We start from the raw sequence: 129576 nt of genomic DNA on the forward strand, positions 1-129576 counted from the left end.
GTCTTGACTAGTCTTCCCACATTGTTTTTCCTTCTCACAAATGCTAATTCATCGATTTCCACTATTATTCCAGGGCCGCCAAGCTGCAAATGGTTGTCTAGGGAATAATTAGAATAAAAGCTCTGGAAATAACTCCTCTAGTTGCAAGATGCCTGAGAAGCCATCCCGCAGTCTCGCCAGAGGTTCTTATATGTGGCCATTTCGTATGAATACAGGTCAAACAGTTCCACGACCGTTTACAGTTGCAAGTTGGCACCGGAAAAAAGCTGCCGTGCCGAATTGACAATTGTTCCAGGTAGGAATTCTTCCAGGTAGATTTACCTCTATGTACGACAGCTCTCCTTTTCCCCAAAACACACAGAGCGCCTAGGTGGGTATAATTTTGTGTGTATTCCCAATTATACTGTCTATAGGCTGTTATTCAGCATAATATTGGCAACATCAATCCGCAGACGCAACCTTTGTGGGTGATGCTGGTACGACAGTCTACGAGAAATTGCTTCACGGATTTCAAGTGCAATCGCGAGCGGTGTGGTAGTGATCAATATAGCTGCTTTAGCCAACCCAGAAATTGACAGCAAACTACAGCTGGCTATGACAATTAAGGCCAAATATGCGATAGTTTATATAACGGGTATGAGGATCACGCGTATCCATGAAATGATGCCACAGCGGACGCTGTTATCGCGCCGCCCACCACACAGCTTTCAAACATCCTATGTCTCGCTATTTTCAGATATGAAGATATTTGTGGATTCTTATGCCCCGAAACGAATGTAACGAAATATACAGTACGTCATTTGCGAGTGATCTAAGACTCGCGCGACGCCGAGACAGTGTAGCCTACCTTAGGGTGTTGATTATCCGACGTCGACGTATTCGATGCTATTCATACCAATTTGGCCTCAAAGAATCTGCGCGAACGTTACAGTGTCAAATCCACTTTCAGGTGATTTTATAATTGGAAACTCCAAGCATTCTACCAGGTGCCTAGGGGATAAGGATACCTAATCATTCATTATCTGGCATTTCTAAACATTCCGTGAGGAGACAGGTTTTCCGTCGTGTGAAATGTTCGACTCGAAAATCTCCTCCCAATTTGGGCCCAAGGAATTAATTTTAAGAAACCAAAATTTACTTAGAATATGGAGCATGGTATATTGGACTTACCAAAAAGCATGGTATATTGGACTCACACACCAAATTTTTGGAACGCTAGACCATACATATATTGTACAATATAGCAATTTGTAATTTTACGTAACGTAGGTGTACTTTCTCCCCTTAAGCTCATCAGTTTTCGAAATTCACGATAATCAGAGCAGTTAGGAAGAGGGAGGCAAAACTAGCACCTATGATGTTCATTTGCGTCGAGTATGTGGCCTGGTGGTATGGTGGGCTATTTACTCCTTCGATTTTTTTCAATGGGATCCTAGGGGATATCCTCATCTGCTTCCGGTAAGTCCAGTACTTTAAGACGACGAAGATGCATGAATGTCCCATTTTCAGCTTCTTTATGAAATTGTTACCTAGCGACAGTTCTTGTAAACACCGGTGCTTCGATAAATTGCTGCTGAGGTACAGGGTCTCCAGCTCTTGCAAATCTGCGATATGTTTGTTTTCTTAACGCATGTAATTATCGCTTTCAACATCGTGGTTATTTGTGCCCGCACAGTAAATTTCATATTGGCATTAGGTCTTCCTAGTCTAGTCTTTTTTCGGCTCATTTGCTACCTCTCGGCTCTCTCTTCGTCTGAGCTTTTCAATGCGCGCTGTGTTACAGCGGGATCGGTGATGAGGAGCCCAGATAAACCTCCGACACATAAAAACATGGCAGAACCGAGACTCGAACCATCAACCATCGATGTCGTGCGCCACTCGCTTCCCCTCTGCCATATGTAATTTCGCCTCAAGTCTACCTTTTTGAACTTGATATTATTACGGAAAACACCTCCACGGAGCACCTCGATTCTGTTCCAACCAAAGTGCTGTTCTTCTATACTGTCATATTTCTCTCATTGATCTTGGGTGAGTGGGTGACGATTAGTTGCAATGAATTCCGACATGATCTTGCTTGATAAATATGATCAGGATTGGGAATTTCAGTATATAGCTCGAGTGATCACACCATAGTATTAAATTGCTCCCTTGCATACACTCCGGATAGATGTAGTCCCGTCTGTCGTGCGACGTGCACTTCGTTTGCTCTATTAAGTTATGATCGATGGCAAAACAGATGCCGGTCCACAAGATTAGGAATTCTAACCTACCCATCTATTTCGTGAGTTATTGTTATTCCGAGCTTAAAACAACAATATTGCCGCATGAACGTGTTATCCCTTACAAGTTCTTAGTTCAGTCACAACACATCAGTTCAGTCACAGCATGAAATAAAACGGTATTGACAACATTGACGTGAATGTTATTGGTTATTATAATGGACCCATGATTTTCTGTCCTCCCATAGTTCGTTTGACAAGGGTCCGTTACCAAATGATTTCAATATACCCTCTGGTCAGCCATAGCTTGATTTCACGGGACGCAATACAAACTTATTACACCTTTCCCCTCAGGTATACCCCGGGTATGACAACAAGAAGGTCTCATTACCAATTGGTGGCGTAAGCAACTGATTCAGAGTTCACCTTCAAACTTAAAGTTCGTCAGGTGACAGAATTATGACTTCCCTTTCGCCAGATACTTCTTCACTCTCATATTCAGATCTGTCGTGTGAACCAGCCGTATCTACTCAAGATTCATCACTTCCGTCCCAATCGGTCGTATCACCTTCACTCCAACGACTCATGTCTGAGTCGCCCACGTTAATGACGTTGCCTCCGCTGTCGTAAGAGGCGTCTGAACTAACCGAGCCCTCTTGAGATTCATCACTTCCTTCCCAATAGGTCGTATCATCTTCACTCCAACGAATCATGCCTGAGTCGCCCACGTCGCTTCCGCTGTCGTAAGAGGCGCCTGTACCGGCCATGTTAGCGCCGTAACTTGTATCTGGTTCGGTCATGTCGTTTTATTCGTTCCCTCTACTATCTGCTCCTAGGGAGTCAAGGTACCTTGCGTATGCCATATCGATATCTTCAATATCCAAGATAATCTGAGACGCATTCATTCATGTTTCTACGTCGGTTATTTTTTTTAGTGAGGATATGACCATAATAATTGTTGTTTTCTAGTCCTAAAGCGAAATTCCTTCAACAGACACACTGGCTTGTGAACCGCTCAGTACTAATCATGATGGAGATTAATGCCTGAGTCTATAATAAATCGAGCAAACACTTTTTGGTTAAGCTCATGACGTATAAATTTGACCGTTCACAAACTGTGATCCGCTCAACTTCAATAATAGGTTAAAATGAACGCCGCAGATCCACATCCATGTCAGGACAAATTTCAAGCAATATTTTAAATCTGACCTACCCCGATTTTTTATTCCATGATTTTATAAGAAAATGCATGTTTCTGAACATCTAACTTCCAAATAGTTTAATGTAGCAACCACATTTATCTCTCGATTGGTTCAGCTTAATCTTTCCTACGAACGGGAGCAAGCACATTGTTCTTATCACGCAGTGCTAATGACCTGCTATTTTTTAGTGTCTTGTCTTTCCATAACTAAGTTTTTGTGCAAAAGCAAAATCCCAAAGGAGGCTAATATGCCATATACTATTCGCAACCAATAAAGTGTCGAAATGACGCATTCAACTCGAATTTAAACCAGTTGATGCCTAACACTTCTGCATTAAAATTCACTAGTCGTCATATTGTTTGCGCATATTGTCTCGAGTGATTTGTGAAAGCTTTGTAACGAGATGATTAGAGTTGCTATAGTCTTGCCTTGCATACTGCTGCCCTCGACTGACCATCGTGGAAATTTACAGAGACTTCGGGATAAAACCGTACTTGTTACATCTGGCATACATAAATTTATACCGTTCATGATAGGTGCAATTTACTTTCCAACAAAAGATACGCACAGAAATTGACAAACTTCAATTTTCACCCTTAATTGATTCAATGTAAAAAATCACACAATATACATAAAATTCGCAGCTTGTCCCCAAAATCAATATTACAACGTTACGTCAAGCGCGGGGCATGATGTTTTACTAACCGGGCGTTCTGCATTCAATCTCTCACGATTGTCACTCATTCCGCGGCAAAATGTTCTTTATAGTTCGTGTTTTTCGGGGCCCGAATTTTAGTAAGATTCAGGACTGAATTCCAAGTCTTGATCCGGAATATCCGTCGATTCCGGAGGATTCATGGTCTGGGAGCGATAGGATTCATGGTCTGGGAGCGATCTTTCTCCTCCATTCCAACGAAAGGGAGTGCAGACCTTTGGTCTGGATTCGTCGAAGTTGTAGCCCTTTCGCTGAGTTCGGGAATCAGGTCCGTGACCAACTTCTCCAGTTGAGGCGGGAAAAGCTTTTTGTAGAGTTTCTGAGAAGTACAAGGTACATCTGAATTATCAGAGAAGTACAAGGTACACCTGAATTATCATGATTCTGAGTTTTTTCGTACCGCCCGTGTTACGTATCGGTATTCTGGGTATATTCTCTTTTTAGGGCTAGTAGGGTCTAGGTTTGGCGAAGAATTTTCGGTTGCAATTCTTTTAGGTGGCCGTTCGTCATTATGTTCAGTAGAAGATGTCGCTGTTTCTGAAATGACAGTAGGTTTGGTTGGGCATGTGTTCGTGGATCCGACAACTTGGGGCTCGATCTCAGTGAGCAACTCATACCATTGCGGACATAAGTTTCTCAGGACACTACTTAATCCCAGGGCTTTGGAGCCGGAGCCCCGGAGCCGTGCATTTTCACCGGAGCTGGAGCTCTACATAAAATTCTGCCGGAGCTGGAGCCCGTTATTTGAGGAGTAGCTCCGGCTCCGACCTTTTTCATAAGATGCTATTATATATGCAACAACCACATCTGCTGATTTATCATAATTGAACAGCAGGCCTGAATTTTAATGCTGTGCACAGCAATGGCATACACTGCAGGGGTTCTCAACCTGGGGGGCGTGAAACATCTTAAGGGGGGCACGAAGCAGTCACCTGAAAAAACGTTTCGCGCTCCGCGCGATTTACCTCCAATACATGCGTGTTTCTCTCTATATAGACCCAATTTCATATATTTTTATTCTCTAATCAACAATCTGTTGGGGTTGCTAGCATCCCAGTTGGATTTTGTGATATGAAGAGAAGGGGGGCGCGAAATTTTTCACTATTAAAAATGGGGGCGTGTCTGAAAAAAGGTCGAGAACCACTGGCATAGAGTAAAGTGCGTTCTAGTGCAACTATGATGTTGTCGACAATTGACAAGTATTCAGTATGACGTCACAAGCCGTCATGGCGGCACCTATATGTCTTCGTTGCTACATCGGATGTGACTGACGACTGTCAGACTCTAGATTACTATAGATAACTAACCTATGGGTGGATTAATAATCTATATAGACCAGGAATGGCCAACCTTTTCGGCTAAAGGGGCACATGCGATTGGCGAACGAGTGCGCGGTCCACTAGCCACGCCAAGCGGGTAAAATTTTCCAAGTTTATAAATAAACAAGGTCAATAATATTATTCAATAATATTATTACTTGAGTATTGCGGGTCTATTGTATACCGCCCGCTAGTCTCAGTCTGCAAGGACACGACTATTCGGCGTCTGGCCTGGCGAAGTTTCATTAAAGTCGCTAATAATTCGTTTTGTGGTCCAAGTCGAGATTTGAAATTGAGGAAATGACACGACGGCCCTAAAATATTAAATAATAGCATGAAATGATCATAATTATAAAACCCCGTGTAATATTTCATTAAATGGCCCTCTGCAAATATGCGGCCTATATCGGTAGCCCCATTTGAAATTTGGATCGGAATTTGAGCATTGGAAGAAATAGTCGGATGCGTTTCTGTCATCGAATCACTACGGTCATGAATCGTCATCGGACCGTCATCAAAATCTGCCGATTTTACTTCAACTGTAAATTGAGCCTACGGCACGGCATCATCCTTAACAAGAATTGACGTTGTAATCGGAGACGAATCGGACGCCCTGCATATTTCTCCACTGTTCCTGGTATGTCTACCATGTTGTTTGCTTCGGTAAGGGAAGACGGAAGGAACAGCGGTTTTTCGGAGACCTGTTTATAAAATAATCTTAGAAAACAGTAGGAACGGAGACCTGTTTATAAAATAATCTTAGAAAACAGTAGGATGTATGTCAACGGAACAGGCAATTTACAGTTTGGTACGTAATCTTCTGTTTTGAAATGACTTTCACAGACCCGTGAGTTTTCACTCGGGGTCCAGAGCTTCCTGAGTGACCCTTCACGTTTTATGGCGATTTACCACTTCTTGCGGAGTTCATGATCCTTCGGGAACTTACGGCCACCTTTTCGGTTTTTGCACATTCGCACACAGCAATAAAAAACCATATCTGCGAGATTTCAGCGACACTATAGCCAATTAAAGAGCGAAATAACCCGTACTAAATAGTGGTAAAGTGATTCGGCGTCCCGTTGCCAAGGCCTCATCAGCTCACTAGCGCCAAATGTGGGCAACCAGTCGACAGTCACTAAATGTCTTGATGAAAACCTAATGTACACTGTAAAAATTATTGTTGTAAAGTACCCTGTAATCAGCTTGTAATGGCGGACTGCACGCTTGTAGAGGTTGTAAACGCCAAATGCAGGCAAATAACAAGCTGTCGTGCTTGTAAATTAACATGCTTCAGAAATGATGTCCAATAATGTACAACGAAGTTTGAACGTATATACTCCAGACATACCTCATACATGATGTCAGACTGGCAACGCAGGTCGAACACCCCCGGATATGCCCAAGACATGCCCCAGACATGACGTTTGAGTTGAAACGAAGTCCAAACTCACCCGGCATGATGTTCGATCTGCAACCCTGTCCGAACATACTCCAAACATTTACTAAACATGATGTCATGTGTCAACACAGTCCGAACACACCCCAGATTTTTGCCATACATGATGTTCGTGTCTCAAACGAAGACCGCAGCACTCACGCCACACATATCCCAGACATGATTTTCGGGTGACAACGCAGTTCGAACACACATTCGATATGCCCAGACACGATGTCGGAGTTGAAATGCAGTCTGAACCTACTCCATACATGCCTCAGACATGATGTCCGAGTGCGTCAACGCAGTCCGAACACACCCCAGACATGTCCCATATGCATAGTATTCGTGCGGTAACACAGACTGAATTCACCCCACATATAACCCAGATATGATTTCCGAGTGACACGATAACATACCCAGGCATGCCAAGACATGATGTCCGACTGTCAACGCAGTCCGAACACCCCCCAACATGCCCCCGACATATCCCAGACATGATGTCCGATAGAATACGCAGTTCGAACTTACTCCAGATATGCCTCTGACATGATGTCCGAGTGTCAACGCAGTTCAAATTCACCCCAGACATTATGTCTGAGTGTCAAAAGCAGTCCTAAAACACCCCTGATATTATGTTCGATTGGCAACGAAGTCGGAACCTACTCCAGACATGCCTCAGACATGATGTCAGAGCGTCAACGCAGTCCGAACACACCCCGGACATGGCCCAGCCATGATCTCTGAGTGTCGACAGAGAATAACGAACACGTCCCAGACATGCCTCAGACATGATTTCCGAGTGACAACACAGTTATAGCACACCACAGACATGCCCCAGACACGATGTCTTAGTGTCAGCGCATTGCAAACTCACCCCAGACATGCCCCAGACACGATGTCTTAGTGTCAGCGCATTGCAAACTCACCCCAGACATGCCCCATACATGATGATGTCTGAGTGACGACGCAATCTGTAAACACCCCTGACATGATGTCTCAAAATAAGAATATTTTTCAGATTCTGTGAAAATGAATTGGATGGTCGGTATACCTGCAATGTTCAAAGAGTCATACGACAAATTGTTGGTTATAGATCAGGTTCGTGCCAAATACATACCTGCATTGCATTACTATGAAGATAAACTTGCTGCGATCATTATAAGCCAGGCGTTCGATATATTAGTTGGACAATAAGCTCTGCCCACTACCGCATTGTCAATGTAATTAACCATCGCTTTGAAGAGGCCAAATATGGAGGCTTATACATGGATGCCTAACGCATTTCCTCGCAGATCGTGTAATACGTGTGAGGATAGCAATACCTCAATATTGTAGTTCATTGTTTCTCAACCTTTATGACCTCGCGGCACCCTTTGAAAATTGAAAATAGTTTGCGGCACACTAGCACAGTGGTTCGCAACATTTTTTGACGCATCTGTAAACTGCCAGAATACTGCATTGTCACACAGTCTGCTGAATTCAGCCTTTCAAGCACGCGATGGCATGACAGCAATTTCGTTTTGTCATATGTACAAACTTCAAATCGAATCTGATGTAGTACTGATCATTTGCTATATCCTAGAATTATTTTGCACATAATTTCAATATTTAGAAGAAATCTCTCACGGCACACCGGTTGAGAACCACTGCAGTAGTTCTATTGGCAGCCACCTGCAGCTCAACTATAGTTCCAACAAACTGGGATAATAACCTCAGCGACGGGGAAATTTTTTAGCTGATATAATTTGATCAACTATACTTCTCAATTCTCATATTCGGCACCTGTAATATAACGTTACGTTGCACTTCGAGCCTACATTTTAACTGCAGTACTGATACGCTACCTAACAATCGCAATGTGGATGGCTATTTTCGTCAAAGTTTTGAACGGGACCGTCACTTCCAAGTGGGTTCATTTCTCGCTGGTGATTAGGAAGACGATGAGGATATGCCGAGTAAAGCGAATTCGAGCGGGGTATTGATTGTTGGCGGGACCAATGTTCCCTCTAATTTTTACGAGTCAGCGCGCACTCACTGCGCGGTTACTTGGACAACAGTACGTAACCACGAAAAAAAAAGGTTATTACTTCGAATTTTTTGTGCGCAGCTTAGAGGGAACATTGGGCATGGCAGCAATTTTGATTTGTCTATTAACGTCACATCGAATCCGATTTAGATTAATGATCATTTGCTGTATAAAGACTGGAAGTATTTCGTGCATAATTTCCGAATGTAGAAGAAATCTCTTGAAGCACCCTTGCGAGACATAAATGGCACACTAGTGTGACGCGGCATACCGGCTAAGAACCAGTGTGTTAGTAAGTGCTGTACTCGTCATTGTTGGACCAACTACACTTGTTTGCCAAAAAATTACTCTCGTAGTCGTACTACTCTCATTGCCTTTCAATATACAGATGTACCTTTCTTTTCAGGATGATTCGGAATCACCAAACCCAATCATACATTTGGACACTGGGAAAAAGACATGGACGGTACACTTTGATGGGCTTAAGATTAATGACATTGTAGATTTTGCATATGCTTTGGCTATCATTCTATCCCTGCATTGGGTATTTAATATCCAATTCGAGCGCAGTGTGAATAACACCTTGCATTTCTTAGCCATCTGCATTGGCAGAATCAAGGGACTGCGTGTACCATCTGCAGTCACTTCAATTTGTGATGAAATGTGATATAGAAAGTGATTCGACTGATTTTACCACTAATGGACATTGATGTAAAGAATGATCGGTTATCAAGAAAATTTAGCTTTTTTGGAGTGCTTAATCACATTTTGAACTGCTCTGAACTTAATTTTTACTCTGCTACTTCTGTAAAGTACAAATAGAAGTGGAATAAAATTTTTACTCTGCTACTTCTGTAAAGTACAAATAGAAGTGGAATAAGTTTCTATCTGGCCAACAGAGTACTTGAGTACCTTCCGTTCATTTACTATACTACGAGAAGTATCAGCACGTGGCAATTGCTGCCCCTGAGCAATAAATTATGACATTAGGTTTCACCCAAGTTCCAATGCTGAATAATGTGATCTTGCCTTTACTTTGACCTCTTCAATCTTATTAACATAGGTCTCTGATGGCCAAGTCGTGACACTTTTGTTATTGTTCCATACTGTGTTATTATGCTGTGCTGACTGCTGCATGTGTTGCTTCTGCTTCATATTCATGTGCTGTATAAAAAAAAGCCTGATCTTTCTATTGATTTGTGAACAATTATGACCACCGTGCATCATGTCAGTTGTACTGTCGAGTACTGCCAGTATCAGGTGCAAGATTATAGGTATGAGAAAGAGAGAGAGTTACAAGCTCATGGTTGTAGTGAGCATACAGGGTTATGGCTGTAGTGAGCTTACAGGGTTATGGCTGTAGTGAGCTTACAGGCTTATGGCTGTAGTGAGCTTACAGGCTTCTGGTTATTAGCTTGTAATGAGTTTGCAAGCTTATTGTTGTAAGCCTGTATTGGAAATCACCAGGCTTATTGTCGTAAATTTACAACAATAATTTTTGCAGTGTATATTATCAGAATCAGCGCGACTGTAGCTTTCTAATAAGATTATTTAATTTGAGCGTCAGGGTCGTCATCTATGGGATTAGCTATTGCGTTATCGCTTCATAGCAAATCTGTCGACTGTAGCATCACTCCACCGTGAATCACGTGTCGCGCATCTATCCGTGGGTTAGTTATCTATCAACTATAGATCAAAGAAAGGAATTTTCCATCACGCTTACTTCCATGTGCCACAAACTCAACCAACAGGCATCACATACACTAATTACTATGAGACATATTCTTCCAACACATCAAGCAATGCAACATGACTTCACAAACGATATTATTCGGTCGTCAACAACTACGGTTAACTTAACATTTACAAATTCAAAAGATCACTATAATTCTACTTGCCAGCAGCAGCAGCTTCGAGTTACAGCTACGCGCAACCATTAACACCATCCGAGCTATCGTATCAGCAAACCCTAACCAGTTCGTTATTTTTACCCATTATTCCAACATTTTATTTGCATAAATTTTTTTCAATCCTACCCTATATGCATGATGTAAAGATGCATTTTACCCCTATCTGTCTTGTCATTTCAACTCCCTTTCGTAATGCAGCACTATGGCTCCAAAATTATTTTAAAGAAAAGATGCAACATGCAACCTGAAATATATAATGTTGGGAAGGGACAAGATTCTTGCTATAGACGCCGAAAAGAAAACAGCATCCATTGTGGATCATGCTGTTGAAAACATTACACCAGAGACTCGAGTAATGACTATGTTGTTTAAGCATCTTCTTAATCTGCAATAACGGATGCTGGTTTTGAGTTCAAGTTCTGACTATGATGCTGGTCTTGGTACCTTGACAGTCGACAGCCATTAATTAAGCTGATGGCACCTAAAAAGTATTATGAAAAATACTCATGTGTCCCCCAAGCTTTAAGATCGATTGCAAGTAACAGACAACGAGGCAACGATGCTGATGGGATCATTTATCACGGCTTGTGGCGGGGATAAAGCAATGTTCACTCTGTCAAGATCGTCAACGAAGAGAGCCAGGGTAACAAATCGTCTTGAAATTTCCATGGATATTTCAGAAAAATTTCAAGAAAAGAAACTACAGCATGTTGCCATTCATTGGAATGGAAAGCTCAGAGGATAAATTGGGAAATCGATATTGTTCTATCTTGTAATCCTCAATACTCAGAAGGAAAGCTACTTGACATTCAAAACATACAAAATGCTGCAGGTCAGACACAAGCTGAAGCCACCTTCAACCTAATTGAAAGGTGGAACATACAAGATGCTGTAGCAGGTTTGGTTTTTGTCACTACAGCTGGAAGACGGGGGCAGCAAATAGCAAAGATGCTTGAAGGCCTTCTAGGAAGGGAGGTGTTCTACCATGCTTGTCGGCATCATGTGTATGAGCTAGTAGTGAAACACGTTTGGAAATGTTTATTTGGATAGGCCACAACTGGACCAGAGAATACATGGTTTTCCCCCCTTGAAAGGAACTGGAACAGTCTTGACAGCAATTCAAGACTCTGATTATTCCTCCCTGTTTGAGTAACGCGCAACAATGATAGTTGAAAAGTTCAGGGTGCTGCTGACCAAGAAAGATTTTTTCACACGCGACGACTACAGGCAATGTGTGAATAATGCCCTTGCTCTTCTCGGTGCAGGTGAAGATATACGCCATCACAAACCTGGTGCAGCACATCATGCGAGATGGATGGGTACAATTCTGTATGCTCAGAAAATGTTCATGTGGTGTGGGCCGACCAGTTGAATAACAAATTTGAAGTTGAACTATTGCGCCGCTTCAATTTATTTTCAGTTCTTTTTGATATCCTTGCCTGGGTTTATGCGAAGTTTATTACGAAGATAAAAACATAAATTGCCACAAGGGCACAACAGGAATACAACAACAAAAGTCGACCTCTCTCTCCGCTGTCGCATGTGATCTCCTCACCAATTGTACTCGTCTATCCGCCTAAACTCCAATCAACACGTAAGCAATCCATCAATCAATCTCACGCGAAATACTCAGCGGACGAGGCATCAGTAAACATGAGCTACACGAAGGCAAATTCCCCCATGATGAATGTCACTCTTCATCACCATTCATCATCGTCTCTAATCTCTTCTCTTCGTCTCTCATCTCTTCTCTCCATCTCTTCGCGTCTCTCATCTCTTCTCTCCATCTCTTCGCGTCTCTCATCTCTTCTCTCCATCTTTCTTCATCCCTTCAAAGTCACAGCTTCCCTTCCGCCGGTCAACACATTCTGGAAGTATCGAGTAATGCGTCTGCTCTCAGCACAACTGGAACATTCAAATGATTCACAGAACTTTCCAAAATGCGTTCCACTACACAGAAAACATCGCACTCTCCTGGGTTTATCATACGAAGTAGCAACGGGGCTTACAGCAGTCCAATCTAACCCATGATAGTTAACGATCAATTTCAACTTATTCCCCTTTAGTGTCGTCCTTGTCTGACCAGACACACGCTTCAGCAACCCCCAAACAACAGACAATTTCAATACCTGATCGGTGATCATTGTCACTATCATCGACGCGAGATTCACTCTTTTTAGCCCCAGGTAATTGTTCATAAACAGCAAATGCGTCGCCGGCAAGAAACATTGAAATTACGACAGTCAAATCCTTGATTTCTATTGAAACGTTATCCAAATTTGCTTGCTTGATGCAGGTTGTGATATCGTCCACTCCATCATACCCCGCATCCGTCATGGGCCGCGTTAGCTTATGCGAAGTTTATTACGAAGATAAAAACATAAATTGCCACAAGGGCACAACAGGAATACAACAACAAAAGTCGACCTCTTTCTCCGCTGTCGCATGTGATCTCCTCACCAATTGTACACGCTGCATTTTCTTTAGCTTCCCCCAAACTTGGCCAAGAAATAAATAGGTGCAACCGCTTTGTAATGGCTGTACAAAAACCAAACAGAAATTAAAGTTGTGATAATCCTATCATTCAATTGTGTATGCAGGCTTACCGTTTGACACAATTGCATACAGAAGATTTGCTGACGCCAAGGGTATGTGCAATGGTTCGGTATTCGGCTGACGACGCCAAGGCATAGATACCCATTGCAGTTCTCTCTGCGGGGATTGGCTCACGTACAGTCACATCATCTTACACAAATATAACGGGGAGACGATAATAGATTGCTTAGACAGCTTGAAACACCATACACATTGCATGTTTCTCTTCGTTATAGTCAGAGATAACAATAATTGTCTAATAGAATTGAACAGGACACATATTTTCTCACTTGGTCTTGGCAACGTTTATACTCAAATCTGTAACAAAAAATACCAGGACTGTAGCTACGAAAGAAGTGGCATGTTGAAGTGTGAATGTGCCGAAACAATACAACGTACCTGGCTTCGTATCATCATAAACAAGATGCTAGTGAAAGTTTCTTTTGTCATCCTGAAATTTTCAATCCACCGTGCATCAGCACCGTACGTCAGTTTCCCAATACTTCCCTGCCCTATAAAGTTGGAAATATCCAATGTCCCCGCTGTGGTCCTTGAGCAGTTCATTATTATGGGGACTATGTGCATGTGTTGACTGAACACTGTTCAGTTCAGACTGTAAATTCTTTGACCGGTGCACACCTTGGATGCATCAGAATCCTTCCAAAACGGTTTCCTTGTAATCCCAAATCTGATGAGATTATTGTCAGGTGATGATCAATATTTGGTGTTGATATGATTTGATGGATGGAATCTATCGTAAATTTGATCGCGAACAAAATTGCTAGCTTCTTATATTCAGGAAGCATGTATTTTTTTATTATAAACCTCAATTATCTGTAAGAATAATAAAATTCAGAACGGTAATATCCTGTTCAATAGCAACTTACTCCCTTACCACAAGCAACTGCATGACACAGCTAAAAATAGCGATGCGCCAGTGGTGGCCTTACGATTGGGGGGGCCCCAGGCGAAACTTCCGGGGGGGCCCTCCTTATCTATATTATCGCAACTTCTGGGGGGCTACGCCCCCCAGACCCCCCTCACTAGCGCTTAACGATACTTTTATTGTTCTACACCACATATACACTGTTCCGGTAGTGCTTTGTCTGTACATCATGTTGAAACTTTCAGCATATAAAATAATTATAATGTCATGCCACAGTACAATAAACGACTTGGCATATTCGAAAACAAGTCACTCAAGTGAACTACAGTGCGTGCCCAGACCCACCTATGTAGAAGAATTATGGGATGTAGCATGACATACTAGTAGAACAAGGCAACTGCACGCCAAATATACCACATAAATCCAGAAAGCTGTCGGCTGACATTAGTAATAAGCCAGCACACCACGTCAAGGTTTCAGCCAGGTGCTGGATTGGGCCTATCTTTTTGCTACAAAGAAGATTTTGTTGCATGATAAGGCATAAAAGCAAAATGTGCGGCAATGTGGTACAACACCAGTAATACCACAGGAACACATCAGTACTGGTATCACCTGTGAAGAGCTAGTTCCATGATCTGTAAGAATATAGCTTTCAATACAACATCCATTGTAATATAATATTTATTGAACTCGGATAATTTTTGGGTGCCTCTCTTCAAGAGTTAACTGCACACCTAAGGGATTTAAATAGATTTAAAAGCAAAATCAAAACGGCAAAGTATGACGCAACAATCAAAATCACAAACCATGATATTCGCATTGTAACAATGACAACAACAACAAACCTTGAAGTATACGGACATACGGTACTAGAGTAGCAGCGCAATTTGTAAATAAACAGTTACACACACGAAACAACACGCACTAATGAAAAAATTGTAAGTTATAGAAAAAAAATTTTTGTCTGTAAGAACTTGCCTGGTTGGATTAAACCTAAAACGCCACAACTAGCATAGACAAAAGACCACTACAACCAAATACAATATACGTATTTGAAAGCACTGTTACATCATTCAAGTCTACAAGGCAATATAGTTGGTGGAAAAACAGCATCATCCTCAATTTGTGCAGAACATTCCTGAGCTGAAATAGATGGTTAAATATTCATGTCGCAGTTCAAAATTTGCATTGTCACTTTCTTTCCAAATCTGAACCACTTCCTTTTCTGAGATCCTGACTTACATTTAGCATGTACTCGCGGCATTGTAACAGATACTTGACTGCAGCAATTAGGAGATACTGATGCTACCAATTACAACATAACATATAACTGAGTGATACCGAATTCATCGTAGCTAATGAAAGGTACGGTTGTCAACTGACGAGTGCGCCTTACTAAATATGCTGTTTACCGAGTCACATTTATATTGAACTGGTAGCCCATTTCCAGAGTGTAATGGTCAAAATTGTCTTATGCAACACCTGATCTTAGGGCAAATTTTGGTTGCAGTCAAATCCGCGGAAAGTTGCACATATTTTTCATAAAAGTTGAAGTAAAAAGTTGCATTTATTTTTCATTTATTTTTCACTAAAGTTACACTAAAAAAGTACATTTATGGATAAGTTTCTTGACATTATTAAGGTATGAGATACTCGAATCGATGCGTATCCAAGGCACTGTCGCAAAACTCAGTGTTGGCGCCTTCAACAAAATCAATAGCCTGAAAAAATTGACCCAGTAGTAGGCTAATATAATTTACGGCGGTCTAGCCTGAATGTATGTCAACTGAGAAATGACCTCAAATTTAAACGACAGTGATGATAATCAAGAGATCTATTTACATAAAGTACCAAATATTTCCAGTAAAAAGTGAGTTGCATGAAAAATCGAAAAGCTGCAAAAAGTTGCTTGAAAAAATGAAGAAAAGTCGCAATATAAGATTCCGCGAAACAGCTTAAAAGACCATACTACATAACTTCCGAGTATTTAGGAAGCTGCCAGAAGCTGTAAAAAAAGTTGCAAAAACTTGACTTGTGATCAAACTTGACTTGTGATCATTTAATTCTTTACTCTGCCCTGCTGAAATTGATTCCATTGCTAATTGTTTGGTCACATTTTGGTCTTTTTCTGTGACATCACATTAAATTATCAACCTCACAACAAATTGAATATATGTAGCCTTTCGTACACCTTTCTCAATGATAGCCATTCAAACCTTTCAAGTATCGACATAGATTTTTGAGGCATAAAATATCAGGCATCAGGCCGCTAGAAACTGTCCTGCATGCAAGATGTATTGCATATCTATCTATAGTACACCACCAATTAAAAGACATCCACCTGTGATAAAAAAACACTTTCTGACAACACCATAAACACTTTCTGACTGACTGTACCGGGTGCACATTGAGCGTGGTAAAGCTTTGAAAATACGCGGCTAATCCGCAGACAAGAAATGAACAAATTTACCATCATGACAACCCTGAGAATGGATTTCCATTCAGAAAAGGCCCAATTCACAACAAGAGAATGGCTCAGTAAACAACAATATATAGGCTATAATAGCCTATGCTTTCATTGGCTTTCAAATGACTATTTCCTTTGATATTTTGGATATAAAGGCTCAGTGTGGACACGGTTCATTATCAATTAGCATACGGTATCATATGAAAGCTGGCATCAAGAGCTAGCAAGTAGAATCTCACAAACTTTTACTGGAAAATTTTGATGCACTGAAATATACATTGCTGCCACTAGGAAATATATACTCAATAATAATTCATTCCATGTTACAATATGACCTCATTAACATAAAATCGAAGTAGGCTCTTTTAACAAGCACAGAAATTCAATTATCGAACACCGTTTACAAGACAATATTCTACATGGGTAGGCCTACATGTATTTTCACGGTTATTCGCAAAATGATAACTAAAATTCACATAAATTTAGGGGGGGGGCTCATAAAATCGAAGTAAGCTCTTTAAGCGGATGCAGAAATTCAATGATCGACTACTGTTTACGGTACCATATGCTACATGGGTACATGTATTTTTACGGTTATTCGTAAAATGATAACCAAAAATCGCGTAAATGAAGAAGGGGCCCCCCCTCATAAAATCAAAGTAAGCTTTTAGCAGGTGCAGTAATTTAATGATTGACTTCTGTGTGCGGTATTACATTCTACATGGTGCAGGATTTAGAGCTTATTGTCTCTGGTGATCTGTATTAGAAGCGTATAGCTAACCAAATATCTTGGGATTTCGGCTATACTTGAATACTCAACTCGAGAAGCTGTTCCTTTGGTGAAGTTCTTCGTAACAGATATATACTCAATACAATGGTTTATTCAGAACGTTGTACAGTAGTTTGCGTATAGAGTCTCATAATCATAGTAAAAGGTAATCCTCTAACACGTGTTACATACACTTATATAGAAGTCTCGAGTAATCACAATAAGAAGTAGTTTCTTATCCGAGACATAGTGAAATATCATGGGCGAGTGATCACAGCGGAATAGCTGCAATGGGTACTAGGGTACATGTATTTTCAGTTATTTGCAAAATGATAACATTTGCGTAAATGTAGGAGGGGGGGCCTTTAGCTAATGGCAAAATAGATAGAGATCATCAAATCAAAGTGAGCTCTTGCAACTAGCGCAGAAATTTAATGATCGACTACTGCTTACGGTACCATATTCTAAATTGGCGCATGGATTTTTGTGGTTATTCGTAAAATGATTACTAAAAAATGAGGTTTGATGATTGACCTGTCTTTACGGTACAATACCATATTCTTTATGGATACAAGGATTCCGCGGTTATTCAGAAAATGGTAATACTTGAAAAAAAGCGCGTAAACCGGAGAAATAGTTGGAAAAAGCGCGTAAACCGAGGAAGGGGGGGCCTCGAAAGCGCGTAAATCAACCAGGGGGGCCCTAGTCGACCGCCTACCTCGCCTACCCCAAAAGCCACCACTGCGTACCACCTACATAAGTTACGCGTGCTGAAGGCGGTCAAAAATGTTTCCGTCGTTTATGACGTCACAATCACGAATTTGACCTATGCGAGGCGTCTACTATTAAACTAGACATTATCGGCCAGGGTTAATGGGATTCATGGAATTGTTTTTTCACCACCAGTCACAAGAAGAACAATATAATGAAATAACAGCAAACAACAAACGTCAATTGTTTCAATGCGATGGCTTTACTTGCTTATTTTCCACTAGCTCAGCGGTTCTCAAACGTTTTTAGACACGCCCCCCGTTTATGATAGTGAAAAATGTCGCGCGCCCCTTATCGTCATATCACAAAACGCAACCAGAATGCTAGCAATCCCATTGAATAACTTGACGGCATGGAAGGTGATAACAGTTGATAAGAGAATTCTAAAATATGAAATTAGGACTATACACAGAGCAAAAACAAAGAATTTGAGGTAAATCGTGCAAAGCGCAAAAAAAAAATTAGGTTGGCCGTAGCTTCGCGCCCCCTTTCAGATGCTTTCACGCCCTTCAGTTTGAGAACCAGTGCACTAGCTGGTTGATGTGTGACATATGTTTGGTCACAGCGCATCGAAATTCATGCATGGGTGCAACAAGTCGGTTTCGTTTCTTCGACTTGATGGTCGTCAGAGATGAAAATCCTTGCTCGCACTCCCGTAGAAGGGAACATTAGCAGCTGGGGAAGAGCGTGAGAAGCTAGAATCGAGTACGAGGAGGCCATACTAAGCCTGAAGTTTATTGGAGAACAATCTTTGTGTTCAACCCCACCTTAACCAATAACTCCCTTCGGTCGAAAAAACACAGAACCTACTCGCGTACCACCTGGAAGACCTTCGCGTACCACAGGTTGGGAACCACTGGCGTAGACAATGCAGCAATTTCCATGACAGGACTACGTCAAAAGGCAGTAGAAATCGGAAGACATGCAAGGTATCCAGGCATTATTAGTTTCAAAAACAAAATTTACTTTGGCTTTAGCAGTTAATCAAAGGTATATCATCGGTACTATCGAAATCACAAGATGCATCTTTGCGAGGAACGCAAAATCACTATTGACACTACAAATGAATGCAATATACTACTTTATATTTCGTTACTGTAATATTGCGCATATTTCCACGCAAATTACACCTATTCAACTCATAAAAGTGATGCAGATTTACCGCAGAACTACTTTACACTTTTCAAAATACGAGGTGCGTAGCATCACCACTTGAGTCAGTAGTGCAAGTGAACATGAACAAAGCTTACTTGCGTATTCCGACAAAATATAAGCACTTCGCTACCGACCTGGTATGTCGATGCTATATAATATACATCGTTATACATAACATACACTCCCTTACTGATGTTGCTGTTATGAATATTCCGTCCATATATCTAACTTCAATTTTGAATATACATGAATTGTATAGTAACTTGTCCCGTAGCCTGCGCGTGAAAAGTGCTAATGTGATAGAAAACAAGGCGCCAACTGAAACACCTGCATTTTGGATTTCTATCATTGTAAATGTGACTCTTTAGGGGTGAGTGACTCAGCAACCATGGTCCTCGTCGCTCGTCGCTATTTGTTTCGATGTCGACTGATCTATATGATTGACTAATCTTGACTATATTTTCAGCAAAATTTTACGCCAGTGTATTAGTGCGGAGCATGATTGGATACCCGGCCGGATTTTTTTAAATTTCTGCCGGAGCCGGATCACTACTTTTTCTGTTACGGCAAGAATCTTCATGGATAAGCATGACTTTTATAACTAAATACCTACCAACCCACCACGCGCAAGTAACCGCCAAGCCAGTACGGAAATAAACGAGGATTATTTATAAATTCACGGAGTCCCAATACCGTGTGGGGCCGGATTTCTGGCCGGACATTTTTGGCCGGAGTCAGACCAGAGAATTTGTCCGCTCCGCACTACAGTTTATGTATCATGGCTGCGGTAATTTCCGTGTGTGACAGCCACGAGTCAATCTCTTCCTCTGGATTCACGACGTAAGTAGGCCTAGTACAAAGATTGGTGCGTGCCTGTCGCTATATGCTTGCATGTCACTAATAACGCAGATTGGATTACGTTTATACCCTGATTATGCTCAGTCCTGCTTATGTCTTTATTTATTCATGTTCAAGATTTGTGGGGACGATTTTGTTGTTTACGGATCAGGAAACACACTAATTTGACGATAGGGTGGATACATATTAGCCTACATGACAGAGTAATTAGGACGACAAGGCAAAAGGGCGATGGTTTTTCGACCTGAAAATCTCTAATCAAATCGGTATGATTTGAAAGCTACTTTCACTTCTTCCGGAAATGTCGAGGACGTTCTAGCTGGACAGTGTGTCAGTTAGACCATCACTCCCATATCACCTTGTAGTACGAAAATCATCATGTTTCCAATAATCGCAGAGCTGAGCAATGTACTGATCAGTGTGTCACCACAAAGGGTGTCGTGTTCGCATTTGGATGCCTCTTGAGTCAAGAGTCATGACTAATTCTATATCGCAGTCGCAGGTTAGACTAGGATTGCCCTATTTTCGTGACTCAAATTCTGAACAATCTTTAGCGCCCACTAGTGGGGTTTAAATTGACGTATAAACAAATTGTCGTTCTGTATCACGTCACACCAGCAATGACCTGCCTATCGATTGTATACAGGAGTGGATTTTTGGCATCTGGTTTCTAGTTGCACCAGGTGCGATAAATTGTTAAACATCATAAATGAACTCTGTCGATAATATTGGTTCATCTCTATATTACTATTAAAAGGTTTATCCCCTCCCCGCCCACGTGATTGGAGTTGACGCTAGAGTGGTGGTGGTGGCGGTGTAATGACTTCGAAAATGCAGGGCACGTATATGTACAGTACAACTGTTGAACTGCGTTGCCTATTTTTATATCAACTTTAAAGTCATGCGGCCCGCGGCCTCGACGAATTTTGAAAAGAAGCCCGCGACACGTTTTGAGTTTGCGACACCTGCATTCAAATATTATTCCACCACTTTTCTGTAGAATCCCAGTCACCAAAAATTGTTTGTAGCGGACCCAGAATGATTATATTATTCCCCAGAAGAGTGGAACTACAACCCTAATCACACAATGGATGCGGGATTAGATCATTGGGTTTCGCGACATGACTTGAACAGCGGGTGGCCATGATGTACACCAGAGTTATACGATCTACAAGGGTCTTAACTTCCGCACCCCAACCCCCCCCCCCCCCCCATTGGGGGAGCTCGTAGGGGCCCGAAACTATTTCGCTGCTCGTTGCTATGAGGAGATTTATTCCATTAAAAATTTTCATCGCGCTTGGAGCGATTTCATGTTCTCAGCTGTCTAGATTCATATATTATTAGGAGTTACACATAAAAATGCACATGTTTTTGAGAAATGTGCATATCGGCACCGGTGATTACCACGCATTTAACGGGACTATGACTTTAGCATAAGAGGTGGACCACAGAACATTTTCAAACCCCAAAATGGCCATGGCAAAATGAAGGTTGAGGATCCCTGGTTTACCTCTACACCAGAGGTCACCAACACGCGGCCCACGAGGTCATATTTTGCGGCCCGCGACTTGATTTGAGATTTCGGAAAAAAGCTTAGAAAACGGCTTACGGCAGTGGTTCTGAAACTCTGGGGCGCGTCCTCTTGTGGGGACGTGAAAGTATCTGAAGGGGGCGCGGAGCTGCAGTCAACTGAAAAATTTTTTGCGCTACGCGTGGTTTACCCCGAGTTCATACTCATAGTTATTGCTTGGTGTACAGTCCCGAATTCATATTAGAGAATTCTCTCATCAACATTTATAACCAGCCATGCCATTAAACTATCCGTTCGGATTGCTAGCTTTATGGGTGCATTTTTGATGTGACAATAAGGGGGGACGACAATTTTTAATACCATAAAGCGGGACATGTCTAAAAAGGTTTGAGAACCACTAGTTTAGGGCTTCTTCACAAGATCAAGCTTTACGTGGAGATGGTCTTTCATCTAGTAACGTATCTTGCTAGCCCCAAAAAGCGTTTCAAGGTATCGTGCACAGCTCAGAGTTCAAAATAAAATGAAATTGATGACGGTGAGATTCTGTTCTATTTTTATTCCTTTAATACAATGTTACTTCTTTTGTATGGCCCTTTCAACTATGATATATTACACTGATCTACAAATTTCATAAAGAAAAATTTGCGTCAAAATTTTTATGATTAATTTAGGCTAATTTAAGGTTGCTGCATCCAATTCTTTGCTCTGAATTTCAATATCACGTCAGATTTTTTCCGTATCAATTTTTCTCATTTTCAAGAATTATTCATGCCATCTATCAGAAGTATCCGGCAAGTGGCGCCATGACATCAGCTTGCGTGAAAAACGGGCTCAGGCCCTCATAACGTGAAAACTGTCAATCATGTATATTCTAATGGGAAATGTACATCTTGTAATGCTATTCCTGGCTTGAAGATATTTACTAAATCATTAATGCGAAGCCTACGGCACACAGAGAAAGTATGTGCTATCTCGACCCAGTGTTAATTCAATATGGTGTGCATCTTCGAAATGGGTTTTCATCGAGCTGATCTGCTGCTCAAGAACGATTGCAATCTCCACAAATTGAGACAAGCTCTACTACAGGTCAATTATTTATTTCATGTCGTTGGTTTGAAACAAAATAATTTGGTAAACGCTGCAACCCATAGTGTTTAATGATGTGATGAAGCTGGTTTACTGAGTGCCAAGGTTAATTTTATGTTAATAATTTAATACCTTGGTACGCAAGTATTTCCGACAAAATTCATCCAATACGTGGGTTAGACAAATCGTAGCTCTTCCCGTCGTTTCCTGCCAACTGTTTTATTTCCCGTGGCCGGCTTTTACACACTTTCAAATATAGCGTCTGTTCGTAAGATATGTGGATGTATTGCAACGCTGAGGCTATACGTTACTGACAAACTTGCTCCTCATCTATTTTGGTTTTCGGAATAGGACGAGAGTCGTCTTCTATTATTTGCGAGAATGAGAGTTTTCAGAAATTTATATACGATGCTTTCAGGACGTGATTTCTGTCGATACTTACATCTCATATTTTGCAAACGTGCAAACATATGTGTTACTATACGAATGATGGTAATCTCATTGATATTAATACAGAACAATCCATTTGTTTGTTTGTTTGATTACCTTGCAACTCAAACAATAACACCTACGCACAGTGCCACGCTACAGTTTATCGACAAACATCGGTCCCGCCACTGTGTAGCAAACGATTAGTTGCGTAATTATCTTCAGTTTGACGAGAGATGCAACTATAATCACGGGTTCATAAATTGTCGCTTTTTTCGAATGAGGTTTCTGGGAACACGTTTACGAGCTGACCGTCGCGTACTCAAGCAATAAGCAGTGGAATTCAGACCAGTGTTCGCCCTATCGACGTATAATGATGTATGCCATAGTTCAAGATAGAACAGATTAGTACAGGTTAACATCTCTAAATGCCCCGTCTTGCAGCTCTTTACTAAAGATAGATCGTCGCTGTATGCAGATCTCTGTATGGTATTACCACGTTCTCTACTAATATACATTACAATAATTACGCGATGTTGAAAAACGAAGTAAAATGACTCGTAAGACAATGGCTCGCCCATTCTTGACTCCACTGATGGCAAAGACTAAACATAAGCACTCGCATAGTTTTGGTAACTTTTGCAGTTGATAATGCCTACAACACATACAACTATACTCCGCGAGAAGCGTTTATGGTCAAGGTTCATGTCTTTGCAAGTATTATAGAGATGTCGATCAGCGAAGCGATATGTTCCACCGCCACAACACCAATAGCTCACAAGTCCAATCCGCCTCATGTTCCTTCCTCGGTATTTATTTTGGTTTTTTATCGCTACCCAACCCAATCCGCATTACTTGTGCATTACAAAAACCCTATGACGTAAGTGGGCCAGTCGTGTGATGAATAGTGTATGTCGAAGTCGAGTAGTTGAGTGATTCAATTTCATTTCGAATATTAGGCTTTAGGTCACAGGTATTTGAGTCACATTCTATAAGAGATTTATTACCGATTTAGCGAGTCAATCGCTATTTTACATAAATGTCGCTTCCGCTTACACACGCATTGAGCAGCTCACGAATATGAATATACTAATGTAGTAGACATTATACTACGGTTTCAATGGCTGAAGGAGGACAAGATTTACGTGGTCGGAACGAAAACCCATCACTCGAACCAATTATTGCTGGTGAGTCTTCATACCCACAAGTTGCATGGGATAACGGAAAATAATAGTGGTTTTAGACTTTGAGCCCAAGGTATAGTCTTGCGCAAATACTCGTCACCATCAACGAAAATTGCTGACAAGATTCCGCCGTGGGGGAAATAGTGTTTGCATCAGCTATATCGAGGCGAAACAGTTCCGCTCTCAAAGCCCTCCAGCCCAAAACTTCAGCTAAATGTTGACGCGTGTCGTGGTCTTGTGTTCCGATGCCGGAACCCGCGCGCCCGAGCAGTCACTCTCATTTATTGTAAATATTGTAGATTGGTGAGCATCTATAATTGAAACTGTTGCTGTTACTTTATGCTACTGTATACCGAAATGATGGCGTTCGTTATTGATTCGTCGACTCTTTTAAGTTTTAAATCTTATTCTTTCAAAAAATTCTCGTATCTTTGAAGTAATTTTTCCCGTTTTCAATGCACATTAGGGCTGTTCAAAAATAACTTTTTCTTCTGGATTCCAGCCATTCAGGCATTCATTAGGAATTGGAATCTTTTTAAAACTCTTCAATGCAATATTCAATCGGATGAAATCTGACCATATTAGGAGTTGGCAGCTAAAAGATCATAAATCATCATTCAGAATATCAATCAGATGTGAAATGATGAATGTGGCCATAACACTATTGATACGTAATAAGACCAACTCTTTACTTCATGGGATGAAAATTCAATTCCGATATTCAGTATAGTGTGCCGATTATTCAGAATGGCATCACAAATGATAAATTCACCATAAGCATTAGGTCCTTGTGAAGCATCTGATTGTTAACATGGCTTATTTACATTCAATAGTTTTGGATAAGTAAAATACTTACTGCGGAGCCGTGAAAACTTCCTGATGAAACTGCGTCGCGATCTGTATATTCGCAATAATCTCATGATCCTGGAAAATCGTCAATTTAGTCCATTTGAATTTTGACAGGAATCGCTACACTGGCGGAAGCTGATCAAGTGTCTCAGAACTTCGAGAATACCACCGTGAACGTTATTGCGGGTGACCAAACAAATATTACAATCAATGGTAAGAGTAACATCTGCAAAAGTGTATAGAGCATAATGATATCGAGGGAGATCGCAGGTGTTGTCCAGTTCACTCAATTTCTCACACAAGTAGGCCTATATACATTTATGCATGAATGCGACAACTACCATTGTCGCGGATGTTTTTGGAAAATAGCTGTCAAGAACAAGCTACGACTGAAATCTTGTGAGCTACGTTCTTTATTGGTTTTCCCGTTTACATAGTCTTCAAATGACTTTACTTCACTTCTTAGCGCAACATGTACAATGTACATCGTATACATTGAAGTAGTTTACGTGGTGGCGCGATAACATATGTGATATCTCAAAGTCGCATGTATTGCAATCTGCGCAGTTATCATATTGGCCAGATAAGATCGATTCGGAAAATCAATATAGTAATCAGTATATTATTTATTTCCAAGTTTACTGTTATGCTCTTGCATTTATGTTGGTATCGTTTGACTCTAAATTTTATAAGACTTGTAATTAGTGGTATTTATTATTGTATTGCTTACGTATTTATACCATGTGTTCCGTGATTAAAGAATACAATATTAAACTGACTCAACTAGAAAAAATATGGAATACATCTGGATCCCCGACAATGATCGCGCCAAGCGCGAAAAATTTTTCAGATTCACGAATGACTTCCGTAAATAATATTTGTAGTTACACAATACTATCAAATATTTATCCTTCCTCAGCCCATGTGATCAGATTCACCGGTATTGTTAATGAAGGAAGTGTGGTCGAAAAATTAGGGGAAGTTATAAATGATGATTCATATTCGGGTGGGCCAATTGATATTAGTCACTTTGTTGCATACTGTTATTTCTTGTCGGTATTGTGGTAAGATATTGGAATACTATTAACAAATTTCTTTCGTGAGGACCACACGATTCCAATTTGGTATTTCCATATGGGGTGTATCATTTTCCTCCGCTGTTCGTATCTGTACTCTGGGGCTGATATCACAAACCGCGCTACCGTATTAAAACCGAAAAATGACGTCGCATTGAATCGCGCTCAGCGTGACGAAAATTTTAAGATCAAATGAATCTCTCAAAGAAATAATATTCTTTCAAAAATTCGGGAGACAATTCAGAAATGCAAATGAAACAACATTATAAATTACAACCACGTGGAAATAATGGTCAGAATATTATTCCTGGTACAATTTCAACAGATATCCCATTAAGCTATCACATGTGATATATAACAGGAACATGAGCTATACTTTCTCATAAAAAAATATCTATTTTACAGAACACCACCATCATGTACATCATTCTGAAAGTCCTGGCTATAAATCAACTAATGAACATTTAAATGTGGATGCAGGTAAGCTGTAAAAATAAATGGAAAGTTGTAGCTATTTTATCAAGGTATCGTATTTTTCTGAAACTTTTATCAAGTAATGAGCAAAGTGTAAAGGAATGATTAAAATGAATGCTATAAAACTATTTTTAGTTTATGGTTCTATCACCTTAGATTAGCATAACGAAGATCTATGTGATAGGTGCGGGTTACCATACGTCCTCTAATAGGAGGATTGCCCTCCTTTATCTGGTTTTTGAACATGTCCTCCGAGGACGCGTAAATGTCCTTCTTTCTTACAATTCGTCGTCTTTTACAGCTTTCACCACTAAGATAATCGATAGATTCGAGTGAAAGGGGGCATAAATGGCGCTAATTAAGAAATTCGTGGTTCGATCGAGAGCAACGACCAATTTTTAAGTGATGACCTTTTTTCAGTCAACGCACAAATTTTTTTTATCACAAATAGCAAAATCGGTGATTTCAGATTTTATCAACCACCTTTTTCTGATTCGTTAAAAGTGTCCTCCTTTCCCGATTCCAAAATATGGTAACCCTATTGTAGATAAGGTTATCTCAATGTTATTCATGGCGCTACAGTTGGAGTGCAAGCCTGAAATTCAACATAACATCCGCGGGCAAGCACGACAGTGCCCGAAAAAAATTGGAACAAGTAATATGACTTATCTTTTGGCCAAGCCCGCACAAACGGAATCACTTTGTATCTAGTCTTTCGAGGTCAAGTTTTGTTGATTATAGATTAAATAGTTAAACTGCGTGGATAAGGGTTTTTGGGTGTTAGGGGAATGGTGGATTAACACTTTGCTGTTTTGATTTTTGCGAAAAGTTATTTCAGCACGGTGATATTTTCTTGCTGGTTAGCGACAAGAAACGTAAATTCCGGCGGTCTCGCCAGTCCGCCCTGCAACTGGGAAAGTCCAAAATTCGACAGCTCTGCAGGAGCTGACAGCGAAATACTCTCATGTAGGTTTCAACCCCAAAGAACAGAACATGTATGCAGGATCGATTGAATAGCGAAGAAAGAAACGGAACGAAATGACACTTAACAAATATAAAACAATTGCGTTATACTATGGAAACTTTGAGTATCTCATATCCTAATCATTGAAAAAAACTTGCGCATATATGCAACTTTTACTGTAAATTTTGTTAACAATGAATGCAAATTTTTCACGATTTTAGTGCAGAAGAGTTGCCCTAGTAATCATCTAATCAGGCAAAGAGACCAGTTAGGATAACAAAAAATGGTTAATCGTCTATTATGACACGCGCGCCTAGGGAACACTATGGCTAATACACACACTCGTTCTCTAAATTAAATTGTCTGGGCTGCCTAGCATCTCAAACCCTATTCCCAAGTTCCCAATAATGTCTGAGGGATATTCGTGATAGTGTTTTTGATGAGAGCGCGAAATTACACAAGGGACAATGTGTGTTTGTGTATGCTTGTGAATTGAAATTAATTCCTGCTCGTTATCGTTACTCCAATAATGCTTTGGGTAAGCAATCAACCAATTGCCACGCTGCGAACTACTCGATACGACATCACAGAACAACGTGATGGGTGATGGCGTACGCGACGAATTGCTGATTAGATGTTTGCATTGTTAGAACATCATCCGTAATTGTCGCGCAATGGCACTTGTCAACATTTAGTCAACTCGTTACTCACACAGCGCATCGTGAAGTGAACGGATTATATAATTGCATCATGGTCATTTTAATATAGGGATGCAACTCTGGTGCCTCAAAGGCAGATATTCTGAATTTATCCGCTTCCTTTGACGAGACCTGTGAACGGTCCCACCGTTATCGAAACACTAGTATTTGGTAGAAATATTTATTCTTATTGATAGGGTGACGTCGTGGGCTTATATTGCTCACAATGCTGTTGAATAGTCGCACCATTTCACGGATATAAATGCGACTGTTTGCCTCGATATTATTAAGCAGAATGCGGGTGTCAAAACACCACATTATTGGTATAAAGTCGTACAATAGTTTATCTGTAGATCTGTGGGGTGAAACGGAGGTTGTGTCGTCGCAATACTACTTACACCGATACAGTACGATTCGACGCCTATATGCGAGCTTCTTACTTAGCTCATGAAATCTGTCTCACTCCGTAATATACATGTGTCGACCTATGTGTGAGTGTATGCGGTGGTGCTAATTTGCTAAGCAGATGTACCGGCCCAGAGAACTATCGATTGACACGCGCACCTCGTCAGAAATAGGCCAATCATCACGACTCGCACAACGAGGTCCATTGTACTATGCAATAACTGGATAGACAAACATGGTCCCTAAACTATTCTATTTGGCGCATCGTCGTCTCATTATCCTTGAAATACCCTTATATCGAAATCGAAACGAAGAGCAAATGTGACTCCCGGTTAAGAACCACTGATATCCAGGGTTTCCATTAATCAATTCAATATGCACTGCCCTGACGTAGGCCACACTGCACTTTACATGCTGAGGCTGACGATTACCCCTGACTAGTGTCAGCTGAAAATATCGGGTTTATTCCAATATTAAGATATTATTTTATTCAACATGCATTCTAAATGTGGACAACTAAACAATCAAATTTTCATGATCATGATAAGTCAATATTAATGACACACGCGTTGTACTTTTTGGAAATAATTTGCCTTGAAATATGATCTGTACTATAGTTATAGGTGATGAGAAGCATAGATAAAGATCATACTGCAAAGGACTCGGGCGTCTTATTACCATGCTATGAATCGACAAGAGCATAGAAGATAAAGACTTCAGAGCCCGCGGTCGAGAGTCTACCTTGTTGAAGAATAGATAAATGTCCTTCTGTGGAACATAGTGGTCGTTGTGACCTTGACTGGAGATCTCGCAAAATTAATGACTATCACAATATTGAAATGATGGTCCGTCATTAATCGACTTCAGTAGTGTTTTACTTGACAATTCTTAATCAGATAAATGCATTATCATGATGCTTTCAGAGAAAGGATTTATGGCAAAGACCAAGCTACATCTGCGAAAAGAAATAGGTAACTCGGACTCGGGTGGTTATGATGATTCTTCTATTGCAGGGACTCCCCACCTTTTATTGGGGCGACCCTAAATTTTGCTTTGAAAATGTTCCGCGACCCACCTCTATTTAGATGTGCATATTACTAAAATAATGGTACGAATTTTCGCTCAAACCTACTGAGGGCATATGCGAGAATCTGGCGACTATGTGTGCAGTATTAGCGATTATAACAGTGTTGGGATCAAGTCACTATCTTCGAGTCACGAGTCATCTTGAGTCATTGCACATTTTGACTCGAGTCAAGTCAAGTCAATCGATTTTCCAAGGTGACTCGAGTCAAGTCAAGTCACTCGTTTTTTGGAGGTGACTCGAATCAAGTCGAGTCAAGTCAAGTCAAGTCACGAGTCAAGTCACAATTCAAGTCAAATTGAATTTTCGAAGTATGAGTAATGATTCAAAGTCCATACATTTTGCTAGCTGTGCGAATGACAGATTGATTGGTGATATACCTTGAATCAAATAACGAGTATTAAGTTAAATATACGTGCAAAAAAGCGTTGTATCGCTCTGGCACGCTGAGAGCTGCAAATAAAATACGTGAGCCAAAATAGTGGTTCGAATACGAATCGCCGAGAAGTTGAAACAAATTGATATGGTACAATACACTGCCCATCCACACATCCGTGAGATTTCAAACGCATAAACTATATTCGTTCGATTCAAATCATACAAGAGTCGTCTAACAAACAGAGATACGTTGCTATTAGATTATTCTACAGCTAGTACTTAAACGTCATCTGTGATAATTTCGTTTTCGATCCATTTTTTTGCGATGTAGCAATGAAGGATCAGTGAAAAGTACAATCAGTGAATGACTGATTGCTCTCACAATTGACACACCGGCGTATCGCGAACAATCCGAACATCAAAAAGATGCAGCGACTTAATCGACACCGTTTACTAGATGACTTGAAATTGACTCGTAAATTTTGCTCCGAGTCACGAGTCAATCCACATTTCTGAAGCACCGAGTCAAGTCAAGTCAAGTCATTTTTGCAAAGTGACTCGAGTCAAGTCAAGTCATGCGAAAAAGTTGACCCGAGTCTGACTCGAGTCAAGTCATGACTCGAGTCATCCCAACACTGGATTATAAACGCGTTAATCTCCGTCTATCATGACTATAACAACATATATAGGTTTACTGCTATAATTCCTATCTATATCTATTTGAAGTAGCCAGGTTCAAGTGCTATGTGATATTCTGCGTCACAAGAAATACAGATCACGAATTATAATTTATTCGGCCGCGCCGAGCGTATGTGCTAGGGAGGAGCATGGACGGGAGCCGGATTGGATAGCCGGCCGGATTCTCCCCATTTTTGACCGAGGCTGATTTGGAGCCGGAGCAGTCCTTTTTCTGATACGGCTGGAGTCGGATCGAAGCCGGATGCATACTTTTTACTAAGGATATGACAGCCTTACCATCTTTCACCCTCGAAGTAATATATCACAGTGAAACGTTCATGGAGGCAAACAACCTGTTAAGTCCAAGTTGGCATAATTCATTCAGATAAGGGTATAAGGTTGGATCTTTGAGTTTTTCATATCCTGTTTGCAGTGTTTCAATCAATATTCAGTACCCTCCTGAGATAAGATGATTATTATCGGAGTTTTCCGGACCGGATCACGGTCATTTCTAAAATCCGGCCTGTGAGTCGGACTGGAGTCCGACGGAGCTTTGAAAAACAGGACCGGGGTATAGGACCAGAGAAATTGTCGATCCGCTCCACACTAGTGTGTGCGTGCATGCATGCATACACATAGCACTTCCGGTCACTTGTAGTGTCCTGGAAGGAAAATTTCCGTCCAATTGATTTCTATGAACACGACACTTTAATCCTCATAATGGTGGTCAGGCACCAACCTTGCGATATAGTAGGTCGCGTTTCACCATAACGCCTTAACTGATCTGATGCCCTGTTTGCCTGGCTTGCATTCCCTAAATGTCGTTTTTTATCATATTTTGCAAAATGAATTGGAACTTTCATAAATACGCCGCCGATATCCTCCCGGTTAATTCCTACAATAGCCATTAATATTTAATTGTCATCTTCCCGACGTTTAGAGAATAGGCAAAGATTCCTAGGTTGGGAACTCGTGTTCTAATGTGAACTGGCGAGTTCTCGAAATTGAAAGCTATATTGAAGTAAAAAAAGGACTGTCCCTCTTTCGTCCTATAACGCGCGGTGTTATTAGGTCCGATCATGTTAAGACGTTTGTATATTTCTTGTGCCTAAAACAAATAAAATAAAAGAAGATTCTAGTAGAAGGAGTCCTAAAATACGACTGCCTAAAAGCAGTACGGAAGTATAAGACCGATACCGCATCATGATCATACATTGATGGCAATCAATCAAGTAATCATGGGTTAGCGTGAGCGTACGCTACAGTCCTCCTTGTTGTTTTACATGATAAAACATCATTACATAATGATTTATAATTATTCTTCCAGGGAGAGGATTTCGGATAAAGACCAAGCCACATCTGCGAAATGAAGTAGATATCCGTCAAATGTTTCCCGCCCGTCCTACCATGATGGTCTTAGATATGAAAGGTACTAATCAATTCGGTCGTGACGTTGAACAGATCCGACTCGATCAGATCCACGTTGCCGAGCATGAGATATGTCCCAATCACGTAACGATCCTTGGAGAGGCTGGAGCGGGAAAGACAACACTTTCAAAAATATATTGCTTAGATGTCGATGAGGGAAAAGTTGAGACACTTAACAATATCCAACTCGTTCACTTCGTTCAAGCCACAAAGCTGCAACAAGGGAGCAAGATCACTGCCTTCAATCTTCTTTTCACGGAGCAAATGGATCATGACTCCGAAACCGAACTAAGTCTCGATGAACAGGAGGCTGGTCAGAAATGGTTAAAAAATAATTCGGCCAATATATTGATAGTTATTGATGGTCTCGATCAATGCCAGGAAAAATTCCTTTGTAAGGAATACCCTAGAGTCAGTACGACCAGAAAAGCAAAAGCGAATGATATTATTGCCAACATAATGTCCAAAAATATATGGCGTGATGCCCGCGTTCTCACTACATCTCGGTATACCACATATTGGGATTTAAAATCTGATCAAAGGCCTGACAAAGTAGTGGGCTTGAGGGGATTTGATGACAAAAACTTAAAAGAGGCAGCATTCTCCAATACTCTTGACGGCGATATTATACTCGACGCACTGAAAGATGCGTCACCCCAATCACTGAATTTGTATCGCAATCCCATGTTTTTTACTTACACTACGAAACTATTCAGCAATGATTACTCTAAAATACCTGATAATCGCTCTGGTATCATGTCGGCTTTTGTCCGAGTATGTCTTGGTCCATTCGACGACGACCATTACGATAGCATCACAAGACTCGCTTACAATGCAATGCGGGAGAATAAATTTGTTTTTCCGCACAGTTATTTGAGGAAACTTAATATTAATCCCAATGTTCTGACCAACTTCCTGTCTACTGGGGCTACTCTCGAAGATGATCAGGATACACCCAATTCTTTCGACAAATTTTACCAGTTCTCACATCAAACAATGCAGGTTAGTGGTGATTTCCTGTTTTCCTTGATTCTAAAATGGGCAATAACGAAATTTTGGAATATCTTATTTTGAATGATTCGATATTGCAGCATTTCTATATTTACGCTTTATCTGATTGGAACACGTGTATTGGTATGATACAGTAAGGAACGATGAGTTCACGTCTGCGTTCGCATGCGGACCGCGATAAACCAGAAGTTCGCGTTCGCATAAGAACATTTGTAGGTTCGACTCTGTGACCCTACGACAAAATTCTTTCTATATTTCGGAATTGGTTAACCTTATTTACTGGCGTTCGCTCCTGCTGAGAGCCAGTGGAAATGCTTCGAGTGGAATAACTTTGGCAATACGAACATATTGTTTGCTGCAATATGGAAAAGTAAGCAGTTTTCGCTGACATCCTTCAAAGTAGAAGAGGAAATAGTCTGGAAAAAGTCTGGACTCGGACATGTCCTGGAAAAGTCATATTCAGTCCCTAGACACTAAATTATCACCGAAGTGCGGCCTGTTCTACAGCCTTGGACGCTTCGTGCAGCCTGGGTTCTTCTCTTTAAATCCTTAATCCAATCGAAGTTACAATATGGCATTCTTTGGTGGGGAGGGGGCTGCCAATGAAACTGCACTCGAGCCACTGCAAAAACTGCAACATAAGGTACTCCGTATCATAGCCAGAGCCCCACAGGGGCCTGGTTGCCCATCCAACAAGTCGCTGCTGAAGAGATCCGGTGTCCTAAACATAGATGATATGCGGAAACTAGAAATCGTCAAGTTGATGTGTCAGTTCCACTGCGGTCGTTGCCCCGAATATTTCAATGACTTTTTTACCTCGGAATCAAAAACGCACAAATACAACACACGCGCGTACACGTCGTCCAAATATCATATGATCGACTGAAAAGATCATCGCTCCATCAAATATGCCGGACCTGATGTGTTGAACAATATCCCGCCTGCTATGCGACAGTCGTCGAGCATAGCATGTCCCCATTCAAGTCAAAATGCAAGCAACGACTACTGAATGAATAATAGGGATGGTGTGAACGTGAGGTTCACGTTCGCGTTCTGTGTGTGAACCTCGGAAATTTAGAGGTTCGCGTTCACAACAGAACCTTGGTAGGTTCTGCACTGTGAACCTTTTTCATATATTACAATTTTCACGTCAATATGACATCTTTGGTTCGAATTTATTGCATTTCAACTGCGGGCAACTCTATGCATGGCACTGGCAGCATAAAAAAAATCAACACAAAACGAGCATGCACCTTGACAATCTCAAAGATTTTACTGGCTTTGTTACAAAAGTTCGCTCGAAATATCCAGCTTTCCGTATTTGTGGATATTTAGTGACTCTCTGCTGTGAGCTTGACCCGCAATTACACAACATCACGAGCGACATACACTACATGCAGGGATATCTAAAACTTTTAGATATCCCTGCACTACATGCAGTCAGCGAATGATGCTTATTCAACCAATCAAGAGATGGATATCGTTCTTGATGTAACAAATCTCGCAGGCGTACGGGGTCAATCGTGACTTCATATGTTTACTGTATCAACCAAATACGTGCGATTGAGGTGTTGGCTACAGCTGTATAACTTGTGGGGTAGCCTAATATCGGTAGCAAGTATAGAAACCTGTTTTAACTCTGCCCCATCACAATGTAGCAATACTCAGACGCCGAATACATTGTCCGCTCTGGCCAAGACCGTTTTAAGGCGCAAGCTTATATATTCCCCTGCAACTCCTCGTCGAAATTGTTGGCAAAGCGACGGGTGGTATTATGGGAGTATTATATCATTTGACTGCCTCAGTTGATACATTTAGCGACGTTCAAAACGCCAATATGTACTTCAGCATTGTGGCATTATGTGGCCCGAGTCGTCGCTAGGTATCGTGTACATTAATATAGGCTATCACTTCATTGAAAGATAGGGTTGGAATTAGCAATATGACGTCACGTGACGTCATGAGGTTCACGTTCGCGTTCACACAGAACCTTTCAAAAAGGTTCGCGTTCACACGAACCTGAACCTTTTAGAGGTTCACACCATCCCTAAATTGAATATACTAGTCCATCCTCAAAATTACCGGTTCACAACTGACTTATCGATCTCGCCTTCCATGACATGCCACCCCATTTTTGTTGCTTGCTTTTTTCTATATTATCTTCTTTACTTTTCATTCAGTGTACAATCCTCCTCTTTACATCGCCTAGGCCAAGGTGGGTGTCTAATTTCATAGACTACACCAAGTCGCTTCGACACCTTCATCTTTCATTGTTTCGCATTTTTGTGGTGTATTGAACGGTTGCCCGACATATGAGCATGCGACACAATGGAAAACGACAGTTCAGCATGGAACACATCAGCATGCGTCACTTCAGCATGTGACTGTATAACCCAAAAACGTACCCTAACCCGAAACATAGCCTAACCTAACCTAACCTAGCCTAACCTAACCTAAGGCCTAACCCTAACCCAACCATAAATCCAACCCTAACCAACCCCTAACCCGTAATTTAACCCACATGCTCATGTGTCGCATGCCAAATTGTCGCATGCCGAAGTCTCGCATGCTGTAATGTCGCATGCTCATATGTCCACGGACCGTATTGAACTGATAAAATTGCTAATAAACCAATGATGATGATGACGAAAAGCCGCTGGAGTGCGTCGTCTCCTTTGCAAATAATATGCACAATCTACCTTCAGAAGAGATGGTTTCATTTCCAGGAATTTTGCTGCGCACTCCACGTAGTCAATCTTACCGTGGATGAAATTGAGGATTTCGTTACTGAATTTTTGAACGACAGCAGTATGCATATGACAAGACAACTGTTGTACGGGCTGATTTTGAATGAAAAAACTACTAAATCGATTAAGAACTACATTGCAGGTAGGAGTATTTGATTATCTATTATCTGGTGCATGTGTGTTCGTACAGGACTGCTACTAGGACATCATGTTGGGATCAGAGTTGGATCAATTGTAATTTGTTATTGTAATTGAATGTAATTAATTACATTTTTCAATGTAATTGTAATGTAATTGTAATTGAAGCATTTTTATTTTGTGTAATTGTAATTGTAATTGTAATTTCACAAAAATTGTGCTCAATTAAAATTTCAATTACATTAAATTGCTATTGAGACCTGACAAGCACAACATAAAATAATTGACTTATAATGCATTCTCTTTAAATGTCGACAAGGAATTTGGTGGATCCATTCGCGGAAGCCCTTGACTGCGCCCTTTTGGGCGAATTTTTTTTTCATTTTTACCGCTGTACTGGCCTCGGCTGCCATTGTATACAATTTTTAGATTACTAACCAACGGATGGATTCGCAACACGTGGCTCACGATTGAATACGCCGAGAAGTGAACTGCTGAGCCGGCTAAAAGCAGCAGAATTGATAGTCCCATAGCTGGCGATCCAAGAGTCGATATTTGATATGTATGGTCCTAATCGAAAGCTAGTGTCGCACTGATTCCACAATAAAAGTATATTTCCAGGCAATGGTACCATCCCAAAATAGTCGTGAAAGTCTGGAAATCGGCATTGTTCTGAACAATCACTGGGCGTAATTGGTAATTGTTGTGGTCATGCTGCTGCAGCGCTCCCACTTTTCAGAACAGTCGGCCTTAAACGGCTATTTTGGAGCAGTTACATTGCCCTGAAGAGATTTAATTTTGTATATTCGGAATTAGTACATCAATAGCTTACGATAAAGACCAGATGCATCAAATTTGGATGCGTGGATCGCCAGCTCTAGGACTACAAAGTTTGCAGGTTTTAGCCGACTCTGCAGTACGCTTGTCGGTGCATTCATCCGTGACTCACATCTTGCGCATCTATCCGTGGGTTGGCAATCTACATCTCAACGCTAACTATGACGCACTCCTCCGCTATGCACTCGGCATTCACCATCCGGAGTATATATCCACGAATGCATTGCGAGAGCTCACAGGAACGGTCCCATGCCGTCTACTGACAGCTGAACGACGCTTCCGTCTAATCGGCCATCTAGTGCGGCATCAAGACGAGCAACCAGCCGCCGCCCTCATCAATCACATTCCGACGGAGCCATGGCGCAGAGGTGGCTGGAATCGGAAAACATGGCGCTCGACAATGGAGACTGACCTAGCGCAACGCGGGCTGTCGCTTGAAGACGCCCACGACCGCCTACGTTGGAGACGCTTAATACGAGCCTAAAACTGATTATCTTGATGTTTTTTGTTTCCTGTTTTCTTTTGCCCTTTTCATTTTATTTTATCTAATTGAAAAGTCGATATATATAATCTACATTACGATTTCAGATCACGATGATGCATCGTTACTTCGTCTGGCTAACTAACCAGACCACTGGATATTATACAACGTCTTATCTGACAAAGCACGGTTTTGTTTTTACTCCTCATCCTAATTCCTACGTCCCTCGATAAAAATAATATTATTTCTTCAATTATGTACTATATACGCAAATCCAATACATGCATATATTATAATACTTTTTCAACGACATACGGCACCCTATCCTTAATCCTAACCCATAGGAAATTAGGTAAATAACATTTTACATTTCCAAGTACGTGAGCCATAATTACCTAGCATACAAAACACGCTTATATTACTTCACAATGTCATCTTATATAGCATACTATGTACGCACATAAACGCATTTATTACTACACAATCTGAACCAGACTTGAATTGTTCTTAAATACGACGCTACGGTTGTCAAGGAGCACGGTTGAATTTATGATTATCCAATTACATGTTCAACAGCAGCAATTGTAATTGTAATTGTAATGTAATTGGTGCATGCAAGGAGTAATTGTAATTGTAATTGTAATTTGATATTTTTAGCATGGAGTAATTGTAATTGTAATGTAATTGAAACATTCATGAAAGTAATTGTAATTGTAATTGTAATTAAACTGAAATAATGTAATTGATCCAACTCTGGTTGGGATGTATTAATATTGTGTTGTCCATCAGAGACCCTGTCCGGGTATGTCTGGCATGAGTGTGATCGACAGCATATAACCAAAACGCCCCAGAAATACTTCACGCATGATGGCCCACTGCTACCGCAGTCCGGAAACACATCCCACACACCCCAGGCATGATGTTCTGGTAACAAAACAGAACGAACATTTTAAGCTTGCCCCAGATATTAACCCCGGGTGACGACGTAGTCTGAACACCCCTGGGTCGTACAATAGACATGATTTCCTAGTGAAAACGCAGTCTGAACACACGGCAGACATACACTGAGATATGGTATTTGAGTGGCAACGCAGTGTTAACACTCCAGACATACGCTAGACATGATTTTGAAGTGACAAAGCCAACTGAATACACTTCAGACATACTCCAGAGAGATTTTCCATGGGACAACACTGTCCTAAAATACCGCAGATAGGATCTCCGACTGGCGAAACAATCCGATACATGATATCCTAGTGACAACGCAGTCTGAACACACTCCAGACATGATGATCTAGTGACAACACAGCCTGAAAAGTGAACACACTCCAAGCATGACGTCTGACTGGCCAAACTGTCCTAACTCACATCAGACATAACATCCGAGTCACAATGTATTCCAAACACAACGTGGACAAACCTCAAAAAAATCTTGAATTCGAAAAATGTTATGTGATGCAGGCAAAGCACCGAAAAAGTTGAATAAATATTTACTCTGCCGCTTGACGCATTGGGCAAAAAAATTGCCACGTTGCGTCATGATCGACCGGTCTGAATTTCCAGCGCTCGACGTTTGAAGCGTCCTCTAAGCTCACGAATTTTCTCATTTCGTAGCATCGATAAGACATAATCGACCTAGCAATCAGGCCTATTTGTAACTTGACGTTTTAGAAACAGTGACATACAAAGGGCGTATTAAAGTAATGTACAACCAAGTGAGAAGGTTAAAGAAGACCAAGGGTGGCCAACCTGAATGCCATCGACATGCAAATTCAATTTGACTCACGAATTTCCGAGTTAATTGTAATTAGTCTTGATATTTTCTTCGTGCTACGCGCGATTCACTGCCACTTCATTTTTCGAGCTAATACTGTAATACCGCCCTTTCAATCTGAGCTTACAGTACAGATGCGAAAAACCGAGGAAATGATGCGCCGCATATTGAAATATGCTAATCGTGTACTCCTCATGAATGAAATTTGTTTCTGGTATACGTTTGGGTAACTCCAACACTTTTCTTCCACTAGTGACTATAATACGGACAATCCTGATGAAATGTCAAGAAATAACAGCATGCAACTAATGACATGAATAAAAATAACAATTGGACAGCCCAAAGAAGCATCAACATTTATAACTTGCCCTAGCTTTTCAAAAACACTCCCTCTACGAACTATACCGGTTAATCTAATCACATGGAATGGGAAAGATAAATGATTAATACGGATATGTGAAACTACTGATATTAATGAAGAAATTAATTAATGAAACTGAAAAGTTTTTCATGCTTCGCGATATCATGCCGCATCGCAGTGACTATTCATTACCTGGCCACTCGCGATTTCGGTGCGTATAGTAAGCCGATTTGAAGAAGTGTAGATTAGTCCAGATCTCGCCTGGAATGACATTAACAGTTTAATATGGGTATTTGGCGTCCAGTTGATCTATTACGGCTATTCGCTGGAATGCGCCCGTCAGCTTCATACGTAATCGAAATGCGACCGTGAATAGGAACAGGGTTGGACATCCCGTAAGTAGGACTGTGCACGTCGAGTACCTGGGTGAAATACTGTGGTCGAGTATAAAACTTCGAATCGAGTCGACTGTCCCGTTATTATTCATTAAGATTACGTCTGAGTCTACCAATAATATAATGAAACGCACACCATCATTATATCAAAACATTTCGTGTCCAAGAACATGTCTAATATACACAATAAATATCACTTCGCAACAAATTTCCGATGCCGTGGTCAAGGACGTAGCCAGAAAAAGTATTTGGGGAAAGGAGCTGAATGCAGTTCGATGACACAAATTGGGATTGGGGCGGTCGCCCCTTTGCCCCCCCCCCCCTCCCATCCCCCCGCCAATCCCACCACCCGGCTGTGCCAATGGCTGTGGTGTTAATATATCGAAAGGAGAATTATCCTTAGAACTTGACTCAAAGTCGTTAGAAGCGTATAAATTCACTAATCGTAACAAATTGGCTGGCAATACCAGAATCATCAATGACAAAACTCGACTCATATTTGACTCATCCTCATTATAATGTATAAATCACAATTTCTCTAATATTGTCGTTATAATATAACTTTAACAGATAGAACAACATCGATCCAAGAGTGCCGGGGAATATTAATGAACAACCTTCGTGGAATGATAGAAAACGGCATCATACGAGATATTGAGACCGTTTTTCTCTTGAGCGAATGCGGAGATGAAACGATTCATGAGATCAAAGAGAACGTTCATAGCATCACAATCAATCAACCCGGCCCGTTGAACGGTCATATTTTGCTAGCCGCAATGATAAAAAGACTATCACCTCTTCAAGAAGTATATTGCGATCATTTCTATATGGAGCCTCCCGTGATTGGACACTTCAGAGACATTCACTCCCATGTCGAGATATTCAAGGTAACGTTGTAGAAAATACATTTATGCTACATGTACATTTACGAGTGTCAAATGCCTTGAATTTGCATATCATGAGTTAGGACTGTAATATTTGTATTACCTTTCTCGTGACACCCCTTGTTTCATAGACTGGCAACGGGTTTACGACCAGTTGTTGTTGACTGTCAATTTCAGTGTATGCATGAGTATATGCTTATGTTGTTATCCTAATAATCTATTTCTCGCACCGTATCGTGTTTACAGGTTAGAACTGTGGCTATCGCAGATACATCTATGACGAAACAAAACCTATCCTGTTATCTGATCCTTTTCCGGCTCTTTCGTAGCAACGAGCTGCTTATGTATCAATGTCATCTTACCAAGGAGAATGATGAAATAATTGCCAACGTTTTGAAGCGATTTGGCATTCAGGTATGCATCTGAGACATCTATATTTATTTTATTACTAATATGTGGTACAGAACTTCAAATTCGCTTTGAAAACAGCTATCACAGTGGGTATATTTGCACAATCGAACAAACGTATCGCTTGACGCGTTGGGTAATCATTAATCATATAGTGAGTGTCCGGAGTCAATGTGAGTTTGGAGTGACATTCGTAGTTGATTTTTTATCGTGTAACCGCTATTTTTATCTTCAGTGTCTTAGGCTATTCCGTTTTGTGATCGTTTTTACTCCATTCTCATATCCGTCGTTATTTCATACGACCTCTTCGTGTCGTTTATTATGTCTTTGACCGTGGTGCATGAGGCCGTCCGACGATCAGCGTCATATCTTGCTGTTTATTAAACAACAACAACAACAACAATAACAACAACAACAACAACAACAACAACAACAACAACAGCAACAACATTCGCTCTTCTTAACAAAAATGCTTCCTATTCATCATGACGACATGCATTGTAACCTTTTTCCAACACTTTTTTCATTCATTGCATATAGAGCACTGGTTCCCAACATTTTTACGACGTGGCTCCTTTTAAAAAATTAGTAATCAATGTCCCCCTATTTTTACAAAAAATAGGATAATCTATTTGAAGAAATAGAACTGATTGATACAGCTACCAGCAGTTCGAATGAAAAATTGGTACAAGTATAACACGCAATAAACATGATAGTAAAATAATTAGTAAATACATATTCAGGTATAATGTGATAGCTGAGCTTGTTTTTCACTGACAATGTCTTAACTTCTGGTTTGGTGATGGAAAGAGCCAGCCACATGTCAAATTGAATATCCTTTTTTCTTCAGAATTAATGACATGCAATGGCATATCAATTGCATTAAGCTTAAGCCCGTGTTGAAATGTAAATTGGAAATGAGTTTTACCATTCGTGTAGTCTGGTATATTTGTGATCGATTCCAATATCTTGCGGCGTTACGAGTAACGATATTCATAGGCTGAGTTCACGAAATAACAACAATGTTTAAACAAAATAATAATTATCGAATATTGCAAAATTAATTTCTTAATTCCAAATAACTTAGCGCTCAAGCCACAAGAAAATAACTGTGCACCGGGTTTTGTAATACTGCATGGCTGGTGCATACCAAGCTGATAAAACAAATTACCAAGTTTTGCGTTTTTCGTTAGCTATTTCAGCACGTTCGTGAATCGCGTTTACCTTCTGTAAATCGGACGTATAGAGAATAGTAAAGAAATTACCCGCAAGGGTAATTATTCGTCCAAAGAGATACGGTTGATCGAGCTATTAGGGCCAAGACCAATGTTTTCGGAGGTTGAAAGTGAATTTGAACCGGTTAAATGTGAAGAACGGTATTTGAGTTGCGTTCTCGAAACGTCTGAATGACCACCAACTGATTGATCGGACTTCTATCATGAAGGAAACCGACATGCCATTAACCAGTAGAAACATGAAACCTGTCAGTATCATAGAAACGTCAAGACTTGTGAACAGCATGACCGACCGAACAAAATAGACCGGTGGTTCCCAACCTTTTTCGACTCATCGCCCCCTTTTTCAAGCTCGATGCCGATCATCGCCCCCCAGATTTTGTGAACCGAAAAATCGGTATACAATCTGTAATCATCGGCGTGTTGACTAAAAAAAAGGTCAATTCTCCGACTTGACTCCAATATAGCCGTTTTAACGCGTCATCGCCCCCGTCGCTATTTTCGCCCCTGTCGCCCCCTTTGTCCACTTTCGCCCCCATATCGCCCCCTTCGTCATTTTCGCCCCCCTAGGCTGCCAAATCGCCCCGTGGGGGGCGATATTGCCCACGTTGGGAACCACTGAAATATACGAAAAAGACAAACGCATTGATTTAGTCGTCTACAATTATGGATTATTCAGTTCAGTACAGAGTACGGATTGCTACTTGATTTTCAACGAGAGGAAATGAATGGTAAGCGAGATTGCAACTTAAGCCAGGCAAAATTATATTTCTGATTAGCCGATTGTGTGTTTGTCGCTATTGAATTCATAAATGTTCTCCTACGTCGAACTCGAAGGAAAATCAAATCGAGAAAACCTGGCATGGACCTAAAACACGGACACGACCATTTCAGCTAGATATACTTAGCGTCACTGACGAATCGATGAATGAAGATGGGTACGAAGTATTCGCTCACATTGCGAAGCTCACGAAATGCAAGGAGTTGCAAATACAAAAGAGCTGCCTCACGAAGACAAAGTTGCAAGGATTATTGCGCGGCTGCGGCAATCACGGCACCGAGGTGCGTTCTGACGTCACATTTAGGACTTTGAGTCAGTCATCAATACCAACTGCGGGTTGTTATTCAGAGCCTGTTTTTGGATCGGCTTATCTGCATCTCCATAGTTTGCCATCCATCTTAACGGTTTATTATATACCAGTGTTGCGTCCCTGGATGCAAAATGTAACTGCATCTCATTTCCATTTGCTCGAAATTCTTACTGGAATTATATAGTAATACTGAAGTCCATATTCCAACATCAACTGACCGGATAAGATTTAATATCAGACACTATCAACAAATATATTGTCCCTTTCAATGAATTAATCCTTTCTGAACCGGAAGGAAAATTGCAAATTAGAACGCATTTACGATCAACTGCGAAATTTGGCCATCGAGCAGACAATCCAAAATCACGGACCTTTTTTTTATTTACCGCAGAAAACAATACATATTTCAAATATTTCAGTTGCCAAACATCACTATAATAGATGAATCGATGCAGGAAGATGGATACGAAGAGCTAACTCACATCCTGAGGGTCTCGGGTTGCAGCGAGTTAGTGCTTCAGAAATGCTGTCTCACCAAGGCAAAATTGCGTGGATTATTGCGTGGATGCCGTAAGCAAGAGATCCAGGTAAGCTATGGCGTATGATTCAAAGATTTCAAAAACAGCGTCCGTAATTAAGTTGGAATAAGGATTGGCATACCTTCGCCCTCATGTGCATGACTAACAACACATAAACCATAACGCACCCGACAAATTCGAAGTGGTATTTAAGCCACCATGACGTCAGGGTTCTTCAACGTTGACGTCACAGTTGATCAACATGGTTATGGGACTCCTTTAGAATTACAAATGAAAACAGAGGGCTAACATGACTCGTTTACCGTAAAAGTTTACCTCTCCCTGGCTTAACCGTTCCGCTCAATATCTTTGACCAAGACTACATCACCAAGTTGCATTTTAACGGCCTGCGGTCATCATCGTCAGAACATTCATGCTGCTCAATTAATGTATCACCTGTATGTTATAACTGCTGAATCGACGACGATGTCGAGGGTTGCCATTATTTCATGTCGCATACAGCGACTATGAATGCAAGTCATCAATATGACAAGGTGTCCATAGCTGGAAACTGGAAACGGGCCAACGTACATGGACTTTCACCCGCATCCACGCATTCGGCCATTCGCCAGTACATGATTACCGATACATTCAATATTTGATCATTTTAGTTACACACACTGATAATATATGACGAATCGATGGAAGAATGTGAATACGAGCAGCTTACCCTCGTTCTGAAGCAGGTACGATGCAAAGAGTTGCATCTCGTCACCTGCTGTCTCACCATGACGAAGTTGCGTGGATTGTCGCGTGGTTGCAAGAATAAAAAAATCCAGGTGCGCCATAACATAACACAAGATTTCGATGAACATGGAATCGGCCAATTCGTTCTTTGATTTTGTGCTCGAAATTGCACTTCCATCTTTCCCTGCACAAAATATTATGATAAGTTGGATCTCACGGTGATGCAATTCAGTTAAATATGAAAATAACTGGATAAATATCTGATTGGAAAAGAATGGCAAAGTCAAGCAGGGTTGTTGTTGAAACGCAGCCGCCGACAACTTATCAATTTATTCCCAGAGAAGCAGTGATAATTTGCTATCTTCGGTACAGTTTCTCCCAATCTCGATACATTTTCCGACGATTAGGGTAATCTTCCTTCAGAGGAATTCAGAGATGGGTAGTAACGAAGTACATCTATTTTATCGAAGTACTCAAGTAGTTATCCTCTACTTTTGGTACTTACTTGAGTAGATCTGATTTTCGCTACTTCTACTTCTACGTCGTAATATTTTGTGATCTACTTACTTACTTTTCGCTATTTTCAGTCTGTCAAGTAGAAGTAGTTCAATCATGCAATCAGGAAGATAGCCTGGGGAATATCAGGGCTGTTTTCACGGAGTATCAACATATAATTTATTTATTTATTTTTCATAATTGTTTCGTAAATCCCAGAATTTTCGTCGCGCTTCGCCCTAAGTTGATACGGAGTAACCAGTATGATTTCACGAAAGTATCGGCGTATATAATTTAGGTAACGGGTTGGCGGGGTTTCGTTCACACACCATTGTCGCCCATATGAAATATTTCATCACAGTATATTTGGATCATCATGCCGTTGGAAACTGATATTTTCCAATCTAGCATATACTTATCATATCGTAATGTAGCAGGCCATGGCGTGTCCTTATCTGGAAGGGTGGACTCTGACTTTTTTTTAGTTTTAGAGCTGTTTTAGCATACCACATTTAACAGTTTCTCGACTGAAGACATCAAACACATTTTCCTATTTTAGAAGTGGTATTTATAAATCACTTTCAATTCCCAGTATCATATACTTTGAGTTCCAATTAATGCCAGTTCTTTTGTCTGGATGACATACATGTTGAAGTATATAATATATTAATAAATGAAGCTACGCAATATGGGATTTTTACGATCCAACAATTTTTCAACGTTTACTAATCGCGTTAAGTGTTTACACCGTATCCTATAGCTCTTCGCCGTATTGCTCTTGGACTAAACTACTGGCCTTATACTATGGGGGAGTGCAACATACCATGATATTTATTAAAAAGTGTTCTTCGAGTGCACAGAGGATTATTATCACATTTCCATATCAATACTATCATTTTCATCCCATGAAGCGGACGAATGCTTATGCTGTCGAAAATTGGATAACTCTTGGTATGTATCAATATGAATCGAGCTCGCCACCTTTCGCATAGCTCAATTTGCACCTTTTGACAATCCATGCGAACGAATTACGTTCGTTTTCACAACTACCTACTTACTTGTGTAGATTTAAAGTCAGTCAATTATACTTCTACTTCAAGTATTTTAGGTTAGTTATGGAAGAAGTACTTCTACTCGTGCTTGAGTAGATTTTTTCGTCGCTACTTCTACTTCTACTTGAGTAGATTTCTTGACTACTTTGACCCCCTCTGGAGGAATTACAGTATTCGCATCGCCCTTTTGATATAAATGTTCACCATTAAATGACACTGCATTTGTTTCGGGTATGGATCATATTTTCACTAGTTATTTCAACTTATCAAATGATATATATAGTCATCACTAGAGCAAGTTTCGTTGCAGTCAAATCCGTGGAAAGTTGCATTTACTTTTCACAAATGTTGCACTAAAAAGTTGCATTTAAATTTCACAATATTTGCACTAAAAAATTGCATTCATGGACAAGTTCCTCGAATTTATTAGACTATGAGATACTCTAATCGTTCCGTATGCGAGTCACTGCATCAAAACTCAGTGTTGGTGACTTCGACAAAATCAATAGCCTGAAATAATTGACCAAGTGAAAAGATAATCTTCAGCAGTCTAGCCTGAATGTATGACAAATCAAAAATACCTCAAAGTTGAACGACAGTGAAATAATCAAGCGATCTATTTACATATGGTGTCAGATATTTCCAGTAACAAGTTAGTTAAAAGTGGCAAAAAGTTGCATGAAAAATCGAAAAATTTTGCCAAAAGTTGTATGAAAAAAATGGAGAAAATTGCAAAACGTTGCAATATAAGATTTCGCTAAACAGTTTAGAGTATTTCAAAGTACGTCTGAGTATTTAGGAAGCTGCTGGAAGCTGTAAAGAAAAGTTGCAAAAGTTGCAAAAGCTTGCCCTGGTCATCACTATTAACTGATTACATATGCAAAATATGATATTCGAATCTCCGTAGGCAATGCATTAAATATTTAAAAAAATTGCAACATTTTAATACTAAAACATTTTGTCATACAGCTTGGTAAAGTATTCATATCAGATCCTGCCATGCATTCGGGAGCGTATTGTGACATTGCGAAGGTTTTGAAAGACACAAAATGCCGGAGTGTACAGTTTGGAAACTGTACCTTGTCCAAGCACAAACTTGAAGATTTTGCTAAGGGATGCAAGGAATATCATGTTACAGTAAGTGGGAGAAATTTTCCACTTTATGTGGGTTCTCTTTCACTAAATAACTACAAGTAAGCTGCCAACATGGGTGCTAAATAATGCGCACAAAAATGACCACAATAGCGTTAGCCTATGTGGCTGATAACTATGAAAACATACGGCAATGCCATTTCATGTCGACTAATCGCGTATACTACAATACTGTACATCAATCATTCGTTAAAGTATCATTGCTGGAAAACTACAATGTTTCAATACGACTTTTAATTGTTACCAACTTGGATTCCACCTCGTTATACCTAACAAATCAGACTGAAAAACACGAATAAATAATCGGTTACACATGCGCTGTGTCTTCAACAAATAATGATAACCAGAGATTATTAATTTCAGATTCAAGTACATGTTGAGAATTATCGTTGCACTTCATTTTTTAATGAGAGAGAATGAATACTATGAGATATTGTAACTCAGCACAAAATCACTATGGCAATTGGACTCATATGCAGCATGAATTACGGCAACTTGGCTTCAACACTAAGACTCCTGTACGACCATTACAGCTGGATACACTTAGCGTCCAAGACGAATTGATGGATGAAGAGGGGTACCAAGTACTCGCTCACATTGCGAAGCTCTCGAAATGCAAGGATTTGCATCTAATGAAATGCTGTCTCACGCCAAGAAAGTTGCAAGGGTTATTGAGCGGTTGCCGCAATCACTGTATCCAGGTACGTTGTGATGTGAACTTTCTCACAGTCTGGAAGCTAAGTAATCAATCAACAATCAATTTCCGGTTTCAATTCACAATCTCCTCACTATCCTCACATTGCCTGTACTTGAATCACTTGATATGCAACTTTACATGTCGTAATTCATCTTTATCGCTTGGGGATACGCCGCTGACACCCCCGTGATTCCAAAATATGTCTGTGCCTCATTTCATTTAATTGGGAATTGCAACTGGAATTAATACATTACTGCATCCCTTCTTTGAATTCCACCGAATAATTTCCCACAGTATACTAGGTATTTCATTGCACGATATCAACAAACTTATCATCACTTTCGATTAATTAGCTATGTCGTTAAGAAATGAGAAAATGCAACATTCGAGACATCCTTAGCCATTTTTCTGATAACCCCAAATAATGGACTTATCTAGGCTTCTAGGCTCTATGCTCTAGGTCAGGTGTCGGCAAACCCCGGTACGCGTGCCATTTGTGGCACGCGAAATGATTTTTCTTGGCACGCCACTGATTTGACGAACACGACCTTTTTGCGTGCTTAGAACGATTTACAGTAACCTAAACACCTATTGTGCGAATACCACAAAACTATATATACTGCAACCTAATGTCGTATGAAACTATCTGGATGCTTTAGTCTAGGAGCGGGCTATGAGCATGTAGGCCCCGCTGGGAGTGTGCAGGGGGTTTTCAAAAATGACTTCTTCTCTCCAATCGTACTGGCTACTCGATAAAATTGTTGGGTTACCTAATTTAAGCCTACACACCAAATTTGGTTCAATTCCAGCCAGTAGCCGCAGAAAGTTTCTATTTATTATATTCAAAATTTGGATTATCAATAAAATAGTATTTACGGGGACCAATTCTTTAGTTATTTATTATAGTGGTGCTTGCTGTAAATACTATTTTGTTCAAATCCAAATTTTTCGACGGCAATAACTTCGCTTGCACTGGTCGGAATTGAACCAAATTTGGTGTGCAGGCCTAAATTAGGTAACATAACAATTTTATCGAGTAGCCAGTACGGTTTGAGAAAAAGAGTCATTTATGAACACTCCTAGTATGCACTGTACAGCCTGTTGCACCGCGGATACTTTATATGACCAGAATTTTGATGCTGGGCTTTTTCATGGTAGGAGACACGCGTTTCGGCAACATGCGACTTGTGCGCTGTGTGCGTGGTCAAAATGATTTGTGGCGATAAAACATTGAACTATAATAACTGATGCATGTTGGCCAAAACGTTCGACATTGATATGACCACTGTCCAGGCGCCGAAATGACCGGCGCGAATAGTTCAGCTCCCGCAGCAAGAGCCGCACGCCTCAAATGAGACCCATAGAGGAAAATAATGACTACCCTGTCGAAATGCGAATTTGGAATTGTGTTGGTCTCACAATGGGCTATATTGTTATAGTTTCGTCTGATACGTGTAAGCGGTTCCAATATAACTGGAGCAACGACAATAACTATTGCCGCTACACCGCGATCTTTGGAGCTTTGCAGACAAATCTAGTGTCTGACCAACTTACTTGTGACATCAACCGACTTGCATGATACAAGGGTTGGCACGTTTTTATCATCATGCCATCTCATCATAGCATCTTTGATGGGCCTGTGACTTACTGGCTATGGTACCGAACACAGTAGACTTTGGAACGATCAAGGCAACCACAGAAATTCGATCATTACTCGACTTAATTTAAATGATGCACATATTGGACATATTACGTAGCCTACATTAGGCGGTAGGTCTAGTGCGGTAACGACCAATACCGTGGGAATCACTGACGTAGCCCGTGCCTTTGCCAGCTGCAGATAGGTGGTTGGTGTGATTCCTTGTTTGGAACGCTGAATATGACGAATTTAATATAGGCTAGTTGGCACGCCAGTTGGTAATATTTTACAATTTTTCGATATTTTGGCACGCTGCATATCTAAGGTTGCCGGCCCCTGCTCGAGGTCATCTTATCCGTGTAAGCAGTGTCTTATAAAAGCCCAGACGTACGCCGTGCTACGAGTCGGCAGCTAAGGAATAAAAACTGAAGAAAATTGTTCTGATGTAAATGACCATAGTAGTCGAAGAACATCATGGAAACCACAAACAACAGTAACACCATTATCATTACATAATTCCATCATTTCATTTCATTTCTTCATATGAAGAGCTAATTACGGTCGCGAAGCTGTCGGGTTGCAGTGAATTGGAGTTTCAACAATCCTCACTCACCAGCAGCAAATTGCGTGGATTATTGCGTGGATGCCGCAATTAAAAATTACTGGTGCGATGACGATGATTCAAAATATTTTAGAGGCTATGTCGTTGATTAGGTTCGCATTCATCCTCCGTTGAGGGCATTGCGGTCAGCCAGAGGTCTTGCCAAATCGGAAGTTTCATCGTATCATTGGCTGTAGTCAGGGCTGAAACAGCGCATCCGTACATTCGTATTGCCTCCCCCCCTACCCACCCATTTGGTAGTCGACCAGACTTGGCCTCCAAACTTGACCCAGACCCCTGTTCTATGGCTGATCGATTTCCAAAATTAATTGATATGAGATCGTACGAAGATAATATACAAGTTTAAGAAGTCTACCAAAACGTAGTGGTACGTTCTGTCGCAGCAACATCAGTGGATTGTGATTCGAGTCCGACCGAGGCCGTTGTATTGTTTAAACAAACCAATTCTGATACAGGACTTGGGAATTATACGAAACAGTACCTTCATAATATTATTATTCACGAAATGCTTTTAGACTGATTTTCATCAGTGGTGAACCACGAAATGTATAGGTTAGTAGTTTTCAACCGGGTCCAAAACCAAACCTCCGAATTTGCAAAATATTTTAGAAAAAAAAACTAATTTGCATTTTTTTTATTTACAGAAATCCAGAGGTGGTTTTTCTTCAGGACTCACAACTCACATAAACAGAATGGCCATTTGAGATGAAATATTATACTGTTCAAACTCTTAATTGCCCACTTGGCAATGGCCAACTGATACAAATATATTGCTGTTTAGAGATTTTTGTGGGAGTTTTCGATAAAAATTGTTTGCAAAAATCTATTTTCTCCTGTGATATACATAACCGCAATTCCAAAATAACTTCAAAATGAACTGCTCGATAGAAATGACTGGACTTGACTTTTTATGATCTGTTTAATAATTTTTGTGCCATATATATCATATACGCAAAGGTGTCGTCTGAAGAGTTGCTGAAATTATTACCTTCGCCAACACTTGTATTTGTGAAAATGAATTTTCGGCACTCCTTCATATTCAACCGATGCAGTGCATTTTCAAGGCGCGACAGTAAATGCAGCTACAGAATTCGCTACATCCTGGATTGGATGAAGATATTTTCCAATAGCCGAATTGCAAGCAGTAAATTGATCATATTCACGCAATGTGTCAATAGTCTGCGATAGTTGAGTTGGAAAAGCATCGTTATTTGTTTTTCGACTATTTCGCCGTGCAAGCTGGCGAATTCTTTGCTGCATATGTGTGACCTTTTTACAGACTATTACATCGACACGCGTATTCATGTATTATGCTCATTTTATTTGTTTTATCGTTTTGCGTTGTAGCCTATATAGATCGCAGATTTTGTCACAAATATTGCCCAGAGTTTCCCTCGTGAGAAACAATGGCTCACTGATGATTGGATTTGCTTTCCAAACCTGTTTGACTCTTTATCAATCCAAAGGAAGATGCAACTAAACTTTGGACTGCGGTATTCCTATAGTTCCGTAACGTTTCTCTTCTCTAAAATCTTTCAGTAGCATGCGACCAGTGGTCAGTTTAACGATAGGCGGAGGATAATCATTTAGCAAAGATATTAATCGAACTATATCTGATTCAGTAACTGTATTTAAATATGAATGCCTGTTTATTTCAGCTTGACGTTCTTATGATTAGTGAGCAAGATTCTACCGCTACTTACGATGATGTATCAGCCCTCTGCGACTTGATGAGATATGCTGTTAGAATATTACGTATTGGCTGGAAATTCGACGCTGAAGGGATTCGGAGACTGAACGACACGCTTCAGCTTAAGGATTCAAAGGTTTGATTAATCCGCTTTCACCTGAAGTCCATGATTATGTCGAGCAGTAGTTCTGTGCGGAATTCAGGGGTTACTGATTATTTTCGACATTTTGCTGGGAATATCGCGCTACTCCCGTGGTAAAAATGAAATAGACTCGCCTGTACACCACGTCTACGTGAGCATAGCCTCTTGCATTATAACATTGTTAATTATACCAGATGCTGCCACGAATTATACTCAGAACTAGTATAGCAAAATCTTGTGTGGCTTTACACACTATTCGAACAGACCAACAATACTGGATATGAGGTGAACAAGCCCTCCCGAGTCGAAACTTTACAATGAATGTGTTTGAAATCTACCAAAAAATTGATATAGAATAGAACATTTCCATCCACCACTGCCACTAAGAGTACCATTACATATGGCCATTGACCAGGCGTGCGACAGATAAGTGGAGAAAATTGATTGAAATGTCAACTAGCATTGTGATATTTATATTGTTTGTTTCCACTGTGTATTAGGGTTACCATCAATGTTCCCTCTAAGCTGCGCGCGTGCGCAAATGCGCAGTGCTAAAACGGTCTCTGCGCACAGAAAATCTACGTTGCGCACAAAAAATCAGAAATGATGTTTTTTTATATTTGTTGCGCACTGTTGTCCAATGGACCACGCAGGCGCGCAGATTCGTGAAAATTAAGATGGAACATTGCCAGGGCCAAATAGTGTTATCACTGAAGTATAAAACCGAGGTACAAGTGCGCCCCGCAAAGGTAACTATCGCGCTCCGTGAGCAAATTAGAGTTCACAATGACCTGCGCCTTACGGAGGATATTTTTTAGTATGGCCTCGTACATGTGAGCGATACTGATATCATTTCAATAGCGCATTATTTTCTGGGAATGGCGAAATAACCTGGTTTAACAAAGTTATAAATAACAATGGGCTAGCTCGAAGTTAATCTGCGAGAAACTAACGAATGATAGTCTTCTTCGCGTCGCATGAACATTGCGTGAGATTTACTCAGGACCGTAACTTTCGCACCCCAAACCCCCCAATTGGAGGGGCCGTGCTCGAAGGGGGTCCAAAGTTATTTCGAGAATTAACATAAATCATGGTATATTATTTGAAATATTTCAGGATTTTTTTTCGCGCTACGCGCGTTTTATTATTGTAAGATATCTGATTATTGGGTACCCTTTCCCAACAAAAAATTAGGCATGATTTATGGAAATGGCAGTTGGGCGTCGGCCATTACCGCACAATGACGCGTCTAGACATATGAAGTTGAAGGCTATGTAACATGCGAATCCAAGAAGTGCGCCAGAACGATCAGCAGCGAGAAAACCTGGGGCGAAAAAGACAGCCCCGGTGCTGACCGAAAACTTCGATATACAAATATATGTGTAATTGTCCATGTCCATGGGCGCCTAAATGACTGGCGCCGAATGTTCCTGTCCTGGCGATCCGAGTCCCACAACAAGACAAAAGCCATATCGAGGGAACATTATTTTCCAGTTAAGAAATACCAATTAGAAATGTGTACGTCTTTGACTTTAGTACGTTTTGGCGATTTTAATATCTTTTGACATAGTGGATAGGGGGTCACGAAATAGCATCATGTAACAAAGTCATTATATCAACGGGTACGCCCGAAGATGTTTTATAACTATTTAGAGCAGTGGTTCCCAACCTTTTTCGACTTATCGCCCCCTTTTCAAACTCCACACCGATAATCGCCCCCCAAATATTGGGAACCGAAAAATGGGCATACAGACTGAAATCACCGGCGAGTTGACTAAGAAAAAAGGTCAACTTTTCGGCTTGACCTCGAAATTACACTTTGTCAGCCCAATTTTGGTGAGTTAACTAACAAAAAAGGTGATTTCCCCGACTTGATTCCCAAAGGACCGTAACAGCACTTCGTCAGCCCCGCCCCCCAATACGTTGGTCTTGACCCCCATCCATAGAGCGATAAAGCCAACTTCTGCAGCCCTCAGCCACAACTCCCCCGATACCTCTTTAGCGATACTTCTCAGCAAAAATTGTTGGACCCCTTTAGTTGTTTGGCTTAATTCGTGCGAAGCGCGAAAAAATTTTATCCTTCAGGATTGAATCGATCAATATGATCGGGAATTGCATATATATTGCTGCTAATTTTTTATCCTCTCTCTGCTCATGCATACAGATTTACCGGTAAAGCTGAGTAAGGTGTCTTGGAAAATGTAAGGCCCGTAAATAATAATTGAACATATTCGGGCGGACCGTAGGTATAATGACTTCGTTACGTAATGACATTTCGTGGCCTGTCTGTTATGTCAAAAGATATTCAAATCGCCAATACGTACTAACCTAAAAGACACGCACGAGTTCAGATTGGCATTTCTGCACTGGACACTTTTTTTTCTTTGCGATATGGCATTTTTGTGGGGTTCAGATTGCCAGGACAGGAGCATTTGGCGCCAGCCATTTAGGCGCCTATGGACAATTAAATATATATGTATATCGTATGTATATCGAAGTCGGTCAGCAGAAAGGCAGTCCTTTTCCGCTAACGTTTTCTCGTTCTGGCGCACTTCTCGGAGTCACATGTTACACGGCCTGAAACTTCATATGTCTTGGTGCGTCATGGTGTGATATAATGGCTAACGCCGAGATGCCCATTTCTATAACTCATGTGTATTATTTCTTGGAGGAAGGGTATCCAATAAGCAAGAAATATGTGACCACGAAATGACGCGCAGCGCGATTTCCTTTTGAAAAGTTGCCTAAATTTCCAAAATAATACTCTATAATTAATGTAAATTCACGAAAAAATTGTGCGCCTAAAAAGAGGACATTTTTCAGAAATTTGAGACTTGAAAAACCGGAGAAGAATTCTCAAAAATCGGTGAATTTTCCCCACTTTGTGATCGGTTGACTAAAAAAAGGTCAACTTATCGCTCAGAGCTCAAATCATCGTTTTGCACTCCAAAATACCCGCCGGAGCGTCACTTCTGTGCTAATTTCGGCATATCACTTGCATTTTGCTCTAGATGAGACCTTCATTTTCAAAAACGAGGACAAAATCTCAAAAAAAAGAGGACAAAAGGGCGTCCTCCGAGGACACTTTCAAAAATATCAAAAAAGAGGACAAATCCTCTTAAAAGAGGGCGTATGGTAACCCTATCGTATGCACGACCCCCAACCAAAGCCACGTGTCGACCGCAGAACTTCGGCAATCATTCCCTGCGACCCTACCAAGGAAGCGCGAGTGTAACAATTCAAGTGTGACGACACAATTTAATTATTGAACTGTTACAAATCGAATACCGGGGTTTTCACACTACCCTCACCTTTCTTGATTGGATTTTCCCTACCGAAAAATCTCAATCACACAACTAAATCTACTCAACTAACCAACCCTACAAAGTGACAGTTGTCATCGCTAGCTCATCAAATCACATACAGTATTAGGCCTAGTATCCAAATGTATAGCCCTTCGTTCCACTCAATCGAAAGAAAATAGTAAACTACTATATGTCCGTTCCCAAATTCTTCATCCCCGCACATCCGATTTCCAAAACTCCTTCACGTCACTGCACCGATTCGCTGCTTCGTCGTCGTCTGTCTCGTTCCTCGAATGGTCAGCCTCAAACACTAAATCAAAGTCCTTCCGTTGGTCGCGAATGGGACTAAGGATTTCCACAGCTCGCACCAACATATCCGAGCATCTGAACTCTCACGTGCAGTCTGCGCAACACCTTTCTCAGGCTTAGTGAAGAAAACGTCGGCAGACGCATTATTCTCCTGCTGTTCGGTCTCAGGTAAATACGAATCGTTGCTTTCAATGATCAAGACCTTCCGCACCGTCGAATCAATCCCAGGTGCAGCAGTGCTCTCACGACAAGTGTTCGTTTTCTCGATTTCCTCATCACGACAGCCACAGGCTCCTTGCCTTCTGCGACCAGTATCGCGCATGTCGTCGAAGCAACTCCATCAGCAGCAGTGCCGTTCCAGTAGGTGTCCGCTCTCCCACCCACGTCATCGTCACAGCAGCCACTACTCTGTTGCTCAGTCAATGGCAAGCCTGACTCCTTGCCTTCCGCGACCAATAGCACACATGTCGTCAAAGCAGCCCCAACAGCAACAGTGACATCCCTGTGGGTGTCTACCATAGGCGCCGACTTACGAGGTTACGAGGTGGCGCAGCCACCTCGTGACCATATTTACGAGGTGGCGGCCACCTCGTACAAAATGCTAAAACGCCCAAGTGATTTGTTACCAGTAATTAGTAATAAGGCGAATCGATGCGACCTCGTTAGAATCGTCTTCGATATCGATACGCGCGTGTGCCAGGCGCGTGGCGACGGGGGATTCGGAAGTCAAACTTCCCTATTTGAAACGCGAAACCCCGTCATTTTGAAATAATCATTCTAACTCCAACATTCAGTTGCAATTCAATTGTGTAACAGTGTTCCGCGCGGCGGATTTGCGAGAAACCTGTTGTGAATTAGCGAGAAGAATCTGTGATGAGCTCCCGCTGCTGAGATGGTCGCAAAATTAGGTCATTAATTCCCGTGCGCATGCCAATCGTCGCTAGCCTGATTTATCGCATCTCGATGAAGCCTGGTGACGCAGGCTTCAACAATCGCATCTGCAGTAGGCCCAATTCACACTATATCATCGCTTAACTGTGCAATCGAATATGCATTGGCGGCTTCGGCCTGGTGTATACGATATCATCGCTCGCCTACACAACAGCATCTGCAATAGGCTTGGAGTGAAAGATATCATTGCTGGCCTATGGCCTAACTATCACGTCTCGGGCCTAGCATGCTTTGGTTCCTATCTCTCGCTGGTTTCGAGACAATGCGGTCGAGTTTACGTTAATTAGTGATTGTCATATTGATTAAAAAGCGACATCGCGAAACTGAATAACATCAAATCGCTGCAAACTGACTTTAACGTGCGAAATCGATTCCCGCTAATACTTGAACGTAACGACCAGAAGATGTGTATCATGTCTCGAGTTCTAAAATACGACAAAGGTTTGAAATCGGTGCAATCAAGTTCGGACATTTAATTTGAGAAAAGTGTAGCCGAGACTGCGTAATACGCGCGCGTATTTAATTGTTCACCAGAGATCACTGACTCGCTAATTGACAGGACAGCACTCCCGGACTCTTTGGTAAGCTTATCATACGCCTAAAATCGTCGATACGAAGAGATTATATGATCGCCATTTACACATGTACTTGGCCCGAATGGAATTGATGCTATATCGGTAAATTTGAAAAAAATCCAAATCCCCCTAATCTTTCGACCGGCTACGCGACTAGCGTGTTCTGAGAAGCACCATCCTAGATCTCCTCTGCCGAACAGGCGCGCAAATATACCTTCTGGTTTTCTGAAATCGAAATTATGTGCACCCATATTCGTTTACAAAACCATTCATGAGCTAGCTAGCTTCGTGATAGGTAATCGGAGCGCGAAATTGGAGGGTGTGTTGGTGTGTGCCTGCAAATTGGAATTCATTTCTGCGCAGATTAGTTTCTGTTACAAGGCTTTGCCCGTGACAATAATCGGGAAATGCAGCAATACAGCTTAAACACCGATATAATGAGAAAACAATTGTCGCGACGAAAACTACTCAATACGGTGTCACACTCAAAGCCGATTCGTGGCGATACTGTTTAGATTACACGCTTTCTCATTTGCCATCATCTATATTTCTTGTTATCTGCTTGATACATTCGTACTCCGAAATTGTCGCACAAAGTCATTTTTCATGGTTCCTTTCATTATTATCGTGATGCATCACAAGATTATGGGTGGCACAAATTCTGATTTTATTCGATTCGTTTGAACAGGGAACCTTCTACATTCCGATAAACTTGATTGCTGGATGTACTCGTATCGAGAACAACATTATTGAATATCAAACTATTAGGCATTAGATAGACAGTGGATTTCTATTGATAAGATCGCGGCATGCGTCCGGAAGTGGAATTAATTCTAGCCCAAGGGTGGCCAACACGCGGCCGCAGAACTAAACTTGTGCGGCCGTCAACACGTAATTCAATTAGTATTCGTTGGCGGCTGTCGACATGCAAATTGAATCTACGAATTGACCGATGTACTCCCGAAACGCTTCGCGAACTTGAATCGGGAAATGCACCAATGTTTTAATCATCAAACAATTGCCGCGACGCGAGTTGGTCAACGCGAAGCAAGAAACCGCAAGAGACAATTACTGATTGGCTGCGCGATTTCGCGTTTGTAATCATCATTATTGTCTGCTTGACGTAATCGAGAGTTGTTGTGTGTTACTTGCAAGGCCAGTCAGTGTTGCCAATTTAGCGATTTTCGCGCTAGATCTAGTGATTTTTCATCCGGTTTAGCGCCAAAAAATATGGATCTGGCGCCTAGCGATAAATCTAGCGATTTTTTAAAAGTATTTAGCGATTATTTAGCGCTTTTTACCGAAAATAACTGATAAAGATCAGTTCTGGCCGACGACGGCATTGGCTATATCGGCCACCAGAGTGCGGTCTCCGATGACATATATTATTGATTACTAACCTACGGATAGATTATAGATACGCAACTCTCGGCGGTTACGCATGGGCAAACAGCATCTCTTCTTGCTGAGTAATCTAAAAGTAGCATAATCGGCAGTGCTATATCTGACGACCTGGGCGCTGAAATTCAATATAATTGGTCTTGATCGAAAGCTAGTGTCGCAGTGATTTCGAGAATACAAATTAAAATCTGATCAGGACAATGGAAACACCCCGAAACAGCCCTCAAAGTCTGAAAACCGGCATTACTCCAACAATGGCACCGCCGCAACACAATGAACAATGATGTATATATATCATTGCAATGACCATAATGACAAATTTCGTCCAGCGATTGTTCGGATCAATGCCGATTTTCAGACATTGCGGGCTGTTTTGAGGTCGCTCCATTGTCTTGGCAAGAATTTAATTCGTATAGTCGGAATCAGTGTGACACTAGCTTTCGTTTAAGACCAGTATTGTTAAATTTTAAACTCCGGGCTGGTCCTCGGATTATTTTCTCAAGGTCTCTACTTATAGTGGCTGGCAAACCAGGTTCAAGTCGTGTTGTGTCGCGTCCAGTCGCATGTCGTGTACGCGTGTGTCAAGTCGCATGTTATATTCAAAAACTCCAACACAGTTTAGAGAAGTCAAGCGCATTTTCACGGTTCATCGCATTACGTATTCACGGACACATCGAGCAAGGCACGCTTATATAGTGAGCGGTTATGCCTGCAAACCTGGTCACAGTGGTCAGTGATCACGCAGAACGATCGTTGCGCAAATCGATCTGCTTTATTGAAATGCACTGCACGTTTTGTCCCCTTTAGAGATTAGTCTGACGTATTATGAACTAGAAATATGATAGGTGACTTTGGCCCCAGACGAGCGAAATATAGCTGAGAATAATGTATTGATATTATGGTTCAATTTAACACCTTTACCAATTAATGCAGATTTAGCGCTATTTTATAGCGCTTTTTACTCAATATTTAGCGACATCTAGCGATTTTTAACACCAGTTTTAGCGATTTTCTTCCACCCGGAGTTGGCAACACTGCTGGCCAGTGCGTAGTGTATTCCGTTAGTCACACTGGACATTGCGCGTGAATAACATTGATGCGACTGCAGATTCAGTCTGACGGACTGGTAGCGCAGGCCGCAGTTACATTTCAAAATAATGATCTTACCATTTTAAGATTCCATTTAATAACTCGACTGCATAGCTTAATATTAATGAGTGCAAGGCCGATACTTAAATGTCACGTGAATGGTTCAGTTCTGCACGTACACCAGCGACATGTAGTAAATTACGTTTTCGTGCGACAATGACGTCATCGATATGGAGCAATTATGACGTCACAAGACTTCGCCACCTCGTAAAAAAATAAAAGTCGGCGCCTATGGTGTCTACCCTCCCACTCACAGCGTCATAAAGACAGCCGCTACGCTGTTGCTCACTCCAAGGCAAGCCTGACTCCTTGCCTTCCGCGGCCAATAGCGCTTGTGTCGTCAAAGCAGCCGTAACCGCAGCAGTGCCATTCCAGTGGGTGTCCGCTCTCCCACTCACATCCTCGTCAAGGCGGCCACTACTCTATTGCTTAGTCTCAGGAAAGCCTGACTCCTTGCCTTCCGATTTCCGCTTTGAAATGCTCGTTCTAGCCGAAAGAAGTCCTGTTGGGCTGTCATGCACACGGTCAATCCCAGCGGTGACGCCGACCCCTTGGTCCCCTCGCTGCATCCTTTCATTGTATCCGTTAATGCACGCTTGTACCTTGTCCGACAGCTTCTGTAGAACATCCCTACGCCACTGTTCCGTCATGGCAGTCTTCCAATCCATGCCGTTCCAACCGAACCGTCACTTTAGGAAAAGGTCCTGGCGTGCTCGCCAAATTTGTAGCGTCCCCGATTCGGCGATAACTGCTTAGCGGGGACGTCGTAAAGAGTGTTCGGGTTCCGGAACCTCTCCTGGCGACGGACGGTTGCTAGCACGTTACACACAAGTCCAGCGCTGTACGATATATCACTCAGTTCAATTCCATAACCCAAGGCCAATCTTCAATGCGGCCAATTACGCCTATGTACTGTACACTAGCACACAATTCGTATTAGCGTTGTTCAGAATTGACCGACTTTCAAAAAGTCCAGGTTTTCAGTCCGATTCCCATGCCTTATACCTTAAAAACATATTCGGGCTACTTTTTTTGTAACTCGTCCCCTGCATCCGTGTGCAGTCCTGTGCACATTGAGCTGGAAGAATGGCAGCTGAAAATAGGGGATTCCCCTATAATCTGAGCGTCACGATTTTACCTAACCTAGTTAAAGGGATATATAACATGGATTTATGCAGCTGTTGCAGTTTGGAGTTCTACAAAACCCCACTATATAAGGCATTGCTAGTTCAGGATATCATTTCCATGTCCCCCACTGCCTTAGAACTGCTCAAAACTACCTAAAACTGATAGTCATTTTGTTGGATCTCATATCCTACACCCCTCGAACCTACCCGGCACTGTTCATCAATTTCCTGGATAGACCCTACCCATCTCTCGTAGGTGCTCATTTCGCGTTACTCATCGTCTTTTGGGTATTTTAAGCTGAAACGGAGGATAAATTAACACAACATTTGTACGGAGGATATTTTCCTAGAGAGGGAGGACGTACCGGAACCTCCATTAGTATCAATGGGGGCATCAAAAATATCGCATTGCCGTCAACCTGACTGAATATACGAGTTTTCTCAAGCAGCTGATAGGACTGAATTCGATAGAGTCACACTCGAGTGATCACAGTTGATTTGCGCACATCACACCGAAATTACAAGCACTCGTACGACAAGCGATGAGAGCCCGTCAGTGTGATCATCGGTTCCGTTGTAAAACAGAGTGAATTTATCGAATACCCCAGCGTCTGGCGGGTGTATCACTAACGAATTCCCCTACCCTTTTAGAGCTAGTGTAAAAGGCCATAGCTCCCCGATCATCCTGTTACAATACGAACAACTCTATCAAAAAAGATGACACGTAACAGTATCTTGTGGTCGATTAGCTTTCATAATAATATGAAATTCACATAAATACATACCGTTGGAGTCGCTGAGGGGTGTAAAGTTGGTATCGTTGTGGGATAAGATTTTATTCATCCTCAAATGACTACGTTCTTTGTTGTGCTAAACACGATTGCACTAACAACCCTAACTCGTATGCACGACCCCCAATCAAAACAACGTGCCGACCGCAGAACTTCAGCGAATATTCCCTGCGACTCGACCAAGGAAGCGCGAGTGTAACAAATCAAGTGTGACGACACCATGTAATTATTGAACTGTTACAAATCGAATACCGGGGTTTTCACAGAAGTACGATCCGATTATCTACTACTTTTAGATATGCTTTCTTCTGCTTCCGGATGAGTGTTAGCGGTTCAACGGGTTCCGAAAGTGAAAAGGATTATAAAGACTACAAATACTGCGATATCAAGAATATTTACCAAATAAGGAGACCAACGAATGTAGGAAGCTATGGAAATTAGTGTATTTCTCGAACTCTTACTTTTTTGGATGAGCGTTTTTTCAGACGCACGTTCTCGCCTCAGTTTTTTGTATCTTCAAAGTTCTTGATTTATGGTGAGTGGCAGAATTCAAAGAGGTGGCTGTGATAACATAATTCATGTTAGATTTAGTTGTAGTTATATGATTTTAGAAACGTCACTGAGGTCCGTAACTGATCCGTACTATGCTAAACGCCAAATCCTGATCGGAGCAAACCTATAGTAGTGCTTCTGAGAAGTGGTGTTAATACTGTCACGAAATGTACTTTATTGAAATCACAAAAATGAGTTACATCGGGTAGCTATAATTTCATCAGCAAACATTTTGAAATATCTCGACAACATGTTAATTGAACCAATTTTTTTCGCAATTATGAAATAATGGTGGTTTTAGGCCGTAGGGCGAAAAGGGCCAGGGAGTAAATACGGCTGGGACAGGACTATCAGACACCTGCATTTCGGCGCCGACCGTAAATTCCACCCCAGAACACAGCAGGACCGACGTTTGGGTGCACATAACGCCAAGGAAATGGCATTGCCATAGATATAAGTGGCAATACGTATTTTGACCCTAAAAACAAAGCACTTTGGCGCAACAAAAAATGCATCAATCGATTTTTAAAATTCAAAGCATATTAAGAGGTAATTCTAGTCTAGTATATTCTCTATCAAATGGTCTTTCAGAGAGTGCTGCTAATTTCCCAGTTAAAAAATGTCACCGATTTCTAAATAATATGCATTAGTGTTGATATGAAAATTTTCGATTTCGTGTATTTGTAATTATAAAAGCTCTTATTCAGTTATTTGTGACTTCACGTGGGTGCCTCAAAGACAATGGATCTTTCTATTCTGGAGTCATTTGATGAATATTTTCTGTAATAATTGTAATGAAGAAATTGTATTGTATTTACGTATTTGAAACCGGTTCGCAACTATTATACTAAATATTGGATGACCGACTTATCTTACGAAGCCGAAACGGTCAACGGTGGACCGCTCCATAAGTATAGTATTTGAGCACAGAACGTATTCAGTCTCTTTTTATTGTGAGGGTGTCAGTTTTATATAGACCAGCTGTTCTTGAAATTGGGTACGTAAAAGGCCACTCAGAATCTTTGGAAATTGGCTAAAGAGCCGCGCAACTAAATCCTGGATTTACGGCAAAGTGGTTGATTAATCAAGCATTGATTACAAGACTGATGATGCCCACGCCAAGAATTACTATTCACGATAGTAATCAGAAAGTGCTTGAATCCGTGAATAAGAGTTCCAATCTATATATTGGGCATATTGATTAAGCAGTTTCTTTCCCGACATAATTATGACATTTATAGTCCCTATCCCAAGCGAGCTTCTTGCGGGTGCATATTTTTGTAATTTATATTAAAAATTGTGTCCTCTCATGCCCAGATAGGTAAGGCTGTGAGCTAAAAGTGTCAGCAACGTTTTGGAATTGTTATGATAAATATTTTATGGTGTGTGCGACCGGTTTGTTTGTTTGTTTTGGGGTATTCATGGTGTTTGTCGACTACTATGGTCATTTATACCAGGCCGATATTCTTTGTATTTTCCTTAACTGCCGACTTATAGCACGGCCAACTCTACGCTTTTGTAAGACACCGTTGACGTGGATGAGGTGGCGAGGAGGAGCCTATGTATGTGCGGCCGGTAATGAAGGCGGTAGCAGCCTCATTCGAAACTCCCCACTTATGAGGGATCCCAAATTAGATTGCAAACCCATAAAAAGTAAAATATCCATCGGCAGATCTATGTAACGTAAAATTCGACTTTTTTATTCGCGCGATTTAGTTTCACTAGATTTCTTGATTTTCATATTGATACACCTCATCTCAATAAACTATTCGCAATCAGGTACCGGCATTTCTGCGCGAGCCATGTTTTGCCCAAGGACTTACCAAGATACACAAGGTTTTGGCCAACATGTGAAGTGCCTTGCCAAAAGGTCTAACGCGATAAGTCTTGACCTAAAAACATCACCGCTTGTTGGCCAAAACCTCTGATGGTCATGACTCCAAGGTGCCAAACTGGTCCGCGTAAAATAGCCATGTATTTGAAATCCAGGCTTCGCGGTACAAATGCGAACTTAGAGTGAAATGGTATGCCAGGACTGGGGTCCTCGACTTGCTGCTCTCAGACGTTTATTTTGCGGCCCGCGACATCTTTCATTATGAACGCAATTACTCCTGGCATAGTATTTTTACATATTAATTTAGCTACTTAAGCTCTCCTATCGCAACGTCACTGTTTCGTTTGAATATTAATTCTTCGATATGTTCTGTTGTTGTTTGTGGTATTCATGGTGTTTATCGACTGCTATGGTCATCTACACCAGGCCGATATTCCGTATTTATGATTCCGTATTTGCGGTCTTCTAGCACGGCCCACTGCTAGGTTTTTTTGTGACACACCTCATACGCGGATGAAATGGCGAGGGGGGACCTGAATAAACCTCCAAAACTTAGGTAGGAATTTAGCAGTCGAACTCAAACCCACAACACAATAGTTTTGTAGCCGTGGATTATACCACTATATGCTATCTTCTGGTTTCTTGATATGATCGAGTTTAGATTGTTATTGCCGCGTAGACTACTTTATTCTAGCCTTGGACGACTCCACCGACTCCACAGGCATTGCATAGCTAATCATCTAGATCAGTGGTTCCCAACGTGGGCGATATCGCCCCCCGGGGGGCGATTTGTCGGTACAGGGGGCGAAAAGAGCCAAGGGGGCGATAGGGGGGCGAAAACGGAAGAAGGGGGCGATAGGGGGCGATGGCACGTTGAAATGGGTGTGATGGCGTCCATGACCGTAGCTGCCACACCCAAACCCCCAATTGGGATGGGGGTCCGAGCTCAAAGGGGGCCCACAATTTTTTCGTGAATTACCATTAATTATAGAGTATAAATTTGGAAAATTTTCGCCCTGCGCGCCATTTCGTGGTCACGTGTTTCTAGCTTATTGGATACCCTTCCTCCAAGAAATAATACGCATGAGTTATAGAAATGGGCATCTCGGCGTCAGCCAGTATCACACCATGGCGCACCAAGACATATGAAGTTTCAGGCCATGTAACATGCGACTCCGAGAAGTGTGCTAGAACGAGAAAACCTTGGCGGAAAAGGACTGCCTTTATGCTGACCGAGTTCGATATACATACGATATACATATATATTTAATTGTTCATAGGCGCCTAAATGGCTGGCGCCAAATGTTCCTGTCCTGGCAATCAGAACCCCACAAAAAATGCCATTTCGCAAAGAAAAATTAATTGCCAGTGCAGAAATACCATCGTGTGCGTCTTTTAGTTTAGTACGCATGGGCGATTTGAATATCTTTTGACATCGCAGATAGGCCACGAAATGTCATTACGTAGCGAAGTCATTATACCCACGGGCAATGTTCCCTCCATATTTTGACGAGTCTGCGCACACTCACCAACTCACTGCGTAGACCCTTGTACAACAGTGCGTAACGACTAAAAAAGTTCATCACTTCGGATTTTTTGTGTGCAACTTGATTATCTTTGCGCAGAGACCGTGTCAGCACTGCGCAGGTTCGAGTTAACATTGCCCACGGGTCCGCCCGAATATGTTCAATTATTACCTATGGGCCCTACAATTTCCAAGACACCTGACTCAGCTTTACCGGAAATCTGAATAGGCCTACATGAGCAGAGAGAGAATAAGAAATTGACAGCAATATATATGCAATTCCCGATCATATTGACCGACTCAATCATGAATGATAGAATTTTTTCGCGCTTCGCGCGAATTAAGCCGTCTAACTAAAGAGTCCAACAATTTGTTCTGAGAAGTAGCGGTAAAGAGGTATCGTGGGAGTTGAGTCTGAGGGGTTCAGAAGTTTTCCTTATTGCCCTATGGAGGGGGGTCAAGACCAACGTATAGGGAGGGTCTGACGAAGTGCTGTTACGGTCTTTTTGGAATCAAGTCGGAGAAATCAACTTTTTTGTTAGTCAACTCAACCAAATTTAGCTGGGAAAGTGTAATTTCTAAGTCGAGCCGAAAAGTTGACCTGTTTTCCTAGTAAACTCACCGGTGATTTCAGTCTGTATGCCCATTTTTCAGTTCCCAATATTTGGGGGGCGATGATCGGTGTGGAGTTTGAAAAGAGGGCGATGAGTCGAAAAAGGTTGGGAACCACTGATCTAGATGCATTTTATCAGAGTGGACATATTTGCAGAGGAAATGCTGACAAGGAAAATGTGGGGTGGGGACCAGCGAAAATCATCAACTTGACAAAGCAGACTTATATAACTATTGATGCAGGGTTCCAGCCATTGAAGGAACGAAGGGTTGTTGGTTGGTGTGCTCATAAATGACCCCGAAACGCCAAACTTCTTCTCATATCACTGAGAGCTCAAAGTGATTATGGCCTCTGTAACGAGAAAGTTACCGTAATTTTATATACTTGCTCGTTCATGGAATGAAACATAGAGTTCCGTTTTCTTGTGCTTATGCAGACATGGCATATGCAGACATGGCTCCATGAATGGATTTATTTGCGCCGTTGGGAGATACATATTCTCACACAAAAAAGCAATTGCAAATTTCCGAACCCTGTCCACTATTGCTTTAGATCAGGGGTGGGCAAACTACGGCCCGCGAGAGCCTAAAGAAACTTATTAAAAATATTGATAAAATGCGTACTAAAAATCGAATTAATGCAGGGACTTGATTAAACTTTTTCTTAGTATATTTCACCATGATAATTCTAAGGAAGTGGGTCTCAACCTGGGGCATGCGTGCCCCTTGGAGTCATTAAAGCATCGGAAGGGGATCGCGAAGCTGAGCTCAACTGAAACTTTTTTCGCGCTTCGCGCGATTTCTCTCCAATTCCTAATTAAAGCTCTGTATTTAGTATGAATTTCATATTGCAAAATCTCTCATCAACAGTCGTAACCTCCCATGCTACCAAACAATCCGTTAGGTTTGCTATAGCATCCTGGTTGCGTTTTGTTATATGACGATAAGGGGGCGCGAAATCTACACAAATAGTAGAAGCGTGTTCGAAGCTAACATGGTTATGATGCTGTCAGCACTATGTGTCCTGGAACTGAACCCAAAGCGGAATTAGTAAATCTATGAACTGACCACTGCTCACAGATTTAAATTTCAATCCTTCTCTAAGAATCGGGACAACAGACTTTCATCTGTATAGTTTTGACAAATTGGTTGTTGAGGTCGACCAGCCTATGAAATCTCGCCATTGTTTCTGGCGCGTGTACGATATCATCATAGCAATGTTTTGTTTGTTTCAAATAAGCATATATATTATCTCCATGTCCTCACTATATAATCAAATACCAGCAATATTGCGTTTTGGTTTATGATACCAATTTTATATATAGTGCGGCCCGCGAATGGATTCAGATGTTGAATGCGGCCCGCGAGCTCAAAAGTTTGCCCACCCCTGCTTTAGATTATAGAAAAATGTACTAAACGCCAGTATACGACTGGTAAATGTAATATTACGTCTAGGGTTTGGGATTTCCCGGACATGTCCGGAATTTCAATGTTTAAGTTGCGTCCTGGAAGAAGTGCGGAAATATACCCAAATGTCCGAAATTTTTTAGGGCTTGAAGGAAGCTGAAAATTCTGTCCGAAATTGGCATAACAATATCTTGTACTGTGCTACTATACATTTTTCTTAGCGATGCGCGCGATTTACGGCCCCTTGTATTAATTGTCTTGTGGATACCCCTGTTATCGCAAAAACTACAATTCAAAATAAAATAATAATCATTTATTGTATAACGAGTTATTTCAATCGAAATTATGAGAGAACCTAATATTCCTAGTGTGGCAAAAGCCGTTTGAGTGCTTTAGTCATAGATAGAGGTTATCAAGCTTGAGGTTGTTTGCACCATGAAAACATCCCTTCGGTATCAATGATCTATATCTACGAAGCATAGCTGTTGAACCGACTATTTCTAGGCTTCCAACCATCCCATATCGTATACGACGGCTATATCGGATGGTAATCGTCTTCCGTAGGCTCATGCAACATGTTTCAGCAAAGTATATACACAATTATGGCATAATTATACAACTAAAAACACACAATTGTTTTAAAAGGCCTTCGTTTAAAACGCTGTTTAAGACAATCATTTGTTTTATATACAATCCTACTGGTATTGAATGCATAGAGATGATCTATTGTGCTGTGAATTTTGATCTTGCATACCCATCAAAGGTTTTTAGAAATGGGAAGATTTGATATTGAAGACCCTAATCCAGTGGTTCCCAACGTGGGCGATATCGCACCCCAGGGGACGATTCGTCGGTTCAGGGGGGCGAAAATAGCCAAGGGGCGATAGGGGGCGAAAACGGACGAAGGGGGCGTTAGGGGGGCGATGGCGCGTTGAAATTGCTATATTGGCGTCCATGACCGTTACTGCCACACCCAAACCTCCAATTGGGATGGGGGCCCGAGCTCGAAGGGGACCCACAATTTTTTCGTGAATTAACATTATGTATTTTGGAAGTTTAGGCAACTTTTTCAAGAAATTTTCGCGCTACGCCCCATTTCGTGGTCACATATTCCTTGCTTATTGGATACCCTTCCTCCAAGAAATTATACGCATGAGTTATAGAAATGGGCATCTCGGCGTCAGCTATTAACCCATCATGATGCACCAAGACATATGAAGTTTCAGGCCATGTAACATGCAGCTCCGAAAAGTGTGCCAGAACGAGAAAACCTTGGCGGAAAAGGACTGCCTTTATGCTGACCGACTTCGATATACATACGATATACATATATATTTAATTTTCCATAGGTGCCTAAATGGCTGGCGCCAAATGTTCCTGTCCTGGCAATGAGAACCGCACAAAAAGGCCATCTTGCAGAGAAACAATAATTGCCAGTGCAGAAATACCAATTTGAAATCGTGTGCGTCGTTTAGTTTAGTACGTATGGGCGATTTGAATATCTTTTGACATAGCAGACAGGCCACGAAATGTCATTACGTAACGAACTCATTATACCCAGGGGTCCTCCCGAATATTGTCACTTATTATTTACGGGCCCTGCATTTTCTAAGACACCTCACTCAGTTTTACCGGTAAATTTGAATATATGAGCAGAGAGAGGATAAAAATTGACAGCAATATATATGCAACTCCGGATCATATTGACCGATTCAATCACGAACAATTGAAATTTTTCGCGCTCCGCGCGAATTAAGCCGACTACCTCAAAGAGTCCAACAATTTGTGTTGAGAAGTAGCGGTAAAGAGGTATCGAGGGGGAGGTTGATCTGAGGGGTGCAGAAGTTTGCTTTATCTCCCTATGGAGATGGGGACAAGACCAGCGTATTGGGGGGGGGCTGACAAAGTGCTGTTACATTCCTTTTGGAATCAAGTCGGAGAAATAACCTTTTTTGTTAGTCAAGTCACCAAAATCTAGCTGGAAAAATGTAATTTCGAGGTCGAACCGAAAAGTTGACCTTTTTTCTTAGTCATCTTAGTCTGTATGCCCATTCTTCGGTTCCCAATATTTGCGGGGCGATGATCGGTGTTGAGTTTGAAAAGGGGGCGATGAGTCGAAAAAGGTTGGGAACCACTGCCCTAATCCATTTGATAAACTGCCAACATTCCTGCGCTTATACGAATAATGACTCAAATTTCAACGGCAAGTTGCACGAAATCAAATATTTGGGACAGTGTTTTTTAACCTCGCTACTCTTAAGCAGTCATGAAATGTTTCTCGTACGGATCGAACTCGAAATAGAACTGCACTAGGCCGCTTTGAAGGTAGGGTTTTTAGTACAACGTCTGAGGATTTCACGGACAGGCGGCATTTCAGCGACTATAGATATCAACAGCGAAGGTTTCGACCAAGTTCCTGTGGTTCAGTGGCCATAACAAAAGGGAGTCATAATTGCGAACACTCATTTCTGTAACTTATGTTTTATTTTTTATTATGAGCCTACTATCATTTTGTAGGAGACGATTGTACCCAAACCGAAGGAAAGAATTCACTTCAAACGAATCGCATAAAGCGTGAAGAAAATTTTCCAGTATAACATATTGCCCAATAATATGATACTTTATATTTATTTTCGATTTTTTTTTGTCCTGAAATAGCGTATGATTTAACACTGCATTTCGTAGGCCTACCTGCTAATTTGGTGCTTCGTAAAAACAAGAATTTTCAATTTCAACTATTCATATACGACCATATTCTTTATGTAAATTTATCAAACTCAACCCCAGCTCGTCTCGCTTGTATATATCCTACCGCATTGTTACGTTCTGTTTAATAATTCCTAGTTGCCTACTGTCAGAAGCATCCGGCAAGTGGCGCCATGACATCTGCTTGCGTGAATTACGGGATCCGGCTCTCATCACATGGACAAATGGTCAATGATTTATATTACAATGGGAAATGTACACCTGGTGTTGCTGTTGTTGACTACAAGATTTTACTCAGATCATTGATGTGAAACTTACGACTCCGCTCGCGACGCCGTATACTACTTCCAAATATTGTGCATCTTAGGAAATGAGTTTTCAGTCAGCTGGAGCGATTGCAGTCTATACAAATTAGAACATAAGGTCTACTGCTTGTCAATTAATTATTTCAAGTCGTTGGTTTGACTCAATAATTTAGCAAATGCTGCAACCCATAATAGCGTTTAAAGAAGTAATGACGCCGCTTTAGAGAGTGCCAAGATTAGTTTTACAACATGAAGTTGATAACTTGGTGCACACGTATTTCTGACACAATTCATCCAATATACTGTAGCTAAGATTACCATAGTTTGGAATCTAAAAAGGAGGACACTTCTACTAAATCACAAAATTTAGTTTACGGAAATTGAGAACAGTTTATTTTGTAATATTTACTGGAAATTTTGTTGTGTTGACAAAAAAAGGCCATCGCTCTCATTCCACTCCATGACCCGATTCGACGTCCTTATTACCAATTTCCTAAAGGAGGACGTATGGTAACCCTGCTTTTGACAAATCGTAGCCCCTCCCGTCATTTACTAGCAACGTTTTTATTTCCCGTGTTCGGCTTTCACACACTTTCGACTATAGCAAAAGGTTCTCAAGCGGGGGGCATGCATCTGAATGGGTGTGAAATGAGCGAAATAATTTTTCTTGAACGGAGAAGAGAATCAGTTCAATTTGTGCTGAAAATCCAAAGTTTCAACGACGGCAATGATCCTAATTATATTACGATGTTAAATGTTATATTTAGGTCGTAACATCGATACATCGTTGCTAGATTTTGACCAATACCGAACCTTGCGACGATCAGAACATGTATCTGCGTCAATAGTAACTGCTGAATGTGTATGGCTGAAGGCTGATGCTATTAGGGTTTTCTGTCAAGCATTCGTGCATAATTGCGTTGAAAGGTACACAATTACGAAGGAATAAGATATTTAATTATACGGTCCTGTCACAAGCTATGTGTACCTATATTTTGAACATAATAAATAAAGATTTAAGAGTGGCTTACACCGTTGAAAGTAGCCATTACGAGTTTACTTAGAAATGACTCATTATGTAGAATGACACTCTCACGAAGCGCGTTTTATGGCACCCCAAAAGAAATCAATTGAAATATTTTCTTGTCGAAAAGCTGCGACCCGTACAGGAAAATGGCTTGTCCCGTGAAGAAATGCCAAGTTTTAATAGCATAGCTGCGGCCCGCACGTTTGGTCAGATAGCCGACGTTTCAGCCTTGCTCAACTCGAGTATAATATAGAGAGTATTAGACACTAAACACGCTAAAATGTCATGCTAACTGCTAACACAGTGGTTCCCAACCGGTGTGCCGCGGCACACCAGTGTGCCAATTGGACTGCTCCGGTGTGCCGCGAGCAAATGCGCTAAACTGGGTCGAAGTATAACAAAAATCCATTGAGTGTGTCATTGTTGGAGTTTCTATTGAATTTACTATATCAAGACACGCGATGTACAATCCGATGCAGTGAACGGATAGAAGGATGTCGCGACGGCCATAGTAACGTTATCTCAATCAGGCATCCCCATCAGGTCATGGATTGGGTCTTTTCTGGCGTTTTATTGTAAAGACGCTCTGAGCACAGCAACGTATAGGGTCGGAGAATCTCATAAATCTGCGACGCTTCGTAACTTGCTACTGCACTGCCATGAATGAAACTGGTGCCTCCACCGCCAATGAGTGGGATACCCTAGTTTGCCTACATATAGTAGCATTGATGACGGTGATAGATAGATAACTAGACTCGGGCTATTGGACCGTGATGTTGCGGTGTGGCCGAAGGTGGCCTGCCTTGTCACCCCATCAGAACCGGAGGCAGAACAGGGACGTGACGTAGTTGATGACCTTCTTCTGTTTCTATTTGTAGTCGTATTCTTGCCATGTCTTCGTTATCGATGATAATTCTATACCATGCCGATATAACATAATTTGATTCCTGAGATGCCAACTTTAGCACTATCCACTTTTTGTAGGATACTGCTTTTGCAGATCCGTGGACGAGTAGGATCCAATATAAACCTCCAACACCTAGGAAGGCATCCCACCATCGAGAAATGTATACTCATTTGGAAGTGAGGTTCACGTTTACAAATTAGAATTGCCGACATAGCCATTCACATTGCGATTGTTGGGTAGCGTGCCAGCATTGCAGGTAACATGTACGCTCAGGTCGCAACGTAATGTTGCAGGCGACTAATTTGAGAATTGAGAAGTAATGTTGATCAAATTATATCAGTTATCAAATTTCACCAGTCCTGAGGTTTATCATCCCGGTTTGTTGGAACTGCAATTGAACAGCAGCTGGCTGCCAGTAAGACTCTTGACTGAGGTATTGCCTGAGGTGGTCAGTAACGAAGTACTTCTACTTTTTCGAAGTACTCAAGTAGTTTTCCTCTACTTCTGGTACTTACTCAAGTAGATCTGATTTTCGCTACTTCTACTTCTACTTCTCAAAATTTGGTGATCTACTTACTTACTTTTCGCTATTTTCAGTTTGTCAAGTAGAAGTAGTTCAATCTTCCAATCAGGAAGACAGCCTGAGGAATTTCGGAGCTGTTTTCACGGAGTATTAACATTTAATTTTCATAAGTTAAGTAAAGCACAGAATTTTCGTCGCGCTTCGCGCGCAGTTGATTCGAAGTGGCCAGTATGATTTCACGAAAGTATCGGTGAATATAATTTAGGTGGTAGGTTGTAGTGGTTCCGTTCACACCACATTGTCGCCCATCGCCCATATGAAATAATTATTCAAAGTATATATGGCTCATCATAACGTTTGAAACTGATGTTTCGCAATCTAGCATTTTCTTGTCATATCGTAATCTAGCATATATGTCCATGGTGTGTCCTGATCTGGAAGAGTGGAATTTGACTTTCTTTTTTAGTTTTAGAGCTGTTTTAGCATACCACCTTTGAAACTTTCTGGACTAAAAACATGAAACACATATTCTGCATTTAGAAGTAGTATTTATACTTTCAATTCCAAGTATGATATACTTTGAGTTATAATTATTATCAGTTCTTTTGTCCGGATAACATACATGTTGAAGTATAAAAGCAAGTGCAGTAGTGCCTTTAATTTCTGGAAATAAAGCTACAATGGCATTTTTACGGTCCACCATATTTTTTATTAACGTTTACTAATAGCGCAAAGTGTTTACACCGTATCCTATACAACTTCTCCGTATTGCTCTTCGACTAAACTACAGGCCTTTTAATATGGGGATGGCGCTATACCATGCTATTTTCTAATAGTGATGTTCCAGAAAACAGATGATTAGTATCGCGTTTCCTTATTAATACTATCATTTTCATCCCATGATGCGGACGAATGCTTATGCTATCGAAAATTGGATACATGCGGGTATGCATCAATATGAATCAATCTCGTCACCTATCACATAGCTCAATTTGCACATTTTAATAATCCATCCAATCAGAATCGTTTTCACAACTACTTACTTACTTGAGTACTTTTGAAGTCAGTCAATTCTACTTCTACTTCAAGTAGTTTTAGGTTGCTTAGGAAAGAAGTACTTCTACTTGTACTTGAGTAGATTTTTTCGTCGCTACTTCTACTTCTACTTGAGTAGCTTTCTTGACTACTTTGACCACCTCTGGGTATTGCTATCCTCACAGAAGCTATTACACGATCTGCATGGAAACGCGTTTGGCTACCACCTCTATACGCGTCTGTATTTGTTAGTAACGATCGCGATTGGACTCTTCCATGCGACGGTTAATTACATCGACAACGAGTTTTGAAATTAACCTCAGCCAGAATTTTGAACGAGATCTCAGCATGCAAGTTATGTGGTAACAGAGGTAATTGTTGATAATTCAAAACCTCACACGGATTGAGAGATAGTCCTTATTCCTGCCTGCAATAAAATTGTAAAAAAAAAACAATTGAAAAGGATCCCCATGTCAAATTATACCATTCGTAGACGTGTTTGTGAAATATCCGCAGAGATAAAAGAAAACTTGATTTCATCTTTGAAGCCGCGAAAAGCTTACTTGAGTTCACCGAAAAGGCAGAAGTACTTCGTCGGTGACTAGTGACAACCTATATAAGACTGTGGTTGCTGCTATACGTATTCTGGTAGTTTGTTTTTGCCGTAACCCAAAAGAGTACAGAACCACTGTGCTAGTGTGCCGCGAATTCTTTTTCATTTTCAAAGTGTGCCGCGAGGTCAAAAAGGTTGGGAACCACTGTGCTAACATTACATATGATGACTTTTGACAAAATATTAAATGAAAAGTTGTTCGCGCCTTGCGCGATTGACCTCCAGCTCATAATTAGTGCTCTGTATAGAGTCCAAATTTAATAAGCTAGAAATCTTTCAACATGAATAACATTACATGCCATCAAACTATGTGTTGGGGTTACAAGAATCCTAGTTTCTCATGATTAGTATTTTTTTGGATATCACGAAAACGAGCGGGCAACAATATTCACTATCATCAAGGTGTCTGAAAAAGCTTGTGAACCACTGGACTATAGGGTCTGTTCGAAAGATAGTGGAGGTGAAGGTGTGGCGAGATAGCGCAGTGGTATAATCCAACACCAATAGATGCGGGTTCGAGTCCGACCGTGGCCGACTTCCAAATTCCGATATCTAAGTGTTGGAGGTTTACCTCATCCGCGTCAGCGGTGTCTTACAAAGCCTAGAGGTGGACCGTGTTATAAGTCGGCAGCTACGGAAGTTAACAAGAATATCGGCCTGGTGTAAATGACCACAGTAGTCGACAAACACCATGAACAACCCAAAACAAAACAAACAAAAAAGATAGTGGAACGTAATCGAATGTTGATGCTGTAAAACATGCTCTTTTTACCAACATGTGTTTCACATATGTGTTAGGCTACTATGAATCATGTTAGTCTAATTAATATTATTATAGAGTTAAGACTAAACGCGGAGGTTTGTTTGAACAACATTTCAATTCAAACAATAAAACCTTCGTACTATGCCTCGTTACAGTTTGTAGATGAACGCCGGTACTCTCACTACGTCTCGAGTAATTGGTTGCGTAATCCTCTTTAGCTTGACTGAAGATATTACCTCAGTCATGGGTCACGAAATTGTCGCCTCATTGGAATGATGTCGGTTACGAGCTTGACCGTTGGGTTCTGGAGTTATATAGGCAGTCTATATCAGTGCAACGTTCGCCATATGGACGCATAGTGAAGTGTTGTATGCGAAAGACCCAGATAGAACAGAGGGGGACTATTGTGGAAGTAATCAGTCCACACAGTCTCGCAATGCCTTTTAGCCCCAAAGCACTACACAGGATTGTAATGACTCGAGTCATGACTCGACTCGAGTCAGACTCGAGTCACGATTTTCCGATGATTCGACTCGACTCGAGTCATTTTCTCAAAATACGGATATGACTCGACTCGACTCGAGTCAATCTGTGTATTGACTCGACTTGGACTCGAGTCATTGCGCATGGCTCGAAGCAAGTCATTGACTCGAGATTCAGACGGCCAAGACCGACATTTTCATTGTAATTTCGAAGCCAACACACTATTGGGATTTCGTTTGTTGGTACTGGTGCTTGAAAATGCGACCAGAAATTGCTAAAAGTGAGGAAAATTGATATATTATAAATGCGAACCATTCAATATCACCAAACATAGTTTAAAAAGTGGGTTTAGAAAGACTTTGACTGGAAACTGAGCAGTCATGGGAATTGAAGATGACTCGACTTGACTCGAGTCAAAAATATAAAAGTGAGATTGACTTGTGACTCGGAGCCTTGTGACTTGGTTACAACCCAGGCACTACAGATTTCTACCAAAGCTAGATTGGAAGCAGCTGGCTATCCGTCACTGCACGCAGATATTGGTCTGGTAATACGACGCCCTTTACCAATATTTATTCTAGTATTTACGTCTTGTGGACACAGAAAATAAGAGGATCGTCAGACAACAGCTCGCTCATTTTTGAATTCGCTGGTCGTAAGAACCGAACATAAGCACTCGCCTTGTCTTAGTCACTTTTGTAGTTGCTCAATGCTCATGTCTGACACATATGAGGAATGAGGATATATCGCGAGTAGCTTATATGTTCATGTCCTTGAAAGGAGCTAAAAACATGGAGACATCGAGCACTGAATCGGTGTGTTTCGTCGCCAATTGGACACAGTTACAAGTCTCATCGTGGTCGACTCCAGAACTCAAAACTCAGCAACCTATTTATTCCGGTTTCTCGTCGCTGCTCAATCCGCATCATTATGTTCTGCTTTATAAAAACCCAATGATATTAGTGAACATGTCATCGTATAGGTGGTGCTGGTCAAAGTCGTGAAAACCGAGTGATTCGCTTTCAAATCGAATATTATGCCTCAGATCAAGTCGCATATTTCAGTGACATTCAATATGAGATTTTATAACAAGTCTGCGAGTCAATCGTTATTTGACTTGAATGTCGACTTCGATGACACGCGTGTTAAGCAACATTCTGGTATACGTTTTGGATGGTGGTTCGCTGATTTCAAGGAAGCTATAATTCTCGCTGACAATATAAATTGTAGTGGTAAAAGCGTATGACTTGAGTATATTCCGTAAAATCGTCTTTCACTGTACTCCGGTTCAATCGTTACAATTGATGGCTACTATACTACAAATTTGCAACTTTTCTTTACCTTAAAATATTTCGACTCATACTAACGAGAATTGTCCCGTATTATAGTCAACCATTTGATGTTTGTCAATCGAATACTACGGTAATAGAAATTAGACAGCACTTTCAATGGCTGAAGGAGGTCAAGATTTACGTGGTGGAAATGAAAACCCATCACTGGAACCAATTATTGCTGGTGAGTCTTCATATCCAGCAATGTAAGTCAGTGGTTCTCAAACTGGGGGGCGCGCACCCCTTAGGGGACGTGACAGCATCTGAAGGTGGCGTGAAGATACGGTCAACTGAAATAAGATCTCGCGCAGTGCGCGATTTACCTCTAATTCATGTATAGTCCGATTTCAACTCGTTGGGCGGGGCCGTTCACAATTTCATTCGTGTGCCTTGGAGTCGACTTTTGTCAAAATACATCAACCAAAACCATGTCAACAGAAGGAGTTCGTGTCGCTAGAGGCTTACCATATTTTGGTATCGGGAAAGGAGGACACTTTTACCAAATCAGGAAAGTTAAAGTTAGTTTATCAAGACTGAAAACATCCCATTTTGCTATTTTTGCTGGAAAATATATGGGGTTGACTAAAAAATTCTGGAACCCCCAATATAAGCCTGAAATGTTGCATTGTAACAGAATTCGGTATTGTGACGCAACAATACCATTTGGAATAATACAGCGCAGTTGAGAAGCAAGTCCGCAAGAGAGTGAGAATGTGAATTCTCAATCGCTTGTGCAACAATGGACAATACGCTTGCGGTTTGCGCTTATCCTCACCTGCTCCCAGACGGCATGGGTACGTCACAATACCAAACTCCGTTACAATGCGACATTGGATGCTGCTTTCGGGGGCTTTCTGGACCACGAGCAGCACATAATTTATATTTTCCCAATCAGTACCGCGGTAGCTTTCGATTGATACAAATTTTATCAATTTACGCGCTCGGCAAGTCGATCAAAATTAACATAGAATTGCCTTTGGCCAAATGGAAAGTTCGGCGTGGACCAATTGCAGCGAGCCATGAGATTTTCTTGTGTCCTCACCATATACGACCCTAAGGATGCCACTGTCCTGTGCTCCGATTTGGCAACCCGCACGCTAGAGCACTCGCTCTCATTATAGTTTGGTGAGCTTCTATCTTTTGAAGAATTTGTTGCTGTTACTTTATGCTATAGTATACCGAAATGATGCTGTTCTCTATTGATTCGTCGATTCTGTTTACTTTTCAATATTATTCTTTCCAAAATTCTCCGTATCTTTGAAGTAATTTTTCCCGTTTTCAATGTACATGAATTGGAATTAGACCCCTATAAAACTCTTCAATACAATATACTTTCGAACTAAATTGAGCCATATTTGGTGTATTGGCTCAAATATCATAAATCATCATACAGAATACCAATCCAATGTAGTCAATACACTGACGCCTTACCAACACTAACTCCTTAGGTAATGGGACGAAGATTCATTTCCAATACTCAGTAAAGGGTACCGATTAATCAGAATTGCATTGCAATTGATAAATTCATAAAGGCATTTGGTAGTTGTGAAGCATTCGATTGTAGTAATAATATATTTGCATTCTATAATTTTTGATTAGTAGGGTCCTCACTGGCGCCGTAAATATTTCCTGGTAACGGTACGTCACGATCCGTATGTTCGCAACAATCCCTCGATCCTGGAAAGTCCTCAATTTAGTCCATTTGATTTATGACAGGAATCGCTACACTGGCTGAAGCTGATCAAGTGTCTCAGAACTTTGAGAATACCACCGTGAACGTTGTTGCGGGAGTCCAAACGAATATTACAATAACCGGTAAGAGTACGATGTACGAAAGTCTGTATAAGATGACGACAAAGAGAATGAATAAGCAGATATCGAAGTAGATCACAGCAATATCATAAACCACTTGTATTGACGTCCGGTCCACTCAATTGCACAAACCAGTAGCCTATGTGTATTTATGTACAAACGCGGAACCTCCCCCCTGTCATGGATGTCGTTGGAATATAGCTGACATAAACTTGCCAACTTGGTACGACTGAAATCTTTTGCAACATGTTCTATATTGATTTTCTGATTTCCATATTCTTCAAAATATTTTCCTTAACTTCTTTACGTAACATGTAGACCTACATTAATATAGTGAACATGATGGTCCGAAAACATAAAGTTATTTCTGCGGGTCTCATATATTGTCATGTCCTCACTTAGCATACAGACTTGATAAGATCGGTCCCTAAAATCAGAATAGTAATCAGTACTTTATTTAATGTCAGGTTTACCGATATGCTCGTACATTTATGTTGTTCTAATTTGATTGCGATTTAAATAGGACTTGTAATTAGTGATAAATATTATTGTATTGCTTTCGTATTTATACCATGTGTTATGTGATAATTAAAAAAATTCAACTAAAAAAATTACGCAATACAGCTGGGTCCCTACAATAGAGGTATTTAAGCTAATAATTACATATATTCATAGGGTCTAACATGGTCCCACTACGACTCTATAGTGTAAAATGGAATGCCTCATAACGGCGTTCCTCATAGTGGCGAAGAAGAAGGCGAGTGAATAATTGTCTCCTGTATCAGTGTCCATATACCTATATCGTCTATTGCAGAGGTGGTCAGTAACGAAGTACTTCTACTTTTTCGAAGTATTCAAGTAGTTTTCCTCTACTTCTGGTACTTACTCAAGTAGATCTGATTCATTCCACTTCTACTTCGTTATATTTTTTGATCTACTTACTTACTTCCCGCTATTTTCGGTTTGTCAAGTAGAAGTAGTTCAGCCTGAGCCTGAGGAATTTCGGGACTGTTTTCACGGAGTATTAACAATAAATTTTCATAAACGTTGAGTAAATCCCAGAATATTCGACCCGGTGTGCGCGCACTGGATACGGAGTAGGCGGTATGATTTCACGAAAGTATCGTGGAATATAATTTAGGTAGCGGGTTGGCGTGATTCCGTTCACACCGCATTGTCGCCCGTCGCCCGTCGCCCATATGAAATATTTCATCGCAGTATATATGACTCATCACAACGTTTCAAAGTGATGTTTCGCAATCTAGCATTCAGTTATCATATCTTAATCTAGCATGTCCATGGCGGGTCCTAATCTGTAAAAGTGGACTGTGACTTTTTTTTAGTTTTAGAGCTGTTTTAGCATACCACATTTGAAACTTTCTGGATTAAAGACTTCAAATACATATCATCGGGATGCCGTATGTAATTATTTACAGTTGACTTCCGACTGAGAGTATCATGTACTGAATTTGCAAGTTAGCTTGTGTTAGTGATGGAATTTGTTGTCACGTGGTGCATAAGACCACGCTGTTATAAGCACCATGACATGCTTTTATTAAAAAATAATAATAATAACTTCAAATACATGTTCCGCTTTAGGAATTAGTATTTATATTTCACTTTCAATTCCAAGTATCATATACTTTGAGTTCTAATTAATATCAGTTCTTTTGTCTGGATAAAATACATGTTGAAGGATAAAAGCAAGTCTAATAATGCCTGTAATTTCCCGATATAAAGCTACACAATATGGCATTTTCAAGGTCCACCATACTTTTTAATAAGGATTACTAATCGCGCAAAGTATTTACATCGTATCCTATACAATTTCTCCGTATTGCAGACAATTAGTATCGCATTTCCATATCAATACTATCATTTTCATCCAATGATGTGGACGAATGCCTATGCTGTCGAAAGTTGGATACCTCCTGGTATTTATCAATATGAATCGAGCTCGGCACCTTTCGCATAGCTCAATGTGCAGTGTGCATCTTTTGACAATCCATGTGAACAAATTAGGATCGTTTTCACAACTACTGACTTACTTGAGTAGAATTAAAGTCAATTCTACTTCTACTTCAAGTAGTTTCGGGTTGCCTATGGATGAAGTACTTCTACGCGTACTTGAGTAGATTTTCTCGTCGCTGCTTCTACTTCTACTTGAATAGCTTTCTTGACTACTTTGACCACCTCTGGTCAATTGTGGATATGTATAGTACCTTCTTGCCTGCGTATGGAGAGTGATAATGTGTTTAAAAAAGTTCTTACCTGAGTCAGATGTAACCATTCCGTGCATAGATGTCTGTGAATCTGATTCTAAAGGGCCAGTGCCTCACCAAACATGAACTTTAACGCACACCACTGAGCAGGTGTATATACTAGACTTACCATACGTCCTCTTTTAAGAGGATTTGTCCTCTTTTTTGACTTTTTTGAAAGTGTCCTCGGAGGACGCCCTTTTGTCCTCTTTTTTGAGATTTTGTCCTCTTTTTTGAAAATTTAGGCAGATTTAGAGCAAATTGCGAGTGTTATGCCGCATATTAGCACAGAAATTAAGCTCCGGCTGCTATTTCGGAGTGAAAAACGGTGATTTTAGCTATGAGCGAAAAGATGACCTTTTTTTTAGTCATCCACCTGGCAATGTGGAGTAAAAAACGTTATTTGGAGCTCTGAGCAGAAGTGATGACATTTTTTTTAGTCAACCGATCACAAAATGGGAAAAATTAACCGGTTTTTGAGAATTTTACTCCGGTTTTGCAAGTTGCGAATTTCTGAAAAAGTGTCCTCTTTTTTGATTTCCAAAATATGGTAAGCCTACTATATACGAAACATTTACTTTCGCCAATCACCTGACGAAAAGAGGCTACTCAGGTGGATTCATCAAAACTGTTCGGATCCGGATTCCATCTAACACCGGTTTACGCTGCAGCGAAAAAACATCATCAATGTCAATCAAATGGAAATGGTTAGAATGATGACCCATTGATCAGTTTTGACAAATATCACGTTGTGCTTTCAGGAAATTTGTTTGCTAGGAATATGAGCTAATTTCTCACAGAAAACGCATACTCATTTTACAGTACACCATCATCATGGGCAGAATTTTGGAAATCCTGGATATCAACCAACAATAAATGACTATTTTAATGTGGATGCAGGTAAGTTAAGAGGATATATTGAAAGTAATAATTGATTTACTGGGACATGGAACTAGAGGTACCTATATCGATATGCGTCGAGTGCGGGTATGCCAGGTATAGGCCTAATCCACACCATGCTCTGTAAATATCATTCCCAAATATGATTTTGCGAACACTGATCAGGAAATGCAGGAACATAACTAACGGACTTACGTAGATTAGTCGTCTATACTGTAGTCAGAGCGACCTGTGTTGGCGATACGTGACGAATTAGTGACCACAAGCTCTCATTGACGAATAGTGCGTCTAATCATCGGTGTCGTATTAACTATTGCATAAGTAGGCTACTGCCGATTTGTTGCGCAGTGTCACTAGTTTTGCATCACAATGTAACGTGCACGGCTCACAAGAACGTAACATGATCTGTGGGAGAGTAATGCAAGGTTTGTAGCTAAATGACACAAATTTTGATTTTAATAAAATTCACTAGAACGGTAACCTTCGATCTTCCCATTTAAACATGTTTGCCGCCGGATGCTACCAATATCGAGAATACTAATAAACCATTCGATGTTTTATAGAAAGCAGAGTTCTATGAATAATCGCGTGGCATGCGCTTATAGTGATGTTATTGCATGTAATCAATGACACGACTTCATGTCTAGACTGCATGCCTCGGCGTTAGTGTGTGTATGAGGTATGTGTATTAGTGAGTTTGTCTGTGTGCTGATCATAACCACATGTGACGGCCTAAAGAGGTCTACATTTAGAAACAGACTTACGTTATCAGACAAAGTAAATATCCCTATCTTAAACAGCAAACAGGGCCGTAACAGCACTTCGTCAGCCCCCCCCCTGCAAAACTTTGGTCTTGGGCCCCCATAGGGTTATAGGCCGAACTTCTGGGGGCCCAGACCCCCACCGGCGATACCCTGTTTACCACCATCTATCATATTGTTGGGAGTTTGTTTAGTGAATCAGCTTTCATCGACTAAGCGCGCGAAGCGCGGGAAAATTCTAGAATTCATGATTGAATCGGTCAGTATGATCGGGAATTGCATATATATTGTTATCAATATTTATCTTCTCTCTGCTCACGTAATCAGATTTGCCAGTAGAGCTGAGTCAGGTGTGTTTGAAGAGGTATAGGACGACTCAATAAAAATTGAACATCTTCGGGCGTATACGCATTGGCAGGAACGAAACAGTACCTCGTCAGGCCCCCAAAAACGTGGGTCTTGGGCTCCCATAGGGTGTAAAATGACCCCCCCCCCCTATCACGTTGTTCGCGTTTGTAACGAAATCGTCTGTGTGGTGTATTGTGAGGCAGCGCGAAGCGCGAAATTTTTTGATAATTTATGATAAAATCGGTTAATCAGATCGGCGATCGCATATATATTATGCTATCAATTTATTGTCTTCTCTACTCACGTAATTAGATCCACCAGTAGAGCCGAGTGAAGTGTCTTAAAAACGAGACGGCCCGCAAATAATAATTAAACAACTTCGGCGGGCGGACCCGTTGATATGACTTCGTTACATGATGCTATTTCGTGACCTCCTATATATCTGCTATGTCAGAAGATATGGAAATCGTCAAAACGTACCAAACAAAAAGACGCACATGATTTCATATTGGTATTTCTTTACTGGCAAATAATTTTTCCTTGCGGGATGGCATTTGTCCTGTAGGGTTATGGTCGCTAGGAAAAGAACATTCGACGCCAGCCATTGAGGCACCTATGGACAATTAAACATATATGTTGATATATCGAAGTTTTCGGTCAGCACAAGGGCATTCCTTTTCGGCCAAGGTCTTCTCGTTGCTGATCGTTCTGTCACACCTCTGGGAGTCGCATATTACTTGGCCTCTAACTTCATATGTCTTGGTGCGTTGTGGAGCAGTAATGGCCGACGCCTAACTCTCCCATTTCCATAAATCATGCGTATTTTTGTTGGGTGACGGGGACCCAAACATCAAGATTCATGAAAATAATAAATCGCGCCCAGAGCAAATTTTTGAAAAAGTCACTTGAATTTCTAAAAAATTACTCTATCATTCCTGTTAATTCACGAATTAATTTTGGACTTCCTTCGATTTCGAGCCCCCACCCACTATTGGGGAGTTTGCGGTGCGGTAGTTACGGTCCCGACTCCAATATAGCCGTTTTAACGCGCCATCGCCCCCATCGTTGTTTTCGCTCCCTATCGCCCCCTTCGTCCGTTTTCGCCCCCTATCGCCCCTTCGTTATTTTCGCCCCCCTAGACCGCCAAATCGCCCCCTGATTGTATGTCTTGGTGGGTCGTGGCGCGGTCATGGCCCAATACCCAATAATAAAGACAAATGGCTACTTGAATTCGCGCCGAGCGCGAAAATTTTTTAAAAACTAACATAAATTTCGAAAAAATACTCTATAATTTCTGCTAATTCACGAAATAATTTTGGGCCTCCTTCGAGCTCGCCCCCCCCCCCAATTGGGGGGGGGTTTGGGTGCGGCAGTTACGGTGCTGACAGGAAATGAAAACGTTTAACCAGGTCCCGCATTTTCATATGGAATACTTCGATATACATTAGTGCCCTCGGCGGTTATCACTCTATCTTCTTTGGTGTCCAACAGTCCATTACCTAACCGAAATTTCTTCACGCCCCATTCCATCGAAAAGCATTGGCATACGCCAGGTTATGGAGAATTAACATCCAGTGCTGCATCAACATGTGTAAAATATTGGCAAATGAAAAATCAAATTTCCATAACCATTATGTAGCACTTCTTATACTTTGAGAATTAATCTATTCCAGAAGTGGGATCAGGCCCGCGGCGGCATTTTGAACGGCCCGCAGACAGTTTCCGGTTTCTGGCCCGCGGGTCTACATTAGGGTTGTCATATTTTGGAAATCTGAAAAGAGGACACTTTATCAAAATTTTCAGACTTGGAAATCTCATAGGAAAATACTGAAAAAATGGCATTTTTTTGCATTTCGCGGTCGGTTGACTGATAAAAAAGGTCTACATTCCGGCTCGGCTCTAGAAATAGCCACCGGAGCGTTACTTAAGTACTGATTTACTGTATCTCAATTCAACCTTGGCTAATATTTGACCAAAATTCTCGAAAAAGAGGACAAAATCTCAAAAAGAGGACATTTGGACGTCCTCCGAGGACACTTTCAAAAAAGTAAAAAAGAGGACAAATCCACTTAAAAGAGGACGTATGTTGACCCTAGTTTAGATATGCCTACATTTGCCACCGAAAATTTTCGACCGTGAACATAAACAAGACGAAGCTGCGTTCCAATCTCACTGACAGTCACATGCATTCTTGGGAAGCGAGTGGCACAGTTGGTTAAGCACCAGCGTCACGACACCAATGGCAGTAGTTCGAATCCCGATTCGAACGAACTTCTATGAGTCGGAGGTCTACCTGGGCTCATTATCGCTAACCCTACTGCCCTAGCAGTGTCTTTAAAAGCCCAGTAAGGTGGTGAGCCGCGTCAGGAAGAAGTCGGCAGTAAAGAACAATTAAGTCTGGATGCATGAAAGAGAGAGAGAGAGTTAGGAGCGCGCAAGTGTGGAAGTCGTTCGGAACGAGTACGAAAGCAAAGATCCTGAACATTTAAATATCATTGTCGTGGTGTACATTACCTTAATAAACACCACTGTTGTATGTATTAAATGAATGAACAAACACACGCATTCTACGCCCGACACGCAGCCAGAGTTCACAGAACTTGCTTGATAACTTTGATCGATCACATATGTCTTCAGAGACTTCTAAAACTATTGAAGTAAATTACGGTTATAAATTCATTAAATACTATTTTCGTCTCCCTGCTTATACTTAAAGTCCACATCAAATACGATTTATTCGTAGTATAGGTGGATAAAGACGCGATTATTATATCTGTCCAGGTACCCGGCCCGCCAAGTGCTTCATTTTCCCATAACCAACCTACCGACTGGAGAAGTTGCCCATCCCTGATCCATTCTATAGGTATATGCGACGAGAAGCATAAATAACATTTTTAACGGAAAGGACACGTGCTTCACTAAATGTCATCACGGAATAAATTGACAAAGACGCATAAAATATAAACTTGGGAGACATCGGTCGAAAGTGTACGTTGTTGAAACGTAGATTAGTGTAGATCTCTGAAACTTAATGATGGTTCTTGTGACACAGGCTGGACATCTCGCGAATTTGAAAACTATCGAAATATTTAAAATATTAGTTTGTATTTGGTCTGTATTGTTTGACTGGGTATGGAACATCATTCCATAGGCTACACCATTTATAATTATGCTTTCAGAGAACAGATTTCTGGCAAAAACCAAGCTACACCTGAGAAGTAAAATAGGTGGCAGTAAACGTTTTTCCGGTCATCCTACCATAATGGTGGTAGATATGAAGGGCACCGGTGCAGGAATTTCGGAATCTGCAAATCGACTCGGCCGTGACATTGAAAAAATCAGCCTCGATCAAATTCACGATGCCGAACAAGACAAATGTTCCAATCATGTCACGATTCTTGGAGAAGCTGGAGCAGGAAAGACAACACTTTCAAAGATGTACTGCTTGGCTGTAGAAGAGGGAAATGTCAAGACACTCAACAATATCCAACTCGTTCATTTCGTTCCAGCTGCTACTCTTCAAAATCGGAGTATGACAACTGCCTTTAATCTTCTATTCACGGAGCAGATGACTCGGGGCCCTGATACCAAACTAAGTATACAGGAAGAGGAGGCTGGTCAAGAATGGTTATCAATTAATTCAGCAAAAATGTTGATAGTAATTGACGGTCTCGATCAATGCTTGGAAGAATTCGGTCGTGAAAAATATCCTATAGTCACTGCAACCACACCCGCAAAAGCAAATGATATTATTGCCAACATTATGTCCAAAAACATATGGCCCGATGCCCGCGTTCTCACTACAACGCGGTGGAACATATATTGGTATATTGAAGCTGATCAAAAGTCCGATAAAGTAGTAGGCTTGAGGGGACTAGATGATGAAACCTTGAGAGAGATAGCAGTCTCAAATTCAATTGATGGCGATAAGTTTCTCAATGCACTGAGAAATGCTCCACCCGAAATACTGAGTTTGTGTCGCAATCCCATGTTTTTCAATTACATGACGACCCTATATCAGAAAGATCCCTCTACCCTACCCGATAACCTTTCCGGTCTTGTGGCTGCAGTTTTTCGAGCATATCTTGATCCTTCATCCGTAAAACATTATGATGACATCACAAGGCTCGCTTACAACGCAATGCGGGATAATATATTCGTTTTCCCGGAAAGTTATTTGATTAAACACAAGGTCGATGCTAATGATTTGAATAAATTCCTGTCTACCGGAGCCAATCTCGAAGATAGTCGCGATACACCCTCGCCTTTCGACAAATTTGCCGAGTTCTCACACCAAACTATGCAGGTTGGTATGTGTATTATTTGTTCGGACAAATCCCAAATATTAAAATCATTCACTTTGAAATCAATTAATGTTGAATTATTTCAACTCACGCTTAATCAGTTGAATGTGTAAAACCCGTATAATTTATTATGGCCTGTGACTTCATCTAGCAATATCTAATACTTCTATTTGTTGTCTACCTTGCCAACAGTGTTTGCATTTGTTATATCTAGGCTTACCATATTTTGGAAATCCAAAAAGAGGACACTTTTTCAGAAATTTGCAACTTGCAAAACTGCAGTAGAATTCTCAAAAAACGGTGAATTTTTCCCACTTTGTGATCGGTTGACTAAGAAAAAAAAGGTCATCACTTCTGCTCAGAACTCAAAATACCGTTTTTCTCTCCACATTGCCAGGTGGATGACTAAAAAAAAGGTCATATTTTCGCTCAGAGCTACATTCACCGTTTTTCACTCCGAAATACCCGCCGGAGCGTCACTTCTGTCCTAATTTGCGGCATATCACTCGCAATTTCCTCTAAATCTGACCTAAATTTTCAAAAAAGAGGACAAAATCTCAAAAAAGAGGACAAAAGGGCGTCCTCCGAGGACACTTTCAAAAAAGTCGAAAAAGAGGACAAATCCTCTTAAAAGAGGACGTATGGCAAGCCTTATCTGATAGTAGTCGATCAACCTGATAACTAGGGCGACTTTTTTCGACATTTCAAACCAAGTCAAAATTTTGACAATGTTGTACCGTTGTACTACAACAAATTTTAATTATTCCTCCAATAATGCGTGATGTAACTACTGGAATTCTTCAGGGGTCCAGATTTCGTTAGAAAATATTTTTTTCGTGTAAAAACTTGTCAGTTTTCAAGTTAAAAAAATTTGAGGCGAAACTTCTTCGTAACGACAGACAGTTTCAACCAGAAAGGAAGATAAGTAGTACAATTCTAAGATTATGCGCGAAAACATCTAATTTGCACACATGAGGTCAAATTTTCGTCAAAATTAAGTTTTTTAGGGTAAAAAATGTCATATTTACACTTTCAAAGATATCTTTCTGCGCAGAATGAGCTCAACTCTTCTCCACGAGTAATTTGTACTTGATATAGTTTCGGAAATGCACACGCGTAAATTATGTTCAACGGAAGTTGGGCACAAAATTGGTTTTTCATCCTGCACAGTGCACATGCATTGAACACCTCACTCACAACTTTAGGTGATGGATGGGAAGAGTGGGAGATTCTCCACACCTTTTCTGACACTGCGGGATATGCCTGTCCCATAAACTGTGGCCTGCTCATCATTGTATACAAGTAAAACGCTGAACATTTAAATAGCGCTAATCATGTATAATGTAATCTGTGGGTTGAAATTTCTGCTGGCATTTTCCCGACTGGTGCATAATGACCAGTGGCATAATGCGAATAAGTGTAATTTCTTTCGAAAATCTCTTCAGTTACCGTATCACAAAGGCTGTCACACCAAGTGGATATCACAATTTCACTCGTAAAGTTGAAACAGACATATCTTAAACCTACTTTCGGTCGGATGAACCGTCTGGCGGGCCGGATGCAGCCCGCTGGCCGTATGTATGACAACACTGCTGTAGAGTAAAAGTGGAAGTAGTCTGAAACAGCCAATTGACTAAGTTGTGAAAGTAGCCACAACTTGCCGAACCACTCCGAAAAATTAGACATTCTTCTTACTGACCAACAATGCATAAAATAGGCATACTTCACACATAAAAAACATAATGCTTTCATAGGAATTTTGCTGCGCAATGCACGTCCTGAACCTTACTGGTGATGGAATCAAGGAATTCGTTACAAACCAACTGAACGACATTAGAATGCAGCTGACAAGACAATTGTTGTTTGGATTGATTTTGAATGATGAAGTTACCAAACCAATGGAGAAATACCTAGCAAGTATGAGTTTTCTATTACCTAGCGCTAACATTTAAGAGCATTTGATCCTTATATGCGGGAAATTATATGGAAAAAAAACCTCTCTACAACATTTACCTAGCCATCAATGCCTCTCAAACTTTTTATGGTCGCGACCCTAAATTTCGATTTGGAAATGTTGATCGACCTCACCTCTCAATTTGACGTGTTGTTTACTAAATAAATGGACAGCGCCTTCGGCCAACGGCATACATGGGAAGCTGGCGTCTTTGTGCGCAGTAATAACAATTATGAACTCCTCAAACTCCGTTCTTAGTTTGAGAAACTCAATAAAGACCATAGTGACGTAAATAGGTATTTTGGAACGAGCTCCATCCAAATCCAAACGAAGTATAGTCAGGTACTGCCACATGAAATAATGCCTCACGCAAAATTCAGATTACCCGGCCGCAAGCACCGTGTGTGAATCTACTGTACTGCTTACACATATCCCTACAGGTTACTTGTACTTTTCCCGGAAGGAGACTTACTGTCTTATTGATCGCAGCACAGTGCGAATCTACCACAAACATGATGTCCGATTGGCGAAACACAGTGTGAACATACCCTAAACAGGATGTCCGGGTGGCAATAAAGTCCGGCAAAGGGTAGCTGCATCTTGGTACGCAATCGTGAGACACGTATTGCAAATCCATAGTAGGTTCATTATCTATGATCTGTCACACTATACTAGAGTATGAAATCATCCCCGCAAAAAGACAAGAAACTTTAACGTTCTATGTCGTTTTAGAGCAGAAAACAGCAAGCATATACGGCGACGTCCGATCCGAATGCAATATATCTTAAATGACAGAATCATTAACACAGGAGATCGCGGTGCGATCAGTTATTCAAAAACAAGATTGAAATGACTCGAGGCAGATCATTGGTGATGCCAACTTAAATGCACGAAGATAACAAATACCATTTTCCAAATTACAACGTTGCTGCTATCGTTACCGAGGTTTGCTTGTACCCAGGACCATCCATTGGCGCGGAATAGTCCTGCACTTGTTATCAGAAGTCCCAACTTCCTCTACTTTACAAGTAATATGATCATGTGGACTGAGAGAGAATGGAAAATTAATAGCAATATATGCAATTAACAGTATTAAAAAAACTTCAATCCTGAGTTTCGCGCTTCGCGCGACCACGTGCGCGTCTACACCAATTTCCGCTTTTGTAGTAGTTTTTAAAAAGCCCCTCGTGAAGGGGTCTGGGGGCGAACCCCCACATACGGTTGGCTTATGGGGGCCCGACACCAAAGACGAAGTGCGGTTTCGTCCTGCGCCTACCCAACTAAAGTATTGATGATTACAATTACAATTAGCCTGCATTACGAATATTCAGTGTCTTACAATCGCGGAAATCTAAGGAGTATCGTCTCATAGGTATTGGGGTTTTGAATTATTTAATTTCTCGGCATTGTTAAGGCAGAATCGACCTATCAAATAGGCTTATTTGTAACTGATTTGATTAGAAATAACAGAAAAGGCCATATCAAATAGCATACAGACGTGCGTACGTACACTTTCAAGTTGACTAACAAGTAAAGGTGGTAGAATTCAGGTACGTGGGTGGTTCGATTCCGAGTCAAGTATTTACCTTTGAATCAAGGTCATGTTAGAGCAGTGGTTCTTAACCTTGCCCACAGCGCCCCCCAGGGGGCGCTGGCGATCTTGAAGTGGGCGGAAACGCTCAGGGGGCGGAAACGCTCAGGGGGCGATATGGGGGCGCTTGGCTCAGGGGGCGGTATGGGGGGCGCTGGAGAAAAATGGCTTCGCAGTAGATGGTGTGGTGATAGGACATATCCTTAATTAGTATTCAGAGCAAATTAACACCGAAAACTTCCTTACATATAGCCTTCAAATACATATAGGTTTAATTGTCCATGGGCGCCTAAATGACTGACACCGAATGTTCCTGTCTTGGCTATCTGAACCCCAAAAGACGAATTCCATATGGCAGGGAAAAATTAAATGTCAGTGAAGAAATACCAATTTGAAATCGTGTGCGTCTTTTAGTTTATTACGATTGGGCGACAGGGATATATTCCTGTTCGGCGATATCCCCGCTGAGCGATTCTATATTTTTTGATATTGGAGACAGGGGTCACGAAATAACATCATGCAACGAAGTCATACCAACGGGTTCGCCCGCCCGAATATGTTTAATTATTAGTAACGGGCCCTACAGTTTCCAAGAAACCTCACAATGTTCGCTTTAAGTTTTGATGAGTCGGCGCACACTCAACAACTCACTGCGCTGACCCTTGGATTACAGTACGTAACGACTAGAAGAAGGTAATAACTCCGGATTTGTTGTGCGCAACGTAGATTTTCTGTGCGCAGAGACCGTGTCAGCACTGCGCACGTTCGCAGCTTAGCGGGAACATTGCACCTCACTCAGCTCTACCGGTAAATGTGTTTACGTGAGCAGAGAGAGGATAAAAATTTATCTCAATTTACATGCAATTCCCGATGATATTGACCAATACAATCATTAATTAGTGAAATTTTTTGCGAGAATACCTGCCTCAGTAAATCGACACCCAATGTAGATACCTAATAGGCTATCAGCAAATAGCGGTCAGCCTATTGGGTTCTGGGAGTGAAGTCCCCCGGAAGTTTGGTTTATCACCCGATAGGGGCCCAGGACCAACGTTTTTTGTTTGGGGGGGGGTGACGAAGTGCTGTTACGGCCCTGGTAACGAATAATTGTACCTGCGGGCACGCCCGATTATGTTTAATTATTAATTACGTGCCCTTTATTTTCCTATACCACAGCTCACTCAGTGCTACTGGTAAATCTGATTACGTGGGCTGAGAGGATAAAAAGTTTATAGCGACTTATATATGTAATTACCACCTATTCATTCATGCATTATGGAAAATTTTGGTACCTAGGGCGATCAGGCCACACAAACTTTGCTGTCCATCAAAATCACGATATGGGGTTCGTGGGGGCGAAGCTCTCAGAAGTTCGGTTTATCACGCTATGGGTGCGCAAGGCAATCGTTTTTAGGGGGGTTGACGAAGTGCTGTTACGGCCCCCCCCTCTTACTCATTGTCTTTATTACATTCCTTACAATATGAAGTTGGGGGGCGCTGGAGCACGATAATTTTTGAAAGAGGGCGCTGGAAGAAAAAAGGTTAAGAACCACTGTGTTAGAGTATCAATCATTATGACGTCATACTGATACGGTAATTATCGATGGACGATATACGTATCTTAAAATACGTTATAATCAGCTCATCTTGATCAGAATAAAAGTCGAGTCTACCATAACTATAACATAGCACATCGTGACAACGCTGCTACAAGGAAATATTGTATGTAGACTTTTGCCATATGTTGTGTGAACGTATGTGGTGGAATTATGGGACCGACCATTCTCTTTGAAAAGATAATTCATAGCGGCAGGAAGCGTAAAGCGAAATTTCAGTACCGAATAACAGTTGCACTGTTGTAAAAGCAATAATAGACACGGATTCCACTACTCGAATCGTTTTTCCCACAGCCCTACTGATAATGATATGCTGACATGATATCAGTCAAATAGTAGTAATAAAATGATCGCGAAATATTTTTAACAGATAGAAAAACATCTATCCTGGAGTGTCGGAAGATTTTAATGGAACACCTTCATAGCTTGATCGAAAATGCCACCATACGAAATATGGAGACCATCATGATATTGAACGAATGCGGAGATGAGACGATTCAGCAGATCAACCAGAAAGTTGATAATATCATAATGAATCAACCTGGCCCATTGAACGGTCATATTTTGCTAGCTAAGATGACAGAACGGCTATCACCTCTTCAAGTAGTATACTGCGATCATTTCTATTTGGAGCCTCCAGTCATTGAACACTTCGTCCACATTCGCTCATATGCCAGGATATTCAAGGTAATAACAACATAGCGCACGTAAATAGTTAGAGAACGCTGATGTCATGAGATTGCCTAGTTTACGTCGCGATACAGATACATAATGTCAAATGTTACATTTCAAGTATTTACTGACTATATAGTCACAGCAGGCGAGTCAGTTCTGACCTATATGAACAGAACAGTGAACCCTTTGCCTTCTACTTACGAACCCCACAGTTGCTCGATTACACTGGTCTGCGCTACTTTTGCGCCAGGATTTCCTTTGGTCACATTTACCTAATTTGGGGTCGCTGAATCCGAATTTGTCATAATTTTTGTCCTATCACGAAACGTTTTTGAGATGATATATATGTGTCGATTAAAATTACTTTTTGGGTACTCAAGTAGATTTTGCCTGCTTACATTACTCATTCAAATGTTTTTCTGACTACTTCCTTTTTCTGGCCGAACAGATATTTGGATACTCTAGTTACTTTGCAATTTCTTTTTCGACAAGTAGCAAGTAGTTTAGGCATGAAATTGCACCACTGTCACGAGTTGAATTGCCATCAGAACTGCGTGAAATAGCCTTTGAATAACGGTAACTGAAAATACTTTGAATATTCGACCAATGGCAAGTCTCATTGACACATAATGTTATTTTGTATGTAGCCACCTCCTAGTAACTGCTTAGAGTATGCGACCCCATCCGCCGACTAAACATACTTGAACACGCTGGCTTAAGTACTTCTTGGACCTATCGTTTTCTTCCTCCACTTGAAGAAGTTTTGGCAGGTCTTTAGAATTACAACATTTACTTGTAATTGAATAGAAATGTGAGGCGTTACTTGTTTTACTTCAGTAGAAACGTTGATCACTTCCATCACCTCTGGTTCATAGCAGTGACGTGCGGTCCAATGAGGCAGGTGAGGAAGTGCCTCACCTGTCGTCTTGGGAAGTAAATGAAAATATTGAGAACCCATGATGAGTCGATGATTACGAAATTGGCCTGGTGTAAATGATCATAGTAGTCGATATACACCATGAATACCTCAAGACAAACAAACAAAACACGCGACAGCAATTTACGAAGACACCGTGCACAATTACCATCCACTTTGTCAAAATACTAAATGAAACATGCATCGAGCTGTTACATAGATATGCTTGACAAATTCTCTCTAGGAAGTTAAATGTTATTAACGGCGCGGTTGATGGGGACTTGAAACTTTTTTATAACAATAACACTCGTGATTTGGATGTGTTGGCCGATCAAAATCAATTGTGATAGGTCTATAACACTACGCCACTCTGATTTTGCATGAGACCATCGGCTTTATTATTAATATTATCACATTCTTTATATTCACAGTAGAACTGGTAAATACAAACATAATCCGGGAAGCAACCTGCCCCCAAATGAAAATGGCAATATGGAGTAAATTTTTAAAATATCAGTAATACAGTCAAATTGTTATTCCTATGTAATACATGGAGAAGTCAGATTACAGCATTGCAGTAGGTAGATGAAGAATTAGCAAGGGTTACAGAGCAGAGCAGAGCAGAGGTAGAGATGGTTGAAAATGAAGGATCGAATCACAGAATTTATGCTGAAGTGTTTTTTAACGTGATCTTTTGGATCATGTCGAATCGAAAGTTACCCGGAATCTTTTGGATATGTCTCATGAGTTTTTTTGCTTAGGACCCTTGTAGCGCCAATGACTATCGGTACAATGTTTATTTTGCATCGCCACATTTTCTCGCATTCCATTTTGAGGTCTGCGTATTTCGACTGTTTTTCTGATTATTTTTGCATTATATTGTGATCAGCTGGGACAGCCAGTTCAATGAACAAGCAATCTCTTTTCTTTTTTAGTTTGATCAAGGCAATAAGATGATTGAATATAGTGGAATATTTAGGTAGTATTCATTTTCATTAGGAATATTTTACAAGTAATATATACAATACAATCTTGTAGTGCCTGCACTGCATTCACATTTGCATTTGCACATGCACAGCAATGTGTACACCATGCTAGATTCAAAGTCCGCAAGTACCCGCCATGCGCGCATCACTTCGTTTGCTTGACTTGCTTTTTGTCGGAACATGCGGAATTTCACAGCAAAATTTAGCACCATGTTTATCTAAACGCTGTAACATAATTTGGTTTCCATTGTTGCCAATTTTCATTTTTCCCTAATATGTTTTTGAAAAGAAACGTATACTTTACACTGCTGCAATTTATTTCCTTGGTAAGATTTCATAGTCAAGTGATGGTTTCCATTCACTATCCTAATCAAAAATTTGACCGGTCTAACACTTTCTCAGGTCCAAACTGTGGCTATTCACGATACATCTTTGACGGAAAGCAATCTGGCAGAGTATCTGAAACATTTACCGCTATTTCATTGCGACGAACTGCTTATGTATCACTGTAATCTCACCAAGGATGATGATCGACTTGTTACGCGCACTTGGAGGAAACATGGAATTCGGGTATTTATCTCCGATATCTATATCTAGTTTTACAACTAATAAGTGGTACAAAGCTAGAAAATAGCTTTTTTGACAATTTTAATAGTGGAAATACTTAGAAATACTTGAAAATAGCATTGGTATTCGATACTACAGCGCAGTGGTCTCCAAAGTGCGCGATATTTACAAATTGGGTGATTGAGGGACGCTGGGGGAAGACAGGGACGGTAAGAGTGAACATGGGGCTATGCACTATCGAAAATTGGTGGGTAAAATCTGTAAATTAATTGCCTCCTATGTGCAGGGTGCACCAATGTCGTACAAGGTGTATTCAATCGAAATTCGTCACCAACACAGAGTTCTCTAACTAACCAGATATACAATCAATCAATCAAACAACCAAAAGACTAATTATTCAGCGACATTTAACGAGCGCAAGTCATCACCTGAGCACACATTCAAACTCATATACAGCCACGATGATGAAGTTTCAAGACCATCGCACCACAACCACGTTCGACGATTTGGAAGAGAAATTGTCCTATACGATTGTTTTCACGGATCGTGCTGTCTGTCTGATCTCTCGATCCAAGCCTCATGCATCGACATGAATTCATTTTTAATGTCAGTATTCTACGTCTTCACGGGCATGTGTGAATTAGAGAAGGTGCAGACAACCAGCTGTATTCAATGCTTTTCTTAAGAAATATGCGTGACGCACGCGATTTCAAATACTGAATGTTTTGGCCAATCAACAACGGTCATTTTGGGTCAAGGTTTTACCGCATTTATCCTGCGTTTTTCGCACCGCATTTTGGCCGTAGCTGCTATGTAGGCCAAAACTATATGTTTTATGTGTCTCGGCGCGGGGGTAAAGGCGACCTCGAAATACCGTTACACACCCCGATAGACTAAAGCAGCCCAATGCTCTTCGTCGACGTTAAGCAATGCTAGGAATATTCTGTAAATTATGCGTATACAAATTAAAATTATCTGGTGTTTGCAGATATGGCCTTGCTCTTTCCTTCCCTCTACCCTGCCCGAGTATAATCAGCGTAAGTTAGACCTTTTCAGAGAAAGTATTGTCAGACAAATCTTAATATAACATCAAATCAATTTGTGTAATACCAAGGTCGGCACATTTTCATTCTCATGAAATTCAGCAATCGCTTTGTGCCGTCGCGACCCGAATTCATACCCTTCGCGACCCATACTTTAGGAACCCCTGTCATAACAAGTATAAAATTGATTGCTCAACGAAATGATTCGTTTTAAGAACACATGAGTAACTAAATAAGTACGCATACAATTGAGCTTTGAGTGTGAAACAGGCGGAATAACTCTGATAGTATAAGGCTAGTAAATAAGCTCGATCAGGTGGACGATCCCAAGTGATATCAAATAATTCATTTCCCATTATGCCCGGCACAAAAACAATTTTATTCAAACATTTGAAAATGTGACCTTTTCCGTGTCAAGCGTGAATAATAGAATAGTAAATTACATTTCCACGATGTTTGTGGAATACATGTCTGCAGGGTCCCTTCAAAAAGGGCATACTTGGAAAATATACATTTAATATCCCTATTTATGATGCTGCGGCCCGCGGCGTCATCAAAAACAAGGAAATGGGCCCACGAGCTCATTTGAGTTTGAGACCTCTGATCTAGAGATCAATTGGGTGTTTGTCGCGATTAACGACCTCAATCTACATCGAGCTGGAACGCGGCGTGAATCGAAAAAAATGCTTGAATACTAAAACAACGATCCGACCATTTTAGCTGAATATACTTAGCGTCATTGACGAGTCGATGAATGAAGATGGGTACGAAGTAATCGCTCACATTGCGAACCTCTCAGAATGCAAGGAGTTAGCGATACAACAAAACGGCCTCACAAAGATAAAGTTGCAAGGATTATTGCACGGCTGTCAAAATCACGATACCAAGGTAACGTTGACTGGGTCACAGTTTGGACGATATGTAACCGCGTGTATTAAGCAGTGTTGGGATCAAGTCACTACCTTCGAGTCACGAGTCATCTCGAGTCATTGCAGATTTTGACTCGAGTCAAGTCAAGTCAATCGATTTTCGAAGGTGACTCAAGTCAAGTCAAGTAACTCGATTTTTGGAGGTGACACGATTCAAGTCGAGTCAAGTCAAGTCAAGTCACGAGTCAAGTCACAATTCAAGTCAAATTGAATTTTCGAAGTAAGAGTGATGATTCAAAGTCATAACATTTTGCCAGCTGTGAGAAAGACGATTAATTAGCCATTTATCTTGAATAAAATAAAGAATATAATGTTCAATAGACATGTAAAATTGCATTGTATCGCACACGCACACGTAGAACAAAGTAGTAAGAAAATACGTGAGTAACTGTATAGTTACATGCTACACTATGTTATTAATGTTATTATCAGCCAAAATAGAGATTCGAATACGAAGCCTCGAGAAGTTCAAACAAATTGATGTGGTACAATACACTACCCAGCTTTACATCCGTGAGAATTAATGCATGAACTATATTCATTCTATTTAAATCATACAAGATGGTTGGTAAAGGTGACCACTGCGCAATGTAAGCACTGAACCATTTAAGAAACAGGGATACGTTGCTATTAATCTACTTACTACTATACGGCAACGTAAGCTGTGATCATTTCGTTTGCGGCCAATATATTTGTGATGTAACAATGGAGGACCAGTGAAACGTACAGTAATTGAATGACTAGTTGCTCTCACAAGTGTCACCGGCGTATCGCCAATGATCCGAATATACACATGATACAGGGATTTGGTCGAGACCGTTTACTTATTGAGGACTTGAAATTGACTCGTGAATTTAGCTCCGAGTCACGAGTCAATCCGCATTTCTGAAGCCCGAGTCAAGTCAAGTCAAGTCATTTTTGCAAAGTAACTCGAGTCAAGTCAAGTCATACGAAAAATTTGACTCGAGTCTGACTCGAGTCATCCCAACACTGGTAGTGACAATCCGGTTTTATCCTGAGAATTAAAGATGCCTGTGTTTGAATCGGATTATTAACACATATACACCCATCTTGATAACAGCTGATGCCACTGATCGGTCCTTGCTTGCATAATATACCCGTTCCCCATTCCTTTTTAATCTTAAATTATTGCTGGCATAATTCCATTACTGTAGACGTGTAGACCATCTTCCAACTCCAACTGACAGCATAACATATAACAGATTTGTCGTTGCACATTATCAAGAAATATAACATCCCATTCCATGAATTACAGTTTCTGTTGAACGAAGGTAAAGTACCAAATTAAGAACCATTCGTGGTCATATTCGAAATATACGGCCATCGTGCAGGTGATCCCTAATAACTGACATTATGTTAGGTACTACTAATTGATAAGGATTATTCTATCGTTTCAGCTGCCAAACATCACTATCATAGACGAGTTTATGGAGGAAGATGGATATGAAATGCTAACTCACATCATGAAGGAGTCCGACTGCGATGAATTAGTGCTGCAAGGATGCCGTCTCACCAGGAGTAAATTGGATGGAATATTGCGCGGATGCCGCATTCAAAATATACAAGTGCGGCATAACGTATGACTCGGGATATTTCTGAAACCATGTCGCTGATTAAGTTGAAACAGCGATTTTTATGCATATATCACCTTTCTTCTGTCCCATTCTCAAATCCTTAAATATTAACCACAATGCGACATCTTTCATATTTAAAAAAATTCTGAACGATCCCATTTCAAACCCAACCTCAAATACACCACAATTCGTCTACTAACTATACAAACAAGGTGTGGAAGTTGGCAAACAACAACATACCGATATAGAAATCCTAACTTACATATCATGAGTCATGACGATACCAGCGATTTAATTAGCTATGGATGTCTAATATGATATCGCGAAGCTGGTGATTTTGAGATTCGGTGTGGATTGGTGCGCATTTGTTCATAAGCGGCGCATGAGCGTAGATGTAAGTCAAATAGGCTTTTCTGAAAAAATTGTTGATAATTTAGTTTCCCGGTAAAACATCGATCATTGATTGATTGTTGAATGATTTAGTTGGATTCACACCGAAGAGGGAGAGAGAGGGAGAAAAAAAAGATGATGATCGCTTTCAAACAGAATCTTTCAGAAGTTGGCATCATCCCTAGTGAATGTATCCTTCGCATATACTTCCATCATAGGACATAAGTAGCCTACAACTGGGCCGGATAGTGAAACGAAACTAACGCATATCCAACCTCATCGCTAATAATAGATTTGTTCGCGCGAGAAACCGGGAAGACGGCAGATCAGTGATCACGAGGGCTATTTTTATACATGTCAAAATAAGTTGAAATTGCAGCGTTCGGTCAAAAAAAAATTCAAAATTTTGTACAAAGTCAAAAAGTCTTTGCAGCCTGCATTTCCTTTGTATCGTATATTTTACACTGTCGGTGAACTTATCATTTGACATTTTACAGCTTATAGCCTACTTCATAGGCCCACCGTTGTAGACGGCCCATTGTCTGCTCATTGTGGATCATAAACGGTCAAATGAATCAAATAGGTTGATATCGTGTTATGCTCACCGTACCGGAATATCCCAACTCAAGCAAGACTATGCAGGCATTGCATGGTTCTTATATCAAGAAGCGCACGATGAAAACTTGTGATATAGACAACATTGTCAGAATGAAGCAACAAGATGTGCCAATTCAGTGTTTCCAGCCAATAACTGCTGTTGTTAAACGTTCTTTCTCTATTCTAGGCAAGCTACGTAGTAATGACAGACACTTTCCAAGCAAAAATGAAGATAAGGAGGCTACTACCATTCTACCCATTTGCGCGAAAACACTAAATTTGCTTACGTGAGCTCAAACTTTTTGAAAAAATGAAGATTTTTAAGGTCAAAATATTCCGTTTTTAAGAATAAAAAATCACCCTTTGTGATCACTGACTTCTGCCAGAGATTTGCTATCAAGTCACATCCATGTACTAGGCGTGAAGAGTTTTATTTAGTTAGCGTATCACTACCTGGGTACATAGGTATGTTCAACTTTTTGTCCTTTTAGTTACAGACACTGGTAATATTTGACGAATGGATGAACGAAGATGAATACCAGCTCCTTGCTGATGTTCTGAAGCTGGTACATTGCCAGACGTTGCAGCTGTCTAGATGTTGTCTCAACAAAACGAAGTTGCGTGGATTATGGCGCGGATGTCGGAACCAACAAATTCAGGTGCGCTGTAACGAAACGCCCTTAAGCGGTGGCCACACGGACGCAATGTTCACTCGTGACGCCACTCGTGGAAATGTCTCTTTTTCACCAAGACGAGTGTTACATAATGATGGGGTGGAATCGGTTATTTGAGCACGTTTTTCTCGTGCGAGAAACTGCACCGCTACGGCTTTAGCGATGGGCTAGCACACTTGACTTATTTTGACATCATTCGAAAATATATTCTGCCATACAATGTTATCCAACCGGATCATACGGTAGAAGTTGAAAACAAGAACTAAATGCTATATATACACAGTCCAAGGTAATGTCCCCTTTCAATTATCACTCACCAGCTCACTGCGCGGTCCCTTGGACAACAGTGCGTAACGACACGTTTTTCTGTGCGCGTTGACTTTAAAAGCAAAGCGCGGCCTAGAGGGAACAGTGGTTCAAGGCATTGATAACAGCTAATTGTAGAGGCAATACTTTTACAGGCAGTGGTAATGGCATTTGTATTCAATAAATGAACACATATTTCAGCAGTTAATAGCGCCTACTGTATTGGCTAGGTGGTCAGTTTAGGAGAGATTTGCGGGACACAACACATGCTCGATGGATGAAGTCACCACGATGATCAAATCGGAAGAACGGCGTGATAAAATATCCAGTGGTAGCCTTGATCCCTTCATAACATACATATGTTGGTTATATCATTGATAGTTTTTTCATGGCATTTTGGAATCTCTTCGGGGCGAGCTCGAAGAATCCCTAAAATTATATCGTACCTTAATATAAATTAGAGTAATATTTAAAAACTTATACAACTCTTTCAAAATTTTTTTGTGCTTGGCGCAATTTGACGTTACCAGATATCCTGATTATTGGATATCCTTCCCCCAAGAAAAAATACGCATGACTTATAGAAATGGGTATTTCAGCGTCGGCGTCGAAAACTTCGATAAATATACAAATATGTTGAATTTGCTATAGTGAAGAAATGCCAATTGGAAACTGTGTGCATCTTTTACTTTAATACGTTTGGGCTATTTAAATATCTTTTGACATAGCAGACAGGAGGCCACGAAATAATAACACATAACGAAGTCGTTATACCAACGGGTCCGCCGAATAGGATTAATAATTATTTACGAGCCTTACATTTTCCAAGACACCAGACTCAGCGATCTGATTGCGTGAGCAGAGAGTTTAATAAAATTGATAGCAATATATGCCTGCCTCACTAAACAGTACAACAAATGTCGCTGGTAAGGAGCGGTAAAATGGTGCTAGAGCCGAGATTTGCACCTATTTGAATATTATAAGATTCGTTTTTGCTATTACGAACACCGTACAGTTCTATATGCTGAAATGTATTATCTACTTAGGTCCATGTACACGGCGAAGGTCTCGGAACAACTGATCCATATTTCACAATGATTTTTTTTTCTCGGCTGTGATGTATTCAGTCGTGCGACAAGGGAAGTAGCGAGTGAAACGCGTCGGAAGCGACTCCACTAGCGACCTCGCTAACGACCTCGCTAGCGCTGTTGGGGGTTTATCTAGGCTCCTCCTCGCCTTCTCATCTGCCTAAGCAGTGTCTTACGAAAAGCCTAGACGTGGGCCGTGCTAGAAGTCGGGTGTTACGGAACAAAATATATCGACCTGGTGCAAATGACCATAGTAGTCGACAAACACCATGAATACCACAAAACAAAAACAAACCTCGCTAGCGAAAGAGCGGAGCAAAAAAAGAAAGGAAGTCGCGAGTGAATTTCGATACCGTATGCACACCGCAGTACGATTTCGGAAACATATAGCACTGATGAATTCGTTAATTGAGTGCGCGCTCAGAATTGCACTCCTATCACCCAGCAGAAAATGGAACATTACTGTTAATATTGATGCTTCGCGACCGTTGAATGGCTAATTTCAGCCAAAACAATTCGAATGTAAATACTTGACAATTTCGAACCATCGAAAGCAAAATTGTATTCAAAATATGGGAAACCTAGGAAGTATGGGAAATGTAACATATACGGTATGGAATAATGTGGCTACTCTATCTATTCGTAAGTATGTATAGAAGTAGTGAGGTAAGTACAGAATATGGCCAAGCCGATATCAAACTATACTGTGTCCTGCGGAAAGTCAGACAAATAGATTAATCTTCACCGAGCGGAATAAAAAATGTTTGTATTTTAACTTCTGGCGTTGATCTGTATTCTCCATTTCTATTGCAACGCCATACTTACTATATTCTCATTCCATACTCAAAATATCGTATATGGAACGGTGTTTTTGGTCACGAAAAGATAAAATGAAGATTGCAACATTGTAATTGTGAAATATTTTATCATGCAGCTTGCTCAGTTGTTCATATCAGATCCTGACATGCCGCCGGATGCATATTGTGAGGTTACAGAGGTTTTGAAAGTCACGAATTGCCAGAGCATGCAGTTAAATGACTGTAATTTGTCAAAGCAGGATCTACAATGTTTCGGAGCGGGCTGCCGGGAGAGTCAAGTCCTAGTAAGTGTCATCAATTGCTTGTTTATGCCACGCTCTTATGTGCATAAAAACGTCAAGTGGACCACCAACATAGGTGCCAAAGTTGCCCCCCCCCCCCAAAAAAAAAAGACCATTACTGTGACAGCCGGTTCAGTTTATAATTTTAAATAACTGATGATGATACACCAAATTAATGAAGTATACGCGGTCGGCAAGAAGACAACGACCAGACTGAACCATGTCGACACGACAGTACAGGCCCAATAATATTCAGTCCATACACAATCCAGCTTGTTATTGAATTCGTATTAGTCACCCGATCAATCTGATTGCTCGGATATATAATTTTCGAAGTTGTCTGGTGCACAAGACTATTGTGGTCAAAGCCCCATAGACGCCAAACCCACATACAACAACAACAATAACTTCCGTAGTCGATGATCAACGATTCTATACTGAAGTACGGCGAAGCAGACAACGACAGACACAAGATAGAAAGTTAACGACACGATCATCACTAAGAGAAATGTATTAGGGGCCGTATTGAACACAGCTGCTACATTTTCATTTTGACCAGTCTTTTATACTTTGACGGGGTATGTCAATCATTACACACAATGGGATTGATACATTACGAATATATCTAAACTAGGGTCATTTTTTCATTTTGCTCAACGTTATTCACTTTTTAGTTCAATCCTATTCAATCTACATTTTTCAAATCTGATCGAGTGATATACAATGGCCCGAATTCAAAATAGAGCAATTTTATCAAGTCTCAACAGTTTCTGGCCCCATTTTCCACGTATATCAGGGATGATCGACGGAATGCCAGTAATGTGGGGACTTCACTAATTTTGTCAAAGTTATAATAGACTGTCTGTCTTGGTTATTCTTATAGTCTCGAGTCATATAACTTGACACAAATTGACTCGAGCCAGGTCGACTAATCAAATCGTCACCCGGGTTATTATAACCCTGGCACAATATAACAGAGAGCTGCTCAATTAAAGCGACTGGCGCAGTGTGCTAAGCAATACACTGGCACGACACCTATGGCTGCTGATTGGTGTGTCGGCTCTGCCATGTTTGTATGTGTCAGAGGCTTATTTGGACTCCTCATCGCTGACCGTACTGCATATTAGGGATGGTGTGAACGTGAGGTTCAAGTTCGCGTTCTGTGTGTGCGCGTCAGAAATTCATAGGTTCAAGTTCACAAACGAACCTTGGTAGGTTCTGCACTATGAACCTTTTTCATGTATTACAATTTTCACTTCATTATAACATCGTTGGTTGAAATTTATCGCATTTCAACTGCGGGCCACTCTATGCAGGGCGCTGGCACAATTTGAAGAAAAAAAATCAATACTAAAAGAACATGCACCTTGACAATCTCAAAAATTTTACTTGCTTCGTTACAGAAGTTTGCTCGAAATATCTAGCTTTCCGTTTGTGAATATTTAGTGACTCTCTGCTGCGGGCTTGGCCCACAATCACACAACATAAAGAGCGAAATACACTATATCTATAGGTCAGGGGTGACCAACCTGCGGTCGTTGAAGGAAATTTGTGCGGCCGTGGACATGGACACGTAATTCAATAAGCATGTGCTGGCGGCCGTCGAATGCAATTTGAATTTACGAATTGACTTCCGATTTCCTGAGAGATTTTAACTTATCTTGAAATTTTCTTCGCGCTGCGCGCGATTCAATGTGTCCTAATTTTTGAATTTTAATACATAGTGGCGCCCTTCCAATCAGCGCCCACAGTACATATTCGAACAGCAGAGGAAAATAATGCGCCCCATGTTGAAATACAAACTCGCAATCGTGTGCTCCTAACTATACCCACAATCCTGATGGGAGGTCAAGAAATAACGGCACAAAGTGACTAATAACAATTGGCCCACCCGAAGACGCATCATGATTTATAACTTGCCTTAAATTTTAGAAAACACTCTCTTCATCAACTTTATCAGTGAATCTGATCACATGGGCTAATAAAGGATAACAGTTTGATAGTGATATATAAAACTACTAAGATTATTGACGAAATTCATTAGTGAAACTGAAAATATTTTCACGCTTCGCGCGACTATGAGCACTCCCATAACTTGGCCAGTCACCACTCGCGACTCTGCTGCGTATAGTAAGCCTATATGAATAGTTAGCTTAGTCCGGAGTTCACCGGAAATGTCCATGGCCACTTTAACATGGGTTTTGGCGTTCAGCCATAGTTCATTACGACTATGCCCTGGAATGCGGCCGTATAGGCTACATCAGTAGTCAAAATGAACTCTACCATGTTTCTATGTGTCGGAGGTTTATCTGGGCTACTCATCGCCGATCCCGCTGCTAACGCAGTGCATTGATAAAAAGCCCAGAGGCAGAGTGAGCCGAGCTCCAAAGAAGGCAGCAGAGACCCGAAGTGAACGCAAGGAAAGCAAGAATAAATGTATGAAAGTGTGGGAGTGCGCGAGCATGAAAAGAAGTGCAAAAGACCGAAAGCAAATATACTGAACTGTACTAAATGCACTGTCGTGGCGCACAAGGCCTTCACAGGCGATAAGCGCCACTGTTGTTGTGTGTAATAATAATAATAATAATAATAATAGTCAAAATGATTGAGAGGGGGGAGTGATGAATGGATGCGTGACTGAACGTCGTCTATAAATCGTACCTAAAGCATGAATATGATAAATATTACAACATTCATTATCGTGGTGCAAATGATCCGAATAGGCAATAAGCACCAGAGATTGTTCAATAAACAATAAAGCAAATATATTCAAGACATAGTTGCTGACTGTAGATATCTTGGAAATGTCGGTACAACTGTACGTACCACCTCCAACTTATAATTTTATAGTCCTGTTTCGCCTAATCAGTACAATTACAATTATCAATAATACAACGTCAAATTTACCTTACAACAAAGAAATGTTTTATATACCAAGATTGCACATAAATTATGAAGTAATGCAGATTCCGGAACTTTCAATGTAAATGCTTGTGTGTTCCAGCTTCGAGACCTCACAATTGCTGAGACATATTCTGTCGCTAATCACGATGATGTATCAGCTCTCTGCGACTTGATGACATTTGCTTTACAACTGTATATTTGCAATTGGAAAATCGACCATGAAGGGATTCTGAGACTGAAAGACGCGGTTCGGCGCAGTGATTCGGAGGTTTGACCTTTATTACATTTCAAGGTAGAAATTAGTAATAAGTTATAGGTAGGTCGATTATTTTTTGACAATGGAAATGAAGTCAGTTTTGTCAAAATTGTAGGGTTAATTCACAACTCGTCAAAATTGTGTAGTAGAAAGTCGAAATATTTTCGCACACTGCGTTTCGTTGGTGTCACAGAGGTAACTGTCGGTGAACTTATTATTTGACATTTTACACCCTGTAGCCTACTTTATACGTCTACACTTTTGTAGATGGCACATTGTCTACTCATTGTAAATAATAAATCATCCGACGAAATAAATAAGCTAACATGACATTATAATCGACACACTCAAAAACAAGTGAAAGTTCTGCTTGATCCGAAGTTTTTACAAGCTCACTCAAAAAGCTTAAGTCAGAATGAGAAACGTGACAGCGTGGCGGATATTTGTTCTTGGTTATAGCACAGCGGTTATCAATGTAATGATCGACCGCTAGATGTTAACAAAACTCAGGTTTTAGTTGCGGTCTAAAATTATCGGCACGAAGCAACACGTGAGTAACTAGCACTCAAACAGGGTCGTAACCAAGTCACAAGGGTTCTAGTCACAAGTCAATCTCACTTTTATAGTTTTGACTCGAGTGAAGTCGAGTCATTTTCAATTCATAACCGAGTCAAGTCCTAGTCCAGTTCACGAAGATCAGTGTCGAGTCTGAGTCATTGTGTTGACTGTTCCGTTCTGAGTTAATGTCATGTGAAACCCACTTATCACAACTCTGGTCTGTGATATCGAATGCTTAGCATTCATAATATACTCATCTTCCTCACTTTTAATAGTTTCTGGTAGCATTTTCAAGTATCAGTATTGATACGAAATAATAATAGTGGGATTATACTTTAGTAGTTTTTGAATGTGCAATGAAATGCCTGCGTCTTGGTAGACAAGTCTCGACTCATATGAATTGGTCCGAGTCATGCGCACGCGCAATATTTCGAGTACAAGTCGAGTAAATACACAATTTGACTCGAGTCGAGTCTTCATTTTTCGGAAAATGACTCGAGTCAAGCCGAGTCACCAAAGAATCGCGACTCGAGTCTGACTGGAGTCGAGTCATGACTCGAGTCATTACAACCCTGCAATCCTGCAGTATGCACTGAACTTTAATGCTGTCAACAATTGCTGCTGCTGAACGTTTTTTTGTCTATTCTTGCCCAGCTACTTTGTATGAACGGGTTATTCTAACCAGCAATCTAGAATAGTACAAACATTTCGAAAGTAAGAGCAATAATGCCAAATGTAAAAACATGAGGGCAAAATTTAGTTTTTCAGTGTCAAAAATGGCAGAATTTCCATTTTTAGTTCAGAATGTTCCGTTCTTTGGGTTAAAAATAATCGCCTTAGTTATAAGTGTTCATTGTTCATTTCTAAGCAAAAAGTTTGGACAAAATCTGAAATTCATCTTGAGGGACTTTTGATGAATATAGTTCGACCAGATTTACTGTTTATATCGATTGGTACTTTTGATTTAGGACCATAGTGTTGCAGTATTGAAGCTATGGTAATTACGTAACGGTCATATTTGGAAATATAAATTGACTGTGAATTAAAAAATAAATTCGGTTAAAAATCAACGAAAACGTTTCATGAAGTCGGATACTCATTGACATTGAAAAACTCCAACTGGATAAGATTTGCATAATCATATCGGTATGTAACTTCGAGTGCAGTGGCTTCCAACCTCATTCTAATCGATGACGACCGGCGTATATTGTTCATGCTTGTCATGGTCCCTTGCGACCCTATTTCAGAAAGTAAATCTCAACACGACCCACCAGTTACTGATGACTTGCAATTTGGTAAACATTATCGCCATGTCAGGCTCATCTCATCGGGGTTGTTGAAGCGCTGACGCTTTAGAGTTCGAATTACAAGTATATATAACCAAATAAGCAGCTGATTCACTTGTTTCTTGTCGCACTAGCAATATTCACCCGCGGGCTACGTAAGAAGGTAATATTCATATCCAAAATTGCGATTTAGGTTTGGATGGAAAATATATAACAGATATATCAATAAAGCGATGTATTTGCCATGCATACCAAATGTTAGCCGTCCTATTTTAATCGCAATCCTGCATGTTTGTTTGAACATTCAGCGACCGAAACATATTGTCCTTGTTCTAATGAAAAATTAGTTCTTTTACGATAGGTCTATAATTTGGCTAACCATTAGTCACTGTCGTTGCTAATGGCGTCGGAGTATAATGAGACTTTTCATTTGTAGACACGTATACTGCAGATTACGGGCGAGAATCCTCCAATCATTGTGATTCGCTAATTCAAGAATATTACAAAGATAACAAAGACATCGAAATCAAAAATCATTACCAAATAAGGAGAGGAAAGAGATTCTACGAAGTTGTGGAAATCAACAACAATTTCGAGCATGTAGACATGGACTAATTATTGTTTGGGACTAGGCTTGTCACAGACACACTTTCTCGGCTCCGATGTTTGTTTGATATTCTCGATTTGTGATGTGTGGCAGAATTCAACGAATTGACGGCGATATCATGATTGATGTTATGTTAGCTTGGTTTCTTGTTCTTTTACAAATGTAGATACATTTTCATTGGAGGCGGCTGTGATCCTTCATCACCCAAACGGCATATCTTAATTTCAGTAGAACGCATAGTAGAAGATGTTTTATTGCTCCCTCGAAAATTGCTTTATCGAAATTTCATAAATCGAATATAGCGGGTAGTCATAATTTCGTCTGGAAATATACATAAATACATTAAACACCCCCGTCAACGTATTAATTACAGTGGTCGTGATTTACTATTGACGACGCTATTGACGGAATGATCCTGGCTGATGTGTTGAATGAATAAATAAAAGCTTTCGAGTCAGAGATATGTATGCTATCGTGCGGTTTTTAAATGTATGCAATATTATTCCAATCGATGGATGGTGGTGTAACAATTGATGTGTCACCACATTCAACCACATATATACTCCACTTACTGCATTTTGTTGAAACATCATAATGTGAAACCAATGAATATTATCAATATTATAGAAAGTATAACTATTTGTATCGTGAAAGATACCAAGATCCAAATTTTATCGATGTCATCTGCTATCAGCTCATTGAAGTAATTATATAGGCTATATATACCTTTCGTTTTATTTTTATATATAAAGACTTTCCTCTAGATATATCTGACATATCCTCAATGCTTAGAAAACATTAGTTACTGAACCTTAGATCTGGTATTCTTTACCAATTATTATATATATTGATGTGAACTCTTATAATTGCAGTCTGAACAGTGTATTGTGTGTATGTATTTCGATCTGGTGCACAACTATTATGTCCAACAATTAAATAGGACATTGTATTGTGTGGTTTACAACAGCTTTTAAAGATCTTGGTTGATCGAAATATCTTACGAAGCTCCAATACTTAGCATTATTCAGCGCCATCAGCAGAGTGGCTGAACAGTATTTAGTCGACCTTCTAGTGTGGATATGTCAAGTTTATATAGACCAGTTAAAATGATTTTGAAGCAATGTTTGTATAGCCTAGATCAGTGGTAATCAAAATGATTGACTTGATCTTTTCTAAGAGACAGCGCGAAGCCGTCTGTGGGCATTATCCAACACTCTTTTGACCTCGTCATAAATTCGTAACTCAACCAGATCTTTAATATGTTTCTTAACTACGGGAAACATCTCGCTTCATAAATACCTCCAATCGTATCGTTAGCTTGCATTCGGTGAAAAACGAAGTTAAACAGTTGATGCCAATTCACTAGAAACGAATCACAAGTCATGTCGAGTGATTGTACTGTACACTTTGACTCGAGACAAATCACGTCACTCGATATGTGGGCGTGAATCGAGTCAAATCAAGTCAAGTGACGACTCATGTCAAATTGAAGTATAAGGCATGATTGAAAGTCATTACCAAGGAGTCGTCATTTTCATTCTAAATCAACAAACTATAATATCGACTAAGAATACATCGTTGTCTACTGTATAACTTGTTTATGGGTGATATCGGTAGCAAGTATAGAAACCTGTTTTACACTCAGCTCAATATCCATGCATAGCAATACCCAGACGCCGAATACATTGTCCGGTTGAGGCGTAACCTTATGTTCCCTTGCAAGTTCTCGTCGAATTGTTGGCGAAGAGACGGAAAATATTGATGTTATGTGAATATTATAGCATTTGATTACTCCAGTTGATACATTTATTTATAAAAGTCAACGTGTACATCAGCATTGTGGCATAATGCGGCTTTAGTCGTCGCTAATAGGTAGGCTATCTTGTATATCACCAGGGTTGTAACCAAGTCACATTGTTCCGAGTCACGAGTCAATCTTACTTTTGTGGTTTTGACTCGAGTCAAGTCGAGTCATTTTCAATTCATCACCGAGTTGAGTCCGAGTCCAAGTCACCGTTTAAAGGCTCAAGTCCGAGTCATAGCGTTATGACTCGAGTCGAGTCCAAGTCATGTTCAACTCACGTTTTCAATCCTGAATTAGCTTATAGAGAATCAACGAATTCATTCGATTCACGAACGAATTCATTCTATATCCTATCTGATATAGAACCAACGAATTCACGTCTAAATACCAGCTGATAGAGAATCAACAGATGCATGTTTATGTAGACGTACAGTTTTTCTTTCAAATTATCAGGTATTTGACTAAAAAAAAGTCAGCTTTCCTGCTCAGCTCCCGAAATAGACGCCGGAGCGTTACTGATATGAGAGAAAATTTTGGATTAACTACAAATAGAGATTTTCGAATTTTACCGACCACCTCAGGATATTGTTATATCGTGTAAAAATATGATTCATAGCACATTTGGCTCAATTCCAACTGAAAAAAGCGAATTTATTTGAGTGGAATATTTTGGATATGAAAAAATAGTCGGCTTATATGAAATAATTTCTCACCAAAACCACTCCCTTTATTTTCAAATATAAAATTTTTTGCTCTCATATCATTGATTCTACTTTTCAAAATTAAGCCAGATTCAGTGTTCGTTTTATGCAACATAACACCTTTACCAATTAGCCACCCAGTAAAATAAATAAGTTATTTTTGCACAACCCTATTGTACAAACATTCACAACATTAGCCATTCATTATTACTCACGTGCACAATGCACAGCACATGCCTAACAAAACGTCAAATGGACGGAGTGTATTGTGTGTTTTCACTGGCAGCAGATCAAATCAATGATGAATAATAATTCAAAAATACTAAAGTGGAAAGGAGATCCTCAGACATGCTAAAACGACATGGCCTTAGAATAAATCCACATCGACTGAATGCACGTTCCACTGATGCACTAGATACAGGAATTGACAAGCATTTTTGAACCACATTGAAGAGCATTGGATACTCATTATTTCTGGTCGCCCAATAATGCAAAGAATCATCGCCTTCAATTCTACACACGAGCTTATCAGTCTCTTCCAAGTTCTTGACCATCTGAGTCATTTCATTGCCTCTAATTGAACTTTGCTTCGATTGTTTGCTTGTGTAATTGAAAAGTCTCGACTACTTTGATTGCGGAGGAACTATTACCTCTTCATCACAGGATGATTTTGTACAATGCATTGCTACTATATGTGCCATTGCCTGTTGTTTTTACGGCAGCATATCTGATATCAGACGAGTGCAGCGAAAGCAGTGGCGACAAATACCGATATCGGCAGAATTCGTCATATGCGTTGATCTAGCCCAGGGGTCACCAACCCGGTGCCCGCGGGCACCAGGTAGCCCGCGAGGATTAGATGAGTAGCCCGCGAGCCCATTCTAAAAATAGGTGAAATAGCAGCATTCACCAATATTCGTCAGATTATTACCAGTGAGCTTTTTAATATATAGATTGATTGATTCAGCTATTCTTGTTTAAAACACACTAACATGTAACTTACATATACAAACACTTGAAAATATCTTCAATTACAGTTAGTAATATATAGATGTATGTGATAGAATCACCAGAAATAAAAGATACGGCGCTTAGCCTATACAGGCGACATGACGGAATACCGTCCACGGTCTTCTTGAAATGGTGAGGGTTCCGTTACGATAGCTCAACGACCAGGACAATGCCAAAGTAGTAAACAATATTACTATTCGGAGTCAGGTAGCCGTGAAGTACTAGCAGATTTTCAATATCTGTATGTATACCCATTACGTATTGCATCTTTTGGCACAGCTTGTTTAAACTGTTACACTCAACGCAGCTTAATATACCATGTTTCTAACTTTCCGTAATCGTTGCTGCTGTCCGGTATAATGAAATATTGTCATTTATGGAAGCTGAACAGTCGGAGATAGAAATTGTAACACTGCAAAATGACCCCCACCTCAGTCTACAGCAAACGTTTGGTGCATTGTTGATACGGAAAAGTACAGTGGTGTATGCGCATTGCGCAGCAGCTATGAAGGTTGCAAGCGTCTATGGTTCAACTTATCGTTGTGAATCAGCCTTTTGAGACATGAACTTCATCAAAAACAAACACAAAACACGCTTAATTAATTCACATCCGGAACACTCACTCAGAATTGCAGTGTCATGTTAAATACCAGAGTACAGCGCACATGCCAGGCTTCCCACTGACTGCTATAGAAACAGATAACACGATGTCCAGTCCTGCCCAGTGCTATGAATATCAAAGCGGAAATTCAGTGTGATATGGGTAAACGGCGGGAGTAAATAGTAGCCCGCCGCTTCAATCATTACGCAAAAGTAGCCCTCGGTTGCAAAAAGGTTGGTGACCCCTGATCTAGCCAGTACGATTCAAATTTCTTCATCTTCAAGTCATAAAAAATATGCCGAGTCAATGACTTGGGTCGAGTCATGCGTAATGACTCGAGTACAAGTCGAGCCAATCCAAATATTGACTCGAGTCGAGTCGAGTCATTTTCCCTTTTCAATAAAATGACTCGAGTCAAGTCGAGCCAACAAAAATTCGTGACTCGAGCCAGACTCGAGTCATTACAACCCTGTATATCACTTCACTGAAATTTATGATTAGAATTACCAATATGACGTCACATGACATCATAGGCTCCCGTTCGCGTTCACACAAAACCTTTCAAAAAGGTTCGCGTTCACACGAACCTGAACATTTCGGGGGTTCGCACCAAGCCTACATTTTCGCGCTTGGCGGCACCATGAGCCAATCGATTCGTGACGTGAGCAATCGAGAATACAACTCCTGAATACAACGTATTGTTCAAATGATTATGTTGCTTACTTTGGAACCACCCAAGTAAAGGTTTTTTGAGCTAAGTTCATTTGCAGAGGCTCTATCCACAAAAGAATACTGGCTGCGATTACCATCACACCATATATTAACGCATACTGAGAGTCCAAAATGAACATATTATAATGCTAATTTATAAATGTAAAGTACTATTTCGAGGTACGCAACCTTTTGGAAATGCAAGATCTGGAGAAATTTTATTAATGCTACTTACGTAGAGGTATTTCCAAAAACACTACTCAATTAGAAGTATGCCTCTGTGTGTATGACAACTCTAGCCCCTATATGATGTATAGAGGTAAATTACGAAAGCTTCGATGAGTATTCAAGGATGTCTTTAAAAACATAGGCCCCAGTTAAACCCTAAACCGTCCATATTTTAGTACTTCAGTAAAGTATATAAAATATAGCGGAGACTATCCATCACAATTTAGGTGATGGTTGCGCTAGTGCAGAGGTGGGCAACTTATCCAGTCGGCGGGCCGGATATGGGAAAATGATTTCTTAGCGGGCCGTATTCCTGAATCGAAACATTAATTAGCGTATTTATCCACCTATAGCACGAAGACAGAAAAAAGTATTTAATGAATTTATTAACGTAATGTAGCATGCTTCAATAGCTGTTGAAGTCGATGAGACATCTGTGGTCCGTCAAAATTTTCACAAGTTTTTTAAACTCTGGCTGCATGATGGACGTACAAATTCTTAGTAAAGAATGCACGTGAACGTAGGTTAGATTTGAACGCAGATTTGCCTTGTTAAAGTTGATGGTGAAAAATGTATGTAGACCCGTGGTTCACATTATCATGTAAGCCGGAAACTGCTGCGAGCCGCTCAAAATCCCGTCGTCGGCCGTATCCGGCCTGCGGGCGGTATTTTGCCCGCCCCTGGGCTATAGTGGGTCGATAGGTTACATTGATAATTGAGAACTTTTAAACAGAAATCCCGGATGCATATTTTAACGTTGATATCCGGTCATATCCGGAGAAGTCCGGACGTATAGCAGCCCTCTAAATTACTTTCAATGGACACAATTGCTATCGGTTCGGAAGATGTTGTGATTTGTTTTTATACTCTATTTATAAGACAGAATTCACCACATGTGCAGTGCTTCTCAACCTTTTTTAGTTCGCGACCCACGTTTAACACAAGTTTAATTGTGCGGCCAACACTGTGACAAGAATCAGAATACTGCCCTACATATAATATTACATAGAAAACTGTCAAATTTTGAAATGCTTCTCGACCCACTTGAAATAACTCACCAACGGGCCATGGACCATTGATTGGCAAGCGGTGACATAGACTACGTGTTGTTATCGCGACACATCACTGACACAGCACCGAAGATAACGTTATGGTGACGCATCCGGCTTCTTGATCGGTAGGTCGTGGGTTCGATTCCCGGCCGGGTCAGACCAACGACCTGATAGTAACACTGGTACCCATGACCATAGGCGCCGACTTACGAGGTTACGAGGTGGCGCAGCCACCTCGTGACCATATTTACGAGGTGGCGGCCACCTCGTACAAAATGCTCAAACGCCCAAGTGATTTGTGACCAATAATTATTAATCAGGCGAATCGACGCGACCTCGTTAGAGATTTCGGCGAGTTCGATACGCGCGTGTGCCAGGCGCGAAGCCAGTGAGCTTTCGGGGACCGAAACCTTTTGAATCGCGGAACCATGTCATTTTGAAACGACCATTCTAACTCTAATATTCAGTTGCAATTCAATAATTGTATTATCATCGTTCCGCCGGGCCGATTTGCGAGAAGCATGTTGTCAATTAATGAGAAGAAATGACCGCGGTCATTCATTCCCGTGCGCGTGGCAATTGTCGCTAGCCCGGTTTATCGCGTCTCGAACAAGCCCGCATCAGAAATAGGCCCGGTTCACTCTATACTATCGATTGCCTGCGCAATCGCATCTGTATTGGCGTCTTCGGCCTGGCGTACACGATATCATCGCTGGCATATACATGAGCAATGAGCAATTGAGCATCTGCGATAGGCCTGGTGCGAAAGATACCATTGCTGGCTTAACTATCGCGTCTCGGGCCTAGCATGCTTTGGCTCCTATCTCTCGCTGGTTTGGAGACAATGCGGTCGAGTTTACGCTAATTGGTGATTGTTTTATGTTACATTGATTAAAGAGCGACATCGCGAAACTGAATAACATCGAATGCAAAGAGACTCGTACGTAATTGATTCCCGCTAATACTTAAACGTAACGATCAGAAGATGTATATCATGGTTTGAGCTCTAAAAGACGACACAAGTCTGTACCACCTGAAATCGGTGCCGTCAAGTTCGGATATTTTGATTTGCGAAAACTGTCACCGAGGCTGCGAAATACGCGCGCGTATTTAATTGTTCATCAGAGATCAGGGACTCTCTAATTGACTGCACTACCGGACTCTTTGGCAAGCTCATCATACGCGTAAAATCGTCAACATGAACACCATCCTAGATCTCTTCTCCCGACCATCCGCCCAAATAGACGATCTGCTTTTTTAAAATCTAAATGATATACGCCCACATTCGTTTACAAAACCATTCTTGAGCTAGCTAGCTTCCTGTGATAGTCTTCGTAATCGGAGCGCGAAATTGGAGGATGTGTTGGTGTGTGCCTCCAAATTGGAATTCATTTCTGCGCATATTCGTTTCTCTAAGAAGGCTTTGCCAGTGAGATTAATCGGGAAATGCAGCAATACAGCTTAAACACCGATATAATGAGAAAACAATTGTCACAATGACAGCTACTCAATACTATGTCAAACTCAAAACCCATTCATAACGATTCTGATTAGAATACACGCTTTCTCGTTTGCAACCATCCATATTTTTTGCTTTCTACTTGATATATTCGTACTCCGAAATTGCCGCACAAAGTCATTTTTCAGTGTTTCATTCGGTATTAAAGTGCAGTAGGCGATGCCATGCCATTGTCAAATATTGATGCATAACGAGATTCTGGGTGGCGCAAATTCTGATTTTATTCGATTCGTTTGAACCGGGAACCTTCTATATTCCGATCAACTTGATTGCTGGATGTACTCGTATCGAGAACAACAATATCGAATATCAAACTATTGGGCATTTGGTAGACAGTGAATTTCTATTGATAAGATCGCGGCATGCACCGGGAAGTGGAATTAGTTCTAGTCCAGGGTTAGTCAACCAGCGGCCGTAGAAGGAAATTTGTGCAGCCGTCAACACGTAAGTCAATTAGTATGTGTTGGCGGCCGTCGACATGCAAATTGAATTTGTGAATTGACCGATGTACTCCCAAAATGCTTCGCGAACGTAAATCGGAAATGTACCAATGCCGCCAAAATCGCTGTTTTAATCTGTAAACAATTGCCGCGATGCGAGCTAATCAACGCGAAGCTAGAAATCGCAAGAGACAATTATTGATTGGCTGCGCGATTTCGCGTTTGTAATCATCATTATTGTCTGCTTGAAACCTCATGTTCGAGAGTTGTGTGTTAATTGCGAACTTGCCAGACCAGTGCGTATTTCGTTAATGACACCACAGCGCATTGCGCTTGAATTCTCAGTGACGTCAATTCTGATTTCTGTTCGGTGCATTCCGTCGGACGGACTAGTAGCGCAGTTATATTTTCATATGATCGTACTCGTACCGTTTTAAGATTCCATTTAATAACTTGACCGCATGGTTTGATATTAATGACCAGCCGGTATTAAAACGCCACACGAATAGTTTAACGCTGCACGTAAACCAGCGGCATGTAGTAAAGTGCGTTTTAGTGCGACGATGACGTCATCGATATGGAACAATTATGACGTCACAAGACTTCGCCACCTCGTATAAAAATAAAAGTCGGCGCCTATGCCCATGACTTCCCCGCTTGGCTCTCCTGCGTTGGGATAGCATGGAGGGATGGTTGAAGACTTAGAAAGTCGTACAAGGCTATATCTGTACCTTCCTTGTCCAGCGGCATATTCACATCATGTAGATACTCATGGTATGCATATGCGCAGTTCCTGTGAATAAATAACACGAGTCGGTGTATAGGACAAAAATACATTGCATCCTTTTTTTCCTTTCCACTTGATTGAGTGTCAAGATGACATCTGCAATACCAACGGGTTTCTGGTTCGAGTCCGAGCGAGGTCCACTCCAGAATTCCTATATCTAAGCGTTAGAGAAGTTTAAGCTCCTCTTCGCCATCTCATCCGTGTAAGCGGTGTCTTATAAAAGCCAGAAGTTAGCTGTGCTACAAGTCGACAGCTACGAAATAAAAATAAAGGAAATTGGCCTGGTATAAATGACCAATGACCATACTCGTCGACAAACACCACGAATTGCAGAAAACAAAAAAAAAAGCACAACACTTGAGTCGGCGACGATATTTATAGTTCAGCGACTCACGCAACTCAAGTGACTGGCACAATGGTGAGGACTAGGGATGGTGTGAACGTGAAGTTCACGTTCGCGTTCTGTGTGTGAACCTCGGAAATTTAGAGGTTCGCGTTCACAACAGAACCTTGGTAGGTTCTGCACTGTGAACCTTTTTGGTAAATTGTAATTTGCACTTCATTATAAGATCTTTGGTTCAAATTTATTGCATTTTAACTGCCGGTCACTCTATGCATGGCGCTGGCAGCATAAAAAATCAACACTAAACGAGCATGCACCCTGACAACCTTAAAAGTTTTACCGATTCTTGCTTTTTTGTTACCAAAAGTTGCCGAAAGCTCGTGTAACTAATAAAGTTATATTCATACAAGCAGACTTGGACAACTAGATAATTCTAGTTGTCTAATTTCACTAAATTAGAGCGAAATGTCAGTAATGTAATTCTAATCTAATTTGGAAAAGCTGAAAATTTTCTAGTTGTCCAAGTATATGCTTGGAGAACTAGATAATTCTAGTTGTCTAATTTTACTAAATTAGAGCGAAATGCCAGTAATATAATCCTAATCTAATTTGGAAAGGCTGAAAATTTTCTTGTTGTCCAAGTCTGCATACAAGTGGACGTCAAATAGGGTGTGAAAGCTATCAAGGTCTTACGTTTATATATATCGTCTGCCATCGGGGCAACAAAGTATTCAAAAATTTCTCGAAATATCCAGCTTTCCGTTTGTGAATATTTAGTGACTCTCTTGACCTGCAATCACACAACATCACCAGCGATATATACGTAGTCAGCGAATGATGCTTATTCAACCAATCAATGACATTGATATCGTTTTCTGATGTAAAAAATCAAGCGGGTGCACGGGGTCAATCTCGACTTCATATCTTTACTGCATCAATGAAACTACATCCGTGCGATTAAGGTGCTGGCTACTGCTATATAACTTGTTGTTTATTATATCGGTAGCGAGTATAGAAACCCGTTTTACACTCTGCTCAATATCAATGTAGCAATACTCAGATTCCGGACACATTGTCCGGTCTGGCTAAGACCGTTAAGGCGTAAGCTTATATTCCCTGTAAGTCCTCGTCGAAATTGTTGGCAAAGCGATGGAATGTATTGATTTTATGACATTATTATATCCTTTGATGACCGCGGTTGATACATTTAGCGACGTTTAAAATGCGAATATGTACTTCAGCAATGCGACATTATGTGGCCCGAGTCTTCGCTGGGTATCGTGTACAATTGTACATTAATATAGGCCAGGGGTTCTCAACCCGCGGCCCGCGGGCCGCATGCGGCCCGCAGACGCTCTTCTTGCGGCCCGCGACATCTTTCATTATGAACGCATTTACTACATGACACAATATCTTGTATATTAATTTAGCTACATAGCTCTCTTATCGTACCGTCTCTATTGTCGTTTGAATACTCATTCTTTGATGTGTTATGGTCTCTTGAGATATTCTCGAGTTTATATATTTTTTTAATTGGCATTCTTCTTTGGACTCTGGTTTAAGAGAATCCCGCTGCGTTCCCAGTACACTTTTAAAGAGTGTTTCACTCACTGAGAATGGTTTGAACAGAAGCAAGAAAAAGGAACGGGAAATTAAACGGTGACAACTGTGTTTGTAACACACTGCGTGAAAAAATGATTTTACTGTCTCAGATACAAATGGAAATCCGATTTGACATATTTGTCAAAGAACAATTGTCGTAACGAAGTGTAGAAGCTTTAAATGATATAGCGAATGTTTCTTTCGGCGTTATGCATATCGCCTGATCTTGAAAAACGTTGCTAGCTATGTCTCAAGCCGAACAATCCATATTTCGAGGCATTGTTAAAATTGCCGACGACGTTACAGACTCATTGTAATATCGCTAAACCCAGGTAATCTGCTAGAGAAGGCGTAATTTCAAAAAAAAAACTATAACATACTGTGCAAATATTCGCTGTTTCCGCAACTTAGCATCAATGATACCATCACATGACAAATGTCGAAGCTACGGTTGTCTGATGCAACCGTGATCAAAAGAGTAGCAGCAATGTCAGTCGATCACTTATTGCACGTCGCCGCGTAGACCACATTAGCCTAGCATTGGACGAATCCATCGATTCCACAGACGTTGCAGAGCTAGTTATCTGGGTGCATTTTATCAGAGTGGACATATTTCCAGAGGAAATGTTGGCAAGGCAGACGTGGGGAGGGGTTTCCTCTAAGCTTCGCACGTGCGCAATTGCGCAGTGCTGACACAGTCACTGCGCACAGAAAATCTAAGCTGCGCACAAAAAAATCCGAGGTGATGACCTTCTTGTATTTAGTCGTTATGCACTGATGTGCAACAGACCGTGCAGTGAGTTGGTGAGTGCGCGCAGACTCGTGAAAAATTATAGGGAATATTGACCAGCGAAAAACATCGACTTGACAAAGCTGACTTCAGTAACTATTACTGACCCTGAAACGCCAGACTTCTCTTATCACTGAGAGCTCAAAGTGATATTGGCCTCTCAGTAACGAAAAAGTTACCATAATGCGCCGCTGGGAGATACATATTCTCACAAAAAACAGCAACTGCGAACTTACGAAAGCTGTCCATTATTTCCATAAAACTCATAACAATATACTAAACGCCCGTATACGACTATAGCAAATAGGCTACATTAGCTTAAATTTAATAGTAGCCAACAAATACATGGTAATAATGATCTGCGGCCCGCGGCGTCTTTTGCTGCCTAAATGCGGCCCGTTATACATGGGAAGTTGAGAACCCCTGATATAGGCTATCACGTCATTGAAAGATAGGGTTGGAATTAGCAATATGACGTCACGAGGTTCACGTTCGTGTTCACACAGAACCTTTCAAAAAGGTTCGCGTTCACACGAACCCGAACCTTTCAGAGGTTCACACCATCCCTAGTGAGGACTATATTAACATTGATCACATGGCGCTCCTTACCAACCAATGTAAATTACAGCAGTGGATCTCACCCTATTCAACTATAGCGGACAGGTTCACTTTTAAGCAACAAGGTCAATCCGTTTACCATATTCACGACAAGAGTATGGAGCTCAAAACAACGAATTGAAGCTTGAATTTGTTGATGAATTTGCAGCTGTCTTTTTTGATCATATACATATTAACCATGGCGATCTTGACGTTTCTGCAAGGTAAAGTGGTGTTGAAACTTCAAACTGGATTTTGAATCTTGGGTAGGGATACCATACGTCCTCTTTTAAGAGGAATATTCCTCTTTTTTACGTTTTTGTAAGTGTCCTTAGAAAACGTCCAAATGTCCTCTTTTTTTCAACCCCATAACATTAACGGAAAAGTGGGTAATTCGGTAGTGCAATTAAAGTGATGACCTTTTTTAAATCAACCAACTACCAACTATCAATAAATTTACAAATTTTTCCTGATTTTACTCCGATATTTTGAATCTGAAAATTTTGTATATGTGTCTTTATTTCGGATTCCCAAAATATGGTTTTCTTTTGAAACAAATGTGGCGTCAGTGTCTGCTAGATAATGTTATACTGTCCAATGTCGCCAAATTTTACTGCTGAACTTCGTCACATTTTGTTGAGAAAGTCCGGTGACAGGGCATAAGTCGCCAGGATCCAGCATGACGTCACAAAGCGTTCTAAATTACGTGCTAAATTTCCAAATCAATTTATAATTTGTCGACTATTTCTTTAATTGATGGACCAGCCTTCAACCTTTTACATTTGGAAGTTGAGAATTAAATCGAATAATTATTGGCGGACAGGTGGGAAAGTTGATGCGCACCGGCACTGGCGGGTAAAAACCACTGATCGATTTATAGTGATGGGATGTTACATTTATGTGCTCAGTCGGATCACGAAAATCTTGCTCCTGCTTATCATTCTTTCCTTCCCAAAACGATCTCCATTTTAAGTGGCCATTATGTTGTTCTGCCAGTTTGAACTGTTGTAACATTCATAACACTTAATTCGGTCCCATAATAAAGCGACATGACATGTACAAGGCGCCCTCTCCCGATCAATCCTCTGGTATTTCGGATTTCGATGAATATGTGATCTAGCTTAATTTCCTGGGAAATTTTGCAACTATATAAGATTATGACTGCGCCCCATGATCTGAATTATCATTTACTTATTGCAATTTCAATGGACATCGAAGAAATACAGTCCCGCTTGACAATGTTACATCAGCGATCGTTATTTACCCGCATCTAACAGCAATCCTAATAGGCCTTTTGCAGGACTTCGATCACGTGACTAGATACGCATAGCAACAACAAATTGGTTAGCAAGCTACTTTCTCGCGCACCTGCTTCAGTGCTAAATATCGCATAGTGTACTGTTGATTTCTGGTTGTAAACGTTTCGGAAATTTGTTGTAGAACTCATCAGAGATTCACCTATGCTAGATGTCAATCCTGTACAAAGCATTTAGAATGATATCGTCAGAATTACGCAGAAATCCATCGGTAACGTAGTCGTATTACGGTACTCAACTCTGATCATATGTACTTAAATTTATGCATTTGAAGTAAAGCGATTGGCTTATATTCTGGTAAGAGTATTTGTTAGTTCAAGCAGTACGATTTGTCTGTTGTGGAGCCTGATTTTGGATGAAAGATATGGCTGAAGCAGCCGGGACCCGCAAGGATCAGGATATACTGTCTGCTGGTTTGGGTGCGGGCGGCCTGCTATAAAACAAATGTCGCTGAACACATCGGAAGTATCTTTTGGGAGAACCTGCCGTCAAGACTAAGCAAATCAGTGCACTTTATTGTTGCATTATACAATGCCAATTTTATTACCACTACTTCACAACTGCGATTGAAGTGGATTTGGCAAATCACACTCGATTTTGATAAATAGATGATGTCACATATGTGCGATATTTAGCGAACTAAGGGAAGTAACTATCATATAACTCTTAAAGCAGCTCAAACGCAGTGACAAGATCGGTCATCCTATACCCAGACGTGGTCAACGTGGTCATTGTTGGGAACCGAGTAGAAGTAATGCCTTAATTTATACTCCAGTACAAGTAGCACTAATTACTTCCGGGACATGTCCAAAGTACTTCAAGTGGAAGTAGAAATGAATTTCTGAAAAGCGGTCAAGAAATTCGTTATATGAAGTAGATTTGGTTGAGGGTCACTTAGTTTTAGAAATTGATGCCATGTGACAACTGTAAACATTGCATGTTACATCTTCTTGATCAACGCAAAAGGGTGATGACACCACAAATAAGTGCAATTTTCAAAAATTAATTTAGTTACGGTGGTACTGGGGCTATTTTGCCCAGTTCAACCTCACGCTTGAAGGGGATGCAATCATGCGCCAAAGCTACATTCTAGTTGACAAAATCCCAAACCTGACAAAAAAGTACTACCTAAAAAGTGTCAAGTAGAAGTGGAAGTAGCATAAACTCACAATGACGCTAGTACTCAGATAAAATAGTACTTCGTTGGTGACCCCCTCTGTGTATTGGCTCAACCAACTCAGAAACATCCTCTAAAGACGACTAACATTGTTTCTTTCGCATTGACTCCGTAATATTCTGAACTTATGATATTCTTTGATTCATTGAATTTACAAATAAACTTGCAAAGAAGATCGATTTATTAATTTTTGTGCATTCGATACCCAGAGCATAAGAAATAGTTGAAGAAAAATGGATGTTAACCTTATCAAGTTCAATAACTGCCGAGACTGTTATGCCTATGTATTTTCTTCTACCTCCATAGCCACTTGTCTAGACATATTCATAGCATCCACGGAAGAGCGCTTGTCTTGCTGTACACAAATGAAATATCATTTTCAAAGCAGACATCAACATCGGTAAAGAAGTTCAGGACAGTTAGTCAGTGGCAGTGGCGGCTCGTGACAATATCGGGTGGTGGGGCAAGGGCCGCAAGCGACTTGTTATCAATATGACGTCACAGTAGCGTTTTTCAACGTTCATGATGGCCACATGAATTTCCCGTAAACAATGATTTTTAACGTAGGTGCCGCGAGAGGTTTGCCGGTGGCGTGACTTGAAGTGCGGTAACAAATGTTTTATTCTTTGTTTTTTATTCAAATGATTATTTTACAAAATGTACGCGAACTAAGAATCGTTCCCATGCCACGAATCAATCATCAGGTTATCCTTAGTAGCATGCGTTATGATTTCGTGGTAGAGATTACGCAAGCGCCGAGTAAGACTATACCAAAAATACACAGACCAACTACCTACAAAGAGCATTTGCATGACACCTTGTGGTGTTTTAATCGTTCCATGCTCAGTTCCATTTCATCTTGATGAATTTTTCACTTTTTTTCCATAGCCATAACAAAATATATCGGTAAATTAACTGTCAGTGTGCCTCGAGTAATAAGGATGAAAACCACTCACTTTTCTTTAGCCATAGACATGGTTGAGTTACCTGGGCTCACTTGATTGAAATTATTCGGAAAGAACATGATGTGTACAGTCGTCCGCCCACCAGCATTAATTTATGTCTTGTATAAGTATTGTGCGCGACGTGATTTCTTATTAGCAAAATGTTCAATAACGAGTTTATTGAAATCTTTAATTCCCAGAACCACGTCGTTGTGAATCGAGAGAACAGGCAACGCATTAAGCCTATCTTGGCCCATCCTGTTTCTGAGAAAGGTCTTGATACGTTTCAATGTGCTGAAACTGCGCTCGGATTCCGCGGATGAAATCGGGGTGGTCAAAGCGATATTCAGAAAGCTAGTTACTGTAGCAAAGTTGATCGAAAGCGAATTTTCAACTAGGAATTTTGAAAGTTCACTAGTGGTTTTAATTTCCGAAAAGGATGTGTTAGAATACAAACAAGTCAACTCGCTCTCCAACCGAGCAATGTCGATCATCGGGTAATAACGAGGCACGCTGCGCAGTAGTCCAGAAGGAAAATGAATTTTGTAGGCAGGGAAATTTCTCGGATTTAACAGGGCGAAAGTAACCAACTGGTCACTATTCAGACGATGTTGGATTTGGGACATCAGTATATCGCAACATTCGTAAGCCGCAACAAGCAGGTTTTGCACACTTATCCCACGACATAAAAGCGCAGTGTCACCAGCGAAGTGTACATTCGACCGGATATGCGAAATTGCCTCACAAAAATGTGCAATACACAATTGCGCAGTAGTACCATCGGCCATACGCGACTGAAAACTGCTGTACAGTGTATCGACGTGCATGAAAATGTCACAAAAAAGCTTCGAAAAGAACAAAAATTCTTCGTCTTCCAGGAGTCGTTTAAGCCCCGCCGCTTCACGTATGGAAGTATCATCCCAGACAGGAGAGCTCTCAATCACTGAGAAGCATTCCAGAAGCTCCACCCTACTCTCTGACACTCGTTGCACAACTCTGGATTGGAAGTTCCACCGTGTTGATACGCATCTAGGTAACCGGTGCTTGCATATGTCGCGCAATAGATCAGATCGCTTTGGCGAAACAGAGAAAAAGGAGGAGAACCCTGAAAGATTTGCAAAGAATATCTTGACAGAAGATATTTCTAAGCCCATTTTTTTCACTACAAGATTGAGCTGATGCGCGTAGCAATGCAAAAAATGCGCATGCGGGTAAACTTCTTTCATTAAAACTTGTACGCTATGTCGCGATCCGCTCATGACTGCTGCGCCGTCGTAGGTTTGCGCAATAAGTTTCGACTCAACTGAATAGGGCTGTAATGTTTTTTTTAATACGTAAAAAATTCCGACAGCAGTGCGATCGTCAACAGCCACAAAGCTGTGGAATCGTTCGACTGGCATACCAAATTTCGTGAACCGAAAAATCACGACTAGTTGTGACAAACACGTAATGTCAGTTGTTTCGTCAGACTGAATAGATAGAAATTCAGCGTCAACAATCTCGGTAAACAAATGCTGTAGATAGATGTGATATATCGAATCAAGCACATCATTTTGAATAGTCTTTGAGGTACCCTTAGCTACTGTCGCGGTGTCGAGATGTTCGCGCAAAATGCTATCAATGGAAGCCGTGTATTTAATTAGATCCAAAAATACCCCCCTATTGAGAGAGCATTCCTTCTCATCGTGGCCTCGAAGGGGCAATTCATGAACTCCAATAAATTTAATGGCATCAATCACCCGAGAGAGAACATGCCTATTCTTATCTACAAGCTCATTGTGCTTGCAGACTGATACGCGATAACTTTCATTGAGCTGCGACATTACATTCACTCTGCCAAACAATTTATATTTAACTGCACTAGCCATGTGCACTTGGGATTTTTGGTGCGTTTTCAGACGCTCTGACAAATGCTTCAGATCGCGATAACCAATTTTGTTCCAACAAGAGCCACTGCTTCCGGTACCGGCACTGTCGAATAAAAGACAGTAAAAGCAAAACAAGGCGTTTTTATCCTCGCCATAAGTAAGCCATTCATTTTTATCGAAATGCGCTGAAGAAAAGGCACGAGTGCGCTTTCCTCCGGCGTACGATTGGATCAATGGGCAATTTCTAGGCTGATACGGACCTAGTCGCTTTACCTCTAATTTTTGCTCTAAAGGCAGCTGGCTAAACGGCGTACGGAGCAAAGATTCAACACGATTCATGTTCGCACTTCACCTGACTACTTATCTGCAGAAATGGAAATGACTATAAATCGAGAGATTGCGTATGCCTAACTGGAAAGGTCAACGAGTTCGGACACATACGCAATTGTTATCTCATAGATTGGACAAGGAAATGTCATATTGAATCCAAAACATCATTCTGAAGAACTACGGATAGCAGCCTCGGAAATTCGGTCCCGGTACAGCTTGGGAGATTCTGGCCTTGAGGCTGGAGACTGTCACACGACACATACGGCTTACGGTCTATAGTGTCTATATGTCTGCTGCAAAATCGCCTTCGGAAAATATATTACCGAATAAATACGTGGATGAAAGCCGAAAACTTGGTACACTGTTACATGAAATCATCGAGAAGTCTAGCCTCATGACCGTTTTCGGTATGGTACACTGTCAAAATTAATACGAACAGATCAACGCCGAATTTTGCGTAATATTTACTGAGGAATCGGCTGATCAAGCGATCAGCTGTTAGCCGCCATCGATAACGAAACAGCTATCGCGCTTGACAGGGGTTGTAATTGTGAGCAAATGGCCCGAAGGCCACCATTCCACGGTGAAATTGACATTGGAGAATATAAAATAAAACTAAATATTTGAATGCAAACCGAGGATGTTAGTAAACTGTTTCATGATATCATCATCTCATCACCTATCTCAGTATGGAACACAGATACACCGGCTTTTGCGTGAAATCCGCAATGCGTTAGGTAGGCTAAGTGTCAGATCAGCGCACATCTCTACCATACTCGAACTTAATAACGAAATTGCTGCCCTAATCATTGAGTGTCAACCTTGAGACTTGGCACAGCGTTCGATACTAAAATCAAGACATACCATGTAAAAGTTCATGACGGATCTAGCTAAGGAGCATCGTTAAAATCAATGGAGACCAATACCGGCTTTGCGTGAAATATGTTTGCGATACATGACCGATCAGCACACACTCGACTTTGGAAACGGAATTACTACCCTAAACTTTGAGTAGAAACCCTGAAACTTAGGACAGTGTTAAATACCACCATCACGACATGACATACCAAGTTTCAAGAATTATCATGGTGTGAAACACCATCAAAATCGACCTGTACCAGCAACGGTCGACTCAACGCATATCACGGTATCCGAGTTCAGATATAGATACGATTGTTACATCACACCTTAGGGGCGAGCAAGCATATTTGCCCCGGTTGCTCGGCCATTTTACGAATAGGAGAGAGTAAAGCAACGTTTCTTAATTGTGCGCAGCTTTGAGAGAATAGATAGTGAAAGCTTGTTATGAGCGCTACCGGGGCAAGCCCCGGCTAGGCATTCACAAAGCGAAAACACAGAAGAGAATTCGATTTTCGCGGAGACTTCGCTATGTATGGGCATTTGCAAGCGAAAGCACAAGAAGAACGTGGGTTTCGCTGTGATCTCGATATATATTGAGCGCTGTGCGTCTATAAATGGTTAAATTGTTATTGAACAGAATTTTAGGTGGGGCAATGCCCCAGTTGCCCTATAGGACGAGCCGCCACTGGTCAGTGGTCAGATCATCTGCTGACATTTTCTGTTGGCATGAAACCACGCTGCCTTCCACCGCATGACCAAATTTTATGTGGTGATAATAATTGGCTCCAGGCTGAATTCTTGACGAGGGCATCATCAATTTTTTAGTTGCCTATGTTCGGCTCTCTTGGGATAATCCATCAGATCATTAATCCGTATGCATGTGGTATAGCCATATGTCTTGAAACTCAAGATATTTGCACTGTGCCATAG

At 40.8% G+C, this 129576-nt stretch overlaps 2 protein-coding genes across 2 annotated transcripts; both read left to right on the top strand.

Moving 5' to 3' along the window:
* The first annotated feature begins 23638 nt into the window (after positions 1-23638).
* On the top strand, positions 23639-107531 carry LOC145435601 (NACHT, LRR and PYD domains-containing protein 14-like). The gene is made up of 13 exons (XM_080312884.1): positions 23639-24563; positions 25524-25622; positions 26891-26965; positions 29950-29997; positions 32494-33596; positions 36332-36494; positions 40909-41225; positions 41469-41636; positions 43760-43927; positions 100023-100190; positions 101678-101845; positions 104189-104356; positions 107358-107531. The coding sequence occupies exons 1-13, from the start codon at positions 24497-24499 to the stop codon at positions 107529-107531; spliced, it is 2886 nt and encodes a 961-aa protein (XP_080169010.1). The 5' UTR covers positions 23639-24496.
* LOC145435368 (uncharacterized) lies at positions 87191-99913 on the top strand. The gene is made up of 6 exons (XM_080312645.1): positions 87191-88329; positions 90082-90244; positions 93859-94175; positions 96468-96635; positions 98396-98563; positions 99881-99913. Exons 1-6 carry the CDS (start codon positions 87193-87195, stop codon positions 99911-99913), a joined length of 1986 nt encoding a protein of 661 aa, XP_080168771.1. The 5' UTR covers positions 87191-87192.
* Positions 107532-129576: the final 22045 nt, after the last annotated feature.

The sequence above is a fragment of the Botryllus schlosseri genome, chromosome 3, assembly GCF_051294905.1.
Source record: "Botryllus schlosseri isolate E-star chromosome 3, Bs_hap1, whole genome shotgun sequence".
Classification (NCBI taxonomy): domain Eukaryota; kingdom Metazoa; phylum Chordata; class Ascidiacea; order Stolidobranchia; family Styelidae; genus Botryllus; species Botryllus schlosseri.

Excerpts from the sequence above, each read along its gene's own strand:
- LOC145435601 (XM_080312884.1), top strand. The coding sequence starts at position 24,497 with ATGGCTGAAGGAGGACAAGATTTACGTGGTCGGAACGAAAACCCATCA. Across the intron at positions 26,966-29,949 it reads ACATTTAAATGTGGATGCAG|AGAAAGGATTTATGGCAAAG; the intron begins GTAAGCTGTAAA and ends TGATGCTTTCAG. Across the intron at positions 104,357-107,357 it reads GCCGGGAGAGTCAAGTCCTA|CTTCGAGACCTCACAATTGC; the intron begins GTAAGTGTCATC and ends TGTGTGTTCCAG.
- LOC145435368 (XM_080312645.1), top strand. The coding sequence starts at position 87,193 with ATGCTTTCAGAGAACAGATTTCTGGCAAAAACCAAGCTACACCTGAGA. Across the intron at positions 88,330-90,081 it reads TCTCACACCAAACTATGCAG|GAATTTTGCTGCGCAATGCA; the intron begins GTTGGTATGTGT and ends ATGCTTTCATAG. Across the intron at positions 90,245-93,858 it reads AATGGAGAAATACCTAGCAA|ATAGAAAAACATCTATCCTG; the intron begins GTATGAGTTTTC and ends TATTTTTAACAG.